The sequence below is a fragment of the Psammomys obesus genome, unplaced genomic scaffold, assembly GCF_907164565.1.
Source record: "Psammomys obesus unplaced genomic scaffold, mPsaObe1.curated_primary_1811, whole genome shotgun sequence".
NCBI classification, from domain to species: domain Eukaryota; kingdom Metazoa; phylum Chordata; class Mammalia; order Rodentia; family Muridae; genus Psammomys; species Psammomys obesus.
In genome coordinates, this window is record NW_026591918.1 from 9,546,740 (window position 1) to 9,648,721 (window position 101,982).

Sequence of the window (101,982 nt, forward strand, 5' to 3'; positions counted from 1 at the left end):
GTGACCAGTGAGCATCTGTCCAGTCCCACAGTTATAAGTGCACACACAACCTCACTCCAGCTGTTGCTGTGGTTTTTTTTTTTTTTTGAGAAACAGGATTTCTCTGCTTAGCCCTTAGCTGTCCTAGAACTGGTTTTGTAGACCAAGCTGGGCTTGAACTCAGAGATCCTCCTGCCTCTGCCTCCCAAGGGCTAGGATTAAAGGCATGTGCCTCTATGCCTGGCCACACCCAGGCTTTCATGTGAGTGTACGAGGATTTGAACAAGTCCTCGAACTCACGCAGTAAACTCCCCCACTAAGCCATCTCTTTAGTTCCCAAGATTTGGGCTTTCTCTCTCTCTCTCTAAAAGTTGAAGACTTAAAATACAGAAAATCTGTTGGCAAATAATCCCCCTCTATTGCCCTTGCTATGTAGATCATGGGAAGGCCCCCACCTCTACGCCGACCTATCGGATTTATGGCCAGCCATGCAAAGGAAACTCCACTGACTATTTTACAGACAGGGAAATTGAGGCACAGGCTCAGCAGCCAACAGGTAGGGCTAGAATTCTGATTGCTATGTGCTGTGGCTCTTTTCTGCCATGCACACCATGTGGTTCCTGGCAGTGTGCCTGGAACACAGCAGTACCTGGGCACAAGCGGGAGAATGAAGAAAGAAGAAGCCAGTGACTGTGGCCTTCTCAAGCTCAGGAATTTTATCACCTTCTCATGATGCTGTCTCACAACGCCTCAGCTGCTTCCCTGGCAATACCAACAATGGGAAAGTTTGCCTTTTCTCATAAGTTCTGAAGTAACAAAGAGGACTGTGAGCTAGGAGAGTTAGTCCACCTGACTGGGTGAGTTCCCGACTGATATTTCCATCTCTGAACTTCACATGGCCAAGACCCCTCGTCCTGCTACTTTTGTACAGATTAAATATGACATGTTCTCTGAAACCCCTAGTTCATGTTATTAACTGTTTTGGTTTCCTTTTAAAAATGTTAGTTCAGAGAGACTCACACCAGAGTAGGGAAGAGAGCGAGTGTCTGGCCATTTTGCTTGGCTGAGCTTTATATCAGAATTGGTGCACAACATTCACTTGAGTCTCAAAAAGGGTTCATGACCTCCAAACATTTAAGAACCACTGCAATTAAAATTGGGTTTGACCCATGGTTACAAACCACCGAGCTAGGAATACATTTTGTGTGCATATTCCTGGAGTTAAGCTGAGGGCTATTCGAACACACAGAACCTAAAAAAACGCATGTGCCTCACATTTTTGAATACGGTTAAATGAGTAAGTGAATGGTGCTGACAGAATTGTGTCATAGGGCCAAGAAATGATGTGATGGCTGAAGTAGGAACCCACACGCACAAATATTAAAAATGATGTGGAGGAGGACAGGAAAAGCAGTCAAACGATGTATACTAACTTTTATTTTATTTCTCCAAAGAAATATTTGATAGTCAGTTGTTAATATAATTAGGCATTCACTGTGTCCTCATGGTTTGCTCACCGTGATTGCATGATCCTATTTAATCCTATGACACTACCTTCATTTCCCCCATATGGAAGCTGTGATTCAATGCCTTGTTAGGCAAATAATACATTATAATTTTCAATTATCTTTAAAATTACTTTTTAGGCACTTTTATCCAACCCAAAGACAGAAGGACACCATTTAAGATGCAGTTGGCTGAAAGTGACAGCAATCCCCACTAGAGCTGTACCTTACCAACAGGGAAAACTATTTGCCCATGAGGAAGGCTGCAGGCACAGTGGACTTGAGGCAGGGCACAGGAAAGGCTCTGCTTTGACTCTGTGAGTCTCTTTGTCCTGACACCTCCCTATTCTTGCATTTACCCAGGAGCCAGCAGGTCAGAAGTCTGAGGCAACCACCCTTTTCAGACCCAGACTTAGCAATTTAGAGAGATCCCTGGGAATGGTCCTTTCTTAGGTCTCTTAGAAACAGGGAGAGGTTCAAGACATTTCTCTGATGTTTCCAAAGCAAAGGTGTGGTCTAATAGCTTTTAAGGGCATGTGTCATGGTAGAAAGGTGCCTTCCCCCACCCTCAAGCATGCGGTGAAAGTTCAAGTGTAGCAAGAATTTTGATTTTAAAAAAAAATAACATGGAAATGTTATGTGAATGTGTTTTTGTTTTAATCCCAGGATATGGGGCTGCTTTAGATTGTCCATAGTAGCTACCTATGATTTGCCTCATGCTCTGGCAGGGATATGGTTTTGACAGCTGAGGACAGTTTGTGTTTGGAATTCTGGGGACTCTTCAGAGGGTATATAATGCCAGAGCCCCAGGAGAGGAGGCTGCTACTTGTCCTGTTGTTGCTGTCTGATCCTGCTGCTGTTATTGTTTGCTGCCTACTTGACTGCTGATTACTGACAACAAAGATCAAATTTACCCCAAGGAACTCAATGCCCTTGATCAGCAGAAAGTAGTCTAAGGATACTGATGCCCCCTTTCCCGTCTAACCTTCTTTCTCTTCTACCTAGTGTTGGGGCTGGGGTTGGAAGGGATAGGGGTGGTGTAGGGAGGTAGGAAATAAATAAATTAGCCAATAAATTGGCCAAAAGTCTGGCTAAAAGTGGCACCCAGACATGTGGCTAGGCAGATTGGAAAATCTGATTGCAAATGTAGAGGAAATGGCAGATGATGAAGGGATGAATATTCTGTTTCAAGACATCAGGAAAAGGTTTATTGCAGCTGCTGCCACTAGGCTATCTCCCCCTCCCTACTTTGCTTCCAGAGGGGATTTTCTGTTTTTTCTTTTTCTTCTTCCTATATTCCATTTCATAAAAGGTTGGGAGAATGGCTAAGCAGCTTGAAAAAATTACAGGTAAAGACTGAAAATGAAGGAATCTGAGAAACAAACAAAAGATAAAATGGGAAAGCCAAAAGGGTCACTCTATTCCCTCATTTTTGAAAGGGTTGCAGAGTTGGCTAAGCCACTGGAAAAACTGTGGCTAGAGGTGGAAGCACTTGGAAAGCCAGTACTGCCAGTACAGAAAAGGAAGAAAGAACAGACCCGAAGACTGAGCAAGAGAATGGGAGCTCCCTGAAGGAAGAAAGAAGGAAGCAAACAGGGTTAGAAGGCTCTACTGGCACTTTGAACTTTCAGTTTCAAGTCCCCTCAGCTCCTGGGCAAGGCAGGGAGCCAGGTGTGCAGCCACAGGGGAGGAAGGGTAGGCCATGCAGGACAACAGGGTTAAAGAAAAGCACTCCATTTTGAAAGAAAGGGTTAATCTTGAGCCAACTGTGATGGCAGTGGAGGTGTGGTCTAGGATTACAAAATCACCTTTGGATCACCCAACAATCATACAGCACATGCCTGCTAATAGTGTGGATCATGATGGTGGTGAGATAATGTGGGGTCCTATAGAAATGACAGAGCTGAGGCGTTTTAAAGAGGCAATGATTTCCTATGGAATGCATTCACCTTAAGTAAGACAAATGTTAAGTAACTGGGACACCCAAAATAGAATTATTCCCCAAGATTAGAAAGGGCTGTACAGCTGTGCTAGGAGCTGGTCAGCAGTAACAGTGGTTAATGTGGGGAAGCCTTGAGTACTCAACAGTAAAATAGAGCAAAGAGAATGAATATTTTCAAGTGTCAGTTGCTTGGTGAAGGGCGGTACTGTGGTATACAAGACCAGATTCAATTTGATAATGCTGTTATAGAATAATGTTGCTTATCGGCTCAAAGAGCTTGGCATAAAAATGAGGAGTACGGGCAAAGGTCCACCACATTTACTAAGATTGTACAAGGTTCTGGGGGAGCCTTCACAGATTTCTTGAAAAAAAAAAAAAAAAAAAAAAAAAAAAAAGGTTTCAGCTGTAAACAGAACTGCATCAGACCCTGATAGGAGACAGGTGTTGATAGAGAACCTTGTGTTTAAGACTGTGAATACCAAATATAAGTTATTGGACCATTAAAGGTTTGAGTAGTGCCAATAGACAAGTGGATAAGAGACACGACTGATGTTGGGTCTCACGAGTATCATGCTAATATCATAGGACAAGCTATTGCTAAGGGTCTCTAGTATCAAAATGTCAGGTGCTTCAATTGTGGAAAATTTGGTCATTTACAAAGAAATTGTGACCAAGCTGCTAAAAGCCTCAGATCTCAAAATCCGTGGTGCATTAACTGTGACAAATATGGTATTTTCTTCCAGTGAAGGGAACAAGTTGTTGCTAGCAACAATGGGTTTTTGAAAAGAATGCATAGGCTTCTTGGGGTTTGTAGATATTATGGCAAGGGATAACATTGGGCAAAGGTCCAAGAGCGATATCCAAAGCAATTTCTTGCCATCGGAAATGGCTTTGGGGACCTAGCTCAAGGCCTCATAGCAAAAAATACGAGCCATTTCATATAAGAGTGGCTGAGACTCACAAGATTATTGGAAAGCTGTTTTAATTAAATCAACCTATATATTATAAGGCTGTGATAACATCACAATGGAAACCTGCAATAATTTTGCATTGGGGATGTGGTTTTATTTATGTTTCCACAGAAAATGAAAAGCTGTGGATACTATCAAAACTTATAAAGATTAGACTTGAGCAGGAGAAGTCTCCTGAAAACCTTGACCATTGATTTAAAAAGCATTTAGTTTATTGAAAATGTCTCTGTTTATAATTTCTCACTAAATACAGCACAATTAATGGCTTAAAACAGAAAGGGGAAATTTCAGTGAGAGTTTTGACTTCTTAGAAAACAAAGAAATGTTATGGAAATACGTTTTTGTTTTAATCCCAGGTGTGAGATATTGTGCCACTTCAGATTGTCCACAACAGCTGACTATGATTTGCCTTATGATCAGGCAGGGGTGTGATTTTGCCAGCTGAGGCTAGTTTATGCTTGGAATTCTGGGGACTCTTAAGAGGGTACATGAAAATGTGAGAGTTGTGGGAACTGCTTCCCCTTACTGCTGCTGTTCCTGCTGCTGCTGTTGCTGGTTGCTGTTTCTTGCTGTTTGGAGACATCCTGACAACAATTATCAAATTTTCCTCAAGGAACTTGACACCTTTAATCAGAAGAAAGTAGTCTAACTACATCAATGCCCTCTTTCCCCTCTAACCTTCTTTCTCTCCTGCCTAGTGTTGAATAAAGGTGGAGAAGGGTGATAGATAAAAGAACCCAATAAAGTAACCAAAAGTCTGGCTACACGTTCAAGGGCACGGGTGTTGGGAGGTGAAGCTTGCTTCGAGGCTCCTGGGGGCTGAGTTAAAGTGATTGTCATAAGGTGAGATTTATCACAGTGGTAGTAAATTCCTGTAAAATAAGTAATTCTCAGTCTCTCTCTCTCTCTCTCTCTTTCTCTCTCAGAAAACAATGATTTCTCCTACCAGACATTGACCCTTGACAATGGATTTCAGTCTCCGTCTCCAGAATGGTGAGGTTAGAATTTTGTCATTTTAATCTGACCAGCCTGTGGGATTCTGTAGCTGCAGCACAAGGAAGATAAGAGGGCACAGGTTGGTCCTGATGGCGTCATGAGCCACATGGGGCTGGAATGGCCTAAAAGAAAGTCTATCCTGCAAAGTAGGGGCTTTGAAACTAGAAATATTGTGTTTCAGGCTTGGCTTTTCCTGAATTGTGCCGCCAGTTCTCCCTTTGTGTAATGACTGTCGTAGCAAATACTTCATAGGCTGTCCTAAGGGGTGGGCGGTATGGTGGGATGAGACAATTTTTTTTTTTTTTTGACAAAGCACTCACATCTCACCTTGAAGAAATGGAATAACTTAGTAGAAGCTGAAAGAGACTCCTTGTTCTCTCCTTGGACATGTGACCCAAGAGAAGCCAGGTAGGTCATTTTCACAGACATTCAGATCTTCAACGGAGAGCTGGGGGGGGGGGGGGGGGGGGAACAGGAAGGACTATACAAACAACTAGGGCTGATTCATCCTGAGCACTGCAGGCAGAAAAGACTACCTGTCACATTCTGCTCCGGACACTCCCAGGCTGCTGTGGTACTGTGCTTTCTCAGATCTGTGGGCTTCCCGGTGCCATGTTACCTTAGGTTGGGCTCCCTGGAAATAGCACCTGAAGGTGGGGACTGTTGGTACAGGATTAGTCATGCCCTTTGGTAAAGCCTTTAAAAATGAAAGGAACAGGTCAGGTAGGGAGAAGCCCAGTGAAGACGCAGCTGGTTTGCAGCTGGTTTCCCAGCCGTGAATGTGAATGGCCCTTTTGTGTATGCATGCATGCTTGTGTGTGTACATGTCCGTGGGGGACAGAGATCAATATTGGATGTAATGTCTTCCTCAATCACTCTTCACCTTATTTTTTGAGACAGGATCTCTCACTAAACCTGGAGCTCACTGACTTGGCTAGACTGGCTGGCCAACAAGCTCCAGGGATCCTCCCAACTCTGCCTTCCCAGTGCTAGGATTACAGGTAAACGTACCACACTTTTATGTGAGTGCTAGTAACTGAACTCAGGTCCTCATACTTGTGTGGCAAATATTCACTTTCCAACTGGGCCATCTCTGCAGGCCCAGATCTTTTCTTTGAAATGAAGAGTCCATCTGTTTGAGAACTTAGAGGGACCCTTAATGTCTACATCCAAGGAAGGACAGAAACTGAAGTGTAAATTTTATTTAATGCAACAAGTAGCTTGTCTCTCTGTCCTATAATTCCCAAGGATTCCCCTAACAGACACTGCCATTTTCCTCTGTGCTCCATCTCCATTCATTCAAATGTACCCTCCACACCAGGCTCTCTGCCAAGCAAACGGAAGAGGCTCGGCTGAGCTGCCATGTTTCCACCTTTGATAAACTTAGAGACAAGAGAGGGAAGTGTGAATGTAAAGAAGAATGCAACACACCTCCTGGGAAAGAGGGCTGTGTGTCTGCCACAGAATGCATGGCAGAACTTAGGAGAGGAAACATTATTCGGCTCATGACTCAACATGGCTTAAGACCATCTGTGGTGCAAGTGAGTTGTGGGACCCAGGTACCAGCCTGGAAGAGATGTGAGGTAATCTCATCTTGAGACTGGAAGGAGTAAGGACGGCTCCCTCTCTGTTCTGGGCCTACGTGCCCTGGTGCATATAGTCTTAGGATCCCAGCTCTGCCACCCTTAAGGTAGTCATGCAGCCTGGTGGCCAGGTATTGGGTTAAAACCTCCTATTTCCTTATAAGGATGTGTCTAGCCAGCACTTGGAATTCCTCTTCATGCAAATTAGGCATTTCCAGCACCTCAGCCACAGCCAGTGATGGATACTCATCTGCAAAATCCCTCCCCGCTTCCCCAAGGTTTATACAGCCCTTATTCCCCCAACAAAGCAGAGGAGAAACCCCTCCCATCCCCGGCACTCACCATCGAGTTGAGATCCTGCTAACCCACCCGCCTGCCTAAGCTTAATTCCTTCAACATGCGCAATGCCCCAGCCCAAGGGAAGAAGCAGACCCAGGATGGCAACCATCATGGTAGAGAAAGTTGCAGCAGGAGTATTGGTGATATCTAGGTATACTGAAGTAGACCAGAAAGCTGGGGGAGGGCGACTGGAACCAGAGGTGAGCAGGACCATCAGAGGCCTGCCCCTAGTAATCTGTTTCCACTAGCCAGTCCCCAACTCCTATAGGTCCACAGCTTCTGTGATGGTAAGCTTTAATTGTAAACTTGACACAATCTAGAACCACTTTCGAAGAGTCTCAATGCGAGTTTATCTGTTGGGTTTTGCTGTAGGCCTGTCTGTGGGAGACTGCCTTAACTATGTTAATTGATGTGGGAAGACCCAGCCCACTCTGGGTGACACCATTCCTTAGGTGGGAGGAGGTAGTGGTCCTGAGCTGTGTAAGAGTGGAGAAATCAAGCTGAGCGTAAGCAAGCAGGTGAGTATGTACGCATTTATTTCTCTCTGCTCACAACTGTGTGGTATGACTAGCTGCTTCAAGCTTCTACCACTGTGACTGTCTCACAGTGGCAACCATGAACTGGAACTGTGAGCCTATTACCCCTTTCTTTCCTAACTGACATTCAAACACGGGGTGTGAAGGACATTGCATTTAAACTGTAACAGTCCTCGAGGCATGGAACTGCAAATGCATCTGGAAAGCATCAAGTGGCTTGGCTCAGTGAATAGACCTTTGATTATAGGTTTGGCACTGCTGGTTCAGCGGACAGATAACCATGTCCACTTGTCTGCCATCACCATGACGTGGAGTGAGCAAAGGCCAGGTGAAAAGGACTCAGGGGTGTGAGAGCAACTAGAAGTGGAGGGTGGAGGAGTCTTCAGTGTCTTCCCAAGGAGGAATGAACGTGTCTGTGATGCAGGGACTACAGGAAACAATGGGAAGGCAAGATGATTCAGTTGGTAGAGGTGCTTGCAACTAAACATAACAACCTGAGTTCAATCCCTAGGACTCATATGGTGGAAGAAGAGGACCAGGTCCTGAAAATTGTCTTCTGTCCTCCACACATGTACTTTAACCTGCACACACACATGTAAATTAATGTAATAAAAATACAACAGAAATTGAAATGATACAGAAATATTTAAGAGGCAGGGGCATGAACTAGGAGTTGGAAACCAGCCAGCACACTCTCTGAGTCGTGCTCCCCTGGGCCATCTGTAGGAGACCACACCTCAGGCACCAAGGTCTTGGATAGAAGTGCAGGTGCAGAATTTCAATAAATCAAAGCTAATGGATACTCTGGTATTGAGAACCCTTCCTCAACCAACCCAGCTAGCCCGGCCTTAGATGCCCACCGGGTTACTCAGGGCGATCTGCTTGGTGGTTCCTCAGAATGCAAGCCTCAGCACCTGAGAGAACTTAATAACAGCTGTAGCTTCTCTGTGTCTCAGCCTTTCATCTCCAACAGGGGACTAACCACAGGACCTCATCATAGAACCACAGAACTGCAAAGAAGCAATGCATTGATGCCCAAAAGAACTCAGCAAGTGTTTGCCAGTCTGCTTCCTTACCAAACCTAAACTCAAGTTTGGGGACAATGGCTTTCCAGAGGCAAGGGGGGGGTGGTGGATGAGACACTTCTCCCAGGTTGAACCAAGCTGGAAGTTTGCAGAAATAGCCAGGACTCCAGGACAACTTGACATCCGGGGCTGGAGAGCAGAGTCTTGTGGCCACTCTCAACATCACATAGAAATTATCCAGGGATAAAACTATTCCATGCACAGGGAAGGAGGGGAGCAAGGGGCTTCCTCTTCTCGCAGCAGCAGCAATTCAGCCATGTGAGAAAATGGGATGCTTTTTTTTTTTTTTAATTTCTTGGAGAGAAAAGTCTCTTTAGAAGAGAGAGATTAAAACATCTGAAATGGAAAAGCCTTGGGTGTAGGGATTTATATTGGAACAGAGTATTCCAGTATTGCTGGAACCAACAGAGGGTGTACACCTGCTGTCGAAACAGGGCATGCTGTCACAACGAGTCTGTCTCTTTGTCTCTTGACAGCAACAAAGGTTCTGCTATCACTAATGGAGAGTTAAGATGACCATCTTACTGAATGTGGTTGATGGATTGTGCACAGCCCTGGAGGCAAGGATCACAGGACTTCGGGAAGGCTCAAGCTTGGTTTTCCTGCGGGCTGGACTCTGACATACTTCTTCTGGTCCATTCCCTTCCTGAGGTATGCACTCGCTCTGCAGCTGACATACTCCTTCCCAGAGGCCCCAGGGGATGACGCGGTGTGCACAAAGCTCGCTAAACCAAGGGCATGCTCGCTCTGTATCTCTGCTTTCTGCTTTAAGGAATTGGTTTCAGAAGTTCATATCTTTGTCCTCTAGTCCCAGTCCATCTGGCTACGCTGCCAGGCAGGTAATGTCCTGATTTGCATCAGTTGTCACTGCTACAGTTAGTTGCTAATATTATCTTCCTCCAGTGTGGGCCATAAATGACATGTTCCCCTGTCCATCTTAGTATGGATCCTGCTGTAGAGGTACAGTGGCAAGGACTGAAGTAGGGTGCCTGGAGAAGTTCAGAGAACACAGTGGGTACACTAGAGGACAAGAGACTAGACGAATCACAAATCACAATGAGCAGTTGATGCGTAACTCAGCCAGCAACCACAGTGTCCAGCTGGCACCAAGCCGGTGGGGAATGGGACAAAAGGCGTACCTCCAGTTGTTCCCTTGCAGTCAAAGGGCTGCCCCTGAAGACTACTAATCCCCTCCTCCGTCTGTCATACTTGTGGGAAGAATGACCTTTTTGACCCTCGGGGAGAGGAAATCTTCACTTTGAACCTAGTGCTCTTTTCACTACAGTTCCCTGGGTCACATTTCATCTCTGCCCCACCCACCCCCCAACTTTGCTTCCTAAACAGTGTCTCTGGCACATGGCCTGTTGTCACCTGAAATTTCACCTGCTCAAAGTTAGGGGTTCCCCTCTAAAAAGTGATGTACAGTGATTGCCCTCCAAGAATGCCTTCTGCCTCCAATCTTTCCAGTGTAAGCATGTTCCATGTCTCCTGCCTGGGAAGCTTACTCTCTCCTTTCTGTTCATCATTGCAGTCAAGAGGATGTTTCCAAATGGTTTGAGTCTCACTTGAAAATAGAATTTGTTTGGCTCAGTGCAGTAACCTTTGTAAAAGTATTTTATTCACCTGCTGTAATTGTCATCTTGGAGGCTTACTGCCTCCATTTGCTAATCTGGCCTTAGTCTTGGTAGCTTCTAGCCTTTATACAAAATCTAACGTAGGCCTAGAATGTTTTCAGCCTCTTGAGACTTACTACTAAACAAGCTTACTCCTTCTAGTTCTTTCTGAACTCTTGCTGGCTGATTCAACTCAGCTATTCTGGCTCAAAACTCCTCTCCAAGCTGACTGATTCAAATGGGCTTCTCTCAGATTCTCACTGAATTGCTCTGCTTTCCAAACCCCCATGAACTGAACTGAACTCAACAGCACTCAACTGAACTCACCAAACTGCCTGTACTGCACTATACTGAAATCACCTCTAGTGTAGTGCCTTCTCAACTGAACCTTCTACTATATCCTACTGTTTCGTCTTCTTTACTCTCTCTTCTGTACTCTTTTCTACTGCCTCAACTCTACTGTTGTGCTCGTAAGAGTAGTTTCTCTTTCCTATCCTCATGAGAGTTGAGTGTATCCTGTCAAATCTTTCTCTGATTTGTCACTTTGTCTGTCCCTCAATTAAATGCCATTATTTGAGTTTAGAGGTGTGTTCTAAGGCTGCATCTATATTCCAGCTAGATCACATAGACCTTAGAAGGTCTTTGGATGCGATCCCAGCAGCCATGTTGCTGGATTAAAATTCCTCTACAGAACTTCTGGGACACTTGGGATCTGGTTCTCTGCTGTCACCAGCCCTTCTCTGCTTTCTTTCACCTCAGATTCTGAGGAGACTCAGGATCGCTGCATCCAGTCCTCCTGCTTCATGTAAGTGCCAGGTGTTCTTTTAGATGCAGGTGTTCGGTTCCAAACCCAGGCCAAATGGCTGAGGTGCCTATTCAACATACCAAAGTGGAGGTTCACTCAGCATCCCTTAGTCCTTATCTATCACAGGGCCCTCATGGCTGGCAACTCCTAAACTTCTCCAGCTGGGCTGCTATGCCCTGGGCCTCCTGGCTGCTGCACCCGGTTCTCCTCTCTCCCTTCTCCATATCACCCTCCTTTCCTCCTCACACAACACAGATCAGTGTAGTCAAGTCCACTCTGGACTCTCCAGATGTACCTGCATCTGGCTATGCTCTTCCGCATATCTACACTCAACTTTCTCTTCCACCATACCCAGGACCAGTCATGTTCCTTTCCTTTTATTTCTTTTTTCATTCATCAGGGTTTTTAAAAATACATATTTTAAGCTGATAGCACATGACTTTAATACCAGCACCCTGGAGGCAGCAGCAGGAGGATCTCTGAGTTTGAGGCCAGCCTGATCTACAAAGCAAGTTCCAGGACAGCCATGACTGAATAATAGAGAATTCTATTATTTAGAATTATAATAGATATATAATATCTATCTATATCTCTTTTCTTAGAGAATGTCTCTAAGAAAAGAGTTCTGATTGGTTAGAATAGGATCCTATGCCTACCTCAGTGGTCCAAGTGTAGGGTGCTAGCGTTAGCAGCCTCGTTTACAATTAGTCTCAAGTGATCACAAGTGATCAGAACAGGGAAGGGACAATTCCGGAAAGAAAAGTGTACGGGGGGGGGGGGGGAGATTGTGTTTCTAGAAGAATGAGGGAAAGATGCTGAGCAGATCAGGAAACATATGTGGCAGGAGCTGTTGAGATGGCTCAGCAGGCAAAGCTTGCCACAAAGCCTGGTGACCTGAGTTCTGTCCCTGGGACCTACTTGGTGGATGAAGAGAACCTGCCCTCCTAAAGTTGTCCTCTGATCACCAAGGGCACACCACATGTGTGCCGTTACACATACAAACATAAATACACACACACACATACACTTAAAATGTAATAAAAATTTGTGTGACCTAACTTTACCGTCTCCTGAAAGCCCAGCACACCCTGACCTTTCAAAGCTTGCAGAGTCGCTCTTCCTTCCTCTGAACACATTTCATTTCTTGGATGTGACAGCTCCTCCAGTATTCTCCCCACCCCCTCTCAAATTCATAACCTCTTCTATACTTACTGTTTTTCATCACACGAGACTACCAAGCATGAGTGTTTGGCCAGCCTGGACTCAAACGTAGCTGTCCATTTGATTTGGTTCCTTATGGGCCGCTGTCCATGTTGACTTCACACAGCTTGGGTGCTCTCTGAAGAGAAAGCCCTGGGCCAAGCATCAGGAGAGCCGGTTTCATGGGTTTTCAAGTGTTGAGAAAATGACTTGTGAGCTGTGTCCTCTCAGGCCTGTGAGAACACACGGCAGGCCTTAAAGCAATCACTGGCTTATTGCCAATTAGCTATGTAAATGCAAATTCTGTTGCTTACATTGGTAATACAGAGAAAGCTCTGATGTAGCGAATAGTGTCATTTTTTTTTAGGTAGAGCTCTCACGACCAACTTTGTGTTTGCACAGTGGGTTCCTTCCTAGGATAAGACAAGCTAATCTAGAAAGACGTGAGGATAAGCCAAATCATACGTTCCCATCACCTATTATGGCAGCTCTGCTTGGGTCTCCTTCAATGTTTGGATCGTTTTAGGTATTCTTCCTGGAATCCTGCTTCCCTTGGTCCAATCAGTGTCTTGGACTGGTGGCATCAGCATCAAATGGCGCCACGGCAACTTGTTAGAAATGCAAATGTTTTGGGCTGTACCCAGACCTCTGAAGGAGACTATGAGGGTGGCCCTGCCATCTGGACTTAAGTAGGCCCGCCAGGTGGTTGTGAGGCATGCCAGAGCTTAAGAACCTACTGCCTCAAACCTTTCCAAGAAAAGCCACTCAAGTTTAGGCAGTTGAGCTCAGCTAAAGGTATGTTACACAAATCTACACCAGCTGTTGATGTCACGGATATCACCCAAACATTGGGAGTCACAGTGCCAAAAGGTGGTGACAGCTCAAAGCTGAGGAACCTAGTGAAGTTATGAGGGTCTCCATAAGACCCTCTCTGCAGCTCCTCAGCCCCTGCGGCCAGGGAGCAGAGCAAACCTTCAAGGGGAACACTGGGAGGCGGGGCAGCAAGGGAAGGTATCCGGCTGTTGTGGGCTTTGCCCTCATGCCTCTGTTGCTGAGAACATTAACTGATTAGGGTAAAGCTGGGTCAGGTTGGTGGCCCCTTCTTGAAGATGAGGCTCAGGCAGGGAAAACATAGGAATCTTTGTAAGCTTTTGTTTATTTTGGGAGGCCTCAAAAAAATATGAAGAGGCTAGTGGCCTTAACAATAAAAAAAAAAAATCTTAATTTTTAAGTAATGTTGTTTTATCTTTTGTGTGATGTGTTTATGGTGTGTGTGTGTGTGTGTAGGCATATGCATGCCAAGGCATGCATGTGTAACCTTGGAGGTTGGTCATAGCCTTGCTTGGAACAGGTGTTTTTGCTGTTTGCCCCTGCATGCTTCAAGCCAGCCGGCCCCTGAGCCCCCAGGGATTCTCCATCTTCTGTAGGAGATCACACATGATCACCATGGCCACACAGCGATGTGACTGCTGCATCCGGCTTTGCCAGGGTTCTGGGGATCTGAAGTCTCATCCTCCCATTTGTGCCGCAAGCACTTTCCTCACAGGATGCTCTGCCTGGGCTTGATCTTGATTGTCACAGGTCTGGAGCTCGAGGCATTGGCAGCGTTGGTTTCTCCTGATCTGAGGCTACCATGTCCTCTTGACCTCATGTAGTCCAGGCTAGCCTAAAGTCTTCTGCTGGTGTGTGTCTATGCTGCCACCACTTAGAAGGTTAAGAGAAGGTAAAGGTAAGGTGGGGTGGGGGCGAATGACTTCAAGGCACCGTAAATAGCACCAAAGGGACTCCGAACAGGAATTCTGGACATGGTGGCTCTTGCATGGTGACCAGGAGGACTTCTGAAAGATCACATCTGAGACACCCTCTGTGTATGCATTCCCAAGAGAGACTGCCTCTCAGAGGATGGAGGTCTCAGATGAGGAAGAAGGAGGAAGCTGAGCGTGCTTGGGTAGGAGCTGGTAAGTGTGGCTCCATTTGTGCTCCCCAGAGCCCATGGCACCGATTTCTCCCACTGAGCCTGTGACAGTGTAAACTCCTCCACTCATGGCACTCCCCAAGGCCTAAGAAATGCAAGCGATCCCTGAATTAAGTTCTTACTCACTTAATATTAGTAAACAGAGAACTTCCTACCTGAAATTCCTTTCAACAAAGTTTCCCTCAGGGTGTGCTGGGGGTTACTGTGTCAACAACTAGGAGGAAGTGATGTTTACTGAGGAAAAGAAATGCTTTCTCAGTTTTGCACGGTTGCTGCTGTGGTAATACACTGAGTGAAAGCAAAGTGAGGGAAGAAAAAACGTATTTGGCTTATAGGTACAGTCCAGCATGGAGGGAAGCCCCATCACAGCGGGGCAGGGTCTCTCCTTCCACCACGCAGGCCCCAGGCACAGTATTCAGGTCATTAGGCTTGGTGGCAATCACCTTTGCTTGCTGAGCCATCTCAACAGCCTCATTGCTGGGATGTGTGCTAACTGTCTCTACAAGCATTCTCATAAACATACCTGGACAGTTACTAATCTCTCAGGTGTCTTAGTCAAGATGCCAGTCAAGCTAGCCATCATGGCTCCCAAGAGGGAGGCTTTCCTGGAGCCTGACAGGGATGACTGTGGGGGGTAGACCTTAGGGGGAGACTTGGCAAGTGGGGCCTAAATGGTTGAGGGAGGCATTCTGGACCTCACAGGATAGGAAGCCTCTGCCAGGGTCTCTGCTGGTGTTTGGCAGATGTTCAGCCAGGCTTCTCTCTTGCAGGGAAGGAGCAAATCCTGGGTCCGGTCTAGAGTGAACAGAGCTCCATGTGCCCCCTTCCCAGCCCCCGTCTTTCCACGAACCCATTGCACACCTATCAAAGGCAATTATGCCTCCAGGTCAAACACACACTTGAGCCGGCAGAGGATATGTCTCCATAGTGAGAACTGAATGCTGATTTTCTCCCACAGAAATATCTCCACTTTCATGCCTGTGGGCTGAGGACATGAGGAGGTTTGCTTGGACAGAATGGCCAGTGCCAGCCAGAGTGGGTGGGAAAATCTCTGAGAATGCGCACTTCGGAAGAGGGCTGTAAACAAGGGGTATGGTGTACAGAGTGGATGGAGCAGGCAGCATCGGGTAGGCGGGCTGAAGGGCAGCACAGCCAGGCTCCTGGCTTCCGGGTGGAATTTCTGAGCCTAGAGTTGGCTAGCCCAGACTCCTCCACTTTGCCTCGGGTGTCTTCTAGGCATCTTGAAAATGGCACCACATAAGGAACTTCTCTCATCCTTGTGAGCAAATATCGGACAGAAGCAGCTTGAGGGAGAAGAGGCGATTTTGGCTCCTAGTTTGTGGTTCATCGTGACATGGGACATGTCCTAACTTCATTTCTGTCGTGGTGAAATACCTTGACCAAAAGCAATTTGGGGCAGAAAGTGCATGTCCGGCTTAGAGTTACAAGGTACAGTCTTTCATTTCAGGGAAATCGGGGCACACTGTTTGTAGTCCGTGGGTCTCCAAGCCCGCTGTGGGCTCAGGACTTGCAAGAGGGTCTCACGGAGTTCAACCAAGATGTTAGACTCACAGTTATGTTTACAGAAGAAAAACATGGGTTGAATCAGCAGTGGGAACCAGGTGCCCAGGCCAGGGACATGTCAGAGGGAAGCTTCTAGCTGCCCTTCCAATGCTCTGCCCTCCCAGCCATGATACAAGGCAACACACAGAGTGTGACAGCGAATTGCCAACTTAATGGACTAAGAAACAGCTAGTACCTCAATGTGGCACAGCTTCGGGAGTTGCATGGAGGCACTTCCAGAGGGTAAGAAGAACTGCCGTCAAAGTAGGTGGCATCATCCCATAGGCTTGAGTCCTGTACGGAGTAACTAGGTGATGGCATCCTCCTTTCTCTGCTTTCTGTCTGTGGGGAGCCTCCTGCTCCTGAAGCCAGAGCTACAAAAGCTGTTCCTGCCGCTGGGCCTCCTTCACCACCATGGACTATAACTCCTCAAACCATCAGCCCGAGTAAACCATTTCTCCCTTAAGTTGCCTGTTTTCAGGTATTTTGTCATAGTAATAAGGCAAGTAACTAACGCCAATGCAATATCACAAACTGGGGAAGCTCACCTGAGCCTTGGGGAGTTGGTTACAAGGGCGTGCAGCTGACCTCAGTTTCAAGCCCTGCAGTAGTTTGAATAAGAATGACCCTCATAGGCTAATAGATTTGAATGCTTGGTCACCAGGGAATGACACCATTTGAAAGGATTAGGAGGCATGGCCTTGTTGAAGGAAAGGTGTCACTGGGAGAGGGCTCTAAGGCTTTAAAAGCCCATGCCAAGCCCCGAGGCTCTCTCTTGGCCATCAGATCAGGATGCAGCACTCAGCTATTTCTCCAGCACCATTTCTGCCTGCACACTGCATGCTTCCTGTCATGATGATAGTGGACTGAAACTCTGAAACTGTTAAGCAAACCCTCAATTAAATGCTTTCTTTTTTAAGAGTTGCCTTGGTCACGATGTCTCTTCATACAGTAGAACACTGATTAACACAAGCCCATTCTGTGGTCGGGCTGATAACACATTGTCCAAGGCCCCCACTGTGACTCACATTGTTAACTTGGACTATCTGGAATGGTCTAGAGCCCCCAGATAAACAGTGACACTTGACCAAGCAGCATCTGACTATTCAGGGTGAGGAGATGATCAAGAACCAAAGGTTTCTTGGGAACATTCAGGGCTTATATCATTCAGTCTTGGTGAGCTAATCTTTTACTACATAGGTATCTTCTTGCTCATTCTATCAGACAAGGCGAAAGCAAAGGCAGGAGTGGAAGGGCGCTTTATTTATACGGCAAAAGGCAGAGATACAGAGAGAGGTGTAAGACCGTGGCTAGTGATGCAATCAAATGTAAGGGCCTTTGTCTGGTGGGAAGTCTGGCTAGCCATGATGGCCAACACGATCTCCGTGCTCCCAAGAAACAACACAACCCTATACTTGCTCAATGTCTGTGTTCTTCTCTACTTTCTTATGAACATCTCCCTACTCGATGGTCCAGAAGATTCCCAGCTCAGCCCCTCCTGACCACCCCAGCAATGCCAGTGATGCTGGAATATGGTGCTCACTAGCGAATCATGGTTCCATCTCATCTAACCCTCTTAGATGAGGAGACAGCGCCTTTACCACTTTCTTTCTGACACACTTTTACCTTTTCTGGCTCTTCTCCATCTCAGTTTCACCCAAGCATTCATGGACTCAGCCCCATCTGTCCTTTTGATATACCTAGGCTATGCTACATAGTTCTGTGTCAGCTTGCCACAAGCCAGAGTCATCAGAGAGAAGAAAGCCTCAACTGAGAAAATGTCTCCATAAGATCCAGCTGGAGAGGAGCCTGTAGGGCATTTTTTAAATTAGCAATTGTCTTGGGAGGGCCCAGCCCTTTGTGGGTTCTCTAAGAAAGCAGACTGAGCTAGACATGGACAGCAAGCCAGTCAGCAACGCTCCACCATGGCTTCTGTGTGCAGGCAGGCATGGTGATGGGGAGCCCAGGGTTCTACATCTTGATCCACAGGCAGCAGAAGGAGACGGTCCTCTCACAAGCCAGCCTCTAGCAAAACCTCACAGTGACAAAACTGAGTCTTCAAAGAAACCAGAAACTTCCACTTCACACTGGCCGCTGTGTTTTGTCACAGCAGAAGTAAAGTAACTAGTGCAGAGGTCAAGGAGGAAAAGCGCCTGGGACTAGTCTAGCCTTGGGTTCTATAACTTGTTCTAACCTGTAGCTCCTTCCTAACAAACTGAAATCTCAGAATGACACTTCATATTCTTCAGACTCTGCTTTGATAAAGCTTTTTCCTGCCTTTGTCTTCTTTCATTTATATCTCGAAAACAGTATCTATGGTATTCATGATCTAAATAAAAATTATATCTTAAGAATGCATGGGGAGAGGATGAAAGGAGAGGAGGGAAAATGAGCAAGGGACAATGTTATGAGTACATGAAATGTCATGTGAAATATTACTTTGCATGCTAACTCGAAAGCAAATTACAAATAAGACTTAAAAGGTAATGAAGAATAATTAGGCCATGCTTGTTCCACAAAGAAAGTGCGTCACCTTCAGAGAGGGCCGGGTACTGCCTTTGTCCCTTGCCTCAGCTGGATCCTGTTCCTTGAGAATAAACGATTCAAATCACTCATTCACTAACACTTGAATCTTTGTGTTCTCAATCGTAACTGTGTGGACATAGTATGGGGATCCAAGGCCAGAGGTCAATGAGGCTGTGGAACCAGGAATGCCTTGCAGGAATGCCTTGAGTTGGTGGTTATAGAAGATGGTGGTAGGTATAGAGCTTATCCAGTGCCTCTTGCTACTTTTTTATGTTCTGACAAACAAAAAGTGTAAAATGAGGTTGTTACTTGAACTATTCCATCCAGTTGGAAACTTAGAAACATTTTATTTGCTACAAACACACATGACCTGGGTTTTTCAACAAGCCCACTTCCTGACTAAATACCCCAAATCTCATAGTGTGAGCCTTGAGGACAGATGAGGGCTTGCAGTGGTCTAAACTCCTGCCTGGAAGAAGCTACTAGCCAGAGACTAACTCCATCAGCAGGAGCAGGTGGAGCTGGCTAAGCTTCTGGAGGCCCAGGAGTCCAGGGTTAGTGCTAGAACCCTCCCATACCCCCGCCCCCACAATGACAGGCTTTCCCTTCCATTGGTGCTAACTTTCCACCTCATGCCTGTCCAATGACCCTGGCTTAAATGCATGCGGCCACAGGATTTGGATGCAGGTTACACTTGGCTCCTCCACCAATCTAAGATCACTTACCTCAATCTTGAAAGGGGTCAGTAATTCTGGATGCCTCAGAAGGCAGGCAGTGTAGCCTGGGGTGGATGAGGAGGGACAGACGCTGATATTGCCTAAAGATCCCGTGAGGCTCAAGTGCAGGGGGAAGGGGAGAAAGCAGGAAACCAAAACAAGTGACAACCTGATAGTCCTCCTGTGACAGAACAGCTTCCGACTAAGGAAACACAGAAAACCCTCTTTTAGCATAGATAATCCTGCTGAACCAACTCGAGTGAGTTTTTTCCAGCCAGCTTCTGCCTCTTGGAGTTTCAATTAAAAGCTGTTTAGCAGATGGCACCTTCTGAATCACAAAGTTAGACTCTCTAGCAACCATCTGTGCTTCTGGTTTCTGGCCACACAGCCAGGGTACACAGCTCTTTCTAGGTGCCCAGTAGAGTGGACCTGTCCACTGGAGCACACAGGCCATGGGCATTTCACATCACTTATGGGGTTAGCTGGACAGGCCCTCTGCTCATCCAGAAATCTGGAAGCCCCTGGAAGCCATAGCAGGGCTTGAAAGAGTTTGAACTCTGAAATGGAAACTGAGGCCCAGAAAAGATAATATTTAAAGTTTCCTCGTATGGGACACACAGAGTCTGAGGAAGGACAGCAGAGCCACTTGCCTGTACTTTAAGGGCCTTTAATTGGCCTCTGTACCTTGCATTCAAGGAGCTCCTTAAGGGATGTTACCAAAGACCTGACAAACTGGCCAGAGAGAGACCTTGGAAAGGTCACAAGGTCATTGCCTGTCTGCTTCCTGCCTCTTAACAGGCTATGTGTGTGTCCTCATCCCTTTCTCTTCAAGACTTCTACTAGTGTCACAGCTGAAGTCACAGCTATCAAATAACCACAAAGCCAGAAACTGCTTACAGGCAGCACAGATGATTTTACTCAAGACTATTGCCATAGTAGAGGTAGCCTCGGCTAGCTCTACCAAAACACAAGGCAGAAGGGATGTGAACAAGCAAACTGCTGGGGTAGGCTAAAGCAAAGGTTCTGAAGGAGGTGTGTGGGTGGGAGAGATGACAGCTGATGCGACTGGGCCTCTCACACTTGACAAGTGAAGCTCACTAACAATAGGTCCCCATTCCTCCACAGAGCCTAGGAGACAGGGGCAGAAGCATCTTCTTCATTGATGTTTACAACGGCCCCTGGATCCTCAGGAAAGATATTTCTGAGTTGTAGAAGACATACCATAAAGGGTCGCAGAAGACTCACAAGGATACAGTATTTTGTTTATTAAGTAAGCTTTTCAAGGTAAGGGAGGGCAGGGACTGCCGGATGTTAGCAGGAATAGTAGATTCTTTTAACATCACTGGGCTTTCTTGGCAGGAGCTCAAGAGTCCTGAGGTTGTCACCGTAGGGATGTGACCCCAAGCTGTTAAAGACTATGATAAGTTCCAGGCTCTTAGTGTGGCCACTGAGAGAAATGACAGAGAGGCTGCAGTTTTAAGGCCTAGGCCAGGTCATGTTTGAGGAGAGGGTTTGAAGGAACCAGACACGAGATTTTGGCCAAGGACAGAGTGCCACTCCCCACAGTGTGAGAGAGAGTGTGTGTATATATGTGCTCACTAGTGATTGAACCTAGGGCCTTCTGGCCTTGCAAAGAGTTCTACCCCTGACCTGTTCCCCCAGCAACGTGTCCCACCTGTAACTTTCATTTTGAGTCAGGTCTTCCTGTTGCCCAGGCTGGCCGTGAGCTCACTGTGGTACGGGCAGGGCTTGTACTCTGGCCTTCACATCTTGAGTAGCTGACATGGCAGCCTGCAGCACTGTGCTGGCAGAGCATCCTTGTCAATGCTGATCCAACCTGTCTCCTCAGCTGATTGAAGTATCTTTCAGTGTTTCTCAGGACAATTTAACCCTGCGTCTCCCTGTTCTTTACCCCTTGGAAGCTGGTCTATGTTCTATATTGACTCTTCACATACTTGCAATCATGTTTCCCAAGATAAATTTTAAATTATTTGAATACAGAGAACACATATCCAGAAAAAATAATCCTCACTTGTACCTTCTAACTAACCAAGCTGATAACTGTCTATTGGCCCCAAACTCCAGATCACATTCTCTTCTCGGTGGTGACAACAAATGTGTCCTTTTCTAACCATCTCTGGGATTTTATTTTTTTTTCTCCTTGAACACTTTTTTCAACTAGAGACCAAAATAAGACTCATTGATTTTCTGAGCAATTATCTAAATCTGATTGGCCTGTGGGCATGTCTGTGAGGATAGTCTTGTTGTTAGCTGATTCAGGAAGGCCCGCCTACTGTGGGAGGCACCATTCTCCTAGGTAAGAGGGCTCTGAGCCGTGTGAAAAAAGAATAAACTAGCTGAAAACAAAAAGCAAGTGAGGATCCATGCCTTTCTGCTCTGGATTGTAGATTTTATACTTTCAAGTTCCTGCCTTGACCTTCTAAAAATAGACAGTAACCTGGAAGTATAAGCCAAGTAAACACTTTCTGGGTTGTGTTTTGTTCAGGATATTTATCACAAAAATGAAACTGGAACAAGTTCTGGGAACTAGGGAGGAAGAGGTCAGCAAGGCCAGGCTTCCTGCTCTTAAACCAGCCAGGAAGGCTGGCAAGTCCATTAGTGATACAGACTCTTAGTGAGAAGCTCTGAGACAGAGGTGAAGAAACCAAACTGTGTGTGTGTGTGTGTGTGTGTCTCATGGAGGTTTGTGGACTTTGAGAGGCTCCAGTTTACAAGACTTATTGCTTTTGCTCTCAATAGAAGAGAGATTTATTAAATCTCAGTTGTTTGTTAGAATAGGCACTTGATTTGTTTAACCTGTACGGAAAGGTCTCTGAAGCCACACTACAGCCACCTATTGCTCTGGGGTTGTTTATTCACCCTGAATGGCCCTCCGCCTCCCCACAGGCCATTAGATGGTCTTGGCCCTAAATTCTTTCTCTTTTAGCCAAACTGGTTGCTCAGGACCTAGTTCTGTCTGGAGTTTGCAAATTGATAAATTGGTATTTTGTTCTGTTTTTCTCCTTTTTTCAGAACTTGTTTTCTTTTGGAAGGAAGAACACTGTGGTAGCCTTTTCCCACCTCTGGGACCTCAGTGTCCCACATGTTCTTGAAAATAATAGCTGGGTGTTGTCATGGCGCTTACCAGCTCCTTAAACCCACACTTCCCTTTAAACATACCCATGTTTTCCAAACGTGTTTTTCTCTGTGTATTTTAATTTGCCCTCCCAGAAGAATCACCACCCTGAGGCTGATGCTTTTTGTGATTGCAATTATACTTATGTCCTTTATAAGTACATGAAAAAAGAAAGTTTTAATAACCAAGAACCTACTCTGAATCCAAAAGGTGCCAAAAGATGATAAAAGGCTTTCATTGTGATAGTTTGGTTAATACTTAAAAGTGGTTGGGTATGGCCAGACTAATACAGTTAAACAGGGATAATGGTACCATCAAAACGAACTGCAGCACAGTTTTCAGAGCGCCACAGATGTCTTACAGTGTGGAATTTTCCTTATGTTTTCTCTCTCTCTCTCTCTCTCTCTCTCTCTCTCTGCTTTAAAACTTTTAGCTCTGTATGTTTATGTTTTGCTCACCTATAGGTACACATTATGCTTACAGTGGCCACATAGGCCAGAAGAGGGCATCAGATACCCTGGAAATGGAGCTACAGATGTTGGTAGCCACTGTGTGGGTGCTGGGAACTGAGCCTGGGTCTTCCGGATGTGCTCTTAACTGCTGAATCCTCTCTCCAATCCACATGGGACAGGTTTCATACTGTGGTGCAGGCTGGCCTAGAACTCACTATGTAGACCAGGCTGGACTCGAATTAGTGGTAATTCCTCTGTCTCACTGTCCTGAGCTGTGTCCTCCTCCCGCATTCTTGTATAGCCAAAAGTGATTTGTTCCCATCTTCAGACACTTAGGTAATATACTCATGTACCATTTTCAGGCTATTCTATACATATTTTATTTATTCACTTTTTGTGTATGTTTATGTATATGTATATATGTATAATGTATATGCTTTCAGTGCTGCAGGAAGACGTGCGCTCTGTGGGAGGCATGATTCCCTGGGCAAGGGGCCTCTGAGCAGTGTAAGAGAGGAGTCAGCTATTGACTATGTATATGTATGTGTCATTTGTATACACATATAATATAATACATATATATGCCATTTCTGAGCAGTAACTAGGGTCCAGGTGGTGCTTATCCCTCAAACTAGAAGCACTGAGGAAATCGCCAAACAACATTTATATAGTTTTAGCTGGGACAATTTAAAGAAGTCAAAACAAAGAACTCCTTACACTCAGACCCACGTTCCTCTGTGCATTCAACCACACGTGGGGCAAACTATTGAAGAGGGTCAACCAGATAGCTCAGTTCATAAAGACACTGAACTCAATCTTCAGGACCTACATGGTAGGAGGAGAGAACCTATTCCTCCAAGTCATCCTTTGACCTCTACGTGTGCTCTGTTGCATGAGTCCACATAGACAGACAGATAACTTTTAAAATTCAGGGAAAAACTACATCTATACCGAATATATATATTTCTCTTTGTCATTGTTCCATAAATAATAGGGTGTAACAACTATTTGCATAAAACTGACATTTTATCATCTTGTGTGTGCGTGTGTGCATGCAGCCGGGTGTGCGCATCTGTGTAGAACCAGTGATCAATACTGAGTGTCGTGATCTATTGTTTCCATTTCATTAAAAAAATGGAGTTTCTCACTGAACCTAAAGCTAGACTGCATAATGCTGAGGATCACTCAGCAGGGCCAGCTCATCCCTCTCTGTAGGACGATGGCTGGAGCGTCATATAGCTAGGCGCTGGACTCAACTGAAGGTAATCTCTCACTTGTCTGGCAATTGATAGTGGCTGTCTGCTGGGTCTGTGGCCCCTTTCTGATCCTGAGTTTTCCAACAATACGGTGGCTGAGTTTCCAGAGTGGGTGTCCTGAGGAGGGGATACAAGCCAGATTGCTTTTGCAATCTAGACTCAGTCATGCATTGTCACTTCTGCCATAATCTATCAATAATGCACTCACAAAACCCCAAATTTGATAAGACAGTGGACAAATTGGAAACAGCAAAGTGTGTCCATGGTGATTTTTAGTAAATGCAGTATCTTATAGGCGTCTATGGGAAAGTTAGGGCCTCCAGAAAGGGTCCAAGAAGTGCTTTTCTAGCAGAGTCCCAGAGAGTGGGCAGGAGTTCGGGGGAAGAAATGGTGAACTAAAGGATCGTTCTAGGTAGTGGTTCCAGGCTTAGAAGGTACTTGGCCACAAGACGATTTGTAAGGAGCTGCAAACACTGATCAGGTTCATAACAAAAACCTTACAGCTGCAGTGAGGCCCCTCACTTTTTGTCATGTCACATCATGCTTAACCAACATGCACTTGGCCTATAGGTTATCTTCTGCTGTATAGTGTAGTGGTTGGCTGGGCTCTCTCGGGTCTCTTAGAGTAGGCAGTAGCTAGGTACGACATCACCTCAAAACTTTCCTCATTTGCACGTTTGGTACCTTGACTGAGAAGTTTTCTTGCTGAGACTAGGACAGTTGGACTCTTCATGCCTCTCACTCTTTCTATGGGTCGCTCACTCTCGCTCTCTGTCATTGCATGGTCTTCAGCGGAGCCATCCAGCACAGCAGCTCCTGTGTGGTCAGACTTGACATGAGGTGGCTGATGGCTTCCAGAGTGAAGTATCCCAACATAAGCCAGAGGAGGCTGCATGGCCTTTTCTAATGAGACAGTTGGAAATCTGGCACTGTGGTTGCTGTGGCATGATGCTCATCCAGGAGTCACGGAAGCCCACCCGCTTTCATACAGAGGAGTCACAGATTTCTTGAAAGTAGGAGTGTCAAAGTATTCGCAGATGTTTTCAGACCTCCACAGCAGGGTGGCCATATAGCTCACAGTCCTCAGCAGGACTAGAGAGAGTCGAAATGAATACTTCTTGGGCATGAACTAGGAGTGTCCTTTGCCAACCAAGGTGCATATTCATCCTATTACAACACCCACACATCAAGAACACCAAACCTCCTCTGTTCTTTTATCTCTGACATTTGCTGTGTCGTTTAAGACATGGTATCACTGTATATCCTAGGCTTCAGAAATGAGATTCTCCTGTCCCAGCTTTCCAATTGCTAGGATCACAGATGTGAACCCACTGTGTGTTTTTTGGAGGAGGGAGGGATGGGATGCATTTGTGCATGTGTATGTAGACCCCAAAGAATAACCTTTGGGGTCATTTCCTAGGCACTGTTCACGTTCTTGGTTGTTGGGGCTTTTTGGTTCAGTTTTTGTTGTTTTAGACAGAATCTTCCACTCACCCGGAACTTGCTGAATAGGTTAGTCTGGGTGTCCAGTGAACCCCGGCGGTCCTCCTCTATTCACTTCCTCACTGCTGGATTACAAGCGCATACCGCCCTGGCCAGCTCTGTGCTTCAGTTGGCTTCTGAGGAGCAAATGCAGGTCCTATTTGTCAGAAAAGCGCTTTCCAGCTCCAGCGCCTCTCCAGCCCCAGAGTGTCACTGTCAAACTCACCCAACGGTCACTGAAATTTGTGCTTTAAATTTCATTTTCCGTTTTTTGTTTGTTTGTTTTTGTTTTTGTTGGTGTTGTTTCCAGATCATGAATATTTTAAATTGAGGTTTCTTTTTTCACAAAGAAGCCTGACAGCTACGGGTCTCACCTTCCATGTGAACACAGGCCACTGCAGGCTCTGGAGGTTCACATGTGATCAGGGAGGCCTCATCTCTCAGAGGATGGCAGGCCAAGCAATGGAAGAATTTGCCACAAGAGATGTTTTTAAAGACCTCATTTTTTGGCTAAGTATTAAAAAAAAAAATGCTGATGACTCATGAGCTGAAATCAAATCCTTCAACTCTGAAAAAGTAGGTTTTGTTTTTTTTTTTACAAGAAAATTAAAAGGTTTTATTTTTTTAAAGGTTTTTTTTTCCTTTCCCCAGACTGAATAATATTTGCATAATACTCTTTTCTCTGAGTAACACATTCCACCTCCAAGGACAGTGATGGCTGTACTTCCAGAGTTCTTGCCTGTAGCCCTGGGTGAGTTCAGATATCTCTTTCATCCATGACAACACAGTGCCCTCCTCTTCCTCCTCTGAGTGACCATCAGCCCATTCTTCTGAAGACACTAGAATGGAATGGAGTGCTAAAAAGATCATTTTCTAAAGTGTCAGGGTACAAATGTATGTGGCAGGTCTTCAGGAACCTAGTCACAGTCAAGGTCTCTCTTGAAGCCAGCTCCCCTCACAGGAGCCATTGCTCTTCTCACAGCTCTTCACTACAAAACATTTTCTTCCTGTCATTTCTTTCCTCAGCCTCCAATTCTGAACGAAAGCGACGTGATTCATTTCTGGTCCAGGAAAGCAGACATCCCACTCTGTTCCTCTTGTCTCCTTAGATGCCCACAGGCATCTCTTCATTGGAAATGCGGAAGCTCAACATTTCTGTTCCAGAATGAAGCACACAGGAGAAAAAAAAAAACAAAAAAACAACCAAACATCGTGTGAGACTCCGGCCATCGAGAGGGTGTTTAGCAGGGACACACATCAAGAGGATGTGTCCTTCTGGCTCCTGGAAGGGATACAAACAACAGCCCTCACTTTTGTTCAGGATGAAAGTGGGGGCGGATTTAGAAGGACTAGCTGCTGTGCCCTGAGCTATACCAAACTCCAGGAACTTCAGCCCTGAGTCCTTTGTGGCTGTGCTTGGGGGTGGGGCTCTGAGAGATGCTGAGCTAGATGCAATTGTAACTGCCAAGCACTCACAATGGGAATAGAGTGCTCTTAAAAGAAAAGGTAGAGCATGTGTTCTTCAGTTTCCTCCTCCTCCTCCCCTTCTTTCTCTTCTCATCTGTCCTGTCTCAGCCCTCACCTCAGCACAGAGGACACAGTGGTAAAGCAGCCGGGGGAGTAGCTCACGGGACCCTGACCGGACCCTGACCGTCCTAACACCTTGAAGGAGGACTGCCACCTTCCAGGGATGTGAGAACACAAGTTTCGTTTGTTCACACCTGCCAGTCTCAGCAGCCCACACTGACCCAGAGGTCACAGTTTCCTGGGACTCTGGGATTCCCGAGATACTGAATTTCTAGCTTTCAAATCCAGAAGCTCCGAAGAACAAAGGGGCAAGTGGTAGTAAGATGGAGTTTCCCCTCCAGGCCTCTGCATCTTTGGAAGTAGTCTAAAAGTTGAAAAATATTAAAAATTTGCATGAACTTTATTGTTAGTCCTGCCTAAGAGACATTGGCTGTCTTGTACAATTAGTACTTACTCTTCCAAAAACTTAGAGCATCTTTTTTTTCCATCATGCACATGCATGTTTATCTGAGAATATACATCTTTGAAAATTAGACTCCGGCAGTTCTTCTCCCTGGCCATTTTTGGCTTCTGTTGGACTCTCAAAAATGCAACTCTGAGGTGGGTACAGTAGTTCAGTCCTGTAATCCCAGCACTCAGGAGCCCAAGGCAGAAAGAATAGGAGTTTGAGGCCAGTGTGGGCTACACAGCAAGACTCCATATCAAAAACCAAAATCAACCAAACAAATCCACAGAGAAAAGGTGGCCCTTCCATAGGATCAACATAAGAAGCTGAAGATCATTTTTGCAAAGGGAAACAGTCAATCATGGAATTACAAGTTGTAGCAAATTCTGAACAATATGATGTTTAAAAAAGAAAAATGGAAAATGATGACACATTTTACTATTATTATAATTATCATATTGTAGCATTTAATATTATACAACAAAAGATACAGCCATCATAAGGACTATAACAGCCACATAGAAAGTGCAATGCTGAGCCGGGCTGTGGTAGCACACGCCTTCAATCCCACAACTCAGAAGGCAGAGGCAGGAGGATCAACTTGAGTCTGAGGCCAGCCTGGTCCAGGACAACCCTGTCTAGAAAAAAAATATTCACATTTTTTTAAGAAAGGAAAAAAATGCAATGTTGGAGCTTCTGTCATATACACCATAAGAAATAGAAGGTAAATAAACATGAGCTCATCTGATAGGAGGGTTGTCTGGAAGTTTTCTTGATTTTCTTTTCAAATGCTGTTGCTCAACATTTTAAGAAAAAAATTATTTTAAAAGGAAAGCTCAAATCTGGAGAAAGCCACACATGGTCCTAATGTGATACCAGTTACGGACAGTTATGATGAAACCAAGACCTTTGTTAATGACCTGAGGCCTCCTCTCTGAAGGCTGTGAGCTCTGTCGTCACTCTGTCTCTGTGCTGCGGTGTGACTACAGCAAGGAAATGCTGGATCCTGTCACGATGGGTGGATTTGAGGCAGGGGGCTTCCGGGAGCTTATAAGGGCACAGGACAGCTAAACTCTCAGAACCAGGGGTGGGAGTGTTAGCATTGCTGTGCAAGGTTCCTGGGCAGGTGCTTGGATCCCTTTAGTGGGACAACCATGAATTTGATCTGCGCACTCCTGACTTCATGGCACCAATCCCAGTATCAAAGATCCTATTTAGCTGACTCCAACATACCTGTGGGCCTGAGTGGTAAATATGCTGTCAACAGACCCCTAACTGGGACCCCTGGGCTCATATCCCATGCCCAGCTGCCTCTCAGGCACTCAGAATACTGTGTCTGAGCTGGTCCAGGGCCTCTCCCACCAGGAGCCCCCAGCAGGCAGGAGGCGCCTGGCGGCTCTTAGGAGGACAGACCTTTTCCCTCCCCACCCTCTTGGAAGAAACCACAAAAACAAAGAGCAAGCCAGCTTCAGTCTAAGAGGACTGTTTTCATCCTTCCCCAACACTGTGCAGCTCCTCGGCCTAGAACACAGGCGATGAAACCTTTATGAGGCTTCCTGTGCAGCCAGCTAGCACCTGCTAGCTTTGACCTCGCTTGGCATCACTTTCCTTCTTCTGGAAGCTGATGTTTTTCTGTGTGTTCATCTTCTAAGTGCAAGTATTTACAGACAGATCTTACCGGTACTCCTAACAGCATGCCTTTCCTCTGAGTCCTGACTTCATCCCTGTTCAGTGAGTCAGTCGTATTCTGTTCTGTGTGTCAGTGCCTTGGCGGTTTTACAAGGTCATACGTTGCTCATGGGTCATATTTTACATTTCTCTGTACTCTGGCTGCTAACATACTGTTTAACATTGCATAAATGGCTTTTGGCAATCTGGAACCAACCCAAAATGATCATCAGCAAAAGAATGGATAAACAAGGTATGGTTTGCATACCAAAATATTTCTCAGTTCTAAGAAAGAATGAATCTCTGACATTGTATCCATGAAGAAACATGGGTAGCTCTCAAAAATATTTCCATTGAGTGAAAAAGAAAGTGAGCAATCCCTCCTGACATGCAAGCAAACAGGCTGCATGCTTCCACTTTCATGAAGCTCTAAAATCACCAATACCAATGCACATGCTAGAGATCTGTTATGGACTGGGTGTGTACATTCATTCCCAAGTTTGTATGCTGAACACCCAGCCCCCAATGACACTGAAACCCAAAGCTTTCAAAGGAGTAACTGAAATAACAGATGTCATAAGGATGGAACCCTGATCCGATGGGATTAGTGTTCTTATTCAAAGAAGCACTAGAAAGCACACACTCACCTTTTTCCATTTCGCCAACATGGTGCTGACTCTCGGTCTTCTACTAGAGTCTGAGAATCTGGGCCTCTGGATGTACCCCGAGGAAGTATCTTGATTAGGTTAATAGAGATAAGAAGACCTGTCCACTGTGGGTGGCATCATTCCCTGGGCCTGGATCCTGGATGGTATAAATGAGCAAGCAGACTGAACATCGTTCGTCCCTCTTCCTCTGCTTCTTGAATACAGTTGCAGAGTGACCAACCCCTCCATGCTCCTGTCCCCATACCTTCCCTGCGACAGCAGACTGTTGTCCTGGAACTGTGAGTCTGGTGACAGCTCTCCTGCTGGTTTGTAGAGGAAAGTACTCTTGTTGGAAGAAGGTGTGCTCTTGTCCCTTCCTCTTCTCGTAAGAATGTGAATCACATTTTGGAGATCTACCTTCACACGCTCTTCTAAACTGACTCTGTGGAGCCCTCCTTCAAACATCGCCCAGCTGGGGACTAGGGCTTTCATACAGAAGTCTTGGAGAGAGACAGTCTGTGGTATGGCTGCACAAGACTGGTGGGTGAGGAGTTTACTGACTGCAGGGTGAGAACAATTTCCTGCCTCTTGGTAGGTTGCACAAAAACACGAACTGAAGATATATGCATTTCACATACATATAAATTGTCCCTCTATAAAGAATGGAAATAAACACCTATTGGGGATAATGAGCACTACCCCCTTTCTCTATTGGTTTGGGAAGATTTATCAAGCACAGAATAGATTCTGGCACGACAGGTATAGCAGGGAGCTGGAGCCTGGAGATCAGCAGCCCCACTTCCTGGGTCTTTGGAAAACTTTTCAGCTCCAAAAACAGTTTCTGGAAATTCTCAGATCACAGCCACGGAGCCAAATTGTGCCAAGTGCTAACAGCTCATTAAGAGACTCAGGCACTAGAGAAACAGCATTAACTCCTTCATGTTTCCATGGAGGCAGCTGGGCCTGGGTCTTTGAGAACCAGCCAGAGCCTGGATCTGTTCAGCTGCTGGGCAATTCCACAAGGAGAAACAGAAAGGAGAAGCCAGGGCAGAACGTCTTAATGAGGCTTTAAACTGTGCTTCTGACTTACGGATGCTCTGCACTCAGGCAGACCAGGCAGAAGATAACCTAACCTGTCCATCAGCACGGGCTTTCCCAGATGTACAGCATTTAAGGGGTATTGGTACCTTGAGATAAAAATAAGGACCCTCCCCAGGTTGTTTATATTTCTTTTTTTCCAGGACCTTGTTAATACTAATGAGAAGCTTTGTGACTGGAGGTGGGTGAAGGACGAGGGAATATGCCCTTTCCTTTGGGGACACCGAACCTAGAAAAAGACACATTTCACCCCAACACACACTGCCAACACATGCACACACACACACAAACTTTACAACCTATTTACATGTTACGTGTGGCATGTAACATGTGGCATGTGTGTCTCTTGCCCTCCTCCAACCTCTGCGCCTTAGCAGACATTATGAGTAGATCACAGCACTAATCACCACTAAGCCCAGTTCTGGAATCAATGATGTGCTGATGCAGCTAGCACTCACTCACGAGGGCCAACAGGGTTTTTTGTTTTATTTTTGTTTGTTTGTTTTGCTAGCCAGTTGTTAAATATATTGATTAAAAGTTTATTTGTGAGGTTATACTTAAATGAATTATATCAAAATATAATGGCTCCCCCAAATTTTTTATTCTCTTTTTATTTTACAATTATTTATCATCCCAAGGTTGATTACTTTCATATAACTGAAAGTCTATAAACTAGTGTGTGCATATGTGTTCCCAACCTTGTGTTCAGAGATAAGTGGTCTGAAATAAGAAACAACGCCTGTACGGCAGTGTTTAAATCACGGAACAGGAAAAACTCAATACCTTTCCATAGCCTTTGCGCCCTAGTATGAGCCAGTTAAATATTCACCAGCACACGGCTGTATCCAACAACCCCAGAGAGAACATCCAACAAACAGGTCCCTGCTGGCTGTGATAGAGGCCCAAATACAAATACAAATGTGATTTAAATTTTATTTTAAAATAAAATTTTATTAATTATTTGTGAGTTTCACATCATGCACCCTGGCCCTACTCATCTTCCCATCCCTTCATATCTGCCCTCTGTCCTCGAAACCTACTTCCCCAAAAGGAAATTTAAAAACAACAAAAATAGATAAGAAAACAAATCAAAGCATAGAAAACATCTCATTATGGAAGCTGCAGTGTGTCCCAGTGTGTCCCATAGTATGCCTTTTTGTTCACACATCTTTACTCGCAAATGTTCATTGCAGTAAGTGGTTGGTTGGTCTGTTTTCAGGCCCTGCTACACCATCAATCCTGGATCCCCACAGGGGCCCCTCTTGGAAATCCTGTCATTGCCCTGTGTCATGGAGATCCTGCGGCTTTGAATCTGCAGGACCTGTCCCTTCGTACACTCCAGTAGTTTATAGATGAGGTAGATGTTGGCGTGGGCCTGGGTGGTAGCCTCGTTGGTCAGCCCTCCCGCTCTCCCACACCCACACCAGCAGGGGCAGCTCTCAGCACTGCCCGGCTAGCTCGCCCCATGCTGCAGCGGGCAGGGGCAGGATCAGCTCAGGATAGATCTCATGCCCTCAGGGCTGGCTCACTGGCACTCACACCACCAGAGCCAGCTCCACTGTGCTGCCCAGTCAAGGCCAGGGCTGCAGCTGGTGAGGGACAATGCCAGCTCTCCTGCCCTAGTGACCTCGGGGCCAGCTCTCCCAACTACCAAAGGCAGTGAGGTGAGGGATGAGGAGGGGAGAGCATCTCTCATTCTCTCTCTCTCTCTCTCTCTCTCTCTCCTTCCTGAGGCAGATGGCTGCCTCAAGCTCCTGTCTCCATGACTTTCTGCTCACGGGAGACCACATCTCAAATAGCCCCAAATGAACCCTTCCTTCCTTGATCTGTTTCCTTGGGTATTTGTTACAATAACAAGACAGGAGCTAATACAGACAGACAAACTCTTTTCACTTTTTTCCAACTGCCTTATTTAGAGGTCCTGTATGAACTGCTCAGGCACGGGCTGTGAGATGGTACATCAGGTGACTTGGTACCAAACCTGGCAATCCAACTTCAATCCCCAGGACAAAATCTCTCTCTTTCTTTCTCTCTCTTTCTCACACACAAGCAGGAGAGAGAAATGAGATAAGAAATTTAACTTCTCAGGCAAAATCTATACTATTACAATATGCATGGCATCAGTGATGAACATGTTCAGTGGGGGAGGGCGTGGCAATTCCTCTTGTGAATAAAAGAGTGAGAGGCTTGTCCGGGATCAGACAGCACTCAGACTGGGGGCCAGTCTTCATAGCCAGTCTTCTGTCATTGCAGGAATTTCACATCTAGCATCCCATGTCAATTTCTCCCGAATTCTCTCCACTCCTCCTGTGTCTCCAGCCCATTCAATACGTCCAAGATGTTCCCACAACACCTGTACATGTCAGCTATGGAAATGTGAGGCCATCTACACACAAACTGGGTCTCTCAGAGGCAAACGGAGTTGCCGCCCAGCCCAAGTCTGTCTCCTCTGTAGTCAGAGAACTCTTTCTCGACTGCCTTATTTACTGGCAGACCCCTGTCACCAGAATCATCTCCCACTTGTGCACTCTATCGGGAACCAAGAAAAACGAAACAAAACAAACAGCAACTACAAAAACCTTTCTATTAGGAAAGCTCTTCACAAAGCTTTCCAAGACATTGCTTTGTAAGACTTTCTTCGGATACAGCCTGACCTTGCAAAGGGGGACACACTATAAATGATACCAGGAGATGGCCCAGTCCACCATCCAGGGGTGGTTGCCCTGCCTTGCTGAACCTGACCTTTCCCACCCATCCCCACTACCCCCAGGTACTAGTCTGACTACAGCAGGTGAAGAAGTGAGAGGGACAAAGACAGCATCATCTCTCACCCGTCCCCCATGGAGGTAAGCATTGAGAGCTCATAAATTCATCTCCTCCCCATCAACTCGGATTTTATGCCATCAGTGCTCAGATTTTCTCTCTCTCAAGTGCCCCTCAGCCTCTCTCTCAAGTGGCAGCGGAAGAGCTCAAGCAAGCTGTGCTTCCAAGAAGTCATGAGGTGCAGGCAGAGGACTGCTTGTTTGGTGTTCAGGATTCTAGTCTGGCTGGTTGGCTGGAGTTCATTTCACACACACACACACACACACACACACACACACACACACACACCCTGCTGACTCCAGCTCTCAGCCAGCTAACAGCAGCAGGGAGGTGAGGCATTCCAAAGGGATGGTAAACAATGAGCTCACAGCCCCAAGTAGCCCAGCCCTCCGTAGCCCAGCCCTCCGCAGCCCAGCCAAGAACACGGTGTCAGTGATGAAAGAAGCAGGGAGGCAACTCTGGGTCAAGGAATGAGGTTGGTAGGCAGGCAGGGACCAGAGGGTGGGAGAGCCATTTAGCGTGGCCTCTTAGGGACAAAGAAGCTCACACACAACCAGCTTGCTCTCCACCCTGGGTTTGACTCTCTAGCACCTGGTACAGGAACCAATTGTAACCAATAAATATAACCCAGCTGCAGACCCCAGCTGACTGCAACTCCAGACCCTAACACCTAGAAGACAGAGCTCTCGGTGTGTCTGTGAGTGAGCTTCTAGACTGAGCAGGCTGCATGGTTCCATGGGGGCAGGGTCTCAGACTGAGTAAGAGGAAGAGGTGAGCCCAGCACCAAATTTATCTCTCTGCTTCCTGATTCTGGATGCAGTGGGACCAGCTGCCTCCCTCTGCTGCCACCATGCCTTCCTCACTGTCATGGACTGTCCCCTCAAACTGTGAGCCAAAACAACCCTTCCTTCTCCAAGTAGCTACTTAGGATGTTTTGTCACAACAATGAAAAGGGTCATTAATACAACCATAAACAGACTTTCCTGTACCAACATGGCAGCCACAGAGCCAAGACCCACAGACAATGGGCTGACTTTGTAATTAGCCAGGCAGATTTTCAGGAAATTTTCCCGTATGTTTTCCATTAGGTGTGGGGTGCAGATCATTTTCCCAGGTTCTGATATTTAAAAGCTGTCTTAGTTAGGGTTCTCATTGCTGTGATGAAACACCATGACCAAAAGCAGGTTAGGGAGGAAAGTGTTTATTCAGCTTACCCTTCCACATCACTGTTCATCATCAAAGGAAGCCAGGACAGGAACTCAAACAGGGCAGGGACCTGCAGACAGGAGCTGATGCAGAGGCCATGGAGGAGTGCTGCTTACTGGCTTGTTCCCCATAGCTTGCTCAGCCTGCTTTCTTATAGAACCCAGGGCCACCAGCCTAGGGAAGGCCCCACCCACCAGTGCTGAGCCCTCCCCCATCAATCACTAATTGAGAAAATGCCTTACAGCTGAGTAGACATTTTCTCAATTGAGGTTCCCTCCTTTCAGGTGACTTTAGCTTGTGTTAAGCTGGTATAAAACTAGCCAGGACAAAAGGCCTTCCAGACTCTCCAGAGCTGTCAAATAAGACTAAAAGCAGAGGCTGCAGCTGGGTGCCATGGTGTGGACCCTTGACCCAGCTCATAGAAGACAGAGCCAGGAGGATAGACTTTGAGAGCAACTTAGTTTACAGAGCAAGACCCTATCTCTAAAGACACAAGGAAACAAGCAAACAAACATTAAATAACGCTGTTGTCATATATTTAAAAATGCACCACGCATATGACAGACTTGATATGAAAGATATTTATTTGGGGGAAGGGAAGCAGAAGAGAGTTAGGGCCTGAGTGAGCCATGAGGGCAGAGGTAGAGAGAGACAGAGGGACAGAAAGAAAAGCAGAGAGAGCAAGAGAGGAGACCAGGAGAGAGAGGTAAGAGGCAGGGATCCTTTTATCCCAGCCCCCTGTGAGTGGCGACCAATGATGACATCACAGGTACCCAAGCAACCTAGACTAGTGCTTAACAGCTGCAGCTCAGGGTCCTGCGATATAGCTCATTTGGTAGAGTGCTTGTGTAACACGCCCTAAGTTCCATCCTCACCTGGTACCGCAGAGTGCTTCACACATGAAATCAAATGTTGTCCTCAACCACGTAGCATGTTCAAAGTAACTCTGGGCTGGGAACCCTGGCTTCCAGAAACCCACTACAAAGGGCTCGGTGGCTCTTGTATAGGCAAGCCCAATCTATCTCACTGGCCAGGTGGTTGCAAACCTCACTGAAGAAAGCTGCACTGGGGTGGCCGGGAGCTCTGGACTTTAACCTACAGATTGCACCACATTTGTCTTGGCATGAGTCAAAACACAGGCCCTCAGGCCACACTAGAAGTAAGAGAGTTGTGCCAGCTGAGGTAAGGTGCAGGAGGTCCTCAGAAGCAGGTGGGCAGAGGAGGGGACAGCCATCGATGCTCAGATGTGTCGTCCATCTGCTGGTGGGCCTCGCTGGCAGGAAGCAGTGGCTCTAGCTTCCTGGATGTCCCTGCGGCATTTTCCTCCGGCAGTTGTGGGCCGGTGACTAGCTCCGCAGCCATGTGCCTCAACGTTCTCAGGATGCCTGTTCCAACCGAAGAGGCAACTGGAGTTAACATGAGTTTAGTCTACCATCATGGGACTCTACTTTGGGCTTTTAGGTATCCCTACGGTGTATCCATCTGTCCTTCCCAAAAGTCCACCCTGCAGGTGGAAGGCCAGGAAGGCAGCTTTATTCTCAGCTATTCAGTGGGCTAGCCGGATGTTTCAAGGATTCTTTCCTTTGGGGAGACAGAAAACATCCTCCAGCCCTTCCTCAAAACTTCCCAGTGACAAACTAAAGTAGGAGTCCACCACTATTCACCCTGTTTATTAGGCTTACTTATGGGGTGGGAGGTGCTGGCAGCAGTGTAGCCGACCCTACAACTGCTGGGAAAAGATTTCACGCAGTGTGAATGATGACACCCCCAAGCTGTACCGATGGAGCCCCCCTCCCTTCCTAGCCTGTGTCCTGTAGCATCTCCTAAGATCCAGAGGGCGGTGCAGTCAAGGAAGAACTGCGAATAAATGGTTGGGAGGAGGGGCTAGAATCCCAGGTGAAGGTAAAAGACCCTTTACACCCTCTCTTTTGTGGGAACTGTCAACTGTTGCAGGATATTTGATCCCATTGCTAACCCCCCCTGCCCCCATTGTGAACTGTAAAAAACTTGTCTTTTGTTTGGTGTGGTTCAGCCCTATCACACACCTTTAACTCAAGAACGTTCTGTTTATTGTAAACAGGTGATTATGGTGTGGCTCTAACACACACCTTTAATCTTAGAACTTTCTGTACACAGGAGTTAATAAAGTTAACCTAGGTCAAGAGTCGGAGCAATTAACAGAAAGGAGGGACTTTGAGAGAAGAGTTTTTAAGGCGGGTGGAGAAGAAGGAGCTTTTGGTCTTTGGTCTTTAGCTTTAGGCTTTTTCCTCCTGGGCTGTCAGGTGAGTTAGCAAGCTTTTTCCTTCTGTGAACTGAGTAGGAAGGTCGTCTGGGTACTTTCTCTGCCTCTGTAAGCTAGAATATTTCCACCCCAGCATCTAGCTCCTGAATCTTCACTGGTAAAATCACATGGTTTTGGATTTTTGGGGTTTTTTTGTTGTTGTTGTTGTTTTTGTTGTTTTGTTTTATAAAAAAAAAAAAAAAAAAAACCAAAACAGAAAAACCAACTATGATGGAGTCTTTCAAGCAGGCACAGCCTGTCCGATAAAAATGGCAGCTATTTGCTCAAGAGACCACGTTCTACAGCATCAGTGGTACATACCAGAGACTTCTATGAGTCATGAAGAACAGTGACTCTTGGACCTCTCATAATCCCTGAGTGATGTGGGGATGATCTGTCTGTGACATCTGCCACCCCACTGAGCACTAGGGTCAACCCACCTCATCTGGCTGGCTGGGCAGGTGTCCACTTCTTTCCTCACCACTCAGGGTTTTATCATCATCATCTTCATTACCGCTAATTCTGTGTATGAGAGGAAACAAGAGGGAGAGAAAAGAGATTAGGAGGTCTAAAGAAAGGATTTGCTTCCAACAGTTGCTGAGACAAAGTGTCACAGCCTTGGGAGCCTAAACAGATGTTACTCCCCAGTGGTGACACCAAAAGTCTAGAAGGGTTGGAGAGAGTCTGTTTCATGTCACCCCTATCCTCTGGGGCTAGGGTGGCCATCTGACATCTTGCCTACAAATATATGACTCACCTCAGTCTTGGCCTTCATCTTACAAAGATTCTCCCCATGCTACCTCTCTGCCCCAGTTGTTCCCTCTGTAAAGACACCTCATATCGGACTAAATCCTCCTGACACCATTTTGTCTGATCATCCAAAGGTGTGTGTTTCCTGTGAAGGTCCCATCCCAGGTCTGGAGGAAGAAGTAAGTGCTCAATATCTAAAAGGAGTAGACTCAAGCCATCTCAGAAACAAAGAGAGGGGGAGGACAGACGCTGACCTCCCAACCGATGATGGAGAAAAGCGGCAGGGGAACCAAGTCACAGGCCCTAGCGCCACCAAGAGCTCAGGCAGGGCAGCCCTGAGGTGCAGGACGGTGAGAGGCCCCAGTCTCCTGTTTCTGGGGCAAGGAGGAACAGGAGAGTGGAAGGATTGTGTTCTGTATTTGTGGGATCCATGGCTTGCTTGGTTTTAACTCTGGAGGACAGTGAAAGGAAGATACTTGGTTCTACTTTTAGGAGCCCCTGAAAGGAGGACTCTGGCTTTAAGAGAACAGAAGCCATGGCCAGGCTACGGACTGAAGGCACACTGCTGGTGTCTGGAGATTAAAGGAGGGTCAGGCCAGGAGGAGGTGACAATACCCTACAAGCCAGGAGTCAGGAGCAGGCAGAGCAGAGATGGCTGTGCCTTGGAGCCTACGATTCAGAAAGTTTCCTGCCCCCTCTAGTCTAGAGTGATGCTGAGAAGCAGGGACCTTGGGACTCCTTTAACACTGCAGTGAAGTCTTGGGGGGGGGGCTTCAGGGATCCATTATAGTGAACGCCCCAGGAATCTAGAGGACCCTGAGCCTGGGGTAGGATGACTACGTTCTTTGGTGGCAGACACACCAGTGTTGCAGCCCTGCGCACCCACAGAGGTGTGAAGCAGGTACAAGCATTTCTGACTTCACTGTCTTTTTTTGAAGGACCTAGGGGTCCAGCCTTAAAATGACATCCCATGATTATGGGTTGTATGGAACCATACCAAGCTGATCCCAACCCCAGAGTGAGAAAAGATGCTCAGACATCATACCACCCAGTTTGTAGTGGACATACAGCTGTCTCCACATCCATTCACCAAATCTCTGTGGACCAAGTTTTCTACATAGATGTAGGTTTGGTCACTGGAAAAACAGCCAGGAACAAGCCAACCGCTGGCTTTGATGAGTGGGCATCTTATGCAGGTGCTGAAAACACCAGACATTCCAAAGGCCTGAATATTTAAGGTGTCAGGTGTTGAGAAGAGCTATATCCCCAGAGAAAGCAGGAAGGAGACTGGAGAATTCTGTGCACAGGCAGAGGGGATGTGGATGCAGAAAAGAGGGTTCTGGGAAGCCCTGGTATATAAATAACAGGAACCATGGAGATGGGACCGTGAACTACACAGGTGGGCTGCCCAGGAAAGAGACCACATAGCTGTTTGGCTAAGGGGGCAGGTAAAGCCTGGGCTGAGAAGCTCAATGAGCTTGAAGTGGGCATCACAGGAGAGGCGTGAACGAACACTCTGTCCCAGGACATGGAGATGCTGCCCTCTGAGCTTCCTGATTTGAAACCTTTGGTAGCAACATCCTTGTTAACTTCAACATTCTCAGAAATTCTGTGCTGCATGCCTCATGGTCCTGACCTCTCGGACTTGAAAGACATTCAAGCTTTCCTGCCCCCCCCCCCCACCGACATTCTCAGATTGGAGACTTGGAGGCCAAGATCAAACCACACATTCTGAAATGTGGGCCCTGGGTCAGCACTGAGCTATTGACAGAACATCTACATATATACTATTGTGTCAGAGAGGGGGAATGTGTGTGTGTGTGTGTGTGTGTGTGTGTGTGTGTGTGTGAGAGAGAGAGAGAGAGAGAGAGAGAGAGAAAAAGAGAAACAGAGAGAGAAGCAATTGGATCAAAAGTAGAAACATTTTACTTGAAAATTTAAAGCTCACATTCTAAGGTCAAAATCAAAACAGAAAATAATTATCAAATTCACTTATCCCCAGTGGCAATTTTACCCACATCACTCCTACATTCATCGAAAGAAATGCAGCTCACAGCAATGATCAGCTGTTCTTCACCAAACATGGAAGCCAGAACCCACAGTCGCTCAGTGTTCTTCATCTCTGACCTAACCTGGACTCATCTGAAGAGAGGATCTCTGTGAGAAACTGTCTTATGTCTGGGAATGTCTGTGGGAGATTGTCTTAATTCATTGATATCGAAAGACCCAGCCCACCGTGGGGAGCACTATTCCCTAGTCATTTAGCACAGGCAAGCCAGCATGTGTGTGTTCACTTCTTTCTTTTTCTCCTCCTCCCCCTCTTCCTTCCCCTCCTCCTTTTTCTTTGTTTTTTTGAGATAGGGTTTCTCTGTGTAGCCTTGCCCAGCCTGGACTCACTTTGTAGGCCAGGCTGGCCTCAAACTCACAAAGATCCACCTGCCTCTGCCACCCTGAGTGCTGAGATTAAAGGCGGTGCCACCACACCTGGCCACTTCTCTCTGCTTGACTGTGGGTGTAATGTGTCTATTTGAAATTCTTGCCTTGACTTCCCCACTATGGTGGACTATTACCTAGAACATTAAAAAAACCAAAAACAAACAAACAAAAAAACCCTTTCTTACCTAAGCTGCTTTCCATCGAGCTATTTTGTTACAGGAATAGAAATGAGACTAGAGCCATGCCCTTCTGCTGTTGTCTGCACATGCTCTTGGTGACCTCAGATCTCAGATTCACTCACTATCTACATGTGGCTGGATATGACATCATAGCTGCAAGCCTGGCCTCTCTGCTAGCATCCAGGAAACTGAGTGGGCATATATCCCACAGCCAACGCTTTATCTTCCCGTGGCTGTTGGCTGACATTGCCAGTGTCACATGTTCCGAGGTACGCCATTGCTAATTTACCTCCTCCCACCTGCTCCCTGCCTTCCTCACTCGGTTGATGGTGACTTCAGTCTTACAACTTCTCGTGGAGCTGTTCCATGACTCTTCTCTCTCACACATACCAGCTTTATTAGCACAGCCTATTGTTTCTCTCTTAAAACCCATCTGTTGCCACTCAGTTCTCATCACCTCTGATGAGATGAAGATCTCTGCTGATGTCACTTTGAGCTTCACCAATGATCCATTTCTTTGCTTCTGCCCTTTACAATCTCAACCCAACAGGAATCGGAATTCAGTTAACACCCAAGGCAGAGGTCTGTCTTCTGTCCACAGGTCTCTCTAAAGGCTCTCATCCCACTCGGAGGAAAAACCAAGGTCCCTTCCCTGCCCCATTGAGATTCCTTCACCATTCCCCACCCCTGTGCTATCACCTTCTGTAGTGACCCACCTCGCGTCACTCCACTTCCCATCTTGCTTCACCTCCACTACGCTTCAAGTATTGCCTCCCCTCTGACCATGCGCCGCCTCCTGTTGTGCTCTGGCTCCAACCATGCCCCATCTCCCATTGTGCTTCCTCTCCCTTCATGGCTCCATCACAGCACTCTTGACCTGCTCTGCTCTGGCTGCACCGGCTCTTTGCTGCTCTGCACACCAGGCCTACTCCTTTCACCTCTGTTATTCCTTCTGCCCGGCTTCCTCCTTACACAGAGTCTAGGAAAAGCGCCCTGCCACTTAGGGTTGATTTTTAGCCCCTAGCCTGTATTCCCCAGTTCCCATCTCTGCTTCATGTTTTCCCCCTGACCCTTGACCCTGTGCGTACATGAGAGGATCATCTCTCCAGCTTCCTCATTGTCATGTGAGCACCATGAGGTCCTAGCTTGACTTTCTCTGCTGTACTCCTGATCCAGAGGACAGTTTGAGGCATGCAGTAGCTGCTCACGACTGTGTGTGAGCTGAATGGAGTTTGGAGACTGAGAGAGTTTGAAGCATACCAAGCCTCCATCAGCCTCCAGGTTCCTCTGTGGGAAACAGGTGGCAAGACTTACGAGGCCTCCCCCAACCTCTCACTTTTAGAAAGGGAAGGCCAGCAGGCCCCAGCAAGGAGCACAACAGAGCCTGGCGGACTGCCTTGGGAGACTGAAGGTGCTGACAGAGAGCTGGCTCCTGGCGTCTGTGTCACCTTGGCAGCCTGTCTGAACCAGGAGAGAATTCTCCCTCCTGCTCCTCTTGGTGGGGAGAGGATACCTCCCTAGAAATGAGGCTCAAGTCTGAACTCCTGGGAGACTGCTGTTTTGAACTGGCTCTTGGGGTGACGCTGCGGGTTGTGCAAGCCTTGAACAGTGGGGGCACTAGGACCAGGAGCGAGATGCATGCTTGGCTCCCTTGTATCTGGCAGAGGGTTGCTGGAGCCGTTTGAAAGGAAACCAACTGGGCAGTGCCTGCCGGCTTTACATCTGTTGATCTGACCTGACTCAAGGCATCCAAAGGAGGATGTCTGTCATCTTGGCTTGACCGAACCCCCAACAGCTCTCCCCAGACATCCTGTAGAGCATGCAGAGGGGGAAGAAACATGGGACTAACCACCAGAACAGAATGGACAAGAGCAGGGTGAGAGAGAAGCAAACAACACACCCGGAGACCCTTTGCAGAAGACAATTAACAAAATCCTCTCAGAGGGGACCCAGGGAGGTCCCAGGCTCCTGTGGCTTTCTGATGCCAAGGGGCAGTGGGTCTCACAAACACTGTTAGCAAATGTCAGGTGGAGTGAAAGGAGCAGGTGACTGGCAAAAAGCCTTTCAGCTGGAACGAACAGCCCAGGTTCAATTACAAGCCTGAAGGTGCCTGGAGCGCAAGGAGGAAGCAAGCTTGCACAGGACCTGTTGCTTTGGGCAAGTGGCTGCGACATGCTCCTGAGGAAGAGAGCCAGGAGCGGACGCTGTAGGCTTCAGTTCCTCCTGCCCTTCCTGACGCTGGGCTGTGTCCTGATGATGGTGACCATGCTGCAGCCTCCCCCGCCCACCCTGCACCAGGCTGTCACAGCCCAGGCCAGCAAACGCAGTCCTGACACTGGGTATCGCCTGGACTTCGGGGACTCTCAGGAATGGGTTCTGGAGGCGGAGGGTGAGGAGTACAATTTCTTGGACAGTCTGCCGCCTTTCATCTCCCTGCAGGAGGATCAATTGCTGGTGGCAGTGGCCTCACCCAGAGCTAGGAGGAATCAGAGCCAGGGCAGGAGACGGGGCAGCTACCAGTTCATCAAGCCCTCGAGCAGGAGGCGGGATGAGGAGGCCCCCGAGAGGGATTGGAGGACTGAAGAAGATGGGGAGGAATCAGAAGAGGTGCTGACCCCCCTCAGCTGGGATTCGGATGGCCTCAACAAGGCGGTCGATGCCCGCCTGCCCCTGAGGAGAGCCCTGCCTGAGGTCCGGCACCCACTGTAAGTAGCCCTGCTCTCCCTTCCCTGGTCTAAGTGTGTGACTCAGTGGCAGTGAGGCCCCAGGCACCGACTCTCTGTAATCTGCCTCTCCCATCCTCGGGACAGTGCTTGCTTGAGATGTGGTAGCCGGGGCCGTTCTCAAATCCCATCTCAGACCTGCTCATTAGAAGCCCCAGATCCACGGATCTGCCAATAACAAACCCCACGGGAGAGAAGATCTCACCAGCTCATTCTCTTGTCAGTCCCGGGTTCTAATCCTCCCGTTAGTCCCCCCAGGTCACACTGCTTAAATAGGGAGATGGGAGCAGAAGTTCTTTAAAACACCTTCCGTCTCTCACGCTGACGCCAACACACGGTTCACATCGCTTTTTTATTACTGTTTACTTTTCTGTGGGATCAAAAAATCGACTGCAAACATTGCAAGAAATGCTCATGTACTTCTTGCCACGTGCCTGGCTTTAATCTAGAGCTTTCCGTGTGCAGCCCCTAAAGCCCTAGAGAGTCCTCTTGCACTGTGATGGCGTTAGCCTCGTGCCTGGTTTGTATAGTTGACAGTAAGGCACAGAAAGGCCCGGGGGCTTGCCTGCTGTCACACAGCTAAAAAGCACCAAAGTAGGAATGTGAATTCAGGCATTTAAACCCCAGTTGAGCCTGAAGCTCCACCTTCGCCACCCTCCCAAGTCCCTAAAAGAAAGGAACGGTCCCGACCCCTGAGGGTTCATGTATGGTGGTGACTACAGCTCAGCCTGCAAGGTCCCCACCCCAGGAGGAAACTGGGAGGCATATGTGCCATGTGGACCTGTGTCTGGGCAGGGCGGCTCATTCTCTAGCCCCTGGTCCTCTCCCACCATGGACAGCCGCAGAGACGGCCAGGAGACTGTTTGCCCAAATCCAGAAGCAGTGTGGCTGGATGGCTTGAGGGGCCCAGGGCCCTGCCCTGGAAGCCGTAGCTCTTTTCAAAGCCTTGAGCTTTCTGGGAAGTAAATTATCTCCTACCCCTAAAAGAAAACATTCACACAGCCATGACTCTGTGGACGGCTGATCCCGCGCAGCCTGGCACAGGCCCCGTGCGCAGACCACCGGAGAGTGCAGACTCCTGAGGTCCGTCCTGGAGCACTCCCCTGCCCACAGTCCCAGTTCTGCCCGGGGAACTCCTACCCCACTCCAGTCTCAGGATCTCTTTGCACTCACAGTACCTCGTAGAGCAGGTGCTAAATGGCCATCGGCGTGTTCATTTGTGCAGTGCAGTGCGTGCTGAGTCTGCCGGTCAGGACCGCGTGCGTGCGTGCGCACTGCACATCCCAGCATCCAGCACACCCCACCCTGTACAGACAGGACCGCTGGATGAAGGAACAGCTCTTCCCTGCCTTCCATGCACCTTTTCATTGGCTGAGAGCAAAAGTGAACATTCTGTAAACAAGAAACACTGGCTCCGGCTTTGGGGGTGTGTGTGTGTGTGTGTGTGTGTGTGCGCGCGCGCGATACTGTGTCTCCGAAGTGCAGACTTGCACTGTGTGTTGAGTGTCCATTGTGCTGTGGGTATTAAACACATGTGTGTTGTGTGTCGTGCGCGTAGATAGCAGTTTGAGATTTGGTGTGTGCAGGTGGTGTGTGGGATGACGGGCACAGGTGTGATTGGCATGATGTCACGTGTGGATGCATGCCGTGGATGCGTGCAGTACATACACGTACGGAGTGTAGCTCTTGTGGTATGTATTATGTGGAACTGGGTGTTATGATGTGTACTTGCTTTGTACGTGTTTGTGTGCGTGTGTGTGTAACGTGCTGCGACAGTGTCCCGTGTGTATTCCGTGCCCTGTGTGTTATTATTTGTGCTGTAACTACTGCGCGCGTCACACGTTCCCTGTATGTGAAGCATGCATTCTGCGTTATTACACAGAACATGCTACGCTGTGTGTGCAATGAACGCGTGTGTCTTTTGTGGCACACAGGCATGTAGGTACTATGTGTATGGCACGTGTGAGTAGACTGTGTGCATGTGCTCCATGGCGTGTGTTTCGTGTGATGTGTTCACGCCCTGTGTGCATCCATTAGGATGCAGCGTTCATTTCACGTATGTATGTTCTATATCTGTTGTGTGTGGGTGATACGTGTGTTGTGTTGTAAATGTTTCCTGCAACGGTCATGTGCTTGTGTGCAAACGTGTTTCATGTGTTACACTTGCGGTGTGATCTGCCTGTGTGCAAGGGGCGTTGGTGGTGCACATAGCTAGAGCCACGCCAGGTATGTTTGATGGAGACAAGCGTGTGCGTTTGCATGTATGTTGGGTAGACCACTTCGCTGGCTGCTTCTTCCCTCCACGGTAACAGGTGCGTCTCAGTCTCTGGGACCTGGCCTGTCTCCATGCTGAGCTGTCCCTGGCAGTCAAGACACCTCTTCACCTCAAGGAAAGCGTAGAATTGAGAGCTCTGTCCCAGGGTCCTTGCAGTTACCAGCTCTACAGAAAGGTGGGCAGCGCCCTCTGCTGGTCCCAGCAGCGAGTGCAGCCTGTACAGCCAGCGCTCACCTCTGCCGTCAGACTCCTGGGCCGAGCCTCCCCCGCCTTCCAAAAGGCTCTTGGGTACCCAAGAGTCCCTGAAAAGCCAGGCACAACCCCTATCTTCTATCCAAGGTGGCAGTGTTCTCCTCTCCTCTTCCACTAGGTGGAAAGACAAGAGATGCCGCGGATTAAGCTTCTGTCTGCTATGTGCAGATCTGAGCTTTCCTACCATGGCTGGGAGACCTCTGCCTCTGCCCTCCGACCCACACTCCTCCAGTCTCCCAGCTTCCTGCAAGCTCCTCAGCTCCTAACCCCGACATGTTCTCTCTGACCTTCATCCAGACCTCCACCCCACCCTGGCTTTTGTCTGTCCCCTTGCTAGATCCCAGGTCTCCCCTGGGATCACTGCTGGAGGCCAGTTTGCATAGGGGGCATTCAAGGACGTTACCAATAATGAAAGACTAAAATACAAAAACACTAGAGTGAATGAAACCAGAAGACGGGCTCTGGAGCCAGACCTGACCGTACGTGCCTGGGACTCCAGTGCATAGGAGACAGCCTGTGTCACACAGCGAGGTCTGTCTCAGGACAAATGTCTGCAGATAGAAAGGCAAACTCTACTGAGCTCTTAGTGAGCAGGTCCTATGCAGTAGAGACCCCAGCTGGCGGTTTTTACCTCCTTGATCTCTCCATGGATCGGTTCAGCAGGTTTCATTTTATGAATGAGGAAAGTCAAGGTGTAGAAAGGTGGACAGATTGGTGCTGTGTGACCCAGCAGCCTGTTTGACCCCAAAGTCAAGCTCTTAACTATCACAATAGACTCTGAGTCTGCTAACTGCCGGACCAGACCTGGGCAAATCGCCTGGGCTTCAAGGCATTTCAAGTTTGCCTGTCTTAGAAGCGGCCAGCTCCCACACCCCCGAGAACACACAGGCGGATGCCTACCAGAACACGCAGCTGTGGGCTAACAGGCGCAGCCGGGTTCAGGAGGTCTGGGATGCAGCCCTACTCTCCGCAGCCAGGGGCTACGCCAGCGAGGCCCCCGCACGCACAGGGCTGGTTCACTCACTGTGTGTGTTAAAACACGGACATTTGGACTCTGTGCCCCAGAGGGGGATGTAAACCAGCGCTGGCTACCTGACCCCACCCAAGTGGGGTCCACAGACCTGCAGCATCGGCACTGCAGACTCCGGGGCCCCACTCACTCCAGCGGGGTGAGAAATCTCTGCTTAAACTGTTCCCTGTGGCATTTACACTCTTGTGAAAACATGATGCTTGGGACGTAGCTCAGTGGAAGAGCACTTGCCCAACCCATGCAAGAGCCAAGAATTAATCCCCAGGCCTGGGGGTGGGGCTATGAGGAACTGGAGATAGCTCAGCGGTTAGAGCACACGCTGCTTTTACAGACAGCCTGAGTTTGGTTCCCAGCACCCATGCCATATAAAGCCAGCTGCCTCTAGAGCCAGCTGCAGAGGATCCAGTGCCCTCTTCTGGCCTCTTCAGACACCTGTATGCACACACACACTCACACTTTTTTCTTAGGATAGTTTTTCATTCATCAATAAGCAGATACCAGACTTCTGTTTCAGTTGTGTTTGATAACTCCTCAGTTTAATTCACAACATCTTCTGGCATATACTCATATCATTTGAGCTCACTTTTCTGAAAGTTTGCTGAAGTTATGCGCTTCTGCTTGCTGGCAATTTTTGAAAATGCCGATGGAGGTCTATTTAAATACGCATTCTCAGAGTGTCTGAGCTTAAACTCTAATGTCAAATGGAGGGCTGCTCTGGATGAAGTTGTCACAGTAAGAGCCTAGGGTAGAGAGGCATCAGGCAAGTAGGGGGCACCACTGGGTGCTGGCCGGGCACACACTCCAATTAGACCAGGCTATCCAGGCTTGCCGGGCTCCGAAGCTGACCTGGCCCCATAGGTCAATCTTACTTTACTGTGTTCTATTTTCTTCCACCTTTGCTGGTTCCACTGCTTGGTAATTAGGACAAAGCGAGAGGTTCAATTAGTCTCCGGATGCTCAGCCACACCTCAGACTGTCTGACTCAAATACTTTTATCCTTTTGAATACACACCTAATTTCCACCTACAGTTATTTTAAAGATTGACGTAAGTCAGCTGAAAAGACAGGTGGAGCCTGGAGCTGAGGACTGCTGCCACCCTTGGGCATGGCACTGGTGAGTGAGTTGCTCAATGGCGGTGAGCAGGAGCGGCTAGTGACTCTTCCCCGGAAGGTGTTGCTGTGCCTGAGGCATCACTGGAATGCCAGCTCGGAAGTCAGAGTCGTTGCTGTAACAGGGATCTTCAGTAATAACTTGTTTCTGTGGCTCATAGTTTAATTTTAGCTCCTCAGGTGTTTTTTGTTTGTTTTGTTGTTGTTGTTGTTGTTTTGTTGTTTTGCAAGACAGGGTTTCTCTGTGTAGCCTTTGCTGTCCTAGACTCACTTTGTAGACCAGGCTAGCCTCATACACAGAGATCCACCTGCCTCTGCCTCCCCGAGCGCTGGGATTGCAGCTGTGCGTCACCGCGCCCTGCTCAGCTCCCCAGTTTTTAACTTGATTCTGTTCAGATCTCTCAAACTGCTTTCACCCACACAGTGTATATCATCAAACGTGGCAAAGTCTTCTCTCACAGTCTGCCATGCAGCGTGAGTCCCTGGGGTGCCATGTTTTCTCCTCTAGTTCTGCCCTCAGGAATCTGCACTGTCTATGCCCCGTCTCTCTGAAACACTTTCATCCGCCACTAGTTTCCTGAAAACTGCCTCCACAATGGGTGACCGCCAGCTCTTACTGAAGTACACGGATAACACTGAATTGGATGGCATCCCCTACCATCTTCCAGTATAGACCGTCTACCACTTCCGGTGACCTCGTCAGGGCATACAATTTTTTTTTTTTAATGTGTGAAAAAACTGATGAGTCTTCTACCAGAGCAACAGGATTGGCTGAAACCTGCCTTCTGAGTGAATCTAATGTGTGAGCATCCAAGAACATCAACATGGTGCCCTTAGGTATAAGGACAGAAATGCTCACCTTTGACAGGAGCTGTCCCTGAACTGGCCTGCCCTGAGGACATGAGGGGTGGGCATTGCCAGAAAGCAGGGACATGTGAGAGATTCCCAACCCATTGCCACGGCTTTGGATTTCCTGATACCCCCAGGTACCCCTGCCCAGCTGCTCTGCCATGTCACGTTGCCTGCTAACATCCTGCCGCTGGCAATGACAGCTGTGGCCCAGGCTTCCATGTCACCCAGGAGTTTGCCTGAAATGCAAGACTTCAAGGGCTCATGCTCAGTGTGACAGTGCATTTAACAAGATCCCATTTACTGTGGTGCTCGCTAGCACCAGAGTTCGCTGGGCCAGCCCTCCCTGTGTGTGGCCTTCTCAATGGCTAACCTTCCCTGAACTTCTACAGAGCAAACTCTTCAGATAAACAATCTGGAAGGTTTGTCTGGGCGTTGTCCAGGGAAGGCTGGCCCTGGCAGCTTTAGGACATTTCTTGGGCCTCTGGTCAGGGTTCAGAACCACGACTGTGATTTGGTGACTGTCTGTGTCCCGGAGCAAGGAGCCAGGGTCGGAGATAACAAAGGATCCCACGGGGTCCCTCAGAGAGGGTGCTATGTCCTCAGAGAACATGTGCCCTGGTGAAGATGCCTGATGGCGGTGGCTGCTTCCTCTCAGGCTCTGCCCTTCCCATGTACCTGCGACACCTGAGAATGTCTGGTCCACTTTTCTAAGGGTTTCTCTCTGGCCGTGTCCTGCCCTAGCCTTCCCAGGACCTGCCTGGAAGTTGCTGCTCCCGGCAATTACCCACAAGCGGGGTCCAATATTAGGATTTTCTCGTGGCGCTGGAAGCTGGCCCTATGATAATAACTCCTGTCAGTGGGTGTTTGCACTTCTTGGCTATCCAGCCGTGCTGCACACTCCTCGAGCACACAGTTGGTCTGCACACTCATTGACTGCACAGCCGTCCTGCACACCGCTTCGGTACATGGCCGTCCTCTATACTCGTTGCGAGCAAGAGCTTTGAACAAGCTGCTTTGAATAAGACCTTTTTTCAGATGTACTCATTTTGTTTTATGTGAGTGGTTTGACTGTGGGTATGTTTGTATACCATACATGTGCCTGGTGCATGCCGGAGGAGGTCAGAAGAGAGCATCAGATCCCCTGGAGCTGGGGCTGAGGGTAGTTGCGAACCATTTGGAAGAGCTGAGAACCAAGCCCGGGTCCTCTGCAATAACAACAAGTGCTCTTAACTGCAGAGCCATCTCTCCAGCCCCCTGGGAACATCTTATTTAACAGCCGTTACAAGCAAGAAGGTGAGCAAGAGCAGCCCAAGCCCCACCCCTAGAGAGTACCGGTGCACTGTGGGACACAGGCAAAGAGAGTCCAGATATGGAAGGCCACCTCCTGGGGGCCTCCACTGACGCAGCAGGGAGCAGGGAACCAATCAGCATTGCCAACACAGCTTTAGAAAACTGACTGAAAGCTTTGTGCCCTGGCCAAGCCACCTGGGTGGGAGGAGGCTAGCGCTCCAGCAGGCCATATGGAGTGCACGGCAACTCGGCCTCTTTAGAACCACCGTCCAAATGTATTCGCCAAGTCCACAGGGGACTTGGAGCAGCAGGGAGAGGAATTCACCAGAACCTGACCTTGAAATGTGACACAGACAGCGAGCAGCTTTGAAGTGTTTCTTGGCGTGGGGACTATCCCTTTGTATCTAGGTCATACCACTGATCTGATCTGGTTCTTGTCCCCATGCTGGCTGATGGGTGATGTCGGTGGGATGGCTTGATTTCAAAGCCCTCTGTTCAGGCTCTCCCAGAGCTCTCCAGAAGGTAAGGCTGTGTGGGCAACAGTGGCTTCGTGGACACGTGTCCAGCACTTGAGAGTTGTGCTGGGAAGAAATTGGCTAGATAGTGGATGGAAACTCAAAGTAGCCTGAGGGCCTGGTCACCTGTACAATCCCAAGGTCTCTGCAGCTTACCCCCTCACTAATAAACTGTGCTGCACCACAGACATGGAGAGAACCGCTTGTGTCACATTCAACAGATATTTCAAAAGGCAAAGTGACCTGCTGGCTCAGTGCGTCTTGCCTGGATCAATCTGTCGCTCATCGGCCTTATTAGTTCAAATTGCCTTGAAATGACTTAGAAAAGATACATCACAGGGTAGGAAATTGTTGTTACTGTAAATGTTTTATATAATAAGTTTAACATAGATAAATTTGCATTTTGGAGTATGTTTCCTCAGCTCTGGGTACACGCTGAGTGCCTTCCCCTGCCTGGTCCTGGAGTTACAGTCCCTGTTGGAAAGCACCTGCCCGACCCACCCTGTCTGCCTCTCCTCCTCATCCTTCACACCCCACCTTCCAAAGGTCTCCTTTGGGTCCCATACAGCTCTTGCATTCAGGTTTTCTGTGTGGTGAGATGCAGGCCCCGTGGTATTAGCAGACCTGACACGGATGTTTTTGGTGCAGGGCCTGGGAAGGGGTGCCGAGCAGAGAAGGCTGCGGGGCCTTCTTCAAGGTGTCTGTCTCTGGGGGCAGCTGGAGTTCAGGCCTGCTGGGGAGTTCTGAGAGGCGGTGGAGCACATAACCCCGGAGCTGCCAGGCTCAGCTCCCAGGGGTGCTGGGACAAGGGCACCAACTCTTAGAGGGTGAAAGAAGCGTCAAGGACAGAACATTGCCCACACATGAAATAGATGTGTGCCAGGATGGTTAGAACAACTGGGTAACTCAGATGTCACAGACTGCTGGCCATGGGTCACATCCTGACGTGTGTGTGTGTACCAACTTCGGCTGGTTAACATCAGCTGCTCCTTTTGGGATAAGGAAATGGGACCTGGGCCACTGTCCCCGGACGCCTGTTTGCAGCCGTGGTGCTCTCTCTACCTATAAGCAGAGCTGTTAGAGCACTAGTGTCACCTGGCCTATGAGCTCTAGGGCAGTGGTGGGAAGAAGGATTACATGGATGGGGCACAGGGAAACATCAGTTGTTATTTCCAGAACAGTGTCAGACTTTCTGCTTTCTGCTGTGTTGAAGGAACTCAGAGCCAGGCGTCCCCCAGGTGGCACTGGGTGACACTCAGCATTCCCTTAGCGAAGGCTTGCTGGGGACAAAGCACAGAGTGGGTCTCTTTGCTTAGATGAGCTTCACACGGCCCTCTAATGTAGTTCTGCTTAGGGTCCTCATCAGGCAGAGGAAATTGAGCCCTAGGGAAGCATCTAGACCCACGAGAGACTTGTGAGAAATGATAGCGTTTTCTGAGCTCATATAAGCAAAGCCAGGAACCAAGCATTTACATGCACGATTCACTGGCTCCTTCCCAAGGCCCCATCTCATGACGAGGAAGCTGAGGCTAACGACAGTGCATGTTCAGAGTCAAAAGCATAGTAGTAGAAAGAGAGAGAGAGACAGAGAGAGAGAGAGAGAGAGAGAGAGAATTACTGAAAATAACAGCTGACTAGGAAACTATTGAAGGAAGCATAGTCCTCACAGATCTGTGTCCCTTGTTCAAGTCTCCAAAGGAACTGGCCCAGGATTAGGACACAGTGGCCACTCTCGGTTTCCTCTCTGCTTGCTATAAAGGAATAAACTCCTAAGAGGCCCTCAGCCAAGTGCCTTGGAGCAAGGTGGGTGGAAGTGTAGTCGGGCCGACTTCAGGGAAGTCACACTTTCTATTTCTCTGCCAGCTATGGACATAGTGAAGGCTCCTCTCGCTGCTCACTAGTTGATGGAGCCTGCATCTCGGGGAGCACAGAGGCCCATAAACCTATTCAAACTTTACAAGTATTCAAACCCTTTCCGTCCACAGTGTTTGGAAGCTGTATAGCTTGCATCACTCATAGGCCTTTTCTCCAGACCCTCTGCCCGAATTAATAAAATCCTTGCACTTCCTAGAACCATCCGACATGCTCTGAGCCCCGGGGCTTTGCCAATGCTTAACTTACAATGCTTGGCTCTGCACTGAAGAGGTGTGTTGAGTGTGCTGGGTCTGAGCACACCACAGGCGGAGCCCACTCAGAATCTGTTGGTCCTCCTTGACACACCCATTCATTCCTTGGTGGTCTTCAACTCTGGTTCCCTATTGTCCCAGGAGGCGGTCCGCATTGGTGAATCTTGAAGGCTGTGAGAGCTTCTTCCTGGGAGGGAAGTAGGTCCTTTCCACACGCTGCAGGAGTCCTTCCTGGCTATGTGGGGCCCTGCACTCCTTGACCATCAGACCTATTGAGCCCTTGTCAGCCTATGTGTTACCACCGCTCACCCTGCCCATCTGTCTGCTCACCATTTCTCTGTCTGAAGAGATAATGCACTATGCCTGGTCACCAAAGTCAGAAATTTTGGAAACAGAACATCCTTGAAATTCTAGGTCCTCTTATTTTCCACCTAACTAGAAAGGGACCCTAACGAATCAAGAACATTAGCTGAGCAGTGGTAGCACACACCTTTAAACCCAGTGCTAAAGGGGCAGAGGCAGGCAGATCTCTGTGAGTTTGAGACCAGCCTGGTCTACAGAGCAAGTTCCAGGACAGCCAGGGCTACACAGAGAAACCCTTGTCTCAAAACAAAAACCGAGCAAATGAAAAGAATCAATGACAACAAGTTTCTAGACTGAAAGGGCCTTCGTGGCACCTCTTATAGTTGTGTGTCTGGAGATGGTCTGAGAGAGCAAACAGTATCTCCCTCGGGCTTAAAACACGAGGGACCTTTAACCTCACAGCAACCTGAGCGTGTGTTCCCTTCAGGAGACCTAAGCATTCAGAAGCCACACAAGTGAGCATTCTGGGTCACTTGCACAGCTGGGAAGTGACAAAGCTTCAGTGCAACAACCTGAAAGAGGCTGCTCTGGAAGGTCACAGGGAAGTCACTGGCCTGACTGCTCTGCATGCTCACAGCTCACGACCGTGGAACCTGCAGCAAGAGGTGTCTGAAAGAGCTAAGGCTGACAGGCCGCCTTCTCCAAAGGAGTCGCTGCCCTGTGCCTGGCTGGACGCTAGGCACATTGTCAGACTTGTTCCTCACAAAAGCTCTGACCTCTGCTGGCATTCCCCTCATGAGGAAGAGGGAAACCAACATGAGAGAAGTCTGTGCTGCAGAGCAGTGGGTAAAGACAGCAGTATTCAGCAATCAGGTAGAGCCACACTGACACCCCAGCACCGGGGAGGCTGAGGCTTCAAGACTAGCCTGAACGACATAGTAGGAGCTTTCTAAAATAAATAAATAAGGGCTAGAGATGGGGCTCAGTGGTAGAGCGGTCACCAAGTAAGTGAGCTCAGTATAGCACTGCCTAATTAATTAATCAATTAATTACACATATAAACAGTAGCTTACAAAAATGATGACGGTACATTTGCACTCATCTGTTTTTCTTGTCACACCAGGCTCAAGGGGAAATGCGCCCATGTGAGCGCACACACAGGCGTGCATGCAAGCAGGCACACACAAATAAGCGTAAAATCCTACAAATGTTGAATGCAAGAGTTACTTTCCTCATCTCCATGACTGAGTGCCTGACAGAGGCACTCTAAGGAAGCGAGCATATTGTGCTCATTTTGGCTCATGACTCGTGGAATTAAGTCTATCATGGCTGGAAAGGCATAAGAGCTGAAGCAGCTTGGTCCTCGGCTTCCAAATGGCACTGGATCTCACATGGTCCTGGCTAGGAAACAGGAACCAGGACAGTGTATAACCCTCAGTTACCTAGTGGGCTGTGCCTTCCCTGCTGGCTCCTGGAGCCCTGTCACTTACTAGCTATACAAATGACTCTTGCTCAACTCTCAACCTTATAGAGAAGACCATTCCCTCTAGATGTTATTTTAAACTATTTTATTTGTCTTGGGGATGACTTCGAGGATATTGCCATCCACTTAGGGACTTTCTAAAGCCCAACAGAACTTCTTTTAGAACTTAGTGTAATGTTAATAACTGGTAAAAATCCAAATAACATCTGTAGGGTCGTGGTATGGAACCAGGTCAGAGCCCACAGGATTCTGTGAAGCTGTGTAAAGAGTCATCACCAGGAAGGAAACACAACATTGTGTACAATGATGGCACCTTCTTTGGGGTCTTAAATTATCACAAAATAAAGTTACACACTAAGCCAGATGTGCCTTCTCAAATAGATATCATCCCATTAGGCATAAGCCTCCCCCCCCCTTTTTTCACCTTGGCTGTCAGGAATCTCAAAATCAAATTTCACATTCATTCTAGAAATCCATATGTCTTATCCATATGTCTTCTATTTCCCTGAATTTTCCTCTCTGTTTTAACGTCGCTTCACTGTACTTTGTTTTCAGTCCTGGGGTGCTGGGATTCAAGGCCTTGCACACACCAGGCAAGAACTCTAAGCCAAGCTACATCTCCAGCCCCATTGTATGTATTTCTTGTGAGAGGCTTAAAATCCTTCTTGGAAAGAAATTCGTTAACTAACAAGATACCCCACTGCTTCTTATTTTTAGTTACGCATTTTATTTACTGTGTGTGACACAGGGCACACTCGGAAGTCAGAAGGCAATGTGCGGACTCAGGTATCTCCTTCCAGCATGTAGATCTTGGGGATCAAACTCAGGTCCTGTTCAAACTGGGGTCCTCCGACTGAGTGGCAGCCTTTACCTGCTAAGCCGTCTTCCCTGCCCCACCCACTCCTGTGCTGGTTTATGATGTCTTAGGCCCTTACCTAGAGCCAGCTGTCCCTCTTTCAGTCTTTGTCACTACTGTTCATAAAAAGTATCCACCCTGGTGAGGAATGGACCAGGCTGAGGGATACTCAGCAGCACTGGGGGACTGTGTCCCTCAGACAGGGCCAGGCCCAGGCTGGTGGCTCTCATTTCCCTCTGAGGAGGCATCCAGAAAGAAACTTCCCTCTAGGTGGGTTCTTTTGCAAAGTGTGAGTGTCCTGCTGCTCTGAATATCAGAGTGCTAGCACATTCCCTCCACAGTGGATTCCATGACAGCAAACCAGGCAGATGCCCAACTCCTAGTCCCCCACAGGGCCTAGGGGCTCACATAGTCCCAAGGGTGTAGGCAATATAGTAGGTCAGGGAATCCAGTCGGGTGGTAGAAGCAGAAATCACCCAGAAATTCTGAAGGCAGAGTGTCTTGGGCTCTGCCATGTACCACTGGCATGGCCTAGAGGAGCCTGGGTCCCTTGTTGGGCTTGAGTTCCCTCATCTGAGGCATTGACATTGTCATTTGTTCGTTCCCATTGTACAGTTGAGGGCTGCCATCTCAATGAGCGTGGCCAGCTCCCTTCAAGTACAAAGAGGGAGCTCGGTTCCTCAGGGCTCTTGTGACCTGAAGGTGCTGCTGTCCTGGTGATGGGATTTCTGTGTGTCTGCTTGAAGAAACCTTTGGAGAGCCACTGAACTGGGAGGGAGCCAAGGTTACTGTGGCCCGGCCAGGCTTGAAGAGTGAAGGGCACTGGCTTCATTGCAGGCTCCTCCGGAAAGCTCCCTAACATCCTTTCCCTACAGGTGTCTACAACAGCGCTTTGCAAGTGGCCTGCCTACAGCCAGCGTCATCCTCTGCTTCCATGACGAGGCCTGGCCCATGCTCTTGAGAACCGTGCACAGCATCCTGGACACAGCACCTAGGGCCTTGCTGCAGGAGATCATCCTTGTAGATGACCTCAGCCAGCAAGGTAACTGAAGATGGCTCCCAGGTTATTGGGAGAGGCTGGCTATGGGCCAGAAGTGGGGAGGGAAGGGAAATGCCATATAAAAGAGGAAGCTAAAGCGCATGCACAAGGTTCCCCAGAGGCAGAGCTTCAGGAGAAGAGGGAGCATATTCTCCAGTATGAGTAATTTATGACTGAAAAACCCAGAGGCAACAAGAGAGGGTAGAGGAGAAACAGTCCAAGCAAGGAAGAGTCCTGGGACAGGGAACTCCCAGGAGTGAGTAAACCCAAGAGGCCCTTGGAAAGGGTCACTTCAGTCTGATTCTGCGGCGGCGGGGGAAGGTGTTCTCCTGGGCTCTGATGCCCACACAACCTATTAGCTTCTCCCCAGGATGCAGTGTCTAAAGAAAGAGGCCTTTGCATGTGTGCTCACTGCCTCCTTGGTGCTGGCCAAAACCTGCCTACTGTCCAGATAGGAAAACTGAGGACCAAAGACGAGAAATGACCAGAGCTGAGTCATGCTAAGTGGGGCAGAGTTGAGCCCAGAGCCCAGACTGTTGGATGTGCTCAGATGCTTCTCTGGCAGGACACTCTAGGCAAGAAACGGCGGTAAAAGAAAGTGCCTGCCAGACCTCCAAGTGAGTGGGTCTCAGACTTCAGTTTCCTGAGCTCCCAGGGAGTAAGTCCATGAAAACGCAGACTGGAGCTGGGGGTAGAAGTGGGAAGCTGTAATCTAAGCTACTGAGGAAGCTGAGGCAGGGGGTTCACAAGTTTGATAAGGCCAGCTGTTGGCAATAAAAAGGGGTGTTGGTTATATGAGATTATTTATTATTAGCTCTGTAATTCTTGTGGCAGTATTATTTGACCTGCTATCACAAATAATAAGACACAGACACCTCTTAGATTTTACAATTGCCTATTTACCTTGGGCTGGCAGACTTCTACCTACACTATCTTTTCAATAACCTCGCCATCTACCTCCCAGCCCCCATCCAATGCCATCTGCTTAACCATCCTAATCTGGGCCACCTTCCATCCATAATCTTATGAATACTTGTTTTTCCATCCACGACATTCTTGGAATTCTTCCTCCTCCCTCCCCCATGTGTTTTTTCTCCACACTAACCCATCATGGTGTCCTCCTTCCGCCTCCCTTCCCATCCATCTTCTGTTTCCTTGTTTCCCCATGATTCTCCTGTTCCCAAAGCCTGAGAACCTTAGCCACACCTACCCCATTCTGCCTGCCCAGGTTTTAGGCCTTTAATCAACCAATTAGGTATAATGTTTACACAACAAGGATAGGTTTATTCAGGCAGTAACCAGATCTTGAGGGCCAGTAACTAGCATCAAAATAGAAGCATCAGACCAATACCCAACAGCTAGCCTATACTACAGATGGAGTTCATGGCCAGGTTGAACTATTTACTGAGAACTTGTATCAACATTTTAAAAAATATGAACCAGGCATGGTGGCACATACCTTTAATCCCAGTACTCTGGAGGCAAAGGCAATCAGATCTCTGTGAGTCCAGGGCCAGCCTGGGTTATGTACTGAGACTCTGTCTCAAAGAAAACAAAGAATAAACTTGCCAAAGTGTGTTGGGAAAGCACAGTGGTCCACAGAGAACTAATGGTAACTGAGAAAAGCTGGGAGCAGCAAAGGTGGCCTTCCCCAGGGAAGAGTTTACCAATTGGTCATTTAATACCTAACAGTCAGCTCTGAAAACATACATACAAATAACATTATATGTACTCAACAGGTGATATCTAGAAATACAGATACATTATGTATGCAATAGTAATTAGTGAAAAAAAAAAAGGCCATGAATTTGAAGGAGCGTGGGAAAGGGATATATGGATGGGAGGTTTTAGGGGGAGAAAAGGAAAGGGGGAAATGTTCTAATTAAATTATAATCTCAAAATAAGAAAGAAAACAAAGGGCTGGTCTATAGTTCAGGAGTAGAGCCTACTCTGTGAGAACCTACTCCATCCCCGGTGCCTTCATCGGCTCATGCCAGGATCTCTAGGTAGCTGTTGTGCCCAGGTATCTGTAGTTACAAGCAATCAAGTAAAGCGATGCCACTACCTGAGGGCCCACGTTCACATAACCCCTGCTCTGGTCTTTACTTAGGGATCAAATCCTCCATTCTTGCTCAACTCAATGACATTTAGCAGCCGCTCTGGCTTCAAGGGACAGTAGAGGCCCTGGGCAGAAGGCCGAGCCCTTGCTGAGGTCTGCACAGCACCTCTCTAACGGGAGAGTCGGGGGCTGGATGGAGGGAAGGAGCCTCTATTAAGTGCTGCTTTTTGAGGTTCTCCCATATTGAATTTGCCAGGCTCACCACGGCAGAGGGTCGGAGCAGCTGGAGGCACTGAAATTGTGTGGGGTTCACAGGGCCCATTTGGCCAGCATTTGTTGGGGGTAATGGGTAAGCAGCGGGCTGGGCAAAAGTACCTAGGGACTCTTTTGGTCCTGGCTGGCCAGAGTCCTCCAGAGAGCATGCCTGTCGTCCCTTCCCATCAGCTTCTGGGCTGCTTAGTTCCAGCCATGAATTCACGCCCTCATTTCCCTCAGCGATGGATTATGACCTGAGAGTTTTAAAATGAAATAAACCCTTTCCTTCCCAAGTCACTTTTGGTCATTATGTTTTATTACAAGAAAAACCTAAGACAGGCTTCCTCCCAAGTTCTCAGCTTCAGCCCTTTCTACCTGAGGGCGCCTGGCAGCTAAACCACAGCCTTCACATCCTCCCAGAAGCACACATCTAGAAGTAGCCCTGGCTTCTCTTTTCCTTCCCCTTCTCGCTCCCTTTCCACCCTGCCACTGGGAGGGAACCTCTGAAACAACAAACGCTTCGGTGGTCGACCTGCTGCAAAGCTTCATGACCTCTCTGTCCACTGTCTTAGGTTGGGTTCTCTGGATTTAGCCTGAAGCTGGGGTACAAGAGCAGGTTTTCCTGAGATGCATACTCTCATTTAGAGATCATTTGCAAGGTTTCTCCTCTTCCGGTTTTCCACTTCATCCCTCCTAGTGGTTAACAGAGAGAACTGAACCATTTCAAACCTTTCATAACACGCTGGAGGCTCAGAATCCCGCGCTCACGGTGGGTTCTAAGAGAGTGATCTCTGTCAAGACTCATCATAATCTTGTTCGCTGCGGCCTCTGTGACCCCCAATGACAGGATCCTGTCAATTCCAGAACAACTGAAGTCTGCTCTCAGTGAGTATGTGTCCAAGCTAGAGGCCGTGAAGTTGCTCAGGAGCTACAAGAGGCTCGGTACCATCGGGGCCCGGATGCTGGGGGCCGCTAGGGCCACAGGGGATGTGCTGGTCTTCATGGATGCCCACTGTGAGTGCCACCGGGGATGGCTGGAGCCCCTCCTCAGCAGAATAGCCGACGACAGGTAATTCATTCCACCTGGGATCTGCAGCTCGAGGAGTGGGTCTGGGTGACAGAGTCCACAGATGCAGTCACTCTGAGAACAGAGCAGCCACCCACTATTTGGGAAGCACCTTGGTCTCCACTATTTGCTGTCTATCCCTTGGGGTTTCCAGAGGTTCATAAGAAGTGTGGGGAGTTTTCCTGTTGGAAGGGAGGCCAGAGGTTTTCCAGCCTTGAGAACAGCTTCTGTCACATTTAAATGCAGCCAATCCTGTTAGGCTGTCCAGGAAGGGCTGCACACTCCATGGCTGTCTTCACCTCTGACTTTGACACGCTTTCCATTAAGGTGGTAACACACCGTTGGGAAACAAATTTCTACACTAGCCTGGACCACAGGAAGAAGACATTAGGTCCTCTCTCACCAGCTTTCTTTGACAACTTTCTTTGCTCCTCTGTGTTACACAGTGTCATGTTCTAATTAAGCCAGACCTGGGAATGTGGGGTTGAGAGGGTCTTGCCACATCCATAGCCAGCATTGCTTTGACCCCTATCACACTGCCTTTCCCATTCCCTCCTCATCCCCAATGCTTCCTAAGCCTGACCCTCAGTATGAGTGTCCTATTCAGGAAACCTAACCTTGGTAACTAGCTCACCCAGGAGTGAGCGAGGGGAGAGGCCTCAGTCACTTCCACCCCTGCCACTTAAGCAAGCTTGAAACATCCTGGCTCCCAGCCAGATGGAGCTGTTAGGAACAGACCTCCTGGCTCCTGTTCTTGCACTCTGTGACCTCATTTGAAGTTGGAGATGATCACACAGAAAAAAAAAAAAAAATCCTGAACCAAGACAGACCCATTTGGCCCAGTTCCACAGGGAAAGGAGGTATGTGTTAAGTATAGCAGCAAACTGACCATAAGAAAAGTTCACCAGGCCTACAAGGAGGCCATCTTTGATTCTGTTTCATGTGCCAGCTCTCAAAATCCTGGAGTACTTGCCGGTCACAAGTTTTCTGGCCCATTCTCTGTCTAATGCCCACCCTGGTGTAACAGAAGGGTGACTCAGGGGCACCTTGGAGATCGTTTTGCCCTGCCTCCTGAGTGCATGCTGAAGAACCCACTTGCAGACATTTGGGGACTATGTGCTGCTGTTGTCTCAAGCCCCCACTCTTCAGAGACGCCCCGTCCCACCCCACTGAGCAGTTCAGGCAGGTGGTTTCTGCTTCTGTCTCATGAGGAGAGAAACTGGGGCTCCAAAAAAGTGAAGCTGTGTGCAGATAGTATGACGGACAGGTGTCTGGTCAGGCTGTCAGGTACCAAGTGTGATTTCTTCTTACAAACCATTCAAAGAGAAGGAGCCCCTCTTGCCTAGCGCTGAGACACATTAACCACGGATGTCCTCCTTCATGTCAGCTTCCTGCGTGAGTGCCGTCTCGGAGCTCCGCAGTCCTCGCTGTAGCCTGAGCGGGACACAGCAGAGCCCCCACATCCTCCACTGTGACAGATGTGACCCCTCTATTAGCATCTGCTCCCACCCTTCCTCTCTACCTTTCTCTATTTTCTACAGCCCACAGAGCCTCTGAGCTTGGGATTCTAATAACTTAGGGGCCTTCCCTCCACGTGCCCCTGCTTTCTGAGATTTCGGCCATCTTTTTATGCTCTACAACCTTTCCTCTGGCCCACCTTGTCCAGCATCGAGAACGTGAAGGAAAACCACCTCTCTGCCATTTGAGTTACCTTTTCTGAACACTCTACACAGTGGTGTTCTAAAAACTGGGCAAGTCTAGGCTCCCCTTTCCTAGTCTGTGTAGGACTCAGCCCTACCAGCTTTTCTGAGCTGTCTGATATTGCTCACACTATACCACACCACACCATGCCACACCATGCCGTGCCACACCACACCAACTGGTTTTGGGTAATCCTGGCATGCTAACGGCAGCTTCCTCACAAAGTAGCAATGCGGAAGGCCGAGGGTACCTGCCACATCCAGCTTCCAGCCACCTTGTGCTGTCTGCCCTCCCTAATGCCGAACCAACAAGGCAGAGTCACACCTCTAAAGAAGGAGCTTTCTAGAGGAAAAGGCAGTCTCTAGGAAAACCAGCTGCTGCATCATCCCAGGTCGCTTCCCACCTGCCAGCTGCCGGGCATGAGGCACATCCAGGCCTTCAGCCACAGCACAGTGCCATCCAGCAGGGGCTGTGTTTAATTAAAACCACCATGATGGGGCTGGAGAGATGGCTCAGTGGCTAAGAGCACTGAGAGCTCTTCTAGAGGAGCAGAGTTCAACTCCCAGCACCCACATGGCAACTCACAACTGTCTGTAACTCCTGCTCCAAGGGATCTGACACCCTCACGCAGACATGAGTGCAGTCAAACACAAATGCACATAAAATAAAAATAAATTAAGTAAAAGACAGTCATAAATTAAAGACAGATGAAATTCACTTTAATTATGTATCTTAGTAAACCAAGCATATCAGTATATAACCAATACAAAAGAACTATTGAAAGTTTTTGCATCCCTTTTTTTTCATATTAATTCTTCTAAATTGAGATTCTTACTGGAACAAAGCAGTTTCAAGGCCAGCAGGTGTGAGCGGCCCATAGCTGCCGCACTGGGCCACATTACATAGACCTTGTTTTTGGCCCCTAGCTAGTGAGTGGTCTGATCCTGGCTTCTTTGCAGGAGCCGAGTGGTGTCTCCAGTCATAGACGCGATTGACTGGAAGACGCTTCAGTACTCTGCATCCACGGAGCTGCAGAGAGGGGTGCTGGACTGGAAGCTGGATTTCCGATGGGAGCCCCCGGGGGAGCAGGAGCAGAAGGCCCTCCCATCCCCCATCAGCCCTGTCAGGTAAGGCCCTGCCACCGCCTTCCCTTCCCTGAGCTCCATGCTAGGGCAGCAAGCTGTTCTGTCCGTATCACGGCTTCCTGATGAAAGGGCCTAGTACATGAGTGGTTGCGCAAACCAAACAAGCCAGCTACAGTGCTGTGATATCAACGGAGTACAGTGAGCTCTTCCAGAAGCTTCCATGGATGCCCAGGGGGAGAATGTGGAAGAAGCCTAGCTGATCTGGACCCCAAGTAACACAGCAAATTCCTTAGCTGGCTGAGCGTGGTGACATAATTCTCAAAACAGATCCAGCTTTGACAGTGCCTACTGTTGTGGGGGTTTTTTCTGAACTATTTTAGCTATTTTATTTAAGTAGGGTTTTTTGTTGTATTTTTGTTTTGTTCAGTTTTGTTTATCTTTTAGGAATTTTCTGCTGGGTAATAAACCATTTCAAATTTAGTGTGGAAAAAAAAAAACAGCTATTCTCCAAGCTCACAGGCTGCGGGCTGTGGACTGTGGAATGTTTCAGCCATGCTAGCTGTCTGCACTTCACTGTGCCCAGGAAATGTAGATTAAACTCGTAACATCACAAAAATGTAAATCCAGGGATTCCAAACATTGTGACGATGTAAATCCAGGGTAGGCAGCTCCTAAGCCCACCTGCTTCCCTGATACACTCAGCTGGGTGCTGGTGCAAGTCCACAGTCCACAGCAGATAACCGCCAAATCCAAAGCCCTCTGCAAACCAAGCATGTTGCCATAATGCACAGGGCAGCAGACGCCTACCTGAACTGGCATGGTGGCAAAGCCCCCTCTGAGAGCAGTCACGCACTCACTGAAGACTATCAGTGTACCCCATGGAGAGTGCAGCCGCCAAAGCGAACGGCAATGGGTGTGTGCATGCCCCTTCCTAAAATCCAAACTTCTGAAGTAAAACACACACCAGGAGCCCATCCAAGGGAAGAGCATGAGTTCGAGGCCAGCCTGTGCTGCCCTGAGACCTTGTCTCCCCCCTCTAAAAAAAAAAAAAAAAAAAAAAAAAGGTGAACAACAACAGAGAAAAAGCAACAGCCCTATGAATTTCAGAGAGAAATAGTGAACTCAGAACAGCACAGCTTAATACTTAAAATATGGCGTGTATGGCGCCTGGCACTGTAGGCAACTTTTTATTTCCATCCCCAGAAGCTCAATTGCAAACTGCTTTTTTGGTTTTGGTTTTTTGTTGTTTTGTGCATGGTCATTTTATCCCAACTAGGGGTGAAGAAAATCAAACTTAGAGAGGTCACCTGTCTCACGGAGAACGCCACAGAGAATTAAGTGGCTAATGGTGGAAACTGGACCAAGTAACCACTGAAGTTCTGGTTTGCAGCACGTGTGTATGAACTGGTGTTTTAATACCCTGAAGCCAGTGATCCATTTCCCTGTCCATCAAACGGGCTGAGTCTGAGCCACTTAACTCCTGAGGCATGTCCACGGTTTGGCTGCATTAAATCTGTTTTGAGTGCAAAGCCCTTGTGCAAAAGCTTTCTAGCTGTGTGTTTCTCCGTGTAACACTCTTATGCTCGTTTTGTTTTGCTTTGCTTTTTGAGACAGGGCCTCACTGTGTAACTCTGGCTGTCTACAGAGTCATCTGTAGACCAGGCTGGCCTTGAACTCAGAGCTCCACCCTCCTCATTTAAAGACATGCGGCTACCACGCCTCACTTGTGTAATGTCACCTTGAGGACTGTTATTTCCATCCCAATTTCCTTTCTTGGTTTCTCATTCTCTGCATGTATAAGCCCTGTGTATTTCCCCCCAATGAAGGTGAGACCGTATCTACTTCCAGAATTCCAGTTAGATTCACCCTAACATTGCAGAGGAAGTAGATGACAAAGGCAAACAAAAGCAGGAGGGAGGGAAGGAGAAGAGAGAGGGGCTTGTATGTGTTACTTTACTCCTCCTTTTGATGACTCCCTGACAGAAGAAATTTAAGGGAGCAAGGGTTTGCTTTAGCTCCTGGTTTCGGAGGGCGCTGTCTATCAGGGCAGGAGGGCAGGGCAGCAGGCGTGGCTCAGTCAGTTCTGCGGGTGCCTGTGGTGGCAACTGCCTGTTCACCTTGGTCAGACAGGAAGCTGAATACAGCACACTCTAGCAACCTACGTCTCCTAGCAAGGTCTCACTTTCGAAGAGCTCCAAGCCTTCAAGACAGCACCACAGTTTGGGAATGGAGTGTACAAAGCATGAAACCATGGCAGACATTTCAGATTCAAGCCATAAGAGAGCCTGACTATATCCTTTGGATTGGACCTAGTAACTGCCTGCCTCCCTTAACTAAAGTCTTTTTCTCAGCCGTCCATCCAGACGGAATAAAGTGAATCAGTGGTTCCTTCTGTAGAAAAAGACCTGAGGAGAAGCTATAAAGGCCCAAGCTAGCCCAGCTCCCCTATTCTTCAGTCTTATTTTTATGTATGTGTCTGTACGAGGACACGTTGTGTGCAGGTTCCATAGCTGGCCAGAAGGAAGGGTGTCAGATTGCCAAGAGCTGGAGTCTCTGGCAGTTGTGAACAGCCCGACATGGGTACTGGACCAAACCTGGGTCCTCTGGAAGAGCAGCAAGCACTCTTAGCCACTGAGCCACCTCTCCAGCCCCCAGGTCTCTTTATAAAATTATTGGATTTCAGACATTTTTGCTTTGCTCTAGCCTTGTAATTAAAAATGTTGAGCTTCACCAGAGCCCACGGTTGGCGGTCTCCCTCACTGGACCTGCCTCCGGGAAGCTCCACCCAGGCCCTGTTTTGTGATTGAGGTTGAACTGCAGTCTCCTACCTGGCTTCTCTGTGCAGGAGCCCTGTGGCACCCCGAGAGGTGGTGGCTGTGGACAGACATTACTTCCAAAACACCGGAGCTTATGATCCTCTTCTGTTGCCGCAGGGCAGTGACAATCTTGAGATATCCTTCAAGGTAGGTCCTTTGTCAATGGTGGCCATGGGCAGTATCTCTGGAGCCCTGTATGTAGTCAGCTTGGAGGAAGATGGTCGGGTCAGGTGTAGGAAATAAACTCGTGGGCAAATTACATAAAGTCATTGCAGAAAGACATGTCAAACCTCCCCCCATCTCCCAGGTCATGTCTCTTGTAGCCTACCTTGGTTTTGCTCTCAGCCTCCTCTGTAAACTTGACTTTCAAAATCCTCATCAGGAGAAGGTATACTATCAGTCATTCACATCTCAGTGCAGAGCATTCAGAGCTTCTGGTACGTTCTATGTTATGGCAAACTCAGCATCTAGGGCAGCGTTTCTCAACCTGATGAGTTGTGACCTCTTTGGGAATGACCTTTTCACAGCAGTCACCTACGACCATGAGAAAATTCAGATATTTTCATTAAGATTCACAACAGTAGCAGAGTTACTGTTCTATGGTTGGGGGTCACCACGGCGTGAGGAACTGGATTAAAGGGTCGCAGCATTAGGAAGGCCGAGAACCACTGGCCTAGAGAATCTTTTACATACTCACATGCCAAATGTGAAGCCACTCTTAGCATTGAGTGGTTCCATGAACGGCTTGTTATTCTCTTGACTCAGGACCTGCTGGGCACAGCTCAGCCTCTCTGTCCTGAGAACCATTCTGGAAAGTCACTACCCTGCCTTCCAGTCACACCAACCGCCCCAAACCCAACCCAGCCCAGATGTCCTTCATGTAACATGGACAGACCAAGCTAGTGTGGACGTGTGAATTACATCAGTCTTGCAGTTTACACAATGTCCAGGTGTACTATTTCTCTAACAATGAAAAATGGCTGCAGTGCCCTTTGAGGTGTCTGGAGTATCTTGAAGCATAGGGTTTGAAAACCCCAAGCCTCATGTGTTTTGACTCCAGGAACCACAGCCTGTCCCAGCACTACAACTGTAATTTCTGTTACCAAGCATAGAATAAAGGCTTCTTGTCCAGTGAGCGGTAGGGAGCTGGGAGAAGCTTCTAGAAGGAGCGAAGAAGACTGGGGGTGGGTGCTTTCATATCTGGTGTCTCTGGGGCAGGAGATAGCACTGGCTTTTAGAAATTCCCTAGCCACTGCAGACATATTCTCCCTAGAGAAGCGCTCTCTGGTAGGTGGGAGGACTGACCGACTCTGCACGAGTTTCCAGGTGGCATGTTCAGGCAGCTACAAAGGTACCAGCCATCACCCCACAGTTTCATCCTAGGACAGCTGCCCCCTACCCCTCCCACCTTGTGGCCCTGCTGCCCACACTCTTGGATCTGGGATTTACACTTGTTGTTCTGGCTTATGACTTCCTGGTGTCTTGCTAGCTGCTCATAGAGCCACTCACCTTCTCCTTCCGTGACAGGCCTGGCTCTGTGGTGGTTCTGTTGAAATCCTTCCCTGCTCTCGAGTAGGACACATCTACCAAAGCCAAGGTGCCAGCTCCAGAACAGACCCTGAGTCCATCTTGAAGAACAAGGTTCGCATTGCTGAGACCTGGCTAGGGCCCTTCAAAGAAACCTTCTACAGGCACCTCCCAGAGGCCTTCGCTCTGAGCAAGGTGAGGAGGGGCTGGTAGGGGTCTTTGGCCAACATAAGGTCACCAGCTTAAGGTCAGCCAAGAAGGAGCAGCTTAGCTCCCTTCCTTCCGCCTTGAGCTTCCCTGAGCTAGCCCTCTGGAGTGACCCTTCTCCCTGGTGGGGCTCTCCTTTGTTTCTGCCAGCATCACAGTTGACCTCAGCCTAGAGTTCCTAGACTGCTATAGGATGCTAGGAACTGGGTGCAGCCTTTCAACACAGGCAGGGCCCAAGGGGAGGCAGGCCCAGACAAGGGACAAGTCACATCCCTGAGGGTTCTTCATCCTCAGTGGTGATCAAGGAAGGGTTAAGGACTACCCAAGATAAAGAGTAGATTTGACTATACAAACAAATATAAAGACTCAGAAAAAAAAAAAAAAAGCCACAGAAAAGTTGAAGTTTTAAATCTATGATTTAAGGCCTCTCAGTTCACCATTGGCTGGTCAGTTCCTATGGGTGACACACACGCTGTCTGCTGGGAGCCACAGACCACCATTGCACTTGCTGCTCTGCGAATAGGGCCCGGCACAGTCGGGAAATGGCTCCCACTAGTCTCTCAGCAGCCCACTGCAAAGCATAGGCAGGGGCAGGGTCGTCAGAGAGACCCACCCACGCCATTGCATGCAGGGAAAGTCAGGTGAGGGTGAGCCGGGCAGGAGCCCCAGTAACCCCTTTTCCTGGAGTCCTCAGGATCTCGTTCTTTTTTATCCAGATCCACCTCCTTCCCTTCCACAGACCAGCTTCCAGACAAGTAGCCTCAGGGCTCCTTGAACTTCTCTCTGTGGTCTACTGGAAGAGGACACACAAAATTTCATTCATTCCCAAGGCTTAGGTAGCTAGAGTTCCCTGCGGGTCCCCATGTGTGAGTCCAAGCATCATCTTTTGCACACCAGAGGGACCTCAGGACTGCAGCTTCCGGCTTGGGTTTGTAGTGGAGGACTGGAGAGGAAAGGGAGTTCTCACCAGGAGTCCACTTACCACCAATCTAGACAGCCCAGAGCAAGCTTCAACTATGGCTGCATGGGATAGCCCAGGTACCAAAGGAGGCTTTGAGGAAGAACCTGAAGCCTCTGAGGGTGGATGCTGGGACTGGAACCCAGGTCCTCTGGAAGAGGAGCCAGTGCTCTTAACCTCTGAGCCATCTCTCCAGTCCCCCAACCCCCTTTTAGAGACTCTCTCTCCCAGGAAATTTATACTAACCTTCTAGATGTTTTCTTCCATCTTACCGATACAGCCTGAAACATTAAACTAGCGTTGAGGGCTGGTGTTCACCCTCCTACAGTTGTGTTATAAAGGAGAACATTAAAGAGAGAGGCCAGTGCGGCCAAAGTAATGGTTCATCAATGGAGAAAACTGAGATGCAGGGAAAAAGAAAAGCCAGCTTGCCTCCCCTCCTCCCTGATCCTGCAATTTCCCATCTAACTTCGTCTCCACTGCCTCTGGGCCAGCTTTGTGAGGCCCATGGCACAAGCCAGGCACAAAGTCTATCATTTCTTCACATTTCAGAGAAAAGTCTTTAAGGAACAGACATTGTGGTCATTGTAGGCTGAAGATTTGGGGGTCTGTGGGAAGTGTAGTGATGCCTCCGTTCTTTCTGGTTCCACACCTCTCTCTGGAGAAGATACCTGACTCTATGTCCCAAGCCTCTCTCAATCTAGGACCCTTCCTCCTGTCTGCAATGCTGAGACGTGTGGTCACTCCGTTCCAAGCCTTCTGCTCCTTCATATTTAGCCCTCCCCTACTGTGTGAGTTTAGGGGTGAAACAAGCTTTCCTGGCCTCACTCCTCATGTCTTTCTCCAAATACAGGTTGCAAAACCAGACTGCACAGAGCGCTTGAAACTGCAAAGGAGGCTGGGATGCCGGACATTCCACTGGTTTCTGGCCAATGTCTACCCCAAGCTGTATCCATCTGAGCATAGGCCCAGGTTCTCTGGAAAGGCAAGGCATGGCCTGGGGGAGATGGGTTACGTGCCGAGACAAGAGCACCCATCCCTTACACTGGGCAACCAGTTACAGGTTCAGCAGGGTCCCAGAGGCCTGTAGACTCCCCCTCCCTGCCTGCCCACCAGCCCGAGGGAGGCATCATGTTTCCCTATAACCCATGCAAGATACCGTCACCAAAATGAATATGGCCTGACTCCATTTCTCTGTCTTAAGAGAAATGGCTCTCTGTGACTAAAGCACACATATTGGGATAAGGCCTGGAAAGGATAGGAGATTAGAGCCTGCTTTAAGGAATTTTCATAGTAGAGGTCAGATTCATATCTGTGCGGATTTCCACTTTCAGCTCCACAACACTGGATTTGGCTTCTGTGCAGACTGCCAAGCAGAAGGGGATATCCTGGGCTGCCCCATGATGTTGGCTCCTTGCAATAACAACCGGCAGCAACAGGTGCGTAATGATGTTTCTCAGGATAGGTATCATCCTGACTTCTGAGTGTGTGCTGTTTCCTAGGGCCCTTCAATTCCCTTCAGGGTAGCTCCTTTCCACGTCCCCTCGGCCTTTGACAGGCCTTGGCCCCCACTGTGATGACTTTGTCACAGTTCTTCCCTTGCCATCTCACCTTAGAAGCTGGACCAGCATTAAAGATGGAGCATCTTGGTTAGAAGGAATGAAGGGACTATTTATCCAGCCCTTTGCATCTGACAGATGAGGAAACTGTGTCATAGAACCACCAGCCCAGGAATAGCCATCTCAGATCCTGCAGCGTTAAGGAAGGGCCCAAGAGTCTGAGTGGAAAAGAAGTAATGAAGCCAGGGGCAGGGCCTAGACTCAGCTGGACCCTTTGGCCATTAAGAAGGGAACTGTGATCCTTTGAGTGTCTCTTACGTGCTTCAATTTGTCATCCTAGGAGTAAGTGGCCAAGGTATCAGAAAGCTGTGCAGCCCAGATGGGAGGCCATGGATCCACTTCTTTCACAACTTGAATAACTTCTCAGGGTAGCCTGGCCCCAGATCTGATTCAGACTGTGATGGGGTTTCTCTTAATTGTGTTGTCATACTCCAAAATTGCCTAATGAAAGCCAATAGCAATTAAGTGGGAGCCAGAGAGCCTGGGGTGAAAGAGGAAGCATCTCCATGGGGAGTTTGGGGCCCAGCCTCGCAGTGCAAGCCTAGGACATCCCTATGGGAAGTAAGTCCAGCCTTGTAGTGTGAGCCTAAAGTGCTGGGTACAGGCTCCTGGCCTGGCCTGGAGGGTACACAGGGAAGAAGTTGCTTTGGGATCCACGTGGTCTCTTCCGTCCTTACACTTTACCATCCCTTCCTAAAATACCAGTGGGCATTCATACCAGATACTTTAGTAAGCTTTCGTGTCCCCTTGACCTAAATACCTGACATGGGAGAAAAGGGGTTTTGGGTTATTTTTTTTTTTTTAAAGCTCACGGTCTCAGGAGGATTTCAGTTTCCTGTGGGAGAGGCATGGCAGTAGGAGTGGCTTGATCTGTGTGGCAAGAGTACGAGGTATTTGACAGCTTGCTCACATGGTGCAGCCTAAGCAAGCCGGAAGCAGGGGTCCATATAACCTTTAGAGGCTTGCTTCCCCCAGTCAGGCCCCACCTCCTAATGCTCCACAGCCTTCAAAGCAGGGCCACAAGCCACAGAGCTGACCATGGGAAGCCGTGCCCAGGGGGGATACTTCACATTCACACCAGCACACTAGACACAAGAGAGAAGACATAAGCCCAAGAGAGGAAGTCACATGTCAGGGTGACAACTGTCCAAGCTTTTACTGCCATCTAGAGTCAGGTTTGAACCCAGTTCCCTCTGGTTAGCTGTGTGAGCTGGCAGGCTTTGGTTTTCATGTGCTATCGGGAATGACACAGCTTCCGGTGGAGTATTTGTTCTGTGTACGTTTATTTATTTATTTATTTATTTTTTAATTCGTGAGGCCTTTTGAAGCCTGCAATATTGGAAAATAAGTAAACTGACCAACCCCACCCCCTGGAAAAGAAACCTAAGTGAATGCTGGATAAAAAGAATATGAAATGCCCCTTTCCATGCACATGTCATTGAGTTTACAAGAAAGGGAAATCTCTAAGAACTAAAACTCATGTGGCAACTGAAGACAGAGTGATTTGGAGCAATGAAGTTGAAAATGAGACTTGGAACTACCAGCTTTCACCCTCACAGGGTAGTCTGTCCTTGCAAAGTCAAACTAAAAGTATCTCCCCGGTGACCACAAGGAACAACAAGGAAGTCATCTGTCGCTACAGATGGGATTTTGAGTATAAAAAACATTACTCTCCCTCGAGAGTTATCCACAAGCTTGCTTCTGAGATGTGCTTAGGGTTCAAATTTATGCTAACTGTGCAGTTCGGGAATTTTCAAGGAGGGCACACCACTATATTCAATTTGCAAATTAGCAGGGCCTAATGCAAATGGGAGATGTGATGCCTCTAATTCAACAGTTATTAAGCATTTCAAGACAGTGACAGCAATATACAAACCAAACAGATTGAAGGGAAAACATGAAAGCTGTACACCATGATGCTAGCCCTTCTCAGTGTGAGGTAACATGAAAATCAGTGCAGACTGCATCTGGCGGGAACAAACAGAAGGTGGGTTTGCCAAAACATGTCATCCAATGGATCAGCACAGGCGCCACACAGTTAAAGTCCCTCTGTAAGGTCCACACAGCCCAGCTCTACAAAACCCTGGAGGCAATGGGAACCATGATGGAGACCACAGGAACCATGATCAAGAGTTCCCAGATAGCACAAACAGCAGGGAAATTCCTCAGAGAGATCCCTCACCCAACCTTCCAGCAGTGTGCACCCAGCACCTGCAGCCTTTAAAAACAGCCTTATCCACATACAGAATGTCGCAGGAGCATGCCAAAATGTGGAAATGGCAACGTGAGAAAGGCCAAGGTTCTGGGAGTTCAGAACCTGGGCAGAGTCTTGTTGTTGCCCCTAGTAGAATCTGAAAACGGTCTCTAGATTTTGGCTCCTTCTGTGTGTTCCTTTGTTTCTCCTTGGCGTCCTGTTTGGCCATGCTAACTGCTGCCCCCTCTACCGCAGAACCTGGAGCACACCAGCAGGAAGGAGATTCTCTTCGGCAGCCCGAAGCACCTGTGCTTCGATGTCAGGCAAGAGCGGGTGATTCTGCAGACGTGCATGGAAGAAGGCCCCGCCATCCATCAACAGCACTGGGACTTCCAGGAGGTAATTAACCTGTTCCAGAAATGCCGGCTGACCACAAGGGACTTCCGGTCAGCTGGAACCTCCAGGCCAACTGACCTGGTTAGCATGGCACCCTGAGCTCTTCCAAGACGTCAGGTACAATCCATAATGGTACTTCCATTGTTGAGCTTCCTGGCTGGACCCTGGGTCTCTGGTCCCCAGCCTCAGGATATATACCGATTTCTCTCTACACCATCACAGGTTATAGCTTGAATTGCAGGGAGGACGGTGGAGCACGTTAAGAGACAACGTGCTCAGTGGTGTGGATTTGGGAGTGATGCCAAGCCAGTTTCAAATAAGGAGATATTGATATGTAAATATGTAGCTGTTGGGGCTGGAGAGATGGCTTAAGCGCTTAAGAGCACTGGCTGTTCTTCCAGAGGACCCAGAGGCCTCAAACACATAAACTGAAAATACATATGTTTTAACGTATTAAAAGATAAATATGTGGCTGTCATTTTCTTCATTATAATGCACGTTCCACCGTGAACATTCATTCATTTTTGTGAAGTTTTTACTTCTTCTACATTTCCTGTAGGCAAGTTCTAGATCCTTCCCAGAGGGATTAAAGTATTTAGGTGAGCGAGTGGGCCCCGGGTAGAGATCTGGGCAAAGGCCAGTTTTGCCGCATGTCTATGGACGTGACTATGAGACAATCCTTGCCGCAGCAGAACAATCAGAAGATGGTCCCTGAACCTCCGTGCTACTGTGCGCTCCTCTTGCTCTCCTCTGTTGAGGGTCTCTTCAGGCACTATTCCCTCCGTCTCAGCACCACGTTCACATCTACAATATGTGTTCAAGCTCTTTCCACCTTTACATCCCTTCGGAGTTGAGTTAGGGTCACCCTAGACAGGTAGATACACACATTTCCATTGTTTTCTTCAAATTCTGATTGAAAGTAAAGAAGATAAAATTAGTGGAACTCTTGTGCAGGTGATCCAGAGAGCAGAGAAGAGGAAAATCCCATCATAGAACACTTAAGCTGAATTCCCAGCAAGCAGCCAAAACCAAAAGATCATTAGGACACCCATGGCATATTTCCAGACATTAAGAAATTAGATGTAACAGGGACTGACTCTGACATGAACTCATGAGCTGTCTCTTTGATCACCTTCACCTGAGGGGGCAGCAGCCTTACCAGTCTACAGAGGAAGACAATGAAGCCAGTCCTGATGAGACCTGATAGACTAGGGTCAGATGGAAGGGGATGAGGACCACCCCCATCATGGGACTCGGGGAAGGGCATAGGAGAAGAAGAGGGAGGGTGGGATTGGGAGAGGATGGGGAAGGGGGCTACAGCTGGGATACAAAGTGAATAAACTGTAATTAATAAAAATAAAATTAAAATTAAAAGAAGAAATGAGGTGTGCTGCAGATTTAGTCCAGTAGTCTAGAGCACCTGCCCATTGACTGTAAGGCCCTGGAGCCAGTATCCAGATATTCTTATATCTTTCTTCCATCTTTCTTATATCTTCCTATATGAAAGCTATTCTTCAGCCAGAAAAAAAGAATGAGGCACTGTTCTTGGTAGACTATTTATAACTGAAAAGTGCCTCAGACAATCCAAACATCCATCCATAGCTCAGTAGAGAAAATGTGGACACACGTCTACCCTAAAGCTCATCTCTTAGACTCACTTATCTCCTAGAAGTAATTCCATGTAATGAAATAATACGCAGCCTTCAAGTGGAAGGAAGTCCTGTCATGTAGTACAATAAGGGTGACTCTTGAGGAACTGGGCTACATTACGTGACTAACACACACCTATTCATACACACATGCATGCACACACCCAAAACTGTAGCATTCCACCTTACGCATTTTATGTAAAGCAGTTAAAGTCTTAGTAGCATGAGTGGTGGTTGGGGAAGGAAGAATCATTGCTGAGTGAGCAGGCAGTATTTTCCCAATGAAAACTAACACATTTAACATTTCTAAACTTTACGATTGAAGATGCTTAAAAAGTGGTAAGTTTGGTGTGTTTTTACTACAATAAAAAGAAGGGGGGAGAAGTCCTAGTTTTTGCTCCAGCATGAACAAAGCTGGAAGACTTGAGAAACAAGAGGCCAGATCTGAAGGAGCCCTACCTTACAATTCTATTTCTCCGAAGTGCCTAGAAAGGCAGCAGAAAGGAGACTAGTGAATCCCAGTGGCCAGAAGGAGGAAGACAGAGCAAATGAGTGCCGGCGAGTAGTGGTGCCGTCCGCAGTGATGGAAATGTTTCGGGATATACTAAAGACAACTAGTTTGTGCACTTTGAACAGTCTGTATTTGGGGATATATCAACAATGAGCAGGAATCTATAACATTGTGGCTAAAGTTGCTTAATTTTATAAAGAAATTGGATTCTTCTTGAAAAGAAGATGTTAGGATAAGCATTGAATTTGGTGGGGCTGGGTCATAATTTTCATATGTCTCCTGGGTCTGGCTGGTCTAATTAGACTGGCAAGATAGCCCCAGTCTTGCTTGAGACTGCAACCTAGTGGCCACAGATCAAATTGCAGAATTAATCATGAATGCAGTGGTAAGAGTGACTGACAGTTCAACAGGAAGCCTGAACATGCCCCAACCAGTTATCCTGACCAGAACTTTCTAAGAAATAACACAACATATAATAGCAAAACAAATAATTGGGCTTATAACCCCTTAGGTTTGAGTGATGTCAAATTTTAGGGTTATTTAAATTATAATTTCTATTAACTAAAAATGCTTCCATTTCTTCAAGGCTATTTCATACCCCTCTGTTTGTCTTTTAATGCTTAGCAGAAATCTTAAAAAACATCCTTCTTCGCTGACTTTGTCCTTCTTTCTGTTTTCAGGATGGAATGATCGTCCATATTCTTTCTGGGAAATGCATGGATGCTGGGGTTCAGCCGAACAGTAAGGATTTGTACTTGCGTCAGTGTGATGGTGAAACCAGCCAGCTGTGGCGATTTGACCAGGTCCATCCTGTGGATGAACGATGAGAGACATAGATGGGAGCAAAGCACACACTCAGCATCGCATTTCTGCTCTGGTGTCTCCTGAACCAGGCTCTGTGCCTGCGCTTCTGGTTAGGAGAGAGGAAAGTGCCGTAAAAACAGAAAAATCTCTCCTTATATCTTGTGTCATTGACTGTAGGCTGTTTTGGTTTTTATTTTGTTGTTGTTTTTGTTGTGTCTCTGTATAGCCTCGCTCTGTACACTGGGCTGTCCTGGACTCACAGAAATCCACCTGACTCTTCCTCTGGAGTACTGGGATCAAAGGCGTGCCCTAGCACCTCCCAGCTATGTTGGTACTTTGTTTGCTTGTTTGTTTTTGAAAGAAAAACAATGGATTCATTGTCCTCATCACCAGAAATGACCATCATGAGGTAGAGCAGACTCCCCTTCCCTCCGCCCCCCACCGCCCACTTAACATTTGCTTTTATCCCCAGACTGTGGCAGGCCTTGGCATCATGTGACAGCACTTCCAGGGGTCATCAAAATCCAGAAGATAAATGTCCTAACCTCACGGAGCCCTTACTGGGACGGAGCACATGGCTCGTGGTGAAGGGCATGTGACGGCCTGTCGGTCCCAACCTTTTGATTAGGCTTATTCACATGTATTTAGTGTTCATTCCTTAAACCCCGGCTCCAACAGAAGCGGAGCAGACAGAGAGGAATGGGGTGGGGCTGGGAGGAAGACCAATGTTGTTCGTCTTCAGGACAGTTTCCTTGAAGCTTTCTTCCTCCATTCACCTTCTCTAGCCCCATCCATTTCAGGCATGCACAACCAGATTTCCTTGCAATGCCACCTGCACTGGCATCTGACATCGGAGCGTTGTCATGAACAACAGCATCACAGTAGAGAAACTCTCCTAATGCCCTGTTAGGAGAGCAGTGTTCGCTTGACGAGGAATAGCAGCCTTGGAAAGCGGGCAACCCTCCCCTGAAGGGAAATGCCGGCATCAAAAGCCAAAATCTTCACAAGGCTAAATAAATCTGGCTATTAAATATCCCTGACGTTTGAAAGGGCCATCTATGAGCCCTTAATGATTGTTCGAGACCCTAAATCAGGCTTCCAGTTAAATGCTCCCCCAGTTGAGGGGAAATCCACCACAAGGGTTGCTGAGTGAGTTAGGGTACTTTGAGGAAAAAAAGAAAAAAAAGAAAAAAAACTTGGCCTTTTCTCTCTGGATGGATTTAGCTCTTTAGATGGCAAGCTTAGAACCTTGCTGTTAAAGATGCCTTTGTCCTCTGGGCTGTCTCAGAATACAATTGTTTGAAAGAAGAACTGAGGAATAAGTGCGGGTTTCTACAATACCTGACATAATGCATATTCCTTCTCCATCTTCCAAGACAATGCCCACTGCATTTCTCCAGCCTTATCCCAAATGATCCACACTGGGTTTGTGGCCATTCTCATGGGAATTCACTGCAATTCTGGAAATTTTCAAACTCTTTCTTGGTTGTACTGGCTGCATTTCAGGGGTTCAGTAGCCACCTTTGGCTAATGGCTACTGAACCTGAGAACACAGTTATAAATAAGCCACCATCACAAACAGTAGTACTGGCTAGCACCAGACAGGTCCACCCCCATGAAGGGATAGCCACTGGCTTCTTCCTTCAGACCTGGATGAAGTGAAAATTGTTCAAATGACAACCTTGTAAAGGGTAGTATGGCTGAAGAACAAACATTTTGAAATAGCTTTATTTTGAAATGAACTCCAATATTAGCTTTGTGAGTAGTTGAAGTTGTTGGGATAAATTAATATAATTTAATAAAAGACTAAATTCTGTTGTGTGCATTGTGGTGATTAACAAAAGGACCCAGATGGCTTATTGCTTAAGTGTTTTAACAAAGCGAGAATGTGGCATCTCTTGCTTCCTTAACTATCCCGATTCATTACTTTATTACAGGAATGGCTGTCAACCCAGTCCCTGGCTGGTACTTAAAGACCCTTAATTTAAACAAGACAGATGCCTCCGCTTCCTTCCGAAAAACAGGCTTCCATCATGGAACTGGAGTTTGGGTTCTTACCAATGGTCTGTTTAGAAAGAGAAGCTCGGCAGTCGAGTGACCTGATTCCCAAGTTTGATTTTGCTTGTCTGGGTAGATTTTCTGACTTTTTTTTAAAGGAGTTGATTCTTTGATTATGAAGGACCCTACAGAGCAGATGAGAGACATATGCACCCAGCAGACCACAGTCTGTACTTTATGCTGTGACACACAGTGAAAGCAGATGTCAGCCCAGAAGGGGCCTGGTGTGTTCCTCTTCTACATCAATGTCATAAATCTCGCAGCAAAGTCAGATTTCCACAGATCTCTGGAAAGTCCCTGGACCCATAATGATGTTGCCACTGACCAAGATATTTTTAAGGCCATATTACCACACCTGCCTTGATGGGTGCTTCATTTTCAACTGATGTGCCCTGAGAATCTCCTCAGACACTAAATGACTCACCAAATCCAAACACAGGAAATGCGAACAGGTTGCACGTGGAAGGAGCTCTGAAAGGATAAACATGCAGTTTCCACAGAAGGTAGAGAGACACAGACAAGGAAAGTACAGATGGCTCAGTGGTTAAGAGTACTTACTGCTCTTACAGGCCCTGAGTTCTGGTCTCAGCACCCACATGGGGCATCTCACAACCACCTTTCACTCCAGCCCTAAGGGATCTAACACCCCCTTCTGGCCTCCTTGCGTGTATGTACATTCCACAGACATGGCAAGCATACATAATTAAAACAAAACACATTCTTAGTAAACCTCTTTTAATAGAGCAGGCACAAAGCAGACAGCTAACCCCACCACAGCTCAGGCTTGGAAACGGCTCTGAGTCCTGTACCCCTTCCTACACCCCTCAAGCATAGGCCCTTAGCGTGGTAGGTGTTGCTTAAGGTTACATTTAAACATGGTCCAGAAGGACCTGAGCAGCTGAAAGTCCTGACCTTCCCGGATGCGTCATTGGCATGTTCTGCAGGTGCAGGCGGCAGCCAGCCAGGAGCACCATCCGTCCCTCGGTCCTCTCCAGCTCTGGTCACATGACTGTCATGTGAGTGCTGTTATGTTCCCACCACAGGATTCACCCCTTTCTCCCAGCTCATGGGCCTTGGAGAACACCTGGTCCATGTTGAGCCAACAAGCACATCCCTCGGGAATTTCGTTACTAAGAAATTAGTCTCTGCAGGTGACCTGAGAAACAAGGTGGAAATTCACGAGCCTGAGTTTCTGCATGTGACCACAGGACAGAGAATTTGAGACAGTAGAAGGTGGGGGGTGAGACAGTTCAGAGTTAGGGGTCTGGTCTTCTCTGTAAATTATTTGCTTTATTTCCACTGGCCTCCGCCTTTACCCCAGACCTCCTGACTTACCTAGAGAGACTGGTGGTCCCAACCAAGACTGAGTTGGGACATGGAGGGAAAAAAGCAGCTGGGCAGCTGGGGGAACACTAATGAGCCTGGGTATTTTAAGCAAGCAAGAAACAAAGCCAGAGTGACAGAGGAACAGGAAAGAGCTAATACAGATTTCTTCTACAGACCACTGAATGTGGCCAACAAGGATAAAGCACTTCAGTAAAGCAAGACTATAAAGTTAAGTCAGACTGTGGACGAGGCCGGGGCTGGAAACTCTTTGATACCAGCCAGACAGCAGTATCTTGTCTTGTGGGACTGTGGTCTCTCGAAAACACTCAGCTAAGCACTATTGTATAGAAACGGCCATGGATGAAAATAAACAAGTGACCAGGCTTGTGTTTTAATAAAAGTTTCCAAAAACATCTGGTTGGTGGGATTTAGCTGACCCGTGTAAGTTTGCTATCTCCTGGACTCGGGTATTCAATCCAGCTGCAGAGGAAGATGGATTATATATATCCATCTTTAAATATATATATATATATATATATATATATATATATATATATATATATATATATATATATATATATATATATATATATATACTTAAAAATGAAACCATGAAAGTTTCTGGGTATGGTGGCTTATGATTGTAATGCAATGTTTGAGAGTCTGAGGCAGGAGGCTTGTTCTAAGCCAGCTTAAGCTAAATTGAAACCGTGTCTCAAAAACACCGAGAGAGGAGAGGAAGGGAGGAAGGAAAGAAAAGGGATGAATAAAATACTACTGGATTATATATTTTAAATGCATGGATGCGGTGATATACCTCAATAAAGCTATTAGAAAAAGAAACCTTCTGGAGAGAAAAAAATACTAAAATGTTCTTACAATTAACAGAAAAAAGCAAAACCAACCAAACAAAAACAACAAAACAGTAATGAGGGAAACAGTTCTCATTATAACTCTGATTTTAGAGATAGGAATAAAACTTGGAGAAGCCATGGGTCAGATGGTCTAAGTCATCCCGGGCTCACGAGTTTGAAGGCAGCCTAGGATACATGAGAGCATACCTCTCACACACAAATAAAAGGGAGAACACCCAAATAAATCCTTTTCTGATGCCTGGCCCTTTTTTTTTTTTTTTTTGGAAGGCTTGCAGATTCCAGGTTCTGTATAGAGAGGTTAATGAACACAGCTTGTTAAGAGGTGTTTTCTTGGTTGATGATTGATGTGAAAGGGCCCAGCCCACTGAGGGCAGTGCCATCCTGGGCAGTGCCATCCCCAGACAGGTGGTCTCAGGATCCATAAGAAATGAAGTTGAGCAAGTCAATAAGCAGCACACTTCTGTGGTCTCCGCTTTAGCTTCTGCCCTGCCTTTCTTACACAACGGAGTGTAATCTCAAGTTGCTTTTGGTCATGGTGTTTACCACAGCAATGGAAACATAGCCAGGACAGTGAATGGACAGTGCCTGTAACTTCAGCACCCTGGAGGCTGAAGTAGGGAGGACTGAGAGTTTGAGTCAAGCCTGGGATACATAGTAGAATCTTGTTGCTGTAGTTAACCTTTAAAATTTCCTACATTTATTTATTTATTTGGTGTGTGTGTGTGTGTGTGTGTGTGTGTGTGTGTGTATGTGTGTGTGTGTGTTCAAGCTCTCAGACACACATGTGTGGACCATGGAACAAGTGTGGAGGTCAGAGGACAACTTGTGAGAGTCCCTCTTCTTCCACCCTGTGGGTCCCAGGGATCAAACTCAGATCCTCAGGCTCCTTGGCAAAGCTTAGCTGGGCTTATCTTGATTTCTACTTGACTGGATCCAGAATTTACTAAGAACTATGCTAGCAGAAGATCTTTGAGGGTATGTCCAGGAAGGATTAACTGAGTGGGGAGACCTTCCACCTGAATGGTTAGCACCTCTCTTGCAGACCAGATATAAATGTTTTCATAGAAAAAAAAAGCAGAGCTCCTTGCTTGTTTTCACTTTTTTCGGTGAGTGCATTGATCCTGCTGCTGCTGCTGCTGCTGCTGCTGCTGCTGCTGCTTCCATCAAAACCTAGCTTCTTTAGTTTTCTACCATAAAATAAAAACCAGTGGCTCTCTTAACTTTTGGTGCCAGACTGGGACTACAGAGACACACAGCCTTATGGATGAGCACACAGCCACAGTTGTATGGCCCAGCCCACACCTGGTAAGCCACTCTAATAAATTCCCTCTGTAAATTATATTCATCATATCAGTTCTATTCCTCTAGAGAACCCTGACTAATGTTTCTATCTAAGCGAACAAAAACAATACATCAAGGAACAGCAGTAACAAGGAAATGTTACTAAGAAGCAAAGAGTAACTATCAGCATTTAGCCAAGCAAAAGGCAATTGACAAAGTTGACGATTTAGTTCTGACTGTGTGAGGACACCCAGAAAGCACATTCCAAATAGCCCGACTCGTTCACATAATCCCTCTGCATTCAGGACATAAGGAAATCAGATATAAGCTGTGATGTGAGGCAGAGCAAGAGTCTGTGGGTCATTGTGAAATCCTGGCCCCAAGCATCCAAGTGAACTAGACTTCAAACAAAGAGTCAAGAGCCCAGCCAAAAAAATGGACTTCAGCAGCTTGAAGGCAGGACCAGGTAAGGCCGAACAAACCTCACCAACTCTGGCCCACACAACATGTTAAGAGTCTCTCTCTCTCTCTCTCTCTCTCTCTCTCTCTCTCTCTCAGCGCTCTATCTGTATATGCACCTGCATGCCAGAAGGAGACATCAGATCCCATTATAGATAGTTGTGAGCCACCACATGGTTTCTGGGAATTGAACTTGGGACCTCTGGGAGGGCAGCCAGAGCTCTTAACTGCTGAGCCATCTCTCCAGCACCATATAACATGTTTAATGGCCAAACCCAAGGTGCTTCCTGCCTGTTACATCCCAGCATGACCCCTCAAATGTCAAGGCATGTCCTTCTTCCCCAACTCATAGCAGTTCCAAAGCAATCCAACCCCATCTCCACTGGTCATGCTTTTGGTACACTTGTCAATGTGATTGACATTTTGTGACATTTATATGAGCTAGATGTAGGAGATCTGAGGACTCCAGGGAAGCCAATTGAGGCCAATTGACTTTTAGGCTGGAAAATTCGGTTTTCCCCTATCAGATGTTCACTGTGGCAAATGGAGGCCCCCTATTCTTACTACTCAATGGGGGCACTCTTCTTTCATGACCACTCTCCATGAGAGGCCTAGCACAGCTCTACGTGATGGCTGATCTGCCTGACAATGGTTCTGGTTCTGTGCCCTTGACAATGGCATCCCTTCACAGACAGGTTTAGGCACCGACACTCATAGCTGGTCAAGTCTCCAGAATCCTCCTTTCATCCACCTTTCACCGGCACTTGTAACCTCCTAAACAGCTGTTGTCTTACAGATGCAGCTGGACACTTGGACCATGTTTTTCAATGACCCGAGTCGAAACCATCTTCAAGAGCAAGCAGTCACAAAGACACAGACCACACTTCCTACTCCACTTTAGCACTCACTTAAGGGCTAGCTCCTAGACTTCATAGATTCTGCCATGGAAGAGAAAGCTACAGAAAAATGGCATTTCAAGACTTTGAAAAAAATCACGTAGGAAAAAATTAAGACATCAGTTGGGCAATAGACAGTATTCTTTTTGTGACTAAATATGTGGAACTGTCATCAGAAAAACTTATAATGACAGCCCTCTCGGCTAAGCTTGTGCTAAAAGCAGCCAATTAAGTAGATCCCATTATTGTTCCCATTTTATGATTTCTCATGTTAGTTTTGAGGAGCAAGGCTTCCATAGGTTCAATTTTCTGAAGATCATTCAGCTAGAAGATGCTGGAGCTGGATCACAAACTCGAGGTGAACTGGTTTCAAGGCCTTCACTGTGAACCTCCTGACTTAACCTGCCTCCTGGGATTTACAAAGAAAATAAAGCAAAAAGGTGACCCTCCAAATAGGAATGGACAAAAAATAAGGCCCATGTTGTTTTAGGGTCTCCCAAAATTAGGTGCACTCATTTAGATGAGGTTAGCTACAAGGAACAGAATGGCCAACTGAGGCTTAGGCCTGGTGGCACATGCCTGCAATCCCAACACTCAGAGAGGCAGAGGAAGGTTGATCTCTGTGAGTCAAGGCCAGCCTGGTCTACAAAGTGAGTCCAGGACAGCCAAGGCTACACAGAGAAACCCTGTCTTAAAAAACAAAAATAAAATGAAAGAAAGAAAAAAAAAGAAAAGAAAAGAAATACCAGTGCCTAGCCATGCTCAACCTAAAGACAGCTCAAGCTGGCCTGAAATTCAGTATGTAGCCCAGGTTGGCTTTGAACTTGCCAAATCCTGGGATTTGGCAAATGATTCCCCCCAAATCCTGGGATTCTAGACACCAGCCACTATGCCTAGCTAGGCATTTAACCTTTTATTCACCACCCTTGTTGGCTTGGATTTGAGGGTCTGTTTATAGTGGTTTGAATAAAAATGGACACCGCAGGCTTACATATCCGAATGTTTAGTCATCAGGGAGTGGCACTACTTGAGAAGGATTAGGAGGTGTAGCCTTATTGGAGGAAGTGTGTCACTGAGGGTGGGCTTTGATGTTTCAGAAGCCCAAGCCAGGCCCAGTAGCTGACTCTTCCTGCTGCCTGCAAATTCAGATGTAGAACTCTCAGCTGCTTCCTCAGTACCATGTGTGCCTGCATGCTGCCATGCTCCCCATGATGATGATAATGGAGACTAAACGACTGAAACAAGCAAGCCCCAGGTAAGTATTTCCTTTTTATAAGAGTTACCATGGTTGTGGTGTCTCTTAGAAGAGATAGAACCTTAACCAAGACATAATTCAAGCATGAAATTCAAATCAAACTTTATTCCTTATTCTATAAGAGTCCTAGAAGAAACATAGAAAGCAAGCAATCAGGGCTTATAAAAAAGGGGTGGGGCTGGAACAATGGTTCAGTTGTTAAGAGTGTTTGTTGCTCTTACAGAGGACCCATGTTTGGTTCCCAGCTCAGACCAGGCTGTGTATAACTTGTAACTAACTCAGAGGGACCCAACACCCTCTTCTGGCCTCTGGAGGCACCTGCACTCACCTGTACATATACTTTAAAATATAAAAATGAGGGAGTTTACTGGGATTTCTGACAGCTTTCTTCTTTCGAGGTATGTATTGAGAACAAATGACATGGAGTCACTTGAGAATCTTGCTTAAAATGACAAGGACAAACCACTAGGTACCATTTGTACCCATCAATGGAGAGAACCATTCCAGGGCGGTGTCCAGGCACTTCTGGATTTTTTCAGGTTTTCAAGTAGGTTGTTTAAGCCAAAAATCTTCCAAGCCTTTGGTTCTAATTCTCCCCTCCTGGCCAGGCCCAAGGAATGTGTATTGTCCTGCAGAAAATCTCGACAGCTGTGCCTTGGGTGCTCTGCAGAGCGCAATGTCAGGGTTCTAGAAGATATATCTAATATTAGCAGCCTGGTTTATAATGCTCCTCCAGAAAGAATTCTAGTTCTGAGGTTGGCTTTCCAGATTATAAAGCAGCAACTATGTCTATTCTGTACCAGCGGTACTCCTCGGTTTTTGCCCTGTGTATTTTCTGTGCCATTGGCTTGGAAAACACGATGAGTCATCGATGAATCAGAAGGTTGTGAAATCTCAATCTTCACTGCATTTTCTGTCAGTGCAAACTCAGAGCTAAATATGTACTCTCTGGTTTCTGGGAAGGAAGGGCTATTTCAAAAACAATTCCAGGAAAGCAACTGAATGAGAATCTTGATGTGTTTGCCAAGAGATGCAAAACAGCCCTAGACTTACAAACAGTGATTATGTTTCCAATGTTGCCATGAGGGAGTGTCCAGTAGGTACAGTGACCCTTGAAGCACATCTTTGTGATGTAGCCATCTACCTGTGTGCTGATTGCTCCCAGGTACCGGTAAGTCCTTGCCCCTAGACCACGGATTCACATGCCGAAGCACCTTGACTAGAATCCTTATGGACTTTTAGAGCCTTCCTCACTGAAACCTCTGTCAGAGAGGTGTGAGCTCACTGACCCTGCTTGCCTACGTGCCTTTCCTTTCTGTGCTAGCTTCTTTGTTACTGTAAGACGGCGACAGAAACAACCTAGAGGAGCCTGAACCCTCTGGGTGCCACTTGCATCCAGCAGACAGCCATTCCAGGACACTGTTCAAGGGTCTCTGGATTTTCTCAGGTTTTAAGGCTCACGGCTTCAGAGGGTTTAGCCCATGGTTGCTCGGGCCTGTGGTCTCAAGCAGAACATCACAATGGCAGATGCATATGGCAGAGGACAGAAGGAGACCAAAGCAAAACACAACAACCAAGGACCTTCTCCCAGTGGCCTACTTCTTGCTAGACCTCACAGCCTCCTAAAGGAGTACACTGTTAGGAAGCAAGTATCAAACATAAGAGGTTTTTTGTTTTTTTTTTAACAGACTTAATTCACTTTATTTTTCTTGTATATAAACCTGTATGTGGTAGCCACAGCTGGAGCCTAGGTCTTCTAAACAGAGACTCTGGTGTGGGTTTTCACAAAATCAGTAAATTCCTGATAAGGAAACTTGTTGAATTCAGTCTCTTTCCAGAGGTCGGGGTCAGGTAACTGTAGGTCTTGGAGATGGCATCAAAGGTGGCCTTGGCAAAGATGGCAGCGCAGCCCCTGGCTGATGTGTAGCAGTCATCAATACTGGCCATCATCAGTAGCTTCTTGGGCACAGGGGCAGAGATGATGCCAGTGCTTCTGGAAGCAGGGATGAGACACACAAAAACAGAGCTACAGTGGCCTTTTACCTTGCATGGAACAGTGTAGGGCTTGCCAATATTGTTCTCCAGTAGCCTCTATGCAGGGACAATGAAAAGCTTGGCCAAGATGATGGCCCCTCAGATGGCCGTAGCCACCTCCTTGGAGCACTTAACACTAAGACTGATGTGACCGCTGTAGTTCAGAATAGTGACAACCTGGTTCCTGGCCAACCCGGGTCTGCTTCTGGGCTAGCATGGTCTTTAGAATCTCATCCTTTAGGGGTGTGACCAGGAAAAAGTCAATAGTCTCAGATCCCTTAATTGTCAGAGAGAACAGGTAAATCCCCTGCAAGGACTTCATATCCTTAACCAGGCAGCCAAACTTGGTGAAAGGGATTCACACTTTGGCTTTACCTCCATGAACCCTGTAGCATCGACCATGGCCGGAGCCTCAGCTGGGACTGCTGCCCCTAATGCCTCCCCTGCCAATTCCTCCTCAAATGTCTCGGATGCCTCCTAATCCTGGGCCCCTGGGTCCTCTGGGACCTCTTGCTGCACTAGCGTTATTTGCCATTTGGTGTTTTCCAGAAGAAGAAGAGGAGGAGAAGGAGGAGGAGGAGGAGGAGGAGGAGGAGGCAGCCTATAAGATGTTCTTTCTATCTAATATCTACTTATGGCATCATTTATGAACTATAATTTGTTTTAATTTTAACATACTTTCTCTTGTCTCTGTTTAGATGTTTTGTGTCCTGTGCCCATAGTATCCTTTTCTCCCTTCACCATCTTCTTCTCCATCCTTCTCTGTGGTGGTGTGAGTAAAAATGGCCCCAGAAGCTCATGTATTTGAATTCTTGGTCTCCTGTTGGTGGAACTGTTTGGGAAGGAGTAGAACAAGTGGCCTTATTGGAGGAGGTGTGTCAACTTTTTTTGTACCCAGACTGGAGTAGAACAAAAATGAAGAAAGTTACAGAACTTAGCTCAGACACCAAAGAGCTCTTAACTGAGATCAAATTTTAAAAGCTTTGTCTTGATCACCACCCAGGGGCATTTAGATTCATTCTCCTCATGTGGCTGAAGCAATTCCAGATCTCATGTCCTTCCACTCCAGCATTGGAGTTACCTGAAGCTATGTGACAAGCTCCCTTAAAATAACTGCTCCATTATCCCCGTTCACAATGTTGGCTGAGTTTGGGCTGATTCCTCTGAGGCATGCAGTACCAACTGGTATAACTTAGTGTTACCTGGCTAATCTAGTCTGGGAAAGCAAATGAATGATACTTTTAACACATTCGCTGTTAGAAATATCTGGAAAGGGAGGTGCAGCTGGGCCCTTTCCTTCCCATCAGCTCGGGACTTCTCCTCTGGCCTCTGGAGCAGGGGAGTCCTGTTTCTCAACACGGTGGCTTAATATACCTAGAGAAAGCAGCAGTCCTCTGAAAGACCACCAGTGAAAGCCACCAGTCCTGTGATGTAGTCTTCCCTCACCTTCTATTGCCAAGGCAATGACAGGCCAAATCCACTTCAAGGGAGAGTGGAGAGCGAGCTCATAATCACAAAGCTGCGGGGTGATGTCTTTGCACACTGTGTAAAGATTGTCTCTGTACTATTCCAATGTTGATTTCTATACCAGCAGAGATTTGACTTTGTATTGTTAATTCCTATGGCTACATCATATTTTGTAAAGATTCCTTCCAACACCTCCCGACTGGTTTAATAAAGAGCTGAACTGCCAATTGCTGAGGCAAGAGGGAAAGGCGGGACATCTGGCAGAGACAGAAACTGTGGGAAAGAATCAGAGGTGGGAAGAGTCACAAGGAGGAAGAAACAAGTGTTGGGCCATGGGCAGAAAGTATATTATTATAAAGAAATTAATTTAAGATAAGAGCTAGTTGGGAACAGGCCAGAGTTATAGCCAAACTTTTATAACTAATGAAGTCTCCATATCATTATGTCAATGCCCTGATTCACACAGCCTTCTTTAAGCCACCGCTGCAACAGCTCAAGCTGTCTGTATACCAAATCCCTGCCACAATTCAGTCACTCTGACAGAGCAGTTTCTGCCTGCCCTGGACCGAATCCTAGGACCAGGAGCCCGAGAACTATTGGTTGGAGATAGAGGGAAAAATAAAAAATTCCAGCCAACATTATGGCTCAAAAATTCGGTAGGGAGCAAATGGTGGTGGGTATAAATGCTGGGATGGTTTGACTAAGAATGGCCTCCATAGACTCACGTGTGTGAATGCTTAGCCCATAGGGAGTGGAACCATTGGGAGGTGTGGCCTTGTTGGAGTGGGGGGTGGCCTTGCTGGAGGAAGTGTATCACTGTTTGGGCAGGCTCTGCGCTCTCCTATGCTCAGGCTGTGCCCGCGTGACACAGTCTCCTGCTGCCTGAGGAACCTCCTCCAGCATTGTGTCTACCTGCCCACTGCCATGCTTCCCGCCATGACAACGACAGACTAAACCTCTGAACCTGTGAGCCAGCCCCAATTAAATGTTTGCCTTTATGAGAGCTGCTGTGTCACAGAGCCTCTTCCCAGCAATGGAAATCCTAACTGAGATAGATGGGGAACTGTCTTCCTGGAGTAACCTAAGAACAGAGCCCATAGAGTCTAGGGATAGGGCTCAGTGGATAAAGTACTTGTCATACAAACATGAGAGCCTGAGTTTAATCCTTGGAACCCACATTTAAAAAATACTTTAATTTTATTTTATGTGCATTAGTGTGAAGGTGTCAGATCCCTTGGAATTGGCAGTATAGACAGTTGTGAGCTGCCATGTAGGTTCTGGGAAATGAACCTGGGTCCTTTGGCTAGAGCAGACAGTGCTCTTAACCACTGAGCCATCTCTCCAGCCCCCAGAACCCACATTTAAAAAAAAAAAAGCTAGGCATGGTGACACCTGCTATAATTTTAGCACTGGAAAAGTGGAGGCAGGAAGATCCCTGGGGCTTGCTGAACTTCTGAATTCCAGGTTCTACAAGAAACCCTGTCTTGGTGTGAGGGAGACATCCCACACCAACCCCTGGCCACCACACTCACATACACACAGCAGTGAAGGGATAGAGCCTGTATTAATTATTTTCACATCTCTGCGATCACAATACCTGACAGAAATAATTTTTTTAATTTAATTAATTTATTCAGTTCACATCCCAATTGTCGCCCCTCCTCATCTCATCCCAATCCCACCCTCTCTCCCTCTTGACCCCCAACTCCCTCCCCTAGACCTCAGAAAAAGAGAGCCTTCCTTCCCTACTAACTGACCCCAGCCTATCAAGTCTCATCAGGACTGAATGCATCTTCTTCCTCTGGCCTGGCAAGGCTGCCCTGCCAGGGGGAAGTGATCCAGGAGCAGGCAACAATACCCATGTCAGAAACAACCCCTGGTCCCCTTACTAGGAGCCTACATGGAGACTGAACTACCTATTGGTTATATCTGAGCAGGGGGTCTAGGTCTTCTCCATGCATGGTCCTTGGTTGGTGCATCAGTCTCTGCAGGCTCCCCCTGGGCCCAGACTTGATAGCTTGGTTGGTCTTCTTGTGGAGTTCCTGTCCCCTCTGGGTCCTTCTATTCTCCCACTCTTCCATACCTGTGCTCTGCCCAAAGTTTGGCTGTGAGTCTTAGAATCTGCTTCAATCCCCTACAAGGTGGAGTTTTTCAGAGGACCTCAATGGTAGGCTCTCGTCCTCTTCCTTCTTTTCAACCAGTATCTATTCTATTTACCCTTCTGAATGAGAATTAAGCATCCTCCCTAGGGTCCTCCCTGTTACTTAGCTTCTTTAGGTCTGTGGATATTAGTATGGTTATCCTGTATTATATGGCTAAAATCAGCTTATAAGTGAGTATATAACATCCTTGTCTTTCTGGGTCTGGGTTAACTCACTCAGGATGATCTTTTCCAAATCCATCCATTTGCCTTCAAATTTCATGACGTCCTTGTTTTTAATAGCTGAATAGTATTCCATTGTGTAGATGTACTACAGTTTCTTTATCCATTCCTTGGTTGAGGGACATCTGGGTTGTTTCCAGTTTCTGGCTATTATGAATAAATCCACTATGAACATAATTGATATGCCCTTGTTGTATGGTGGAGCATCTTTTGGGTATATGCTCAAGAGTGGTATAGATGGGTCTTGAGGTAGAATTATTTCCAACCTTCTGAGAAAGTGCCAGATTGATTTCCAAAGTGGTTGTACAAGTTTGCACTCCCACCAGCAATGGAGAAGTGTTCTCCTTTCTCCACAGCCAGCATGTGCTGCTGTCACTTGAAGTTTTGATCTTAGCCATTCTGATAGGTGTAAGATGGAATCTCAGAGATGTTTTGATTTGCATTTCCCTGATGACTAATGACATTGAGTATGTCTTTGTTTCTTGGCCATTTGATATTCTGATATTCCTTTGCTGAGAATTCTTTGTTTAGTTCTGTACCCGATTTTTAAATTGGTTTATTTAGTTTTATTGGTATTTAATTTGAGTTCTTTATATATTTTGGATATTAGCCTTCTGTGGAATGTAGGGTTGGTGAAGATATTTTCAAGTCTGTAGGCTTTACATAAGCTTTTCAGTTTCATGAGGTCCTATTTCTTTTCTTTCTTTCTTTTTTTTTTTAAGATTTACTTATTTATTTTTGTGCCCACAGGCAAGAAAAGGGCACCAGATTTCATGGTTATGAACCACCATGTGGTTGCTGGGAATTAAACTCAGGACCCTTGGAAGAACACTCAGTGTTCTTAACGTCTGAGTCCCTGAGGTCCCATTTATTGATTGTTGCTCTTAGAGCCTGTGCTGTTGGTGTTCTGTTCAGGAAATTGTCTCCTGTACCAATGAGTTCAAGGCTCTTCCCCACTTTTTCTTTTAACAGATTTAGTGTGCCTGTTTTTTTTGTTGAAGTCTTTGATCCACTTGGACTTTAGTTTTGTGCAGGGTGATAAATATGGATCTATTTGCATTTTTCTACATGCAGACATCCAGTTAGACCACCACCATTTGCTTTTCTCCCCCATTGTGTGGTTTTGGCACCTTTGTCAAAAATTAAGTATCGGTAGATGTGTGGGTTTATTTTTGGGTCTTCCATTCAATTCCATTAATCCACCAGTCTGTTTCTATGTCAGTATCATGCTTTTTTATTACCGTTGCTCTATAGTACAGCTTGAGATCAGGTATGGAGATACCTGAAGATATTTTATTGCACAGGATTTAGCTATTCTGTTTTTTTTTAAAGATTTATTTGTTTATTATGTATACAATGTTCTGTCTGTTTGTACACCTACAGGCCAGAAGAGGACACCAGATCTCATTATAGATGGTTGTGAGCCACCATGTGGTTGCTGGGTTTGTTTGTTTGTTTGTTTGTTTCCATATTAAGTTGAGAATTGTTCTTTCATGGTCTGTAAGGAATTGTGTTGGTATTTTGATGAAAACTGCATCGAATCTGTAGATTGCTTTTGGTAAGATGGCCATTTTTACTATGTTAATGCTGCCAATCCATGAACATGAAAGGTCCTTCCATTTTCTGATATTTTCTTCAATTTCTTTCTTCAGAGACTTGAAGTTCTTGTCACACAGGTCTTTTACTTGCTTGGGTAGAACTACACTAAACTATTTTATGGGGTTTTTTTGTTGTTATTGTTCTTTCTCAGCCTGTTTGTCATTTGAAACAGGAGGGCTACTGATTTTTTTTTTTTTTTAGTTAATTTTGTATCCAGCCACTTTGCTGAAGGTGTTTATCAACTGCGTAGAATTTTGGGATCGCTTGTGTACACCATCATATCATCTTTGAATAGTGATACTTTGACTTCCTCCTTTCCAATTTGTATCCCCTTGATCTCCCTTAGTTGCCTTATTACTCTAGCTAGAGCTTCAACTGTGACCAAGGTGTAAAAGATTATCTTAATTGATGATTGATGTAGGAGGGCCCAGCCCACTGTGGGTAGCACCATGCCTAGGCAGGTGGAAGCTAGCTGAGCATGAGCCAGTAAGCAAAGTAGTGAGCAGTGTTCCTCCATAGCTTCTGTCTCAACCTCCTCCCTTGAGTTCCTTCCCTTCACAATGGACTGACTTGGAAGTATAAACCAAATAAACTTTGAAAACAAAGGGTCACTGTGTTAGTGAGTGTTTCATTGCTGTAAAAGAATACTTGAAAGAGGACAAGAAATAATTCCAAGGCTGTAACTCCCAAGACCAATTGCCTTCAATGACCTCCTGCCTCCTAAGTTCCCATCAGCTCCCAGCAGGTCCTGATACTGTGAAGCCATGGATAGACTAATCCGTTGACAAACCAGAACTCCCATGATCCAATCACTTCCTAAAAGCCTCTCTCTGAATATGGCTGCCTTGGGGACCAACAGAAAACAAACTGGACAGTGTGGTCCCATTATGTCTGTATCAGCACAGAGCAGACTTGTCTGATGTCAGTGCAATTGTTTGTGTCAAGTAGGATTTCAAAGCTGGGCCCAAGGGGGTGATGTCTTTTTTTTTTTTTCCCCCCTCAGGGTTTATCTGACAGAGGCACTGCACCCTGGTTAAAGCGGCCGGCACACACATGCCCTGTGGTTCTAAGCAACAGTCCACTCAAGGCGTGCACAGGAATAAGGGCACATCGGGAGACTCCTCTGTCCCCAAAAAAGCCCTTTCAAATTCTGGCAGTGCCACCAGGCGCTCTCTCTCTCTTTCTCGGTGACTCATAGCCAGATGAGTCACGGCTGAACATCTGAGCGATGCCAACAGCAGGGAAACTGACAGGGCTCACCCATGCATTTCCTGCCACTCATGTGAAGGCGACAAAGCTTGATGGTGACAGCTCAGATAACATGCTCGGCCACAAGAATCCTCCTCAAGCTAAATGGAGCCTGGTTGCTGGGGAGGAGAGTGACAGACATTCTGAATGTTAACAAAATTTGCTGCTGGCTGCCACCTTTCCCAGGAGAACTTTAAACTGAACTCAGGCTATGCACAGTGGTTTCTGTGACAGAACTGATACCTAGCCAACATAACTAAGGTCAATAGAAGACCCAAGCTGGGGCACAGAACAGGTATCCGAATGCCACTGCCAAGTCAAAGGCAAAAGGAAGTCTGCCCAGGCACGTAGCAGAGGTCGGCTCCGTGTACTCTGTGCCCTTGAGGGGACCGTCACAGTGGCAGGAGTATGTGGTGAAGGGGCTTGTTCACCTCTCTGCGGACAGGAAGCTGAGGAAAGAGACTGCAAGAAAGGACATGGCTTCCTCTAGCTCTGCCATACCTACCCCTTGAGGCTCACAGCAGCTTTACCACTAGCACACAGACCACATGAAATTCAGTGAGGGTCCCAACACCTTTCCAGAAGCTCAGCTTTCACCCTCGCTTCAGACTGGACTCCTAGGAGACTGCTATTCTGCAGAGGAGGTGCACATTCCCCCTGGGTCTGGGGCACACCACCTGTTAGCACTTTTAAATGATGCCACGTGCACAACAACAGATCTTATGTGGAAGAGTTTATTCGGGGGGAAGAGAAGCAGAACAGACTTAGGGCCTGGGTGAGGCATGAGAGCAGGGTGGGAGAGAAACAGAGATGAGGGTGAGGTGCCCTGGCAGAGAAAAGGGAGGGGGAGGAGGAGCCTTTTATCCTGGGCTCCTAGAGGAGACCAGTGATGACATCACAGGTGGCCAAGCAAACTAGGAGTGGGCCGGTGCTTAGACTTGTGAACTAACACCACCCACTCCGGGACCACGCCCTTATAGTAATGACTATAAGGCTTAGTACGCACAGCAGATGCTGATGGTAGCATGCGCGCGCACACAAACAAACACACACACACACACACACACACACACACACACACACACACCCTTTCCTCTCAGCCACAGCCACTGAGCAGGTCTGTGCTGGCTCAGATTTTGTCTAGGCCATTGCTAAATGTCATCTGTACTCTGACCTGGGGTGTGCTCCGAAGACAGAGTAGATGAGGCCACTGTGTCGTCAGCTTCACTGCTGTGACAGATATTCTCTCAAGTATAAAAGGAAGAAATATTTATTTCAGTCCACAGTTGGCTGGCTCCATTGTTTACGCTAACGGTGAGGCAGAGCAGCATGGTGGAAGGACCAGGCTGCCCGCCTTACGAAGAACAGGAAACAGAGGTGAGTGGCTAAGACAAGAAACAATTCCAAGGCTGTAAAGTCCAGGACCAATCCCCTTCAACTAGCTCAACTAGCTCCTGCCTCCTAAGTTCCCAACAGGTCCTGACATAATGGAGCCGTGGATGGATGAATCAGTTGATGAGGCCAGAACTCCCATGACTCAATTCCTTCCTAAAAGTCCTACCTCTGACTGTCACTGCCTTGGGGACCAAGCCTTCCACACACAGGCTTTCGGCAGACGTCCAGGTAGGAAATTCCAGACACATTCTGGAGGATGCAGCAGAGCTGGGTAGCAGCTTTGAAAATGTGGCTTTTCCTCTGGCCCCCGCTCATTTCCCCACTCCCACACTCCTGATGTTCCAGCTCATTTCCCGCCCTCAAACCACCTGTTTTCCAAGACCTCATCCCAAAGGGCTGTCAGGGCAGACCCAACCTGAGCCGCATCAGTGCAGCCTTCCCCAGCCTCATGGGCTTGAGACCCTGAACATCGTCCTCATACTCAAGGCCAAAGGAAGGAGAGTACAGCTGTCCAGACGATGCCAGAGGACACCTGCTCCCCCCACCCCCCTGCCACTGGGCTGGCCCTGCCCCTGACAGCACAGGGGAAGTCTTCCCACTGTTTGTGGCACTAGGCAGAGAAGTGGGAGCTACTGGAAACATGTTGATGAGGACGGAGCCTCTTTTCATCACTGCTTTCGTTGCCATAGCCAAACCCCTGACAGGAGCAAGGCGAGAAAGGAGGGCTTCATTTGGCTCATGGTTTTAGAGGGTTCTGCCCTGTTCGCTTGGGCAGAACACACCCGACATGGGGTGTGTTCACTTCATTGCAGACAGGAAGCAGAGGAAGAAAGCTCTCGCAAAGGGCCAGTGTTGCTGGCCCTTTAATAATTTAATGGTATGGTCTAATAATGTTTATTATTATAATTATTACGGTAGTATATCTAACCCACTATCACAATCAATAAAAGACACAGACACCTGATAGATTTTAGAACAGCCTTATCTTACCTGGAACAGGGCAAATATTAACCTTGTATTACCTTTACCTCCCAGCTCTGTCCCAGGCTACCTCCTCATCCTTCTTCCTCCTCTAGTACTTTTCCTTCCCCAGATCCTTTTGTCCGCAAAGCCTTCTATCTTTAGCCATACCTACCACCTTCTGCCCTGCCCAAGTGTGGGCCTTTTAACCAGCCAATCAAGGATAACTGGGGAACATTTCTTCTCATCACATGGGTACAGGAAACAGTTCAACATTAATAACAATGTCCCCGGCAGGGCAGTAACCAGAACTCAAGGCACTGAAATCAGCATTTGAATACACAGCACCATACAAACCCCCAAAAGGCCAGGGCAAGATTCAGCCCCTACTCTCCCTCTTCTGCCACTTCCCAATCATGCATCAAGGGATAACTCCACTGATCAGGCTGAGAGAGGACAGCATAATTTGTCTCCACTTTAGGACCAGGCCTGACTTTGAAAGAAAAGTTATCAGTCCCAGGAACTAGGCCATAAGTCACCAGTCCCAGGGACTAGGCCATAGGTCACCAATTCCAGGAACAAGACCATAAAAATCTTCTACCCTAGAAACAGCCTGGAGATAACCACAAGAATGGGAAAATATCTTGTCTCAGGATTGGGCATCTGTGCTGGGCAGGCTCATTTCATTCTGTAGTTAAACGTTCATGGCACAAGAATGCAGCCACCAACCACCTGGATGCAAGCCAATTAGGACCCTTGTAGCTTCCCTGGCACCCACCAATGAGGTTTTTTGTTATTTAACTCTTGCTAGAATTCTCCTAGTTTCCTATAAAAAGGCCTGCGAGCCTTTGTCTAGGTCGCTGTTTTGTAAAATGGTTTGATCCCTGCATGCAGGTTTTTTAAAAATAAAACACTCTTGTGAGTTACACACGTGAGTGTTGGTCCCCGTGCGGTGATTTCCGAGTTAACAGTTGGAGCTCTCAGAACCCACTGGCTGACAAGCAGGCCCTTGGGACCTGAGGCTACGGGGAATATTTCAGATTCACACCACAACAGCTCCCTTCTCTAACGCACACCACGATGTGGCAGTGAAGAACACCGACAACCCTAGGTCAGGGGAAAGAGCAGCACACAGATCGCGGTGAGCACGGTGGGTGGGAATGGGGTAACAATCATGGAGGTAACGTTGGTGCTCTGACGCTGGATCCATCTCCGCTGCGAGGCCATGACTGCAGCCCAGCTTCTCCAGGGCCTACCCCGCACCAACCTGGAAAGCAGGCCTTCTACTTCGGGAGATGACAAATGCCAAGGACTACTAGACTCCAAAATGAAACACCAGGGAGGTTCCCCTCTGTGTGTGTGTGAACTGGTGTATTTATGTGTGAGTGTGCATGTGTGTGTAAATCTGTATATTTTTGTGGGTGTGCATGTGTGTAAATTTGTGTGTGTACGTGTGTGTGTGTACGTGTGTGTGTGTGTGTGTGTGTGCGCGCGCGCGTGCGCGCGCAATGCCAGGGCAGGACAGCATTCTCTGCATACCTGTGGGGCCATCGGCATTAATAAGTTTTCTCTAGCGCCTAGTACTGTGCTCCACACAGTAGGTGCTTGTGTTGCAGACTTGCCTCTGTGGTGAACACCTGAAACAATGAAGAGGAATGGAGGTCTCTTTCGGCTCCCGTGTTGAGGGTTTGGGCTGTGGTCTGGCTTCCAGGCCTTGGTTAAGGCAGAGCACCAGGGCAGGGGCAGAGCTGACCTGCTCACGGCAGCCGGGAAATGGGGAGGGGCAGAGCAAGATCCTCTTTGAAGACAAGGACACACTCTAGTGTTCTTCCAGCCGCACTCCACCTCCGAGGTTTCCTGGGAGAGAGCAGCTCCAGCGAGCCACAGCACCTGCCAGTCCGTCTACTTGAAATATGATGGCATGACTATGAAGGAACTAAGTTTTCAACAATATTTGAGTGGTCAAAGCCACGCGGTGCTTAGCTCACCACGCTGGGCAGTGCCAGTTTATAACACAAAAGTCCTGGGAGCCTTTAGGATATGGAGACATAGACGTTGGGAGAGATCACTGAGGCCAGTAGTAACCACCAGGCTTTTTTTGCCCCAGACCTCAGAAGGTAGGTCCAGCAAATGTCAGGTGCCCCATTCACATTAAGTAGGGCGCCCCCCGGGACTGAAAGCACGTGGGCGCAGAGATATTTTTGGCTGAGTAGGCCTTGTTGCAAGCTGGCCTGGCCTTGAGCAGTCAACACAGGGGTTCGGTGGAGGTCTGGCTCCCCCTACAGGCCACTGTGAGAACTGCATCCACTCGTTTTCTCCCGTCCTTCCTCAGGCTACCCTTCAGTCAAGCTAGAACTTCTCCCAAGACCAGAAATCAGCTAGAAATAACCTACTCGAAGTCACATCAGAGCAGAGAGAGGCCTTAGAAATCATTTCCCTGACACCCTTATTACTGTTTCACAGGAGAGAAGCCAAGGCTAATGGAGGTGGACTCTGCCCAGGCACTGACCTGCTGAGCCCACAGATGGGCTGGAGCATGCGGACGAGAGAAGCAGGAACCATCTGGTCTAGGGCGGGCCTTCCTTCGGCTTCCTTATGGCCACATGGTAGGCCCTTAAAATTGCTGAGGAGAAAGGTGAGTGTCTGGTAGAGAGAACGAACTGCCATCTGTCAACAGTGATCACTCAGACCTTTCAGTCACTCATTCCCGCTTGGTTTGCTCTTAAAAATTTCTGGTTTTGAGAGTTTTTGCAAACTCTCCATTGTGGGGAGGGGGAATAAATAGTGAGATCCTGTCAAGAAAAGAGTAAAATAAAAGGCCCGTGAGTGGTGGTGCAGGCCCTAAGTTCCAGCACGAGGAAATGGACAGCAGACATCTGTGAGTTCCAGGGTAGCCAGGGGTATACAGTGAGATCTTGTCTCAAAACAAAAACCCAAGCTCCCCCTGTGTAGATTTGCCTTAGCTCTTATAAACGGCAACAAAATGCTTTCTGCTTATTGATTGACTGAATGGATACTGTTTATCCATTTGGAGGGTAACTATTAAAACATTTACTACTTTACCAAGCAGAAACATCTCCTTCATGCCCAATTTCATTCATTTTAGTTCCCCACCCCTAACTCAGCAAGGAGGACACTTGGCCAAGCCAGATGGACCAACCCTCAGTAGGTCACACTCTGGTGGGAGTATCTAAGCTATGTGTAGCAGTTTGTTCAAGGTCGAAAGTTCAAGATCTTAGCTATGGTGGGATCTGTTGCATCAAAGTGTGAGCGGCTTTCCTGGCGGCATCTGGCTAGAGCGTTGTTGGGCACCAATGAGATCCAGGGGAACCAGTGGCAACAAAACGCTGGACATGAATCAGGCCGTCTCAGCAGCATGAAGCAGAGAAGCAGACATGGCAGCATGGTCTGGTCAGTCTGCCCCCCCCACACACACACACACTGCACCCGCGCTGTGCACTCTGTCTCATTTGTAATGAGAACACGGAGGCATTCGGCCCAGCTTCTCAGCCTAGATATGTCCAAGTGAAGACTTGCGACAGACGCTGGAGATAGATACTGCTAATATATTAGGAAGGTAAGGAGGACTTTGTGCCCACGTGCCCGCGTGTCTGTGCGCTCATGCCTGTGCATGCAGAGGCCACGGGAGGACCCGGGGTATCTTCCCCTGTTGCCTTCCATCTTACTCCCTCTCACTGCGCCCGAAACCCAACCTTTTGACTAGGCTGGCTGGCCTATCTGTCTCCATCACCGGGGTTCCAGGCACACACGGCCATGCCCAGCTTTTACATAAGTGCTGAGGAGTCAACCTCAGGTCCTCATACTTGCACAGCCATCTCACCATCTGAGCCATCTCCTCAGCCTAAGGCTTATCTCTTAACACGGAAAACACAGCCCATTTCACTCACTTCAGAACAAAAATGAAGCAAAAACTAATTAGCAACCAGAGTGCATGCTGGGACATGGAATTATCTATTTAGAGGCCACGCAGCTTGAGACCCTCAAGCTGCACATGGTGCAGGGTGGGGGTGAGGGCGTTCAGCCTGCGTGCAAAGCAGCTATGACCATTTAAAAACACACTTGGGTCCTGCTTACTTTATGATTGTAAACCATGCGCTTTTCCAACCCACTGCCTTTCTGGCTGCACATAAGGATAACCAGGGAGGGTCAAGCTGCACCCGTAAACGTTTGGCCAGACTCTGAGACAGCCCCAAAGTTTGAAAAAAATGGTTACCAAGTAGAGCCAAGCAGCTGCAGGTCTTGTTCCAGTCCAAGATGTTGAGCTCCACCCCAGACTCAGCACTGACGGGGGAGAGCTGCACTTCTGTTTTTTGCAAGGATGTGGCTAAAGGCAAGCAATGTTGAGCTCTCTTTGGACTTCCAGTAGCACTGTGCTCTTGCACACATGATAGTCATTCAATTCGATGTCTGCCATTGGCTCACCCAACCACTTTCACAAAGCCACATCTAAACCTGTTTTGAAGTTTGAATGACAATTTCATCCATAAGCTAATGAGTTTGGGTTTTTGTTTTGTTTTTCTATTTTTCATTTAAAATATTTTATACAGCCAGGCATGATGGTGCATGCCTTTGGTCCCAGCACTGGGGAGGCAGAAGCAGGCCAATCTATGAATTTGCGGCCATCCTGGTTACAGAGTGAGGTTCAGGACAGCCAGAACTACACAGAGAAACCCTGTCTTGAAAAACAAAACACAAACAAAACTTTTTTACAGAATACTTTTGATCATGGCATCCCCTGCCCCAACTCTTCCCAGATCCTTTCTACTTTTCTACCCACTTAACTTTATGTTCTTTTTCTTTCCAGAAAACAAAAACAAAACAATAAAGAGCCAATAAGACCAAAAAAACAAAAAACAAAACAAAAAAAACAACAAAACAAAACCAAACAAACAAAAACCACCTCGCTTTGATTGGCTCTTGAGGTTCAGGCAGCTGAATACTTGGGTCCTCAGCTGGTGAGGGTTTGGCCTTGCAGGAGGAAGTGTGTCACTGAGGGGGTTAGCAGGCTTCAGGAGTTCATAGCTTCACCCACTTTCAGTTCTCTCTGCCTTGTTCTGTTTGTGGTTTAGGATGTAATCTCTCAGCTTCTTACTCTGCTGCCGACTGCCATGTGTGGACTCTCCTTCTGGAGCCATAAACCCAAATAAACTCCCTCAAGTTGCCTGTAGTCAGGGTGTTTATTTCAGCAGCAGAAAATAATTACAGTGCCTCTTTCCGTAGCTGAGTTCTCACACCAAGATTTCCCCACTGGCCCTGAGCGTCAGCTTTCTTCTCCTGTGAGAGTTCCAGCGCTTTTTGCCTTACTAACACTAGACTCAAAACTGGTTTCCTCAACTAACAATAAAAACCACAGCCCAAGAGGCAGGCAGATCTCTGTGGGTTTGAGGCTCTCCTGGTCTACAAAGCGCATTCAGGACAGACAAGGCTACACAGAGAGACCCTATCTCAAAAAAACAAAACACAAAGAACAATTAAAAAATGTAGTCCAAATCCAAATTGTCAAACTATGAATAATAGCATTTACCTACTGTCCATTGACAGGCAAGCACAGGGAATGGTCTAGCAGCCTAGGGCTTCAGTCTGGGTGTGTAAACCCATCTTCTAATAGTGCAGTCACTCATCTGAGACCCTTACCTGCATGTACTACACCACCCCCACTCTAAACAATAGAATATACTTATCTTCCCTTTAACAACCACGGAAATAAAAAATTCCATTAAACCATATTCTGGTTATATCTAGGTCTATATCCTTAGGGACAAATGTCCCTAAGATTCTAGAACAGGATATAGAATCTGGCTGGCTGCATGCTTTTAGCTATCTGTTAAACTGCTTGTTTGCTCTTTACTTCCTCCTGCAACTGCCGACTAGGGTGTAGTTTTTCTCTTTTCTTTGTGAATGCATTCCAGGGTGCTCTGGGAGAATTCTATCTCCAGGCAGTTGCCAGCTGGCTTAATGCAGACTCTCAATTCACTGAGTGGTCCTTGGGTCCCTACCCTGTAACATGGCCAACGTGGCCTGAGCTAGTTTGGGGTGCACTATATACAAACTATCCTCCAAGGGAACTTTCAGTAATAATCCCTTATTTTACCAAACTACAGAAAATCCAGTGTGCATATATTAAAGTCAGATGCGTTTTGGAAACAAGCACAGTAGAGAAGTGGTTATATAATTTAATCTGTCAATCAAAATAGAGAACCATCCAAACTACTTCTCTTCTAACAAAACTCCTTCTTAGGCCCTATGAAAAGAAGCTCTGGAGCCCTTGGTACACCGCCCCACGTGGCCTCCTTTCTAATCAGGATAATGGCCTCTCTTTAAAGTAGGTGTCCTTGCTACTTTTGCAATAAGCCTTTATTTCAGTTCCTTGAGTAAGAGGCCAAGAACCTGGAAAGCCAGCCCAGACTTCAACCACTGTAATGCCCAGACTAGAAAGCTACTTACAATGGCCCAAACTTAAGAATTATATCTTATGTAAAACTGTGACACCAAAAAATTTAATGTAAAAATTTGGTACTTGGAGGAATAAGAGCTTCATGAAAATATGAATTGGCATGATCTCACTTTATTAGCTTGGTAATGCAAGTCATCCTAGTGAATTGGATACATGCAGTTCTCAGAAAAATTGCTGTCTAAATGCATATGTGAACATATACGCAGAATTCTTTGAAGAACTGACTTAAGACTTTTCAAACTCTGAAGTGTGATGTTATGGGGGGAAAAAAATGGAGCTTCTGTTCATGGTAGTTTTGGGTTTATAAAGGTTTCATTTCTGGCAAGGAAGCACATCTGAAAGGAGAACTGACAGCTGAGAGATCACCTGGCCCTGTCTCCTAACTGTGCAGATGAGAAATCCACAGTCCTGGCAAAGACTCAGAGCTCTAGACAGGGCAGGTCCACTTACTGGTTCTCAGAGGTGCTCTGGAAATGTCAGCAGCCCCAGTTACAGAGGAATGACTTTGGGTTTTTCTGTTCAATACGGGGCTAATATCTGGTATTTCTTCTATAGTTTATAAACCTGCTCAGTTGCTTTGAAGACAAAATCACACTCACTCCTGCCACTCGCTCACCAGCAGTCTGTTCTCTGAACTTGGACTCTTTCCTATTCCTCTGTGTTCATAGAAGACCTACACCAAAGGGCCTGTTCTGCTGTGAAATGCAGCAGCAGCAGCAAAAGCTGTGTTCATGGAATCTCCAAAACCATCCATCTGAGCAGAGGGCAGTCCGTTTCTCCAAGCAGCTCACTCTCACAGGAAGAACCCTGGTTTGTCCTTCTGAGCAGTGGCTTTGTTTTGTAAGATGAT

The 101,982-nt window shown here is 47.4% G+C and overlaps 1 protein-coding gene, 1 long non-coding RNA gene and 1 pseudogene across 2 annotated transcripts; 1 reads left to right on the top strand and 2 right to left on the bottom strand.

The window, feature by feature from the left end:
• Nucleotides 1–36,086: 36,086 nt before the first annotated feature.
• LOC129680714 (uncharacterized) lies at nt 36,087–44,670 on the bottom strand. Its single transcript, XR_008720725.1, has 3 exons — nt 44,622–44,670; nt 37,796–37,877; nt 36,087–36,459 (listed from the first exon to the last, which is right to left on the bottom strand). It is a non-coding gene; the product is annotated as an uncharacterized LOC129680714 (long non-coding RNA).
• Galnt15 (polypeptide N-acetylgalactosaminyltransferase 15) lies at nt 42,400–77,231 on the top strand. Its single transcript, XM_055612462.1, has 10 exons — nt 42,400–43,425; nt 56,411–56,577; nt 59,753–59,957; nt 62,615–62,782; nt 65,586–65,703; nt 67,084–67,278; nt 69,102–69,233; nt 69,583–69,687; nt 72,317–72,460; nt 75,298–77,231. The coding sequence occupies exons 1-10, from the start codon at nt 42,893–42,895 to the stop codon at nt 75,442–75,444; spliced, it is 1,914 nt and encodes a 637-aa protein (XP_055468437.1). The 5' UTR covers nt 42,400–42,892; the 3' UTR covers nt 75,445–77,231.
• Nucleotides 77,232–85,327: 8,096 nt separating this feature from the next.
• On the bottom strand, nt 85,328–95,884 carry LOC129680618 (40S ribosomal protein S2-like; annotated as a pseudogene).
• Between the last annotated feature and the right edge of the window lie 6,098 nt (nt 95,885–101,982).

Excerpts from the sequence above, each read along its gene's own strand:
- Galnt15 (XM_055612462.1), top strand. The coding sequence starts at position 42,893 with ATGCTCCTGAGGAAGAGAGCCAGGAGCGGACGCTGTAGGCTTCAGTTC. Across the intron at positions 56,578-59,752 it reads AGATGACCTCAGCCAGCAAG|AACAACTGAAGTCTGCTCTC; the intron begins GTAACTGAAGAT and ends TGTCAATTCCAG. Across the intron at positions 59,958-62,614 it reads AGCAGAATAGCCGACGACAG|GAGCCGAGTGGTGTCTCCAG; the intron begins GTAATTCATTCC and ends GCTTCTTTGCAG.